The sequence below is a fragment of the Bubalus kerabau genome, chromosome X, assembly GCF_029407905.1.
Source record: "Bubalus kerabau isolate K-KA32 ecotype Philippines breed swamp buffalo chromosome X, PCC_UOA_SB_1v2, whole genome shotgun sequence".
Taxonomy (NCBI): Eukaryota; Metazoa; Chordata; class Mammalia; order Artiodactyla; family Bovidae; genus Bubalus; species Bubalus kerabau.
Window position 1 is genome coordinate 58134368 of NC_073647.1, and position 144179 is coordinate 58278546.

The following is a 144179-nucleotide window of genomic DNA, read 5'->3' on the forward strand; positions in this document are numbered from 1 at the left end:
TACAGATGGTGACTGCAGCCATGAAATTAAAAGATGCTTACTCCTTGGAAAGAAAGTTATGACCAACCTAGATAGCATATTGAAAAGCAGAGGCATTACTTTGCCAACAAAGGTTCGTCTAGTCAAGGCTATGGTTTTTCCTGTGGTCATGTATGGATGTGAGAGTTGGACTGTGAAGAAGGCTGAGCACTGAAGAATTGATGCTTTTGAACTGCGGTGTTGGAGAAGACTCTTGAGAGTCCCTTGGACTGCAAGGAGATCCAACCTTTCCATTCTGAAGGAGATCAGCCCTGGGATTTCTTTGGAAGGAATGATGCTAAAGCTGAAACTCCAGTACTTTGGCCACCTCATGCGAAGAGTTGATTCATTGGAAAAGACCCTGATGCAGGGAGGGATTGGGGGCAGGAGGAGAAGGGGACGACAGAGGATGAGATGGCTGGATGGCATCACTGACTCGATGGACGTGAGTCTGAGTGAACTCCGGGAGTTGGTGATGGACAGGGAGGCCTGGCGTTCTGAGATTCATGGGGTTGCAAAGAGCCAGACACGACTGAGCAACTGATCTGATCTGATCCGATATATTATTTTCTGCTGGTCAGTGACTCCTGTCCACTCTCAGCTGGTGTTCTGCATGCACTTCTGTGTCTGAAGGTGTATTCCTGATGTATCCGTGGAGAGAGATGTACTCCACATCCGCCTATTCTTCTGCCATCTTGTTCTCTTATGAATTTTTAAAACAATTTCCAAAACCAGGAAATAAGAAAATTGAACTGTGTGTGAAATTTTTGTTTTGCCAGTTCTGTACTATATATCAGTTCCCATTTATATATTTAAATGTTTGATTAACTAGGATATGTGGAAAATATGTAAATAAACTGAGATATGTGGGGAAAGTATAATAGAGGTAGTGGATGGGTGTATCAGTTTCTTCACTTTATCTGTTGCATATCACACATAAACTGCTTCTGAAGAACTCCATAGTACACTTTGGGAGAATGAGAATAGACTGGGAAATGAAATTGCTAGGAAAATAATTTAGAACTTACTGAACTCTCTCATGACTGACCTAGAGAAAACACTACAGCTGGGGTCAAGAGGTTGGAATTTTTAGATCCTCCTAGCTTTTCTTTCATTGTTTTTGCTGAGAGTCAGATCCTTCACAGATTTCTACATCCAATAACAGTGGTACTGATAAATTCTTTTTAACTTTAAAAATGTTTATGGTTATATTCATGAGTTGCAATATTATATTTGCTCAGGTTTATAACAGTGATTCAGTTGTTTTATATATTATACTCTGTTTACATTTATTATTAGATAATTGGTATATTTCTCTGTGCTATACAGCATATCCTTGTTGCTTAAAGTTCAAAAATGAATAATTTAAAATATAATGAAATATTAAGTTCTAATGAAAATCATTGTAAATTAAAAAGGACTGAAATCTCAGAGTGCTTTCTCTCTCTCCAAGGATGTAGTAAGCTTGAAATCAATCTTTTAAAAAAGAAATAGGAGAATAGAATTATGGACAGGGGGAAAGGGGAGGAGAGGGTGAGATGCATGAAAAGAGTAACATCAAAATTTAAATTACCATATGTAAAATAGATAGCCAACAGGAATTTGCTGTATGGCTCAGGAAACTCAAACAATGGCTCTGTATCAATCTAGAGGGGTGGGATGGGGAGGAGATGGGAGGGAGCTCCAAAAGGGAGGGGATATATGTATACCCTAGGCTGATTCATGTTGAGGTTTGACAGAAAACAGCAAAATTCTGTAAAGCAATAATCCTTCAATAAAAAATTAATTAATTAAAAAATAAAAAAAATCTCAAAACAAACAAAAATAAAAGGAATAGGAAAACCACCAACTACTTTGAAATTCAGCAATATACTTATAGAAATAAAAATGTCAATGCACCAAGAAGAAAACACAATGGAAATTAAATTCAGTAAATGCTATCATAAGCAATAGCAGTCAAATACTTGAGGTAGAAGAAGGAGTCATCTTATTTCTCTTATTTGCTGAACATCGTCCTCCTTCTTATTTTGATGCAAGGAGCTAGAGACATGTCCCACAACAAAAAATGGATGCATGCATGTGTGTTAAGTCTCTTCAGTTGTGTCCCACTCTTTGTGACCCTATGAACTGTGGCCCACCAGGCTTCTCTGTCCCTGGGAATTATCCAGGATAGAATACTGGAGTGGGTTTCCATGCCCTCCTCCAGGGAACCTTCTCCATCTAGGGACAGAACCTGGGTCTCCTGTGTCTCCTGCATTGCAGGCAGGTTCTTTACTACCGGTACCACCTGGGAAGACCCAAGAAATGGATGTGTGCATGCTAAGCCACTTCAGTCGTGTCTGACTCTTTGAGACCTTATGGATTGTAACCCGCTAGGCTCCTTTGTCCATGGGACTTTCCAGCAAGAATATTGGAGTGGGTTGCTATGCCTTTCTCCAGGGCATCTTCCCAATCCAGGGATTGAATCCATGGCTCTTACGTTTCCCACATAAGAAGGCAGGTTCTTTACCACTAGCACCACCTGGGAAGTCCCAAGAAATGGATCCCTGTACTTAAATCGCCATGGTTAAAAGCAGGTGCTTGAATGGAAAAACATCAGGGAAACTATCACCCCATGTTCCCGCTCCATCTCTAGGCTGAGTGTCAGAGGAAGGTTGTTATTTTTCAGCCCTCCTCACTCTACCATACGTTTGGCCAATTGCTTTATCTCATGGGCTACCAGTCCCTCGTTGGCTGCTACTGTGGAGACTGTGGCTACGTTCACTGCCACTGGACTATCCCATCATCCCTGCAAATTTGCAATTCAGTCAGGATTTTTTTTTTTTAAGCAAAATGTTCTAGGTTGCAAACAAAAAATAGGATCAGAGAAATCTGGATAAGGTAATTTCAGAAGATATGGTGCTTGATTCCAGAAATTTAGAATTTTCTTATTTTACACTGTGTTTGAGTCCTATTTTACACATGGAAGTGAATTGGGATTGAAGGAAGAATGGGTAAATGTGATTTTTACATCTGCTACTGCTGGTGCAGTGGTAAAGAATCTGACTGCCAATGCAGGAGATGAAAGAGACACAGCTTCTATCCCTCGGTCAGGAAGATCCCCTGGAGTAGGAAATGACAATCCAGTTCAGTATTCTTGCTTGGAAATTTTCGAGGAGATAGGAGCCTGGCGGGCTCCTGTCCATGGGGTCAGAAAGAGTCGGACATGACTGAGTGACTGAGCACACACACACATACACACACTGCTCTTTGTGTGCCTGCGTGCTACCTTGCTTCAGTGGGGCTCGACTCTTTGCAGACCCTATGGACTGTAGCCCACCAGGCCCCTCTCTCCATGGGGATTCGCCAGGAAAGAATACTGGAGAGGGTTGCCATGTCCTCCTCCCGTGGATCTTTATGACCCAGGGATGGAACCTGCCTCTCCTGCGACTCTTGCATTGCAGGCGGATTCTTTACTGCTGAGCCACCCGGGAATACCACACTGTTTTTTATCGGTTACTATACCCCAGGGATGGGGAGCCTGGTGGGCTGCCATCTATAGGGTCGCACGGAGTCGGACACGACTGACGTGACTTAGCAGCAGCAGCAGCATACCCCATATAAAAATCTCTGGATGATACCTAAATATAGATGGGAGAATGAAAATGGAAAAGGCCAATGAAACTTGTAGGGAAAGAATTTTGACCATAAAGATCCCTAAAATTACTGAGAAACCATGAATAGAAATAACCATTTAGGAAAGTGACGAGTTGCGAAAAGTACACAATTTTCCATCAAACAAATGACACAACCGACACATATTGAAGCAAAGTTAATGAGGTTTTTAATGTTTTCTTTGGGGTAGAAATGTTTTAAAGAGTAAATGTAGGGCCTAAGGGGAGAACCCTTAAGTCTGGTTTGTGATGGTCAGACAGTCCTGAGGCAGTTCATCTGCAGGTGTGGTATCGGATGAGCGACTTGGTGGCCTCGGTTATGGCATACTTGCAGAGCTCCCCAGGCAACAGAAGACGCACAGCTCTCTCGATGTCTTCATGCGTGATGGTGCGGCGCTTCTTGTAGCGGGCCAGGCGCCCGGCCTCTTCGGCAATCCGCTCAAACATATCTTTCACAAACGAATCCAGGATGTTCACGGAGTCGTGGGAAAGACTCAGGCCTGTATGTATTTGCCTCAGCACCCTAGGGAAATAGGTAGCAAAACTTGAGAAGTTGTCGTTATGGCAGTGCCGGCGACGGCGACGGCGGCCCTTAGCTGTCTTCTGCTTTGCCTTTTTTGGTTCCGCATCATACAGCTCTGGTTTGGAGGTCTCGGCTTTCGCGATCTCCGTTTCAGAGGGCTCAGTTTCGGAGGTGCCAGTTTCTTTGGCGATCACGTCTTCCTCATAGCTGTCAGAAGATGGTTGGGACATGACAGAGCCGCCATTCCTCATAGCTCAGCCCAGAAGAACAGTGAGGGGGTTGAAGGCCGTTGGTCGAATTTATAGGCCCTGCTTTCCCTGACGTCACAGACACTGTCCATATCTGATTGGATGCAAGGCAGGAGGCCTGTTACTATGGCAGCCCATGTCACGTGACACTGGACGTCCCACTTCCCAACTCCTGACGTGCCCCTCCCCCTCGTTTAACCCCCAGTCAGCCAAACTCCCCTGGTGGCTCTGATGGTAAAGTGTCTGTCTACAATGCGGGAGACCTGGGTTTGATCCCTGGGTCGGGAAGATTCCATGGCAAAGGAAATGGCAACCCACTCCAGTACTCTTGCCTAGAAAATCCCATGGACGGAGGAGCCTGGTGTCCATGTGGTTGCAAAGAGTTGGACACGACTGAGCGACTTCACTTTCACTTTCAGCCAAACCAAGTGAAATTCACCTAAGTTGAAAAATGAAATAATCAGTTAGAGCTTCCTGAGAGAGTATGACAGACCTCCATAACTCCAGCTCTTTCAGGCATCAGAGTGACTCAGGTCACTTGGTGTACATTTTACTCCAACACAGACTCTTCTCCAGACTGATCTACAGTACCATGAGCAAAATGTCCTGGCTTCCTCAGCAGAGTGCTCCTGAAAATCATAGGAATTAAATGAACAGCTATTATCTCTAAAATTTATCAAAACCAATGATCAGTATGAAGAGAATGACAAAATCCCATTCTCCAAATACAGAACACAAACAGAAATAGGAATACTTACACATACACACTAAAAATATTTAACATTTTGGAAGTTATAAATTCTTTTCTTAAACATTATTTAGGTCCCCCAAATACCACACATACTGGAATTGATTAATTATTTATAGTGGTTATTTCTCAAAAAATGATCACTCTTATTGCTGAAAAGCCACTAGGGTGAGAGAAAATGAATAAAAAAAGAGAGAAATAAAACACCTAGAAATACACGTACCTAAGGTGGTGAAAGACCTGTACTTAGAAAAAATAAGACCCTGATCAAAGAAAGTGAAGATAATACAAACAGAGGGAAAGGTTTACCTTGTTTATGGATTGGAAAAATTGTTATTGTTAAAATAAACATGCTATCCAAGGCAGTCCACATACTCAATGCAATTGCTATGAACATACCAGGGTATTTCCCACAAAACTAGAACAGATAATTTTAAATTTTGTATGGAAACTGAAAGACCCTGAATTGCCAAAACCATCTTAAGGAAGAAGATCAGAACTGGAGGAATCAGGTTCCTTGACTTTGAACTATATCAGAAAACTACATTAATACAATCAGTATAGTGTTGGCACAAAAACAGATATGTGGAACAGAAGAGAGAGCCCAGAAATAAACCTATGTGCTTATGGTCAATTAATCTATAATAGAAAAAAGACAAGAATATACAGTGGAGAGAAGACAATCTCTTCCATAAGTGGTGCTGGCACAACTGGATAGCTACATGCAATAAAGTAAAATTAGAACATTCTCTAACAGCATATACAAAAATAAACTCAAAATGGACTAAAGACCTAAATATAATACATATATTATGTAGGAAGTCATTTTAAGAAACAGAATCCATTAGATATTTTAATGAGCTGTGTTTCTTTCACATTTGTAAATTCAGAAATTAAATGAACATATCAGTCATTAAAAAAACACATTAAAAATACAAAACAATTGGGTTTTAAAGAGATAACTGGGACCTCAAAGGTCTCTGATACACAAGAAATGTAGGACAGAGAAGGGAAAAGCAGTTTGATGTTGAAGACTGGAAGGGGGATAACACTAGTAATTATTCACTTCAGTTGATGATTGAGGAAATAAGAGAGCCTAATGAGCAATCACCTTGCAATGTTGTGGTTCACTGTAAAGGCAAAATAAGGGAAATGGCTTCACGGCTGAGTTAACAATTTGCAAGTCTCAACTCATGGATGATGGTGTTGATAGGATAGGCATACCCCATTCAGAAACCTTTTCAACATTACCATTGTTTCAGGATTCACTTATAAAGAGGACCTCAACACAGCATAAAAGTTAAGTGCAACAAAAAATTCAGGAAAAAAACCTCATTTCACACTCCCTAGAATCAGAAGTTTCTACCCTAACTCATTCAGATGATCTAATGTCATTCTTTTCCAGCCCTTATTCTCTTGTTTTTGAAGTGGAAAACCTTCATGGTTTTCAGCTTAACATCCTAGGGATGGCGAGGGCATTCATCAGAGAAGCTAAAAAGTTCATGTTGACTCCATGTTAGCCAAGGAGGGACTCAAACTGGTAGCCACAGTCATGGAGCCACCCTACAGCGAGGTTATCCTAACTAAACCAATAATGGTCTTCCTGGGGTGTTCGGGTCTGGTGACAGTAGTGTAAGAAGTATGATTATCTATTTTATTGTTCATTTTATAAAACTAATTAAGATCATTTAAATATTATATAAATATTAGAAAATGGCCAAATAGTAAAGAATCCACTTGTAATGCAGGAGACTCAGGTTCAATCCCTGGGTCCGGAAGATCCCCTGGAGGAGGAAATGGAATCCCACTCCAGTGTTCTTGCCTGGAAAATTCCATGGACAGAAGAGCGAGGCAGGTTACAGTCCATGGAGTCACAAAGAGTCAGACACGAATGAGCGACTAATACTTTCAACACTTTCAAGTATTCTAGATCTCCTGTACAAAATGCTAGTGATTGGGTCAATTAAACACATTCATTTATTGTCTCATATTTGTGGAGGCTCTAAGTCCAAATCAAGGTTTTTCATCTGAGTTGGATCTTATGCAAGGTGTGAATGCATAAGGGGCCTCCATTCCTGGCCATTTTCCTTGGCTTGTAAACAGCTGAAATCTCCCTATACCTCCCCACATTTTCTTCCCTATATGTATGTATCTATGTCTGATTTTCCCTTGTTCAGTTCAGTTCATTTCAGTTGCTCAGTCATTTCCGACTCTTTGCGACCCTATGAAACAGCACGCCAGGCCTCCCTGTCCGTCACCAACTCCCAGAGTCCACCCAAACCCATATCCATTGTGTTGGTGATGCCATCCAACCATCTCATCCTCTGTCGTCCCCTTCGCCTCCTGCCCTCAATCTTTCCCAGCATCAGGGTGTTTTCAAGTGAGTCAGCTCTCCGCATCAGGTGGCCAAAGTATTGGAGTTTCAGCTTCAACATCAGTCCCTCCAATGAACACCCAGGATTGATCTCCTTTAGGATGGACTGGATCTCCTTGCAGTCCAAGGGACTCTCAAGAGTCTTCTCCAACACCACAGTTCAAAATCATCAATTCTTTGGCGCTCAGCTTTCTTTATAGTCCAGCTCTCACATCCATACATGACTACTGGAAAAACCATAGCCTTGACTAGACGGACGTTTGTTAGCAAAGCAATGTCTCTGCTTTTTGATATGCTGTCTAGGTTGGTCATAACTTTCCTTCCAAGGAGCAAGCGTCTTTTAATTTCATGGCTGCAGTCACCATCTGCAGTGATTTTGGAGCCCAAGAAAATAAAGTCAGACACTGTTTCCACTGTTTCCCCATCTATATGCCATGAAGTGATGGGACTGGATGCCATAATCTTAGTTTCCTGAATGTTGAGCTTTAAGCCAACTTTTTCACTCTCCTCTTTCACTTTCATCAAGAGGCTCCTCCCTTTTCATATGGATATAACTCATTTGGATTAAGACCTACTCTAATGAACATATTTTAACTTGATTACTTGGTAAATACTCTATCTCCAAATATGATCACATATGAGTGTTTATGGCATAGATACATTAATTTTAGAGGCACAAAATCAACCCATAGGAGATATGCATTTTGAACTACTTGTGGGCATATCTCCTGCCTCTTCCATCTTATTAAGAGAACACTGGTGACCACTTATGAGAAACAAGGTGGCCCCACCACAGTCCTTTTCACAATTCTGTGAATGTTCAGTAATTTCATTTTAGTATTTTATTTCTTCTTCCCTCTGTGAGGGAGAAGATAATCTGTCATTCTCAATTGTTACAGAGTATTCTTTACACCTACAGTTGTAATTATTTCCTATTGTGTAGGATATAAGAGCCCGTAAAGTACACCACTCTCAGCCAAACATTGAGATAAAATCCTGATAATCCACGAAATCAAACATTTCCTGAGCCCTTCAGGAAAGGGACAGGGCTCTACAGGACAGAAAAAACAGAAGACTTTCTTTAAACTGGCAGAACCTCATGAGATAAAGAAAAAGAATTGAGGTCCTCATTTCACGCCAGTCAGAATGGCTGCTACCCAAAAGTCTACAAGCAATAAATGCTGGAGAGGGTGTGGAGAAAAGGGAACCCTCTTACACTGTTGGGAATGCAAACTAGTACAGCCACTATGAAGAACAGTGTGGAGATTCCTTAAAAAACTGGAAATAGAACTGTCATACGACCCAGCAATCCCACTGCTGGGCATACACACTGAGGAAACCAGAATTGAAAGAGACACGTGTACCCCAGTGTTCATCGCAGCACTGTTTATAATAGCCAGGACATGGAAGCAACCTAGATGTCCATCAGCAGATGAATGGATAAGAAAGCATTGGTACATTCACACAATGAAATATTACTCAGACATTAAAAAGAATGCATTTGAATCAGTTCTAATGAGGTGGATGAAACTGGAGCCGATTATACAAAGTGAAGTAAGGCAGAAAGAAAAACACCAATACAGTATACTAATGCATATATATGGAATTTAGAAAGATGGTAATGATAACCCTGTATATGAGACAGTAAAAGAAACACAGATGTATAGAACAGTCTTTTGGATTCTGTGGGAGAGGGTGAGGGGTGGGATGGTATGGGAGAATGGCATTGAAACATGTAAATTATCATATGTGAAACAGATCGCCAGTCCAGGTTCAATGCATGATACAGGGTGCTCAGGGATGGTGCACTGGGATGACCCAGAGGCATGGGATGGGGAGGGAGGTGGGAGGGGGGTTCAGGATGGGGAACTCATGTACACCCATGGCAGATTCAAGTCAATGTATGGCAAAACCAATACAATATTGTAAAGTAAAATAAATAAATAAGTAAAACTGAAAAAAAAAAAAAGATTAGAATTAAAAAAAAAAAAGAAGAATTGAGGTCCTGGGGCAAGATACTAGAGAGCGCCTCCCTTAGTAGTACAGGTATGAAGTGCACAGTACCTATTCCAAAATGGGCAATGAAGGTCTGTATTTTTTGGTCCAATATGGAAGAATTCTGATGGGCTATTATACCTCCAGGGCTCTCTTTGGTCAATGCAGTAAATATTTAGGATAAATGAGTCTCATTGTCAAGAATATTATTTAGTATTTTGTGTAAAATTAGAGAAATCTTATGAGAGAATTTTTTAAAAAGAATATGATTCCCAAGGAGGCCAGGAAAATCTTCCACCAAAGCAGTGTTAAGAAAATATCTCTAGGTGGGACCTTGAGATGATCATAGACAACCTGAATATAATTTTGGAAATGAAAAGCTAATTTCAGAGCCATTGCATTTTTGAAAAGGGAACTCTAGACCCATAGGAAAGAGACAGTATTTCACAGAATTATTTCATTGCTATTGTGCTCATTGTTGTTGCTTTCAATATCCCCGTGTTTACCCATATGACATATGAATATTTTTCCAAGCAATTCTTGTCCATTGCTATTATGTGTGAATTCCTGTAAGAAATCTAACCCACTAGCATATTTTTATTGGGCTAGGTGTGTTTTACATTAGGTGAATCCAATAATCAAATACAGGCATTAGGAAACCAGTTTTACAAGTGCACCATGAAGACAGAAGTGCATGGGCGACTGACACTCGATACCTAGGAAGGAGGGAGGGACAATGGGGTTCAATGTTGAAGATCAAGAGGGGAAATGAGCATATATAGTTGTTCACTTCAGAGGGTGATTGAAGAACTCAGCCACCTAATGAATAATCATGATCTAATGGTGTTGGCTATTGCAAATATAAGTTAGGACAAGAGTTTTCTGCTTAAATAACAAACTATAAGTTTAAACCCTAAGGAGACAGTTCAAATTTTTTTCAACATAATCTGTATGATAGAATTTATTGTAAAACATAAACGAGAGCTAAAACTCGCTCAGTTCAAGCTACTGCAGAAATAACTGCAATATTCCTCTATACAGAGGCATTGTGAAATTCATCAATCTTGACAAGTGAAGATAAGCAGAAATCATATAGCGTGGTAGGCCTGATGCTTGAGCAGGTATTTTGTCATGCACCTGAGGGAAGTTTGTTGTAAGTAGGAGTAATATATAAGGTTACTGTGCTTGTGGAAGTAAATAGCCTGGCTTGTGTAATATATCCGTCTGAAAAATCAGAGTCCTTTACCATATTCTGGTAGGTGAACGGCATTACCCAGAGCCACATGGCCACTGAATTAGAACTGACACCAGGATCCAGGTGATTCCCTGAATCTCACTTCAGTGTCTGATCCATTAGGCATGGTTTTGCCTTTGAGTGATTATGTCAGAGGATAACAGAAATCATGCTTCTTTTGATGAACCTGCTTGATAGGAAATATCTCAATATAAAAGAATAACCTTCAATGATCTCAAATCTTCATTTGGAAATTAATTCAAGTGAAGAATGTTTAATGAAGTATTTCCCTTAACCACACTCCAATATCATGCAAGGACAGCTTCTTATGTTTTTCACTCTCCCTAAATGTTTTCCTCAAACCTGCCCCATTTGACTCTGTGGAAATGCACTTTTCACAATTGAGAAGGATGAATTACGGCTATAATGTCAGATGTTGGAGGACCGAAAAAGAAGAGGACCATGAGGTATATGAGAAAACTCTGTGTCCCTAAGTCAGAAAAAATAGATATTCAGACCAGGTTTGTCTGAGTTCCTTTCACCAAGAAATCTGTACTTACATTCTCCTTGCTGTCTACCTGTGTGTTTCTTTGTCTATATAAATGGCCCTACAAGTGGGAGAGGATGTCTACAATGGTTAGAATTTTCAGTCCACTTTGGTGTGAAAGCTGTGGCATGCAGTATAAGATTCCACTAAATAGTAGGTGCCCCTCTCTTAGTGGTAAGTAAAGAGCAAACCAATCCGAAGACAATCACCATAGTATAGCGAACAAAACACTTATTCCTATGGCCATACCCTGTGTATGGCACCCAAAAACATCTCAAGAAGCTTGTCTTTGATTTCAGTGGCTATTAGATTCAGGAGTATAGCTCATTCCTGAATACTCCTTCCAATGAGAGGTCCTGTTTCCCCCTCCTCTTGAGATGATGAAGCCTGTGATTATTTTGTGCAATGAATAAAATACAGTGGAAATTATATTATACCAATAACAGGGCTAAGTTTTAAGAAGGAATGTCCTTCTGCCTTGCTGTTAGATGACATAGGGCTACCATGGAAAAGGTTAGTCCGTCCTGCTGGACTGCTCCACAAGAAAAGAGGCCCCTTTCAGCACCAGGTATGTGTGTGAAGGTTGTCTGGTTTGCAGTGTAGCTTAGGTATTGGATGATTATCACTGAGTGATCTTAGGATGCTTTGTATTTTTAAGGGATATTTACATTTCACATTTGGAAATTGTGTACAAAATTTAAAATCTTCCCATTATAAATTGTAATATACAAAGTTATGTTAAACAGTATTTTAAATACTCAGATGTGCTTGAAAGTGGCTCAAATCAATAGACAGCTGACACACACACATAATTCTAAATGATTAATTGACTATACCCATAGTGAAAAACTGGACTTTCTTTTTCATAAGAAAGGAAGGACCAAAGAAAATTCTAATTTTTGTCCTTAGTGGACATGGAACAACAGACTGGTTCCAAATAGGAAAAGGAGTATGTCAAGGCTGTATATTGTCACCCTGCTTATTTAACTTATATCCAAAGTACATCATGAGAAACACTGGGCTGGAAGAAGCACAAGCTGGAATCAAGATTGATGGGAGAAATATCAATAACCTTAGATATGCAGATGATACCACCCTTATGGCAGAAAGTGAAGAGGAACTAAAAAGCCTCTTGATGAAAGTGAAAGAGGAGAGTGAAAAAGTTGGCTTAAAGCTCAACATTCAGAAAACGAAGATCATGGCATCTGGTCCCATCACTTCATGGCAGATAGATGGGGAAACAGTGGAAACAGTGTCAGACTTTATTTTTGGGGGCTCCAAAATCACAGCAGATGGTGATTGCAGCCATGAAATTAAAAAATGCTTACTCCTTGGAAGAAAAGTTATGACCAACCTAGATAGCATATTGAAAAGCAGAGACATTACTTTGCCAACAAAGGTCCATCTAGTCAAGGCTATGGTTTTTCCAGTGGTCATGTATGGATGTGAAAGTTGGACTGTGAAGAAAGCTGAGTGCTGAAGAATTGATGCTTTTGAACTGTGGTGTTGGAAAAGACTCTTGAGAGTTCCTTGGACTGTAAGGAGATCCAACCAGTCCATTCTAAAGGAGATCAGTCCCAGGTATTCTTTGGAAGGACTGACACTGAAGCTGAAACTCTAATACTTTGGCCACGTCATGCGAAGAGTTGACTCATTGGAAAAAATTCTGATGCTGGGAGGGATCGGGGGCAGGAGGAGAAGGGGACGACAGAGGATGAGATGGCTGGATGGCATCACTGACTCGATGGATGTGAGTCTGAGTGAACTCTGGGAGTTGGTGATGGACAGGGAGGCCTGGCATCCTGCAATTCATGGGGTCGCAAACAGTTGGACACGACTGAGCTTCTGAACTGAACTGAACTGAAATGATGGATGAGGAATAAAAAGTTGCATAAAGAATTTGTAACCAAAAGAGTGCCTTGATGTAGCTTTGGTATTCTAATTAATACTATCAACATGGCCCAAGTAATTTCTATTTGCAAACTCATGTATATGGCAAATGCAAATCTAATTGCGTCTAGAAGAGCTTAGCCCTAATTGAGGCTTCTACAAGTATTCCTACAATTAAAGCCCCCCCTAAACAAATACAACTTCCCCCTCCAAAATGACAGCATCAGTATAAACAATAAACCAAGATGGAAACCTGTAAAGACTTATAATCAGATAGAAAGTACAAAAAATGTACTTAACATATTTAAATAGATGATAAGATACCTAAAACATGAGTAATAAATAGCTAATTATCAAAAGGCAAATAAGCTTTCTAGTACTGAAAATCATAACCACTGGAATAGAAGAGTAAAGGAATTTTAAACAGCTGAGACAAATGGACAGAGAATATATGACCTAGAAGATAGATGAAAGAAATACTACAAAATACTTCATAAAGAGTATAAAAGGATTAAATGGAGGTCAAGAAACATAAGAAGTGGACTAAGAAAAGACATCTCCTTGGCATACCAGAAGTGACAAACATTCCTTGGAAGTTCCTTTACCATAGATCTTTTGTCGTAAGTTTTCACTTTCATCTCAGGTTCAAAGGATTTGTTAACAAAATAAGCCATTTGTTATGTACAAATAAATAATACAAGTATTTATTAGAGAATAATCTAACTTACTTGCAATACACTAACATTAAAAAAAAAAAGAGAGAGAGAAATAGAGCAGTGGATACCAAATTGGATTTTGACTAACATCCAGACTTAAGCAGAGTTGGGAAGTCCGGTGACACAGCACATCTGGAGCTCCGATTGGGAAAAGGTCCCAGGTAGCACTTTAACTCCATGGGTGAGACTTCAAAGATTGCAGTGCCAGCTTCCCTCCTTATAATCCCAGGCTGCAAACTGATTATCGTCATCAATATGTGAGCAAAACTACAGCTCTGGTATTTTGCAAATATTTTCCAGTACTGTTTGCTTTGTTCTACCAATCTTGGAATGTTGCTAAATCCAGGGAGTGGTTGGCCAGACCTCCTGCAGGGACTTAAATTCCAAGATCCTCTTCTTATCTATCTGTTACACAATAGATAATAGATTCTCTTCCACACTCACAGCAGGTGTGGCTGACACCCACAGCAGTAGTCAGGGCAGTGTCCTGGTAGGTCAGAAGCAAGGTCAGAGGCCTATTCTGCTTTGTCTCTGAAGCCTAAACAAGACTTAATATAATTTCCCTAACAATAGTGTCTATTGTTGTAAATATCATGATTTTTCATGTTGTCTCCAATGTCTTTTTTTACAAATTAAGTTCTAAGAATGATGTGGTCTTTCGTGTGCAGGACATTTATGCACTCTCATTGCCCGAGAAAGGGATGGGAAGAAGACAGGTGTGGGCAGAGGAAGAAGTGCATATCTAATGCTGACTCTCCAAAATTATTTTCTGATCCCATACTGAATCTGAAGGTAAAATGAGCCATTAAAGTCACTTCACACTGGCCCAACAGAGTCAGAACTTTATACCACCTCCTTGATCAGTCCTTAGAAGTGGGCTGACTTGAGAAGTTCAATGCAGCTCTGTGCAGCTGAGGTACACCTGAAGTGGCTTATGACTAAGGAACAGCAGTAAGTCTGTCCTTGTTGTGGTGATCTGAGTGGTCCATCTTTGAGTCTACCAAAGACTTATCATGATACTTAGGCTAGGAATGCAACACTATCTGTGTGGTTGCTTACTCTCACTACTTGCTTTCTGCTTCCATTTGTTTTTGAAAGGAGATTTACTGTCATAGTCTTTGGCATGGCTCTGTAGACAATGTGTCTTTTTGTTTGCTAGTATGATCTATATGCTAACTTTGTCTGTAGCTTTACTATGATGTGTCCAGGTGTGCTTCCTGAATCTATGGAAACATAGCCTTCCTAAATTCTGGAAAGTATCAACTGTTTCTCTGTGAATATTATTATTCTAAAATTTAGCCAGGTTACCACTTCTGGCATCCTACAAGATGTACTTAATACCTCCTTAGTATTAAGTCCATTTCTTAAGTCTCTTGCCATCTCTTTAATCTTTTACTTCATGTGTCTTTCTATGACATAGTCTATATAATTTCTTTCATCTATATTCTAAATCAACAATTCTCCATCCAGCTATATATCTTCTGTTGTTTAAAATTTCTGGGAAGAAATTTATAAGAATACAATAATGTTAGGGAACTTCAACACTACACTTACAGCAATAGACAGATAATTTAGATAGAAAATCAATAAGGAGACAGCAGTGGCCTTCAATGACACGTTAGTCCAGTTGGATGGAATAAATATTTATAGAATATTCCATCCAAAAGCAGCAGAATATACATTCTTTTCAAGTGTACATGGAACATTGTCCAGGATAGACCACATGCTATGCCACAAAAAAAACCAAGTCTCAACGAACTTAAGAGAAGAGTAATTGTACCAAGCATTTTCTCTAACCACACTGTATGAAATTAGAAAATAATTACATAAAGAAAATGCAAAAACCACAAACACATGGAGAGAACAGAATATGATAGGAAAAAACCAATGGATCAGTGAAGAAATCAAAGAGGAAGTTAGAAAATATCTGGAGACAAATGAAAATAAACACATCTTTCCAAAACCTATGGGATGCAGCAAAAGCAGTTCTAAGAGGAAAGCTTATAGACATACAGGCCTACCTCAAAAACCAAGGAACATCTCCAATAAAGAACCTAACCTACCATCTAAAGGAATTAGAAAGAGAACAAGCCAAGCCCAAGGTCAGCAGAAGGAAGGAAATAATAAAGATCAAAGAGGAAATCAATAAAATAAATACAGGAGAGAAGCAGTAATTTGAAAGGAGCCTAAGCCAGACCCACCTACTGATCTTGGAGTGTCTCTTGGAGAGGTAGGAGAAATCTGGAGCTCACTCTGGGGACATAGATACTGGTGGAAGCAATTTTGGAAAGCTTTTTCTGCCACATGGACACTGGTGCTGGCAAGTATCATTTTGACATCTTCCCCCTGGCTTATAAGTCTCAGGACCAAGCCTTGCTCCTGACCACAAGCCTATGGGCACCAGGATTGGATGTCTCAGGTCAAGTAACTGGCCAGGCAGAGACACAGGCCCATCCACCAGCATCCAGTGTGCCTTATGATGCCCTGAGACCACAGGTGCCACTGGACACAACCCTGTCCACCAGAGTGCCTAGGATCTGTCCCACACATGAGAGCACAGGCACTAGACCTGGGACACCCAGGAGCTGCAGCCAGAGCTCCAGGACCTAGCTCTGCCCACCATGGAGCTGCTAGTAGCCCTAGAACAGCCTGGGGCTCAGTCCCACCCACCAGCAGGTCAGCACCAGCTCTGAGATACCCTGGACTCCTCAGCCAGCTGTGCCAGGACCCAGGCCCACTCACCAGTGAACCAGCGTTAGGTTTTGGATACACTAGAGCTTGCAGCCAGCTCTATTGGGAAAGGGCTCCATCCAACAGAAGGTGGAATCTAGATCTAGGCTGCTTTTGGATCCTATCCAGCAGCTGCTTGAGTACCTTTGTCTGTGAGGCAGCCCCAAGGGCTTGTCATTGAACAGATGTTGATGTGCCATGGATGAGATGCACACTCAGGGTTGCTGTCCAATCTGGGTTACCAAAATTGTTACCAAACCAAACTCAGGTCTACAAGCCTGCACATAGTTAAGCCAATCTACTGACCCCAGTAGATTTTCTTTTAAATGTTGTAAGAAATAGAAGGTAAAAATTGGAATTGGATAAATTTGAGCATATAGGAATAGTAAGTTCAGAATTCAGGGATCTGGAGAAGTAAACTGATATTTTTGTACTATTTTTGGTTTCTCATTTATGTATATTAAATAATTCTGAATATGGGGTATGTTCAAAGAAGTTTGATTGAGGTAATTTTGATTTTTCTTATCAGTTTTTTCACTTTACTTTTTCATCATTTCCCACATAAAAATTCTGGATTACTGTACCCTGGATTACTGTACTGTACTCTTAGAGAGTTAGAGAATAAAAGAGGTATATAAAATGATAATGACCCTAGAAACCACCAGAAAGGCTGAAACAGGAATTATTTCTTCAACTTTCAAATTCAGCTATTTCTGCAAAGTGTGTCAATTAACACTTATGCTTTACAATGAATTCTATAGTATAGACAATGTTGAAAAAATTTGAATGGGGTATGCTTGTCAAATTAATACTATTTTCCTAAGGTTGGAACTTATAGTTTGTTATTTAAGCTGTAAAGCCCTTGCTGTAATTTGAATTTTCAGTAGCTAACAAAGTGGAGAGTGAAAAAGTTGGGTTAAAACTCAACATTCAGAAAATGAAGATCATGGCATCTGGTCCCATCACTTCATGGGAAATAGATGGGGAAACAGTGGAAACAGTGTCAGACTTTATTTTTTTATTTATTATATATATATATATATATTTTTATATTTTATTTTATTTTTTAACTTTACAATATTGTATTAGTTTTGCCATATATCACATGAATCTGCCACAGGTATACACGTGATCCCCATCCTGAACCCTTTTTGGGCTCCAAAATCACTGCAGATGGTAACTGCAGCCATGAAATTAAAAGACGCTTACTCCTTGGAAGGAAAGTTATGACCAACCTAGATAGCATATTGAAAAGCAGAGACGTTACTTTGCCAACAAAGGTCCACCTAGTCAAGGCTATGGTTTTTCCTGTGGTCATGTATGGATGTGAGATTTGGACTATGAAGAAAGCTGAGCGCCGAAGAATTGATGGTTTTGAACTGTGGTGTTGGAGAAGACTCTTGAGAGTCCCTTGGACTGCAAGGAGATCCAACCAGTCCATTCTGAAAGAGATCAGCCCTGGGATTTCTTTGGAAGGAATGATGCTAAAGCTGAAACTCCAGTACTTTGGCCACCTCATGCGAAGAGTTGACTCATTGGAAAAGACCCTGATGCAGGGAGGGATTGGGGGCAGGAGGAGAAGGGGACGACAGAGGATGAGATGGCTGGATGGCATCACTGACTCGATGGACGTGAGTCTGAGTGAACTCCGGGAGTTGGTGATGGACAGGGAGGCCTGGCGTGCTGCGATTCATGGGGTCGCAAAGAGTCAGACACGACTGAGTGACTGAACTGAACTGAACACTGTTAGATCATGATTACTCTTTAGGTCTCCGCGTTCCTCAATCACCCTCTAAAGTGACTAATTACATAGTCTCATTTCCCCTCCAGGTCTTTAACATCAAACCCCATTTTCCCTCCCTCCTCCCTAGATGTCATGTGTGTCACTCACCCTTGCATTTCTGCTTCATGGCCCATATGGTGCAGTTGTAACACTGGTTTCTTAATGCCTGTATTTGGTTATTGGATTCCCTAAATGGAAAACACACCTAGCACAATAAAAAAAATATCCTAGTTCATTCACAGGAATTCACACATAGTTTATATTTCTGACCAGCATGCCAGAAAAGTTCTGAAAAATATTTGTATATCATGTGGGCAGACACTGAGATACTGAAGCAGCAACAATGAACACAACAGAAATTATGTCATTTTGTAAAACGCTAGTTTTCTTATGGGTCCACAGTCCTGTTTTGAATCTGTGATGGCTCTGCAGTGAGCTTTTCACTCCCAAAACTATATTCTGCTTGTTTAAGACCATGTCAAGGTCCCATCCAGAAAAATTTAATTGCAGTTGATTTGATGGAAGTTTTTCCTGATATCACTGCGAACCATATCATTTTTTCTAATTCTTTCTTCAGATTTTTTCTAGGGGATGTCCCTGGTGGTCCAGTGGCTGAGACTCTGCACTCCCAGGGAGGGGTCCTGGGTTCAATCCTGGATTGGGGAACTAGATCCTGCATGCCACAACTAAGACCTGATGCAGCCAAATGAATGAATATAAAAAATGGTTTTTCTAGTATTCCACAAACATAATAAATAATAACCCTGACAAGGGGACTCATTTATCCTAAATCTGTACTCCAATGATCCTGAGGAGCTCTGGAGTGCATAGCTGTAGGCCTGGGAGTCCTAGATGAAGTATTCACTTGCTGGTGGGAAGAATCATGGCCTGGGGGTGTCCTGAAGCTGGTCTCAGCCCATAGGTAGGTACAGCCAAATTCTAGTCCTCAGCACTGGCTGAGCAGCCCAAGTTATCCTCGGGGTCCTGGGGCAGGCAGCAGCCAGCTTTGTTGTGGGATGGGTCCTGATATGGCAGGATGAATGCCTCTGATGGTTCTGGGGCTGGTGTCTCCCCACTGGTGGGTGGTGGTACCACCCTGACAGGTAGAGGTGGGTCCTGGGGTCTCTGGCTGCAGGGTCCATGGGTCACAGAGCTTGTGTTCTTGGCCTGCTTGTGGGGAGGGTGAGGCCCAGGGATTCCCAGGACTAGCACAAACTCATTGATAGATGGAGATGGGTCCTGGGAATGTGGGCTGCATAGCCCTGAGTGTCCTAGAGCTGGTGTTTCAACCTATCAGTAAGCTGGACTAAGGTCCAGAGTATCATGGGATGGTGCCTACCCCTTGATGGGTGAGGTTGGTGCTGCAGCTAGTTCTGGACCACTGGTATGTGGGCCCAGGTCCTGGGGTGGCCAAAGCTGGGTTCCAGGGTAACTGCAGGCTTCAGGGATCTCAAGGTGGGTCTGTATCTCTGCTTGGGTTTTTGCTTGGCCTAAGGAATCCCAGTACTGGTGCTGATAGGCGTGTTGGTCAGGTCTGGGTTATAGTACGAAGAAGCTAGAAGGAGGATTACAAAATGGCACTCTAGCACCAGGGTCCACGTGGTAGAACCAGCTCCCCCAAATATTTGCCACCTATGTCTATATCCCCATGATGAGCTCCAGTTGCCTTCTACCTCTCCAGGAGGTTCTCCAAGATCTGCAGATGGGTTTAACCCAGGCTTCTTTCAAATTGCTGCTTCTGTCCTAGGTTCCCAAGCTTGTTAAGATTTTCTGTGCACCTTGTAAGGGTAGAGTCTCTGTTTCCCACAGCCCTCTGGCTCTCCTGAAAGTAAGCCTCACTGACCTACAAAGCCAAGCATTCTGGGGGCTCATCTTCCTGGTACAGGGCCCCCAGTTTGGAAAGACTTATGTGGGGCTTGGATCACTTATTCCTTGAGGAAAACTTCTTCAATTGTTGTTATACTCCCCTTATTAGGTTTCCCACCTTAGAGTATGGGTTGACCATGTCTCCCCCTTCTTAATCATGTACCAAGTTTAATACTGTTTTCTTCATAATACTTAGATTCTAAAAATACTCCAAAGGCTAGAACTGGTGAACACCTATGGGTGGAAAATATATATTCACCTAATTCTCTAAGAAACCTCCTTAGGGACAGAAAACGTAAATAAAATGTGAAATAATTTAAAAACACAATCTTTTCAATAATCTTTGGTAATACATGCAAAAATATTTATACACATAAGAATGTAAAATCATATAGAAATGAGCCAAACAAATTATAGAAATTGATCCAACAAGGACTTAAACAACAACTCAAGAAATGGAGGTCATCAATGAGCTACCATCTGCCAAATGGCAATTTTCCAAAGGTGCATCTACTTAAACTTTCAAGGAAGAGTTAATTTTGCTTCTAACAAAATATTAATAGTTCCACATTGTGAAGGAAAGCATATTTTATTTCAAGAGATATAATACGATGCCACCCAAGATAGATAGTCAAAGTGGGGTGTTTGACAACATGTGGTCCAGTTGAGAAGGAAATGGCAAACCACTTCAGCACTCTTCCTTTGAGAACCCCATGAACAGGATTAAAAGGCAAAAGATATTACACTGAAAGTTGAAACCCCCAGGTCAGTAGGTATCTAATATACTACTAGAGAACAGCAGAAAAATAGCTCCAGAAGGAATGAAGAGGCTGAGCCAAAGTGGAAATGACATCCAGTTGTGGATGAGTCTGGTGGTGAAAGTAAAAGTCCGATGCTGTAAAAAAAAAAAAATATATTGCAGAGGAACCTGAAAAGTTAGGTCCATGAATCTAGGTAAATTTTAAGTGGTCAAACAGGAGATGCCAAGAGTGAACATATTCATTTGGGAATCAGTGAATTAAAATGGACAAGAATGGGTGAATTTAATTCAGATGACCATTATATCTACTACTATGGGTCATCTGAATTAAATGGAGTAGCCCTCATAGTCAACAAAAGAGTCTGAAATGCAGTATTTGTGTGTAATTTCAAAAACAACAGTGATCTCGGTTCATTCCAAGACAAACCATTCAATATCACAGTCATCTCAGTCTATGCTCCAACTACTAATGCCTAAGAAGATGAAGTTGAATGGTTTTATAATGATCTACAAGACCTTTTATAACCCCCCCAAAATATGTCCTTTTCATCATAGGGGACTGGAATGCAAAAGTAGGAAGTCAAGTGATATCTGGATTAACAGACAAGTTTGGCCTTGGAGTACAAAATGAAGCAGGGAAAAGGCTAACAGAGTTTTGCCAAGAGAAGCCTTTAGCTTCTCTTCTTTTCTCAGCTATTTGTAAGGCCTCGTCAGACAACCATTTAGCCTTTTTGCATTTCTTTTTCTTGGGGATGGTTTTGATCCCTGCCTCCTGTTCAATGCCACAAACCTCTGTTCATATTTCTTCAGGCATTCTGTCTATCAGATCTAATTCCTTGAATTTATTTGTCACTTCTACTGTAACTTGTAAGGGATTTGATTTAGGTCATACCTGAATGGTCTAGTGGTTTTCCCTACTTTCTTCAATTTAAGTCTGCATTTGGCAATAAGGAGTTCATGATCTGAGCCACAGTCAGCTCCCAGTCTTGCTTTTGCTGACTGTATACAGCTTCTCCATCTTTGACTGCAAAGAATATAATCAATCTGATTTTTGTATTGGCTGTCTGGTGATGTCCATGTGTAGAGTCTTTGCTTTTGTTGTTGGAAGAGTGTGATTGGTATGACCAATCATTCTCTTGGCAAAATTCTGTTAGCCTTTGACCTGCTTCATCTTGTACTCCAAGGCCAAATTTGCCTGTTACTCCACGTAGCCCTTACTTTTGCATTCCAGTGCATTAAAAAGCAGAGACATCACATTGTCAACAAAGGTCAGTCTAGTTAAAGCTATGGATTTTCTAGTAGTCATGTACAGATGTTAGATTTGGACCATAAACAAGGTTGAGCACCAAAGAATTGATGCTTTTGAACTGTGCTGCTGGAAAAAACTCTTGAGAGTCCTTTGGACTGTAAGATCAAACCAGTCAAACCTAAATGAAATCAACACTGAATGTTCATTGGAAGGACTGATGCTGAAACTGAAGTTCCAATACTTTGGCCACCTGATCTGAAGAGCCAACTCATTGGTAAAAACCCTGATGCTGGGAAAGATTGAGGGCAAAAGGAGAAGGAGGTGGCAGAGAATGGAGATGGTTAGATGGCATCACCAACTCAATGGACATGAATTTGAGCATACTCTAGGAGATAGTAGAGGACAGAGGAGCCTACCATGCTATTGTCCATGGGTCACAAGGAATCAGACTCAACTTAGCAACTGAACAACAACAACTCTAAGACCTGTGATTGTGTCACCTCACTGATATTTGAGTAGAAGTGACCCCCCAACCCCCTTTATGCTTAGGAACATTTATGCTATTGCAGAGACCATAGTTTTCACTTCCTGTAAACCCACTGATTATTCAAGAATGTCATCTCTTAGAAGGGAGTGGTAAGGTAATACTCCAGGTTGCAAATAGCAACAGCATAATCCCCTTTAGTCAGAAAATATGTGAATATTAATACACCACAGTATGGATGCTTAGGCACTTAAATGCTAACATGTATAATTGGTAGGATTATATGTGATTGGCTCTTATAAATTTCAAGTGATAAATGTATCATTTTAGGGCAGTGATCTGGGCTCATCTATTTATATGTATTCCTGATTATATTAGTCAGCTAGGCTTGCCATAACAAAATACTGTAGACCAGATGGCATAAACAACAGAAGTTCATTTTCTCACAGTTCTGGAGGATGGAAGTGCCAAAATCAAGATCTAGCAGTGTCAGTTTCTGGTGAAACCTCTCTTTCTGTATTACTAGTGGTCATCTTCTTGTTGTGTCCTCACATGTAGGGGAACGATCTGGTATCTCTTCCTCTTCCGTATGGCCACAGTCCTATCCAATTATGCCCCTCCCCCATCTCAATTAATTACCGAAATACCCTGTCTCCAGATCCAGTCACACTTGGGGTTAGGGCTTCAACATATTAATTTTTTGGAGGGGAACCAATTCGGTTCATAGCACCTGTGCTCACCACAAACACCAAAAATACTTGGTTCATAAAACAGTGAATTCTGTTCAGGACAAGAACCAGGCCAGAAGTTCTGTGCTGCAGCTCATTCACAGGTATTAGATATCAGAGCTGATGCCCAATGAAAGATGTGATGTGCTTAGCAAAGCGGGTATTAGTAAGAGACTCTTGTCCCTCCGCATCCAACCCCAGCCTTTCACGTCCCCTGACCTTAGTTGAAAAGTACTTTCCAAAAAGCAAGAAGAGTCCATCTAAAATTCCAGCCCTTATACACCTTAGAAGATCAAGTCAGACCCTTTGTTTTCATTTCCTCATTTCTGTGACAAAGGGGCTAGTCTACGTGACCTCTTCTCCCAAGGCTCTCTATCTTTATAATTCCAACTTTCAGGAAAAGCACTTAGCATCCCTGTTGGGAGGCACATATACTGAATGATATCCTGCAAACTGAGACGGAACTTTGAGACCAAAAAAACAAAGGGAGCAATGCCATGAAGTGCAATTATGAAGTTCACTGTGGGTAAATCACATACAAGCACAAAGGATAGAGTCGACAGATAATTCAGAGGCATTCGAAGCTGCACTGCACACTGACTGCCAAAAAGGGTACAAAAGAATTTAAAGGGGCCAGAGCTAAAAGTAGAATCTGACCAACAAGACAGAAGCACAGGTGTAGCAACTGGAATCGGGGTTCCTCCCCTCAGGGGTTTCATAACCATTAACCATTTATGTCAGCAATAGCACTCTTGCAGGTCTCACATCAGATGAAGGCAAGGGCAAAAGTTGATAGGGTACTGATCTGGCTTGGACTCACTTCTTGTAAATTAGGCTAAAGTTCAATCACGTAGAAAGGGGGAAGTTAGCACTGTGTGGACTAAGATGGAGTTGACAAAATGGAGTTGGTGTGGTTCAGCCACACAATCCCAAGTCAGGACCCACTTGATCTGGACAGAAGGGGTGGTTCCTGTGAGCCAAATCTGCTAAAATAGCTTTCCAGCACTCATTTTATTTGGCTGAAAAGTAGCCTTGTGTACTTTCATTCCTTAGAAGACCACCAGAAATGAACCACAGGAGCCCATGATAAACATATTGGTTATATTATTACTTTATTGCTTCATTAGAAATGAAAATAAATTGTGAGAAGATGCAAAACCATGCAACTTAATGATTATAAACAACAGAGGGAATCATTGTAGAAAGTGAAAAGCAGCTTATCCTATGGGTGAGTACAGACTACACACACAAAGATCATCAATTGTGAGATTATTGACAGCACCTGCCTGCTGGAATTTGTGCACCAATGGAAGTTTTAAGATGAGGGGAGGGGACACTGGCTACCCCTGACCTCTTAGCCAGGTGTTATGGGTGAGAAGACATCAGAAGATACCTAAAATCTCTACAAAGATTTGCCAAAAGCAAGACACTCAATGTTGAAATTTGCTCTTGCGAGGAGGTTCCCATTTTATGATGATTCAGCACACTCGTTCTCCTGCTGGATAGCTGGGGGAAAATCAAACACAAAAAAATTATTATGAGGGTATTTTCCTAAGATTAAGTTCAATTTCTTCCAAAAAAGCTCATTGCCAAATCATTGGAGGCTGCCATAAGAAAGAAAGTGTTAGTCACTCAGTTGTATCCAGCTGTTTGCAATGGAATGGCCTGTAGCTCTCTAGGCTCTTCTGAACATGGGATTTCCCAGGCAAGAATACTGGAGTGGATTGCCATTCCCTTCTCCAGGGGATCTTACCAAACCAGGTATTGAACCTGTATCTCCCCATTGCAGGGGGATTCTTTACTGTCTGAGCCACCAGGGAGGCTGCCATACCTTCTTTAAATTTAGAATGCCAAGGCACTAACCAGAAATCTTCAGTGAGTTATGTGTGTGTGCAATGTAATGAACAAAACGTTTGTTAGACTCAATTGTAGATTTTTTCACCCCATTTGAGAGGAAGATATATGCTATTTTCATTTTTTTCTACAGATTGCTCTGAGACTGAGGGGCAAGTGAAGCATTTTCTTCAGAATTATCTATCACTATTGCATCCATGGAAAAGAAATGCAAAAAAGCAAAATGGCTGTCTGGGGAGGCCTTACAAATAGCTGTGAAAACAAGAGAAGTGAAAAGCAAAGGAGAAAAGGAAAGACATAATCATTTGAATGCAGAGTTTCAAAGAATAGCAAGAAGAGATAAGAAAGCCTTCCTCAGTGATCAATGCAAAGAAATAGAGGAAAACAACAGAATGGGGAAGACTAGAGATCTCTTCAAGAAAATTAGAGATTCCAAGGGAACATTTTATGCAAAGATGGGCTCGATAAAGGACAGAAATGGTATGGACCTAACAGAAGCAGAAGATATTAAGAATACACAGAAGAAATGTACAAAAACAATCTTCATGACCCAGATAATCACAATGGTATGATCACTCACCCAGAGCCAGATATCCTGTAATGTGAAGTCAAGTGGGCCTTAGAAAGCATCACTATGAACAAAGCTAGTAGAGGTGATGGAATTCCAGTTTCAGGATTTCAAATCCTGAAATATGATGCTGTGAAAGTGCTGCACTCAATATGCCAGCAAATTTGGAAAACTCAGCACTGGCCACAGGACTGGAAAAGGTCAGTTTTCATTCCAATCCCAAAGAAAGGCAATGCCAAAGAATACTCAAACTACCGCACAATTGCACTCATCTCACATGCTAGGAAAGTAATGCTCAAAATTCTCCAAGCCAGGCTTCAGCAATATGTGAACCGTGAACTTCCAGATGTTCAAACTTGTTTTAGAAAAGGCAGAGGAACCAGAGATCAAATTGCCAACATCTGCTGGATCATGGAAAAAGCAAGAGAGTTCCAGAAAAACATCTATTTCTGCTTTATTGACTATGCCAAAGCCTTTGAATGTGTGGATCACAAGAAACTGTGGAAAATTCTTCAAGAGATGGGAATACCAGACCACCTGACCTGCCTCTTGAGAAACCTATAAGCAGGTCAGGAAGCAACAGTTAGAACTGGACATGGAACAACAGACTGGTTCCAAATAGGAAAAGGAGTACATCAAGGCTGTATATTGTCACCCTGCTTATTTAACTTATATGCAGAGTACATCATGAGAAACCCTGGTCTGGAAGAAGCACAAGCTGGAATCAAGATTGATGGGAGAAATATCAATAACCTCAGATATGCAGATGATATCAACCTTATGGCAGAAAATGAAGAGGAACTAAGAAGCCTCTTAATGAAAGTGAAAGAGGAGAGTGAAAAAGTTGGCTTAAAACTCAACATTCAGAAAACAAAGATTATGGCATCTGGTCCCATCTCTTCATAGGAAATAGATGGGGAAACAGTGTAAACAGTGTTAGACTTTATTTTTGGGGGGCTCCAAAATCACTGCAGATGGTGATTGCTGCCATGAAATTAAAAGATGCTTACTCCTTGGAAGAAAAGTTATGACCAACCTAGATAGCATATTGAAAAGCAGAGACATTACTTTGCCAAAAAAGTTCCTTCTAGTCAAGACTATGGTTTTTCCAGTGGTCATGTATGGATGTGAGAATTGGACTGTGAAGAAAGCTGAGTGCTGAAGAATTGATGCTTTTGAACTGTGGTGTTGGAGAAGACTCTTGAGAGTCCCTTGGACTGCAAGGAGATCCAATCAGTCCATCCTAAAGGAGATCAGTCCTGGGTATTCATTGGAAGGACTGATGTTGAAGCTGAAACTCCAATACTTTGGCCACCTGATGCGAAGAGCTGACTCATTTGAAAAGAACCTGATGCTGGGAAAGATTGAGGGCAGGAGGAGAAGGGGATGACGGAGGATGAGACGGCAGTATGGCATCACCGACTCGATGGACATGGGTTTGGGTGGACTCCGTGTGTTGGTGATGGACAGGGAGGCCTGGCATGCTGCAGTTCATGGGGTCTCAAAGAGTCAGACACGACTGAGCGACTGAACTGTACTTCATGGAGGCAGAACGGATTTGTGAAAAACAGTAAAGTGCTCTACCCTTTCTTCCTCTGGCGATACTAGGAGCCAGTGCCTTGCTGATCCCTCATTCTCTCCTCATTCCAGTAATACTTTCTGTGAACTTTGATGTTGGTTCAGTTCAGTTCAGTCACTCAGTCGTGTCCGACTCTTTGCGACCCCATGAATTGCAGCACGTCAGGCCTCCCTGTCCATCACCAACTCCCGGAGTTCACTCAGACTCACGTCCATTGTGTTGGTGATGCCATCCAGCCATCTCATCCTCTGTCGTCCCCTTCTCCTCCCACCCGCAATCCCTCCCAGCATCAGAGTCTTTTCCAATGAGTTAACTGTTCGCATGAGGTGGCCAAAGTATTAGAGTTTCAGCTTTAGCATCAGTCCTTTGATGTTGGTTAGCTGGACACAAATTAACTCTCATTCATTATTATATTCACATATGTGTCATCTTTTCTAGAAATAGTTACAGTTTAGGCCAAAGCCTAAAACCAAAGAATTTTTGAATAAGATAAAAAATGGTTTATCTTCAGTCTTTTTACATTAGGTTAATTCACATTTGATGATGTTCAAGTTTATATTTTGTGGGCACTACTGAGTAACCCATTGATATTATTAGCCTTGGGTCATTTGAGGATGAGGTTTTTGTTATAGAATTAAGCAGACTAGCATAGCTCAATAAATGTTTCTGTAGAATAAAAAAGAAAGAAAAGAAACCACAGAATCTTCTGGGATGGTGGCATTTCAGGTTCATGATTCTCAAGTTTAGCAGACTTTTCAATCACAACAGAAGCTTGCTATCATCATAGATTTGTAGGTCCTGTCAACAGAGAATCTGATTCAAAGGATCTGTAGGGGAATCCCAGCCATCCACATTCTCAGTGAACCCTCATATGATGCCAGTGCAGCTGACCCACAGATCATTTTGGTCTAGGAGATTGCCTGCATCTTTAGTTCATTCTGTGAAATATTAATACTTTAAGAAAATTCTTAAAAGGAAGAGTCTTTGTAGGTTTCTTCAAAATAAGCTTATTTTATTTAGAACCAGTTCTGGCCCATCTCTTTGACATTTCTTTCTGTAAATAATTATGAGGTTGGCTATAATAAGGCTTGTTCGGTTGGGCAGGTAGAAATCATCTAGGGATAAATGGGCCCAAAACACAACAACTACCCACTGTCGTAGAGAGAAACTTAGGAAAGTTATGATGGTAGCTCACTCTTCTTCTCCTCACTCCTTTCTGCTGGGGAGGGTAAGAAAGAGCAAGAACATAAATGAATCACAAGGGTGGGAAGGCAGATTGATAGTGATGAATGACAAGTACTTTCTGGATTATAAAGTTCAAAGATACAAAGGATTCTAACCTCTGTAGTCTCTGTCCCAACCCTGTCTATATTTGCTCTCCTTCATGAGCCTTCTCCTGGCTCTAGCCTTTGTTTCTTTTCAGCTTCTGCTTTCAACCATCACCATCATATATTGCTAGAGAGTCTACATATATGTATTCCATTTAATCATCAAATGAATGTAGATAAAGTTAATTTGTATCAGGACCCAGAAAATGGATGCCACTCTTGTAGCCTGGCCCATGTCACAAACCTAAATGTAGGTCAACCTGCACTTAAAGAAAACCCCTCACTGTCAAGGAGATCTAACACCAATCATAAACCTTCAACTCAGCTTTAGCTGGCTAACCTTCCCCTAGAAAACAGGACTTATCAGCCTTGTAAGAAAATCCTACACATCCTAGCCAATCATACCCTGTTTCTGGGAGGGTTCTTCTAACACTCTAGAAAACTCACTCTTGCCCCTACACTCCTTGGGAAGAGTGCTCCATTTATGTGCTTATGAGGCGCCACACTCCTCACATCCATAGCAGCAGCAAATTAGTTACTAAAGTGTTTTTGTTTTCTCATTTGATAACCTGAATGAGATGTATACTATTTTACGTCTTTTTTCTCAAATGGGAATAATGAGAAAAGAAAGGCAAGAAAATTGAGCCAAATATCTAAAATATGAACTCTACAAGGACAGTTTTAGTTTTCATCTTTCACAACTGAATTTGGAGCTTCAAGAACAATGTTTGTAACATAACAGTCTCTGGATAAATATTATACCAACACATGTTTTTGTCTAGGGTTTCAGTTATTTATTTTTAAAAAAGAACTGTTAGAGGAAACACTGACTGAAACCACCCACCCTGGCAGGCACCATAGTAACTATTTGAATGAGTTGTTTTACAACAGGAGGTTCTGGTAAGGAACATGGAACTAACAAGCCACCACCAACTGGAAGAATTTGGGAAAGGTCAAAAGGAAATGGCTCATGTCCTACTGACCTCTGAAAATCCTCCTCATTGGAATCCATCTTAGCTGAGCTACATGTGCGCCACCAGGAAGGACCCTGAGTCAGAATGATTGGCCAGAGACAACCCGGAAACTAACCCTATCACCATAAAACCTGAAACTGTGAGCAGCCACGTGGCAGAGCAGTCCTCCTGGATTCCCTTTCCTGCTCTCCACCTGGGCACCCCTTTCCAAAAAAGTCTCTCATTTTGTCAGCAATGTGTGTCACCTTGGACAATTCATTTAAGAGTGTTAGACTAGAGTCCAATCTTGGGCCCTAGAAAGGGTCCCTCTTCATGCAACAGAACCATAAAAACATTCAGACTAGGTTAGGCAAAAAGGATTTAGGCTAAGAAATACAGGAAATCCCGCAGGCCCCAAATGACAGGAAATACAGCCAGATCACATGGGTCTTAGAAAGTGCTGAGACAGATGGTATGTTTCTTCTGTCTCTGCAGTCTTGGAGTCTCTCATATGTACTACCTGTCTGCTCCCAATTTTCTTTCTGCAGATAGAAGCTTCACTGCAAAGTTTATAGCCCCTTTTCCCTCTTCTCATAAGCTTGCACATTATTGGCCATAATAGTGACTCTGGCTTTAACTTCATAGATACCAGGTAAAACAATTTATCTTGCCAATTTTCATGGACAGTTGGCCTAGATTTCCAGCCTGGACCCTATTAGCTGTGATCAAAAGATAGAGCCACATGAGCTACCCCTTCTGACCAGTGTTTGGATCAGATTCCCTAAAGAAGTTATATAGGCAAGGAGGATATGACTGACATCTCTAGACTAGGCAGGGAGCCAGAGACACAGAAAAGAACTGTGCTATATGCCAGAGGCAACTAGGGCAGAGGTCAGACCACTTTCTCTATGAAGTGCCAGGTGGTAAATATTTTAGTTTTTTAGGACCAGACAATCTGTTTGGGCAATTACTTAACTCTGTGATTATAGTGCAAAAGAAGCCATAGAAAGTAAGTAAAAGAATGGGTGTGGTGGTGTTCCAACATAATATAAATACAAAAATAATCAGCAAGCTGGCCTTGGCCTAAGGGCTGTACCTTGAAGATCCTTCTTCTTAGACAAGGGTCTCTCTAGGAAATATGTTAATTGCATGGATTCCCATTAATCTAGCTTCTGGTTCTCTGGACCAATGACATCTTTCTGTTTTTTTACTGATGTCTTCCTTTTTCATTCTTTTTTTTTTAGCAATCAATGATCTACAATGGTCTAATTGTTAAGATGCCGAACCTCCTGTTAAACAGAGAATGTAAGTGCTTTGCTCTATTACAAGAAGGGTACTTTAGGGACGTCCCTGGTGGTCCAATGGCTACATCTCCATGTTCCCAATACAGGGAGGCCTGGGTTTGATCCCTGGTCATGAGGCAGGAGATAGATGAGCCCCAAACTAGGCATTTACAACTGGCCTCCTGTTTACATTTCTTGGGGCAGTAAAAATGTGGGCTTCAGATTGGACATTTACAACTAGCCTCCTGTTTACATTTCCTGAAACAGGGGTTAGGTGGGCTTCAGGTTAGATATTTGCAACCAGCCTTCTGTTCTCTCTCTGAAATAAAAGTAACAACTGAAACAGGGTTAATAGCCAGGTTTTGTCTCCTTAAGATAACAGTTATGGCAGGAACAGAGATGGGCTAAAACTTATCACTAAAGAATCAGAAGGTCATATATTCCCCATCCTTGGGGCAAGAGAGACATTTCACATGTGCAGAAAGGCTCCTTGGGGTCAAAAGGAGAGGGGACCACCCCATAATATGTGATGCTGATATGTAATCCCATGGGCCTCTGATCTGGAATCCATCTTTGAAAAAAATTGTGCATGCATGTCGAGCAGGTTCCTAGGGTAGGTCACGTATGGAAAAGAAACCAGATAATTGGCTGAAGGAAAAACAAAGACCTGGAAAAACTGCTCTATATCAATGACTTAATCACCTATTTACTGCACTCCTCCACACTAGGGGGTGTGCCCACACTCTTTCTCTCTGATTGTGTATCTCTGCTTTGCTTCCATCTTAACTAAACAAACCATTTCTCTCTGTGTGCTCCCACTTGTTGTTGTGCTATGTCTCTAATAATAAACCTTGTACCTGCATTTACAGTTTTTGCTTCCATGATACATGCATTTTTCACTGGGGACAAAGATCCAGGGAAAAATGACTTCTAGCCTCTAGCCCTTGCTGGTCTGGTGGCGAGGACTGCTGGTTCTCATCCAGGCTACCCAGGTTCAATTCTTGGGCAGGGAATTAAGATCTCGCTTCACACCACTGCTCACTGCTGCCTTTCCAAGATCAATCAGGCAACTAGATCCTGCATGCTGCAATGAAGATCAAAGATCCTCCATACCGCAACCAAGATCTAGAGCAGCAAGAGAGAGAGAACAGAAGGCACTTTAAGGATCAAGTCATACTCACCTGAGTTACTTAAGTGAGAGTGAGTGATTGCGCTAAGCTGGTATAATTAACCAAGCTCAAGAATTGTTAAATGAGAATTGCTTCATTTTGATAGAAATAATTGGTGTGTTCCTCCTCCCTCCCTTGTCAACCCTGGACCAAGATTTTAACTGGGAAAGATTTTAGTGGGTGCTGTTGTCTCTCTCTTTACAGGATACCTTTTCCGAAGCTCCTTAATATAGTATGAGAAAGAAAACACGGGTCCAAAAAATGAGAGGAACTGGAACCAATGTGTGCCACCATCAACTGCATGGATTTGTTTGTCAAGTAGAGAGGCAGAGAGTTTTAAATGTACTTTTATTTTAAAGAGTCTGTTTGTAGATGCAGCCAATGTGGCTGGGGCTAAGCTTGTAATAACTTCACAAGTGCTATGAAGAAACCCCAATTTCTCTCTACAAGTGGTTTTGTCATACTGTAATATAAAAGGATAAGGAAGTAATTTGACTGTGTGTGGTTGGGTGGATGTTGTTGCCTGCAGTTTATTATATTTAGGTAATGCTTAACTGCACACTTGATAGACATTACTTTTATGTTGTGGCTCCTGGACTGTTTTATACTCCCTGGTCATTATGCTAATAAATGAGACTCACTTACCTTTCCAAGTTAAAGTCCCCTGCTCTTACCCTATGTTCTAATAAAAGATTCCGACAGTGTTAACTATAAAGCTAAGCACCCTCTTTCTCAACTAAAAAGAGACAGTCTACTCTGAACAGACTTTGGGGCCCTGAAAATGGATAGATTTGCTAATAAGATAGTCAGGTACCAGTCGAGTCAACACATTAATTAAGGGCTGTTAGAGCTGTCCTCAAGGAGAAGGCAATGGCACCCCACTCCAGTATTCTTGCCTGGAAAATCCCATGGACGGAAGAGCCTGGTAGGCTGCAGTCCATGGGGTCGCTGAGGGTCGGACACGACTGAGTGACTTCACTTTCACTTTTTACTTTCATGCATTGGAGAAGGAAATGGCAACCCACTCCAGTGTTCTTGCCTGGAGAATCCCCGGGACGGAGGAGCCTCTTGGGCTGCCGTCTATGGGGTCGCGCAGAGTTGGACACGACTGAAGCGACTTAGCAGCAGCAGCAGAGCTCTCCTCAAAGTGTGGGGCAATCATCCAGCCACTGTGGGGAGGAGAAGGCAATGAGGAGAGCCGTGGTAAGCACTAGCTCCTAATCATCCACTTCTTCAAAGCCAGGGTTGAAGGCCACCCTCTTCCACATAGCTCCTCCTGTAACAGAGTAGGACCCTATGGGGCCTTTCCAGTACAGACCCCTCCCCCATATCCTCTGCTTTAGCTCTTCTCTAAGGTACCTAGCTAACAGAATTTGATGCACTTTTCGTGAGTTGTTTTACAGATGCTAAAATCCCAACCAAAAGGAAGTCATTAACTACTTGATGATCATTAGCGTATAGCCCCCAGACCTCCTGGAGCCTGAGGATTGATAATGTTAACCCCTGTGACACAGCCCTATTACCTCACTGTCGAACAATCGGAGGATTGTGCATGAGCTGATCACGTACTCTGCAACTCCCATCCCTTTCTTGGCCTTTTAAAGTACTTTCTGGGCCAGGTCTTGGTGCCCTTCCTGACTAGCAGAAGACCGGTAAGATGTATTCCCCTAGTCAGAGTTTGCATGGGTGGGCATACTTCTGCCATCAGCTTTTAGGACCCCAGGGTGAGCCACTGGGGCCACCCCTCCTCCATCTCCCTGGGAGACACTCCAACACCAGCAGATTCTGCTCAAACTAAGGGATGAACCACAAATATTTGAAGGTAGAAGCTATTCACTACTCTACTACTCTTGGGTGAGTCATAGCCAGTGAAGTATCCACCAGTGCAGCAGAGAGTTCAGAGTATTTTTTGCTGCCTTGATGCCTAATACTTTCAAGCAGAAATGGCAATAGCTTGTTGCATATCAGCCAATCCAGGCTTTTCCTGAGACAACAGGAAAACAAATCAGCTGGGTTTCAATGGAACTTGGCACATTCAGCTGATGCCATATATACTCCATCAAAATAAGGCAATAGATAGATGGGCCCCAGACTGAACAGCAGAATTTGTCTCCTGTGGACAGATACTCCAAGATGAAGATAATAGCCTGAGGGAGGAGAAACTGAGCCCGGCCCAGATAAGAGTTAAAGAGACCACGTATTTCTCATTCTTGAGGTCAAGGAGACCTTCCCAACTACACATGTGCAGAAAGGCTCCTCGGGGTAAAAAAAAAAGGAGGGGGCTCCACTCCATAGGAGGTGATGTCAACCTACCCATAGGACTCTTTACTAGAAACTATCTGGCTGAAAGATGAACACGCACACTGGGGAGGACCCAGAGTAAAACCAAATATGGACTCTGAGCCAGGCAAACAAGATGATTGGCCAGAGGAAGCCATAAAGAAATGTGCAACATAAATGATTCAAACTACCATGAGCATGTGATTCTCTCTGAGTCTGCCCACGTGAGCCTATTCACACATACTCTTTTTCCTCCTAATAAACACTTTACTTGTTTCACTACATTCCATCTCTATGTGGAAATTCATTTCTACAAAGCCATTAGGCCAGGTCCTTGTCACTGGCTATTGGTTCCTGGCACTCTTAGAGGCTAGAACTCAGTGCTCTCCACCGCTTCAGCCTGACTTCAATCTCTGGCCAAGAACCAAAATCCTGCTTTAAGCTGCTGCAGGCTGAGGCCACTCAAGATCAAAAGCACACCTGTGTCTTTTACCCTTTTGCCCCATCCACCATCTGCTTAGGTCTTCTCTGTCCCTCTCCTGCTACCATATAAAGATGATATAAAAGTGTCTCTTTGGCTATTTGCAGAAATAAGCTAGTAAATAAATAAATACTTCCTTGAAATCCATGGGGAGTTTGGACTTTTTGAGCACTAGCTGTCCCAGACTCCCTGTTTGACACCTTACAATAAACACTGCACATTCCTTCACCATAACCCAGTGATATTAGATCGGCTTTACAAAGTGCAGGTGAGCAGACCTGAGTTTGGTTCAGTAATAATTCCACAGGCAGTGTCATGCTTCCCTGGCTTCTCTTTTCAACCATCCCCCATCTTGGTAATGAGCTATGTCATGAGTAACTTATCCCAAGAAAAAAAAGATTAAGATAAATGATAGAACTAAACTTTTCAAGCCACAGACAAGAGTCACTGCAATCTGATTCTCACATGTTAGATGGTATAGGATATTTTGTGTACCTAGTCAGAATAGCACCTTTTTACTAAACTGCTTAGCTTCTTGCTCTTTGTTTTTAGTAACCTCAAACTTACAGAAAAAGTTGTAATTACAGTACAAATAATGTTTTTGCCTTGAACCATTTAACAGTCAGTTGATGCCCCATCATCCCATAATACTAGTTTAGTGTATATTTCCTACAAACAAAGTCATTCTCCCACGTAGCCACAATATTACCACCCAAACCAGGACATTCTTTACTGCCATCACTCTGTAGGGAGCAGTTTGCTACCCTAAAATATGTCTTTTGGCATGTTGTTTTAAGCATGGTATTTTCTATGGATGTTCTTTTATTTATTTATTTTCTTTCCATGGGGTATGCAGGATCTTAATTTCCTGACCAGGGATTGAACCCGTGCCCCTTACAGTAAGTAGAAGCATAGAGTCTTAACCACTGGACTGCCAAGGAAGTCACTAACCTGGTTATTTTGTAAGAAGCAGCAGACATAGAAGTTGCTCAGTTTTTCTGGGCCTTTCTCATGTATGCATGCTATTAAACTGATTTTCTCCCATTTACCTATCGCATGTCCATTTAATTCTTAGACCAGTCAGAAGAATCGAGAAGGGTAGAGGAACATTTCTTCCTCTCTGACAGCTTCCTAAGAGCCCATTCAAGTTTTGCCAGTTGTCCTAATAATGTCTTGTAAAGCAAGAGGATCCAGTTCAAAATAAAGACTTAGATTTAGTTTTCGTGACTCTTTCTCTGCCTTGAGCCTGGAAAGTTGCCTTAGTTTGACTTTCTAGACCTTGACACTATCAAAGATTACAGGCCAAGTTATTCTGTCATTTCTCCCTCAGCCTGGGTTGTCTTATGTTATATTCTAATGAGGATCAGGTTACAGGCCTTTGGCAGGAATATTACAGAAGTGATGACACATTCTTCTCACTGCATCCTATCACATGCCATGTAATTTCTATTTGTTCCATTATTAGTGGTATTCACTTTGATAACTTGATTAACTTAATATCTGCCAGGCCTCTCTATTGTAAATTTAATCTTCTTTCCTTTAGCATATTATAACATTTTTAAAAAGTTATTTTAGATTTACAGTAAATATATATTATAAGCCAATCTCATGTATCTGTCTCTTACTTTCCCCTAATGTAAGCATCTTGAATTACCATGTTAATATTTTATGAGAGGGTACACTGAAGCCATGTAGATATTCATTCCTTAACAAACTTTCAATTCATTCAGTTTTAAAATTTATGTTATCATAGGCTCAGGACTTCCTATTTTATTAAAAGGAGAATAATCCATTACTATCAATAACTATTGATTTCTATTGAGGTGAAATTCATATGACATAAATTTTACTATTATAAAGTCAACAGTTCAGTGGAATTTAGTACATTCACAGTGCTGTGTAATCATTATCTTTAACTAGTTCCAAAACACTCCCATAATCTCCAGATAAAATCTTGTACTATTATCCACAGTGGCTGAAACATTTTCCACTCCCACCAGCAGTGTGTAAGGGTTTTGATTTCTCCACATCATTACCAACACTGGCTATTTTCTGTTGCTTTGATTCTAGCTAACTTAGTGGGCATAAAGTAATATTTCATTGAAATTTTCATGTGTGTTTCCCTAATGACTAATGATATTGAGTATCTTTGCATATGCTTGTTAACTATTTGAATATCTTCTTTACAGAACTGTCTATTTTCTGAGGTTGAGTTCTTTATATTTTCTATAAGAGAAGTCTGTGTGAGTTCTTTATATATTCTGGGTAATAGACCCTTAACAGATATTATAATTTGCAAATATTTTCCCCTTTTATTGATTTTACTTTCTTGATAATGTCCTTTGATGCAAAAAAGTTTTTAATTTTGAAGAATTCTATTATCAAACACAATGTCATGAAGATTTACCCCTATGTTCACTTCTAACAGTTTTATACTTTAAGTTGTTTAATTGAATTGTTGATCCATTTTGGGTTAATATTTATATTGTTGCACAGTAGGGGTTCAACATTATTCCTTAGCTTGTGGATATCCAATTGTTTCAGCACCATTTCTTAAAAAGACTATCCTTTCCTCCACTGAATGGTCTTGGTACCCTTGTTGAAAATCAGTTGGCCATAAGGGTATGGTTTTATTGCAGGATTTTCAATTCTATTCCATCGGCCTATATATCTATGACAATGCCAGCACCACAGTATTTTGATAGCTGTAGATTTGTAGTTAAGCTTTGAAACTGGGAATTATGAGTACTTTCATTTTGTTCTCCTTTTACAATTTTGTTCGTGTGTTTTTGGCTATTGAAATTCCATATACATTTAAGACAGGTTTTTTCCATTTGTGGAGAGGGGGAGGCCTTTGATAATCTGGTAGGGAACACATGCAATCTATAGATTGATTTGAGGAATACTGCCATCTTAACAATATTAAGTTTTCCAATTCATGGACATAGAATGTATTTCCACTTATTTACGCCTTCTTTAATCTCTTTCAATTATATTGTATAGTTTTTAGTGTACAAGTCTTGCTCCTACTTGGTTAAATTTATTCCTAGGTAATTTATTCTTTTGGAAAAGGGTAGTGTTAGTCATTCAGTCATGTCTGACTCTTTGTGACTCCATGGGCTGTAGCCCACCAGGTTCCTCTATCCATGGAATTCTCCAGGCAAGAATACTGGAGTGGGTAGCAATTCCTTTCTCCAGGGTATCTTCTCAACCCAGGGATCAAACCTGGATGTTGCAGGCAGATTCTTTACCATGTGAGCCATCAGGGAAGCCTTTTCTTTTGGATATTACCATAAACAGAGTTGTTTTCTACAGTTCCTTTTTAGATTATTCATTGCTATTGTATATAAAAAACAATTATCTTTGATGTGTTTATCTTATAAAAACAACATTTTTGAATTCTTTTATTAGAGCTAAAAGTTTCTTTGGTGGGTTCATTGGCATGTTCTACATATAGGTACATGTCATCCATAAATTTAGTATTTACTTTGATGCTTACATTGTCCCAGATTTGGCTAGTGAGAGAGTCATTCAAACTGGCTCCTCTGTCTTTTGGATATATCCTCATTATTCTTTAAGCACCTCTTACTTTCTACCTTACACTGTTTTATGATCATTTTGTATTTTCCTTGCACTAGCCTCCAAATCATCCATTTCTCCAAAGAGTCATTGTTCCTTTTAGTGAAGAAGGGTATTGATGAATGAAGATCTGAGTGGTAGATGTGATCATTGTCACTTTTCCCAGGCCTTTTGCATGAATAGAACTAGGGGACGTGTATTATATATTGTACATACATATACACACAGGTTAACATCTATATTTAATTTTATCAAATTATGTATATTTATAGATATAAGTTGGAGAAGGCAATGGCACCCCACTCCAGTACTCATGCCTGGAAAATCCCATGGATGGAGGAGCCTGGTAGGCTGCAGTCCACGGGGTTGCTAAGAGTCGGACACGACTGAACTGGAGAAGGCAATGGCACCCCACTCCAGTGTTCTTGCCTGGAGAATCCCAGGGACAGGGGAGCCTGGTAGGCTGCCATCTATGGGGTCACACAGAGTTGGACACGACTGAAGCGACTTAGCAGCAGTAGCGCAACATAGCTACTTAGCTTAATAGCACTGCATAGCTTAATAGTGCAGCATATAAATGGACACCAATAACTCTAATTCCAATCCCCCATCACAGGGTTCATTGTAGTATTTTCCTTTCCCATATTTTACGTTTTCTCAGATACTGAGAGACCTTGCTTTTGTTATTCTTAGTGCATTTGATTATTTGACAAATCCTCCTACAAGTAACTTCCCATTGTTGATGTCACACCCTGCCCTGAGCAAATATTCATGTCTTACTTAGGCTCTGAACTCCATGCTACACAGCTGTCACTGTCCCCAATGTAGATTCCTTCTAATCCTGCTTGTGCTCCCCCAGACCTTACCAGGCCATCCCCAACACGGGCTCAGGCTCTGATACTCCCCCTTTTGTTGTTGTTGTTGTTGTTGTTTAGTCACTCAGTCATGACTGACTCCCACAACCCCATGGACTATAGCCCCCAGCCTCCTCTGTCTATGGAATTCTCTAGGCAAGAATATTGGAGTAGGTTGCCATTCTCTTCTCCAGGGGATCTTCCCGACCCAGGGATAGAACCTGTGTCTCCTGCTTGGCAGGTGGATTCTTTTCTGCTGAGCCACCAGGGAAGCCTGGACACTCCTCCTTAGGCTACCTCTTTCTGGGCTGTCCCTCTGCAGGACACCCTCTTCACTCCTTTTTTTGTTTTCTCACCCTTACTTGGTCACCCATATGTGTGGATGCTTCCCTCACCCTGTTTTGCCTTCAACACCTTTCTCTGCCCATTAGCCCATTAGCTATGCATGTGTCTCACAGTATGGACACCTACCTTGCTTGGCCTCTTCAAATGACTTTAGGGCCAAATAGTTCTGGAAGGAAAGGGAAGGGAAATGCAAGCAGACTGGTTTGTTTGTTGCTTTGCTGAAACAAACAAACTGAACAGTTAAGATGCTCTGTTTTTTTTTAACGACTCTTATTGATATAACCTATGTTGAAAGTGGGGATGGGACTATTTAGTCTCATTTACCACCCAATGTTGAGTTCCTTAGTTAACATCTCTGACAAAGAGTTATCTAACTGCTGCCTGAACACTTTATAACTATTATACTAGAAAAGAGCTATACTACATGCATTATATTTGGGCTTCCCTGGTAGCTCAGACAGTAAAGACTATGAGAACCAGGTTTGATCCATGGGTCTGGAAGATCCCCTGGAGAAGCAAATGGTTACCCACTCCAGTATTCTTGCCTGGAAAATCCCATGCACAGATGAGCCTGGTGGGCTACAGTCCTGGGAGTTGCAAAGAGTTGGACATGACTTTCACTTTCACTTTTCATATGCATATTTAACAGGCAAATTTAACTATGAACATAAATCAGAATGGAAGAAAGAGGTGAGGAGGGAGAGACAGAGTGAGGGAAAAGAAGAAAAGAGAAACAGAGGAGAAAAAGAAAAAAAACACCACGAAAACAGGGCAGTTGATTTTAATTACCTTTGCACTCTATAGGTACATGCCTTAGTCATCATAGCATTCCTATAGTTTTAGCCACTATTAGCCCCATTTTATACGTGAGAAAATTGAGGCTTGAAGAGACTAAATTATGCCCCAGGTCATAAAGTTAGTGTGTATGAAGAGCTGAAGTTCTAACCTGTATGTTTGACTCAGTTCAGTTCAGTCACTCAGTCGTGTCCAACTCTTTGCGACCCCATGAATCACAGCACGCCAGGCCTCCCTGTCCATCACCAACTCCCGGAGTTCACTCAAACTCACATCCTTCAAGTTGGTGATGCCATCCAGCCATCTCATCCTCTGTTGTCCCCTTTTCCTCCTGCCCCCAATCCCTCCCAGCATCAGAGTCTTTTCCAATGAGTCAACTCTTCGCATCCGGTGGCCAAAGTATTAGAGTTTCAGCTTTAGCATCATTCCTTCCAAAGAAATCCCAGGGCTGATCTCCTTTAGAATGGACTGGTTGGATCTCCTTGTACTCCAAGGGACTCTCAAGAGTCTTCTCCAATACCACAGTTCAAAAGCATCAATTCTTCCATGCTCAGCTTTCTTCGCTCAAGAACCACGCATTCCTGCACCCAGGGATGTGAAGGCTACTTCCTGCTATGGCAGCCCATTCCAGCCTTGAGTCGCCTTGACTATTAGAATGCTTTGTCCTTTAATAGAATTGAAAATCTGTCTCCTTGAAGTTTTTCCACCCATTGGTCTTAGTTTCGTTCTTTTGGGATGTGTAAAACAATTCTAATTGCTCTTCCACGTGACAGCCCTTAAAGTATTTGTAGACAGCTATCATATCCCCTGAGGTTTCTACTCCCTAGGTTGGACAATTCTAGTTCCTTCAACCATTTCTTTTATGAATGAGAAAATGCCTTTCCTCTAGCTTGTTATACTGAACTAATCTTCCAAGGTAAGAAGGATTCAATTCATGCCCCAAACATATTCCATTGAATCCGGGACAAAAGGAGACTTAGACATTTACTTCTGAAGTTAGGTTCTGAGACACGTGTGCTAAATTATCTTTTTCACTTGAGTCTTTCTGTATATAAGGCCAGGTCATTGATCTAGATCCAATTCTTCTGTTGAAGAATGTCCAAGAATTTCCATGAAAGAATACTACTAACTGTCTGTCACTCAGTTCAGTTCAGTCACTCAGTCGTGTCTGACTCTTTGTGACCCCATGAACTGCAGCACTAGGAATGCATAATTTTATAGCTAATTCAATACATTTCAAAATTATTGATACCTGGATATATGATAAAGGGCTAATATCCATAATATATAAAGAGCTCTTACAACTCAACAACATAAAGACAAACAACTCATGAAAAAGTGGACAAAGGATTTGAATAGACATTTCTTCAAAGAAGATATGCAACTGGCTAATAAACACATGAAAAGATGCTCAACATTATTAGTGGTCAGGGAACTGCAAATCCAAACCATAATGAGTTATTATTTCACACTCAACAGGGTGGCTAGAATTTTTTTAAAAGGTGTTAGTGAGGATGTGGAGAAATTGGAACCCTCATACATTGCTGGTAGGAATGTAAAATGGTTCAGCCACTGGAAAATGGTTCGGTGGTTGCTCAAAACATTAAACGTGGAAATACTATATGACTCAGCAATTATACTCCTATATACCCAAAGGAGGGGCTTTCCATGCAGTGCTGGTGGTAAAGAATCTGCCTGCCAATTCAGGACACATAAGAGATGCTGGTTTAATTCCTGGGTCAGGAAGATCCCCTGGAGGAGGGCATGGCAACCCACTCCAGTATTCTTGCCTGGAGAATCCCATGGACAGAGGAGCCTTGGTGGCTCCATAGGGTTGCAAAGAGTCAGACACGACTGAAGCGACTTAGCATGCATACACTCATATCCAAAAGAATTGAAAACAAAACAAAACAAAAAAACCCTCATACACAAATGTTCGTAGCATGACTATTACATTCACATGAAATATCCAGAATGGATAAATCCACAGAGTCAGAACACAGGTTAGTGTTTGCTATGGCTGCTGGGAGATGGGGATGGGGAATTATGACTTAATGAGTATGGATTTTCCCTTTAGAGTGATGAAAATGTTTTGGAACTAAATAGAATTGATAGTTATACAACACTGTGAATGTACTAAATGCCACTTAATTTTATATTTTAAAATGGTCAGTTTTATGCTATGTGAATGTCACCTCAATAAACACAATTACCTGGAGCCCTCTCTCTGGTAGGTAAGAGGATGGTAGGGGGGCATCCACAGTGTTTTTGTTTTTGTCTTTGTTTTTTGCCTATTTCTGTCATTCAAGGCTGAGTTACTTGTTTCAAAAGACATACTTAAGAAATAAATGAAGCTGAAAAGAAATCATACTTGCCTAGGAATACAGTAACTGTATATTATCAGAGCCAGGGCATCTGTTTTCTAGCCAGATTATTCTTAAAAGTATGCTAATTCAATAAAATAATGATGATTATAATGAAATTACCACAAACATCAGGCTAGGTAGATGAGTATATTGATCACTAAATATATACTTGTTAAGTCAGGGCATTTCTCTCTTATGTACTATTTTGGATGGAATCAATTCTTATTTTCTGGAAGAAATTGACTTTTTAAAAATTTATTTATTTATTTTAATTGGAGAGTAATTACTTTATATATTGTACTGGATTTGGCCATACCTTGACATGAATCAGCCGTGGGTGTACATGTGTTCTCCATCCTGAACCCCCTCCCAACTCCCTCCCATCCCATCCCTCAGGGTCATCCCAGTGCACCAGCCCTGAGCACCCTGTCTCGTGTATTGAACCTGGACTGGCAATCTATTACACATATGATAATAAACATGTTTCAATGCCATTCTCTCAAATCCCACCCTCGCCTTCTCCCACAGAGTCCAAAAGTCTGTTCTTTGTATCTGTGTCTCCCTTGCTGTCTTGCATATAGGGTCATTGTTGCTGCTGCTGCTGCTAAGTCGCTTCAGTTGTGTCCGGCTCTGTGCGACCCCATAGATGGCAGCCCACCAGGCTTCCCCGTCCCTGGGATTCTCCAGGCAAGAACACTGGAGTGGGTTGCCATTTCCTTTTCCAATGCATGAAAGTGAAAAGTGAAAGTGAAGTCGCTCAGTCTTGTCCTTCTCTTAGCGACCCCATGGACTACAGCCTACCAGGCTCCTCTGTCCATGGAATTTTCCAGGCAAGAGTACTGGAGTGGGTTGCCATTGCCTTCTCTGAGGGCCATTGTTACCATCTTTCTAAATTCCATATATATATACATTAATATACTGTATTGGTGTTTTTCTTTCTGACTTACTTCACTCTATATAATAGACTCCAGTTTCATCCAACTCATTAGAATGGACTCAAATGCATTCTTTCTAATGGCTGAGTAATATTCCATTGTGTATATGTACCACAGCTTTCTTATCCATTCATCTGCTGATGGACATCTAGGTTGCTTCCATGTCCTGGCTATTGTAATCAGTGCTGCGATGAACATGGGAATACACGTGTCTCTTTCAATTCTGGTTTCCCCAGTGTGTATGCCCAGCAGTGGGATTGCTGGGTCGTGTGGGAGTTCTATTTCCAGTTTTTTAAGGAATCTCCACACTGTTCTCCATAGTGGCTGTACTAGTTTGCATTCCCACCAACAGTGTAAGAGAGTTCCCTTTTCTCCACACCCTCTCCAGCATTTATTGTTTGTAGATTTTTTGATAGTAGCCATTCTGACCAGCGTGAGATGGTACCTCATTGTGGTTTTGATTTGCATTTCTCTGATAATGAGTGATGTTGAGCATCTTTTCACATGTTTGTTAGCCATCTGTATGTCTTCTTTGGAGAAATTTCTGTTTAATTCTTTGGCCCATTTTTTGATTGGGTCATTTATTTTTCTGGAATTGAGCTGCAGGAGTTGATTGTATATATATTTTTAAATTTAATTTAATTTTTTAAGTTTACAATCTTGTATTGGTTTTGCCATATATCAAAATGAATCCACCACAGGTATACATGTGTTCCCCATCCTGAAGTATATTTTTGAGATTAAATTCTTTGTCAGTTGCTTCGTCTGCTATTATTTTCTCCGATTCTGAAGGCTGTCTTTTCAACTTGCTTATAGTTTCCTTCATTGTGCACAAGCTTTTAAGTTTAATTAGGTTCCATTTGTTTATTTTTGCTTTTATTTCATTATTCAGGGAGATGGGTCATAGAGGATCCTGCTGTGATTTATGCCAGAAAGTGTTTTGCCTCAGTTTTCCTTAAGGAGTTTTATAGTTTCTGGTCTTACATTTAGATCTTTAATCCATTTTGAGTTTATTTTTGTGTATGGTGTTAGAAAGTGTTCTAGTTTCATTCTTTTATAAGTGGTTGACCGGTTTTCCCAGCACCATTTGTTAAGGAGATTGTCTTTTCTCCATTGTATATTCGTGCCTTCTTTGTCAAAGATAAGGTGTCCATAGGTGGGTGGATTTATCCCTTGGCTTTCTATTTTGTTCCATGATCTATATTTCTGTCTTTGTGCCAGTACCACACTGTCTTGTTGACTGTAGCTTTGCAGTATAGTCTGAAGTCTGGCAGGTTGATTCCTCCAGTTCCATTCTTCTTTCTCAAGATTGATTTGGCTATTTGAGGTTTTTGGTATCTCCATACAAATTGTGAAATTATTTGTTCTAGTTCTCTGAAAAATACCATTGGTAGCTTGATAGAGATTGCATTGAATCTATAGATTTGGGTAGTATACTCATTTTCACTATATTGATTCTTCTGATTCATGAACATGGTATATTTCTCCATCTATTTGTGTCATCTTAGATTTCTTTCATCAGTTTTATAGTTTCCTATATATAGATCTTTTGTTTCTTTAGGTAGATTTATTCCTAAGTATTTTATTCTTTTCATTGCAATGGTGACTGTAATTGTTTCCTTAATTTCTCTTTCTGTTTTCTCATTGTTAGTGTATAGGAATGCAAGGGATTTCTGTGTATTAATTTTATATCCTGCAACTTTACTATATTCATTGATTAGCTCTAGTAATTTTCTGGTGAAGTCTTTAGGGTTTTCTATGTAGAGGATCAAGTCATCTTCAAACAGTGAGAGTTTTACTACTTCTTTTCCAATATGGATTCCTTTTATTTCTTTTTCTGCTCTGATTGCTGTGGCTAAAACCTCCAAAACTATGTTGAATAGTAGTGGTGAGAGTGGGCATTCTTGTCTTATTCATAACTTTAGGGGAAATGCTTTCAATTTTTCACCATCGAGGATAATGTTTGCTGTGGATTTATTATTTATAGCTTTTATTATGTTGAGGTATGTCCTTTCTATGCCTGCTTTCTGGAGGTTTTTTATCATAAATGGATGTTGAATTTTGTCAAAGGCTTTCTCTGCATCTATTGAGATAGTCATATAGTTTTTATCTTTCAATTTGTTAATGTGGTGTATCACATTGATTGATTTGTGGATATTGAAGAATCCTTGCATCCCTGGGATAAAGCCCACATGGTCATGGTGTATGATCTTTTTAAAATGTTGTTGGATTCTGTTTGCTAGAATTTTGTTAAGGATTTTTGCATCTATGTTCATCAGTGATATTGGCCTGTAGTTTTCTTTTTTTGTGGCATCTTTGTCTGGTTTTGGTATTAGAGTGATGGTGGCCTCATAGAATGAGTTTGGAAGTTTACCTTCCTGTGCAATTTTCTGGAAGAGTTTGAGTAGGATATGCAATTTTCTGGAAGAGTTTGAGTAGGATAGGTGTTAGCTCTTCTCTAAATTTTTGGTAGAATTCAGCTGTGAAGCCATCTGGTCCTGGGCTTTTGTTTGTTGGAAGATTCCTGATTACAGTTTCGATTTCCATGCTTGTGATGAGTCTGCTAAGATTTTCTATTTCTTCCTGGTTCAGTTTTGGAAAGTTAAACTTTTCTAAGAATTCATGCATTTATTCCAAGTTGCCCATTTTATTGGCATATAGATGCTGAGAGTAGTCTCTTATGATCCTTTGTATTTCTGTGTTGTCTGTTGTGATTTCCCTGTTTTCATTTCTAATTTTGTTGATTTAATTCTTATCCATTTGTTTCTTGATGAATCTGGCTAATGGTATGTCTATCTTATTTATTGTCTCAAAGAACCAGCCTTTAGCTTTGTTGATTTTTGCTATGGTCTCTTTTGTTTCTTTTGCATTTTTTTCTGCCCTAATTTTTAAGATTTCTTTCATTCTCCTAACCCTGGGGTTCTTCATTTCTTCTTTTTCTAGTTGCTTTAGATGTAGAGTTAGGTTATTTATTTGATTTTCTCTTGTTTCTTGAGGTAAGCTTGTATTGCTCTGAACCTTCCCCTTAGCACTGCTTTTACTGAATTCCATAGGTTTTGGGTTGTGTTTTCATTTCATTCATTTCTATGCACATTTTTATTTCTTTTTTGATTTCCTCTGTGATTTGTTGGTTATTCAGAAGTGTGTTGTTTAGCCTCCATATGTTTGTGTTTTTAATAGTTTGTTTTCTTCCTTAGTTGACATCTAATCTTACCTCATCATGATCAGAAAAGATGCTTGAGATGATTTCAATTTTTTTGCATTTACCAAAGCTAGATTTATGGACCAGGATGTGATCTATCCTGGAGAAGGTTCCGTGTGCACTTGAGAAAAAGGTGAAATTAATTGTTTTGGGGTGAAATGTCCTATAGATATCAATTAGGTCTAACTGGTCCATTGTGTCATTTAAAGTTTGTGTTTCCTTGCAAATTTTCTGTTTAGTTGATCTATCCATAGATGTGTGTGGGTATTAAACTCTCCCACTATTATTGTGTTACTGTTAATTTCTCCTTTTATACTTGTTAGCATTTGCCTTATATATTGTGGTGCTCCTAATTTGGGTGCATATATATTTATAATTGTTATATCTTCTTCTTGGACTGATCCTTTGATCATTATGTTGTGTCTTTCTTTGTCTCTTTTCACGGCCTTTACTTCAAAGTCTATTTTATCTGATATGAGTATTGCTACTCCTGCTTTCTTTTGGTCTCCATTTGCATGAAATTTTTTTCAGCCCTTCACTTTCAGTTGGTATGTGTCCTTTGTTTTGAGATGGGTCTCTTGTAGACAGCATATATAGAGGTCTTGTTTTTGTATCCATTCAGCCAGTCTTTGTCTTTTGGTTGAGGCATTCAACCCATTTACATTTAAGGAAATTATTGATAAGTATGATCCCATTGCCATTTACTTTGTTGTTTTGGGTTCAAGTTTATACACCTTTTCTGTGTTTCCTGCCTAGAGAAGATCCTTTAGCATTTGTTGAAGAGCTGGTTTGGTGGTGCTGAATTCTCTCAGCTTTTGCTTGCCTGTAAAGCTTTTGATTTGTCTTTCATATTTGAATGAGATCCTTGCTGGGTACAGAAATTGATTTTAACTAGAACCATTGCATTTTAAATTTCCATGCCGTGCAGGACTAACTTAGTATTCATAAACATTTGCCACACATGTTTCACTTGCAAGGTGCTTTCTTTCCAAACTCAATAGTCTGTTAGAGAGTAGTGAAAAGGGATGGTCAGTGACAAAAATCTCAAACTGCCTCTAAAAGAGCCATATTTTACCACTGCTCCACATTCATTGAGTAAACCTCACATATCTTTCATTGTTAGTGAGGCCAAATCTCCAAGGGCTTCTACTCGTCCCCGTGGGGAAATTAGACACTTGGGGAAGCTGCATTAACTTACAGACCACAAGGGTGCCATTTGGCAAATTACAGCTTCCATGTTCTGGGAACCAAGAGAAAAATAATATAGTTTCCTAGACTTTCAAAGTTCTTCTCACATGTAGTTTGGGAAAAGCAATTAAAATTCTGAGTAAAACTTACATATACTATTTGGATATACTGAGTTAAACAGGCAAAATTAGATTGCTGTCTTGGAAATTAGTGTATAAAATATTCACTGCTTTCTCTGAGTGCTAAAGCTAGGGTAGGTAACTGCATTTTATTGCTAAAGTGTCAGGAAGAAACATTTTTTTATCCTAAAGTTGGAAGTTTGCATAGGAATTCTTTAAAGTATAACATCACCTACAGCAAAGCCACAGTTTCATCCACAGAGTCCATCATCAACATTTCTCCAGTCCATCATGTTCCCCTGGTTACATAGTGCATGTTATATGGTATCCTACAAAGAGGGATGACAATGACCTGCATGGGTAATTTGCTATCTGAGTCAATCATTTTGTAAGAGGCCTCAGAAGAACTTACAGTAACTATTAAGTCAGTTAGTAAATTAGAAGAATAAGCTATTATACCTAAATTGATTTTTCTCTTCTTTATTTTCCTTCCCTTCAATTGTCTATAAGCATATTCTTTGTGATTATATATCACTACAGACTGACATTGGGTAACCAAAGCAATTTCACCACCAAATCCATCATCTGGCACATTATCACCACGTTTCACATATGGGAACAATGGATACAAAAATCATTAAATAAAATGGTGTTGCTCTAAATAAAAGCTATATTTATTTATTTTTAAGAAAGACTAGATTCATTTTGAAGAGAAAAAATATACAGCTAAGAATAATACATTTTCCCATCCCTTCTGATGAGGGTTTGACACTCAAATGTTTTTGTGTGATTATTTGTCAATGACCCTTATATGACTGTAGAAAGCTGTAGTTAGGATGGATTTGCTACTACATTTTCCATCTATAATCTATTAATTATGCTTTCCTAACTCACTATCTTATTGGAGAGATGGATAAATAGCATTTTTATAGAGGCCAGCTATTCTTTGGAGTTACTTGTGCAGTTCATATTCTAACTCCCATTCTGTAGGTTTGAGGTAACTATTCTAGTTACTATTGTTTTGTACGAAATCACTTCAAAATATCAGGTTGAAAATCTCAACAATTACATTATCACCTCTGATAGTTTCTGTGGCTCAGGAAGTCAGGAAGGATTTATATGGGAGATTCTAGCTTGGAGTCTCTCATGTAATTGCAGCCAGACAGTAGCCAGAGCCAGAGAGTGGTGGGTTGGGGCAGAGGATGTTGGCCAGGCATCTCTCTCTCTCTCTTCTTGCAATTTCAGTACTTCTCCACATGGAGAGTTAACCTAGGCTAATTTCGGTTTCCTAACAGTATGGCAGCCTTGGAACTATTAGACTGCTTTACAGAGTGTCTAATGATTCAGCAATCCCACTCGGTATATATTTGATAAAAAGAAAAAGCACTAATTTGGAAAGATACATGCATGCTGATATTCATAGCAATATTATTTACAATTGCCAAGACATGGATGCAATCCAAGTATCCATCAACAGATGACTAGATAAAGAAGATGTGGTGTGTGTGTATGTGTGTGTGTATATATATATGTATATATATGTATTTATATACATATACACATACATATATGTATGTATATATGTATGTACACATGTACACACATATACATGTATATATATGTATGTGTATATATATGTACATATATATGTGTGTATATATATATATATACACACACACACATACACAGTGGAGTGAGTACTACTTAGCCATTTAAAAAGAATGAAATTTTGCCATATGCAACAACATGGATGAACTTGGAGAGTATTATGATAAGTGAAATAAGTCAGACAGAGAAAGACAAATACTGTATGAGATCACTTATATGTGAAATCTATAAAATACAATAAACTGATGAAGCAGATTCACAGATAAAAGGACTAGTAGTTACCAATGGGGAGAGAGAAGTGTCAAGGGACAATATAGGGATGCTAAAAAAATAAAAGGATCATTATGAGATCATATGAAATCATGTGTGTGAAACTTTTGAAAATTGTTAAGTGCCATACAACTTGAAGAAACTTTCAATTAAAAAAAAATTAAATAAAAAAAGAGTGATTGTCCCAGAAAACAAGAAAAAAATGGCATCACCTTTTAAGAATCTAGCCTCAGAAATCTTACTGGACTATTTCTGCTTTGTTACTTGTTGCAAGCAAGTTACAAACTCAGGCAGATTTATGGGGGGAGAGGAACTAGACTGTACATCTTGATGGAGAAGTGGCAATTTTCTAAAGAGAATGAGGATTGGGAGCTCTCATTGTAATCATCTTTGGAAAATACTATCTACTAAACCTTTGATCACAACTTTTCCTCTCTTTTATTTTTATCTAAGTACATGGTCTTTTCATACTATTAATGGAAAGGCAAAAGGGCAAAATAGTTGTCTGAGAAGATCTTACAAATAGCTGGGAAAAGAAGAGAAACGAAAGGCAAAGGAGAAAAGGAAAGATATACCCATCTGAATTGAGAGCTCCAAAGAATAGCAAGGAGAGATAAGAAAACCTTCCTCAGTGATCAATGCAAAGAAATAGAGGAAAGCAATAGAATAGGAAAGACGAGAGATCTCTTCAAGAAAATTAGACATACCAAGGGAACATTTCTTGCAAAGATGGGCTCAATAAAGGAGAGAAATTGTATGGACCTTGCAAAAGCAAAAGATAATAAGAGGCGGCAGCAAGAATACACAGAAGAACTATACAAAAAAGATCTTCATGACCCAGATAACCACGATGGTGTGATCACTCACCTAGAGCCAGACATCCTGGAATGTGAAGTCAAGTGGGCCTTAAGCAGCATCTCTATGAACAAAGCTAGTGGAGGTAATGGAATTGCAATTGAGCTATTTCAAATCCTGAAATATGATGCTGTGAAAGTGCTGCACTCAATATGCCAGCAAATTTGGAGAACTCAGCAGTGGAAATTTGGAAAACTCCACAGGACTGGAAAAGGTAAGTTTTCATTCCAATCCCAAGACAGGCAATGCCAAAGAATGTTCAAACTACCGCACAATTGCACTCATCTCACACACTAGCAAAGTAATGCTCAAAATCCTCCAAAAGTAATGCCAGGCTTCAACAGTACATGAACCATGAACTTTCTGATATTCAAGCTGGATTTAGAAAAGATATTCTGATATTCAAGCTGGATTTAGAAAAGATAGAAGAACCAGAGATCAAATTACCAATATCCGTTGGATCATAGAAAAGGCAAGAGAGTTCCAGAAAAACATCCACTTCTGCTTTAATGATTATGCCAAAGCCTTTGACTGTGTGGATCACAAACTGTGGAAAATTCTTAAAGAGACAGGAATACCAGACTACATTACCTACCTCCTGAGAAAGAGGGATGGGATGGAGAGGGAGGTGGGAGGGGGGCTCAAGATGGGGAACACATGTATACCCATGGCTGATTCATGTCAATGTATGGCAAAACCACTACAATATTGTAAAGTAAGTAGTCTCCAATTAAAATAAATTAATTTTAAAAAATAAATAAATAAAATAAAAAAAAAAAGAAGCAAAAGTTAGAACTGGACATGGAACAACAGAGTAGTTACAAATTGGGAAAGGAGTATGTCAAGGCTGTATATTGTCACCCTGCTTATTTAACTTATATGCAGAGTACATCATGTGAAATGCCAGGCTGGATGAAGCACAAGCTGGAATCAGGATTGCCTGGAGAAATATCAATAACCTCAGATATGCAGATGACACTACCCTTATGGCAGAAAGTGAGGAACTAAAGAGCCTCTTGATGAAAGTGAAAGAGGGGAGTGAAAAAGTTGGCTTAAAGCTCAACATTCAGAAAACTAAGATCATGTCATCCAGTCCTATCACTTCATGGCCAATAGATGGGGAAACAATGGAAACAGTGAGACTTTATTTTTTCAGGCTCCAAAATCACTGCCGTTGGTGACTGCAGTCATGAAAGTAAAAGACGCTTGCTCCTTGGAAGAAAAGCTATGATCAGCCTAGACAGCATATTAAAAAGCAGAGACATTACTTTGCTGACAAAGATCCACCTAGTCAAAGCTATGGTTTTTCCAGTAGTCATGTATGGATGTGAGAGTTGGACTATAAAGAAAGCTGAGAGCCAAAGAATTGATGCTTTTGAACTGTGGTGTTGGAGAAGACTTTTGAGAGTCCCTTGGACAGCAAGGAGGTCCAACCAGTCCATCCTAAAGGAAATCAGTCCTGAATATTCATTGGAAAGACTGATGCTAAAGCTGAAACTCCAATACTTTGGCCACCTGATGCGAAGAACCAACTCTTTTGAAAAGACCCTGATGTTGGGAAAGATTGAAGGCAGGAGGAAAAGGGGATTACAGAGGATAAGATGGTTGGATGGCATCATTGATCGATGCACATGAGTTTGAGTAAGCCCCAGGAGTTGGTCACGGACAGGAAAGCCTGGTGTGGTGCAGTCCATGGGGTCACAAATAGTCGGACACAACTGAGCGACTGAACTGAGTATACTTTTAATTTCTCCTTTGTCTAGTAAAAAAAAAGAGAAAGGGCAATAAAATGAGTTTTTCACATTCATAAATTCATACCCCAAAGACCCTTCCCTTTGAAGAAATGGACTATAAATTTATTTACTGAAATGTTATGTTGCTAGATACTTCAGTTAGGAATTCTTCGTTTCAGATTAGTGGAATACCAACTAAAGGTAGCTTAAGAAAATAAAAAAAAGAGATATTATAATGAGGATAAGGGAGTGTTTCAGAGCACAAAGGGATAGTAATATAACCAGGTTTTAAGAAGAAACTAAAATAAATACTTTAATATCACCTAGTTGCTTATTATCCTCTGCTCCTTTTATCCACATCAAAAAAAACATGCCAACCTCAATCCTCAGGATTCTGTGTTCTTGTCTAGTCACCCAGAAACAAACTGATTTTCTTGTCATCTCCATATCCAAATTGGTTCAGGTCATCCTTGGTTTAATAAGAAGCCTATGTTGGAGCTGGGGTTGCAATACATCTGACAGGTTCAGCTACAATCATATAGTTCAAACAGGGTTTAATCCTTCAAAAAGGCATGCTGGGGATTTAATCTAATATCTACTAAATCAAGACTGAGGAAATTACAAAGAGTTGATACTATGCATAGATAGAGTAAGAAATTGATTTAAAAACTAGTAAAAGGCCTTTTTTTTGCATGCATGCTTAGTTGTGTCTGACTCTTTGCAACCTTTGGACTGCAGACCACCAGGCTCCTCTGTCCATGGGAGTTTTTCTAGGCAAGAACACTGGGGTGGGTTACCATTTCCTTATCAAGGGGATCTTCCCAACCCAGGGATCGAACCTATGTCTCCTGCATTGCCGGTGAATTCTTTACCTGCTGAGCCATTGAGGAAGCCCTATCAGGTCCAAATATCTCTCCCAATAATCTATCAAAATGTTACTCTCTTCCTTCTCATGTTATCATACTTATTTTGGAGAATAAAGGGAAGCCAGCTCAACATATTTTAGCAAATGTGTGATCCTCAGATAAAGTGGTTGCATATTGTGTCAAACCATGGCCAGAATAGTGTATTGGAGGGCCTTGACATATTGGTATCTCACAGTCAGCTGTGAGATATCATAAGTAATATAGGGGATTAAACATTTCTAAAGTTTAATTTTTTTAATTAAAAAAAGCATAGTTAATTTACAATTTTGTGTAAGTTTCAAGTGTATAGCAAAGTGATTCAGCTATACATATATATGTGTATTATATATACACATATCCTTTTTCAGATTCTTTTCCATTATAGGTTATTATAAGATATTGAGTTTAGTTCCCTGTGCTATACAGTAGGTCCTTGTTGTTTATTGTGGTGGTGGTTCTGACTCTTGTGACCCCATGGACTCTGGCCTGCCAGGCTCCTCTTTCTGTGGGATTCTCCAGGCAAGAATACTGAAGTGGGTTGCCATTTCCTTCTCCAGGGGATCTTCCTGACCCAGGAATTGAACCCAGGCCTCCTGCATTGCAGGCAGATTCTTTACTGATTGAGCTATGAAGGAAGCCTTGTTGTTTATTAAAAGATCTATTTAAAAACTAAAATAAAAACAGAGCACTTTCAAGGATAGTCCTATAACATCATCACTTCTACTTCTTCCCACTTGGATATGCTTTCTTGAGTGGTCAAGAATTACTCATTGCACAACAGGAATGGTAGAAATGCTGGTATGTGATGAGAGTTGTTTCATTTATGGGAATGTCATCACACATAGGCATTGCTGTAGTGAGAAGTTTGGAAATCCCTGCATTAAGAATCCTGAAGAGCTTGAGAGAAGATTCAGGATAGATCAATTTCCATTCGATTGTGGAGATTGGAGAAATGTAGCCAGGAAAGCCCTGGGGAGGCTCTAGGGGAGGGGTGGGTGAGCCACTGTATCTTGGACAGGGAGGAGAGAACTAGAACAGGTGCCTGGAGAGAGAAGCCTGCTACAAAAGATGTGAGGTACTGACAAAGGGAGAAGAAGGCAGGGTACTCGAGAGAAGTTTCATATGTCCCATCATCTTATCCCTGACAAGCCCTGTTTATGCAACCTTGTTATTTTACAGCTAAGATATTTTCATCAGGACAAACTTTCACAGAATGAGATTCAACCTTCCCCATTAACAAATTTATCAAAGCATTCAAGAGCCACACGCACAAGGCCCACAAGCTTGTCTCCAACACTTGGCAATCTGTATTGAACTTGAAAAAAAAAATAGGATTCAATATCTGTGCCAATTAGCAACCAAGAAAATAAATGTACAAATAAATGGCAGAAAGGGGATCACCATAGTCTATTTCTGTAGGGAAGTGGATTAATAAGTGCCCACAAAGTGGATCCACTAAGTACCTGGATGAGTAAGGGAGATATTTTCTGTCCTTTATGTTTCTAGTTTTGTGGTTGTTGCCCTTCGAAGGAATACTCACATTGTTAAAATGAAAAAGAAAAAAACATCTTACAAAGTCCCAATTTAGGTATGCTGCCACCAGGTGGTGGTAGTATGGCACAAACCCATAGTCCAAGCAATAAGGCCCGAACTCTAAACAGGTGTTTTAGGAAAAAGATTAGCACACTATATCCATAATCTATTGAAAAAAAGAGAGTATTTTTTAAATGACAAAAAAAGCTTTGCTTAAATCTATAAAAAGATAATTTAGCTCTTAAGATTTCCTTTTGTTTTAGTTTTGTCTTTTAAAAGAAATATATGCCTATGTACAATTTGGTGTCAGTTTTACTAATCTTTAATTTTATGATCTCGTACCGAATTACATTCAAAAAGTCATCCTATGGGTTTGGCCCCACTGCAACGAGGCTAAAGTAGAGGTCAAAATAACCTCAAGTGCTTTGTCTTTTAGTAGGCAGCCAATTCACCTTGCCTGGCTAGTCTGAAATAAGTTCCTTCTATCTCTCCACCTTATAAAAGCCCTACTTCAATAGAATGGGAAAGCCTAGAGATCTCTTCAAGAAAATTAGACATACCAAGGGAACATTTCTTGCAAAAATGGGCTCAATAAAGGACAGAAATGTTATGGACCTTACAAAAGCAGAAGATATTAAGAAGACGTGGCAATAATACACAGAAGAACTATACAAAAAAGATCTTCATGACCCAGATAATCATAATGGTGTGATCACTCACCTAGAGCCAGACATCCTGGAATGCAAAGTCAAGTGGGCCTTAGGAAGCATCACTATGAACAAAGCTAGTGAAGGTGATGGAATTGCAGTTGAGCTATTTCAAATCTTGAAAGATGATGCTGTGAAAGTGCTGCACTCAATATGCCAGCAAATTTGGAAAACTCAGCAGGGCCACAGGACTGGAAAAGGTCAGTTTTCATTCCAATCCCTAAGAAAGGCAATGCCAAGGAATGTTCAAACTACCGCACAATTGCACTCATCTCACATGCTAGCAAAGTAATGATTAAATTCTCCAAGCCAGGCTTCAACAATATGTGAACCATGAATTTCCAGATGTTCAAGCTGGTGTTAGAAAAGGCGGGGAACCAGAGATCAAATTGCCAACATCTACTGGATCATCGAAAGAGCAAGAGAGTTCCAGAAAAACATCTATTTCTGCTTTAGTGATTATGCCAAAGCTTTTGAGTGTGTGGATCACAACTGTGGAAAATTCTTGGGAATACCAGACCACCTGACCTACCTCTTAAGAAATATGTGTGCAGGTCAGGAAGCAACAGTTAGAACTGGACATGGAACAACAGACTGGTTCCAAATAGGAAAAGGAGTACTTCAAGGCTGTATATTGTCACCATGCTTATTTAACTTATATGCAGAGTATATCATGAGAAACACTGGGCTGGAAGAAGCACAAGCTAGAATCAAGACTGACAGGAGAAATATCAATAACCTCAGATATGCAGATGACACCACCCTTATGGCAGAAAGTGAAGAAGAACTAAAGAGCCTCTTGATGAAAGTGAAAGAGGAGAGTGAAAAAGTTGGCTTAAAGCTCAACATTCAGAAAACGAAGATCATGGCATCTGGTCCCATCACTTCATGTGAAACAGATGGGGAAACAGTGGAAACAGTGTCAGACTATTTTTTGGGGCTCCAAAATCACTGCAGATGGTGACTGCAGCCATGAAATTAAAAGACACTTACTCCTTGGAAGAAAAGTTATGACCAACCTAGACAGCATATTAAAAAGCAGAGACATTACTTTGCCAACAAAGGTCCGTCTAGTCAAGGCTATGGTTTTTCCAGTGGTCATGTAGGATGTGAGAGTTGGACTGTGAAGAAGGCTGAGCACTGAAGAACTGATGCTTTTGCACTGTGGTGTTGGAGAAGACTCTTGAGAGTCCCTTGGACTGTAAGGAGATCCAACCAGTCCATCCTAAAGGAAATCAATCCTGAATGTTCATTGGAAGGACTGATGTTGAAGCTGAAACTCCAATACTTTGGTCAGCTGGTACGAAGAACTGACTATTTTGAAAAGAGCCTGATGTTGGGAAAGATTGAAGGCAGTAGGAGAAGGGGACACAGAGGATGAGATGGTTAGATGGTATCACCGACTCAATGGAAATGAGTTTGATCAACCCCAGGAGTTGGTGATGGACAGGGAAGCCTGGCGTGCTGTGGTTCATGGGGTGGAAGAGTCGGACACAACTGAGCAAAGGAACTGAACTGAACCCAAAGAAGAGAAAGTCACCTTGGTATTTGGAGCAACAGCTTGTCCTCTTCACCATGTTATTTGCCATATTTCCCCGGTAACATTTATTTTTTCTCTCTCTTTCTCTCTTGATGGGAAAAGAAGGGAGGAATACATTATATATGCTATAAATATATATATGTAAGTTAGAATTTATAAAATAACATTGTATTTCCACCTATTTAATGGACTATTTAACTGCTTTGATTAAAACTTCAGGGTGGGACGAATTGAGAGAATAGCATGGAAACATATACATTACCATATGTAAAATAGATAGCAAGGGGGAATTTGCTCTCTGACACAGGGAGCTCAACCTAGTGCTCTGTGACAACCAAGAGGAGTGAGATGGGGAGGGAGATGGGAAGGGAGTTCAGGGGGAAGGGAACGTATGTATACCTGTGGCTGATTCATGTTGATGTATGGCAGAAACCAACAAAATATTGTAAAGCAATTATCCTCCAATTTAAAAAAAACAGACAAACAAACTACAGGTTCCTTGGTTTATAGAAAAGTTCTCTCATTTTGCTTTTAGCTATTCAGCATAATGCTCTTAGCTATTTTTTTTTTTTTTCAGGATAGTGGCCAGTATGATTTTCCAAAACTGAATTTTTAAAAGGCCAGTATTTGATGCATAAAACACAGCATTAGGCATTAAAAAATAGATTGGCAGGAAAAAATTATATTATCTCATGTGTCCAAGACTTATGGTTGGAGTATATGAGATTAAGATCATCCTCATCACCATCCATCATTCTCTGTTATTTCTTGAGCAATTAGTACCCACCAGGTTCCATGCTGGAGAAGGCAATGGCATCCCACTCCAGTACTCTTGCCTGGAAAATCCCATGGATGGAGGAGCCTGGAAGGCTGCAGTCCATGGGGTCGCTGAGGGTCAGACACGACTGAGCGACTTCACTTTCACTTTTCATTTTTCACTTTCATGCATTGGAGAAGGAAATGGCAACCCACTGCAGTGTTCTTGCCTGGAGAATCCCAGGGATGGGGGAGCCTGGTGGGCTGCTGTCTATGGGGTCGCACAGAGTCAGACACGACTGAAGTGACTTAGCAGCAGCAGCAGGTTCCATGCTAGGTGCTGCTTACTTTTGTTACAGCAGAACTCAGCCCAAGATATCCTGTTGTTCACAATGCCCTGTCAGCCACAACCTTCTTCGTGTTTCAGACCTCATGCAGTGTACTTTCACTACAGCTTTCCATGACCGAGAACAGATGTTATTATAAAGATCCCCCAAAGGCAAATCAGAAGAATCACTCTTTATACTGTAGTGCATAGTGGCACATTCAGGATTCTAGAATTGGCCATGGGAAGTTCTGTTTGGGGTGAATCAAACTTATCTGGAGCCTTGGTTTCATGGCCCTATTTTTTTTTTTTTGCCATTTTTCTGTATATGTTGTACAGGCAATTTATGTAAAATGCCCTTCTTTCCTCATGTGACATTTGTTTCAAAGACCATTTCTCACTGTGGCATAACATAGTGACCAGCATGATGGTGTGATGTACATCTTGCGGGTACTGATCTGAACACCGTGGACCTTTTGCAGCGAGTTTATCCCAAAGCAATGGCTTTTGCCATCAGACATTTATCTGTTCTTCCTGGGTAGCTCTGCAAGAGATGATACTATTATGATAAAGAAAATATATCCATAAGTTTCAGCACAAGTCACTTAGCAGGATGACAGGTGTTATCTGGGCCTTGTTCTCTGTCTTTGGGGGTTTTGATGATCAAATCAAAGCAAAGTGAAGCTTGAGAAATTCAACTGAGCAATTGCTACAGAATTTCTTGCCTGAACCAGTTTTTCAGTCATCAACCTTTGGAAACTTAGTTCTTTTGTTTTTGTCACCAAAAAGTATTATAGTATGGAGAGTTATATTCAATTTTTAAAAGTATTTAAAAAAATGATCACAGATCTTATAAGTTACAATCTTTGAATGTCAACTTAGGCTATTGCTGAAAAGAAGATAAGCAATAGAATTCAAGAATCTAGTCAGAATTAGTTCTAGCAAATGTACACTTCACCAACCCTCAACACTACCCACCTCCAACTCTTGGTATGACTACATAGAGGTGGGGATAAAATTGCACATATAACTAAACTTTTGAAAAATTTCCTACATATCAGCTCACTTATGGGAACCAACATCTTTAATAGGTCCATGAACATGACAGCAAAGTCACACCTATTTTTGACTCTGACATAAAGAGCTAAATAGAATAGCCAATGAGTATCAATTGCACAATGAATTATGTTGGAAATACTGTGCATTCTCTGAGTCTTACATGGACTAACAACTCTTTTGAATTAAGTACAATATTGTACCTCAAGGGTTAGCATAACATATACGATTTCTTTCAAAATAGACTACCATTACTGCAAATGATTTTGGATATTCCATGAAAAGTAGTTTACTTCTGCCTGAAGTTAGAGCTTTACCTACTGATTGTTAAGACCTGTTGGATTTCATATGGTTGATTTCTGGGGCTCTTGATGAATACTCGTTCCTACACACTCTCTGACAACTCCAATAATTTTAGGCAAATAGTGGCAGTACTAGTTCATGTTTTTCATCTTGAATTTTAGGTTATGTGTAAGAACATGGGGCTCAGCTTGGTGTTTAATTATACTCTTTACTTAAGCAACCAACCTAATATCCACAACATCAAAGCATAGTGGCAAATCACAAACTGGACTCATTTTAATGTATTATAGTCTATGTCAGAGATCTAGCCAGTAGAGTTTATGGGTAAGGAATCAAACAGACCACTGTAGAATGAGAAAATAAAAATTCTGCAGCTTTAGGGACAAAAAGAATTGGAACTATAGAAGACACATGGGGTAAGATGCAAAGACATATAGGGCTCTTAACAGATTTATTTCTTCCACAGTCTGAAGTAGGCAAAGAAAAGAAAAATGATCTGATCCAACACCACAGTACCTGAGGGCAGGTGTAGTACTTGAGGGTTGTTAAGGTAGAGCTTGTTGGTGACATTTTGAAAATTATTTAAGATACAAATAAATTAAAATTGAAGTAACTTCAAAAGAATGCAATTAGAGCAGCATTAACATTTGTTCTTGCTTTCTCTCTCTCAATCTAAAGTGTTTTATTTTAATACAGACAAAAATTCAATGCAATATGAGAATCACTTAATTCTATCTAGTATCATTTATTATACAAAGGATTTGGCTACCTTTCCTTATCCAGGAATTATTGTCTCACTGTGTACCACCACTACACAGTGGATAGGATGGCAGATGTTACCATGGAAGCTTGGGATTTGCAGAAATTTCTCACAAAAGAGAAAAATGGGTTAGAGATTTGGGGAAGGAAGTGTTTCATATATTATTTGTACCTGAAAAATCAATGATGTTCCACAAAAACACAAAAGAATGGCAAGTAGGATTTCAAATTAAAGATGGCAGATTGCAAAAAAATATAGCCTTTGATATCTCCTAAAAGCTAAAGTGATATTTTAAAAGGCATAAATATCCCCTGGAGAAGGGAAAGGCTACCCACTCCAGTATTCTAGCCTAGAGAATTCCATGGACTATACCCATGGGGTTGCAAAGTGTTGGCACAACTGAGCGACTTTCACTTTCTTTCTTTTACTATGGTCAAAAGTAAACATGAATGGTTCCCAGAGCAGTAAATTTTGAGAAGCTGGAAAGCTTATGAGTAAGTAATACTTGATCTAGAAACCCCAAGAAAACCTAGTCCTAAACTGACAATGGAGAAAGAGAAACAATGAACTTGCATTGTCAAATTGTACATTAAAAAACAGATCTAATAAATCCCCTTTTCTTCTCCATGTACTGGAAAACCAGTCTTTCCATACCTTGACAGAAGATTAGGAATTTATATTCTGTAGAGGGTAAAATAGAGGCTCTGGGCAGGGGTCACCAGTCACAATTTATGGTTGCATACTATACTGAAAACAGAAGCATTAGTTAAATATTGAGAACCCCAGTGCTCTCTTGCCACTCATTTCTCATGACATCATTATCCAGGCAGCAAATCTGAAGTGCTTTTTGGTGAATCTAACCAACATAACAGGAAGACCTAAAAAATACTGAAATGAAGGCTTCTCTAAAGAAATGACTCAGCCAGAATACCCTACAATGAAACATTGTAGGCTCAGAGTTTATAGCTAGCTTTTCAATTTCTCATCCTTCAACATAAACAGAGAGCAAATGATGACCAGAGATTTGAGGAAAGTCTCATATGAATGACAGAGACCAAAACAACCAACAAACCCATATATAAAAGTTGAACAAAATGAATTGGGGAGAAAAAGACTATGCAGTTGAGATATATGATATAAAAAAAGATTCATGAAACAATAACAAACCTTAAACACATATACCATTTATAGATTAAGAAAGATATCTCAGAAATTTAAAAACATAGCAACAATGAAAACAATCAAAAGAGTAGAATGCTTTAAAGACAATGTCACTATAAATCTTTAGAATGTAGAGTAAAAAGACAAAGTGATAGGAAAGGGAGAGAAAGGATAAGTGGAATTAGAGAATCACATGAACTTGGGCAAACTCTGAGAGATGATGAGGGGCAGGGAGGCCTGGCATGCTGTAGTACATGGGGTCATAGAGTCAGACACAACTGGGTGACTGAAACAATATAAAAAGTCCAACATTAAAATATTAATGAGTTTCAGAAAAATAACAGAGAAAATGTAGTGAAGAAAATCAAAGTAATTATTCAAGAAAAAATCCCATTTCCAAAGACATCAATCTACAGATACTTAGGACAAAAAGAAGATCCTACTTGCTTTCAGAGAGAATGAACTGGATTTGGGATGGCAAAAATTTTCTCAGTTGCAATATTGGAAACCAGAAGGCAAAGAACAAACTTTCAATATGTTACAAAGAAAATATTTTCAACCTGGAATGCTATACATAACCAAACAAATGTGAAAACACATTTTCAAACTTGAAAAATCTCAAAAAATACCTCTCTTTCTCATGTATACTTTTCCAGAAAATAAATGGGACATATCTTCTACCAAAATGGAGGAATAAACCAAGGAGGAAGGCTGGTAATAAAAGTTACATGGGTTCCAACTTAGAAGAGAGGCGTAGGGAAATCCCAGAATGATGGTGACAGGCATATTCAGCATACTCTACTCTAAAGGCCATAGGAGATGTGTTTGCCAAGAACATGAAATTAGTAGAAAACTTGATGTATTCAAATGTATTAAAGGAGATTTTTGCATGGGAAGGAACATAAGCTAAGGGGGAAAAAAGATAACTATTAAGTTTGATTTAATCAAATGATGTAATTAGAGAAGGATGGGAAGATAGGAAGAGAGTATGCGTCTGTCTGTGAGAGGCTGAGGATGATGAAAAAGTTAAGTCTAAATTTCAACAGCAGGATATTACTAGATTACATCAAAAACTAAAATCTAACAAAGAAACAATATAGTCATATCATTTAGACCTGCAACGTCCAACAAAATAGGTACTGTCCATATGTGGATATGGAGCACCTGAAGTATGGCTAGACCAATTGAGGACTTGAATTTTTAAACTGATTAGTTTTTACCAATTAAAATTTAAAGATCTTAATAAACTCAGTTCAGTTATTAGAAAGCTTCTAAGTGTATCTAGAATAACATGGGTATGTGACTGTCCTTTTTCAATCTATAGGGAGCTTAAACACATATCAAACATTTCTAATGAAAATCTAACGTCCAAACAGAGATGTGCTGTAAATGTAAACTATGTACTGGATTTCAGAAGCTTAGTATGGAAAAAATGTAAACTTTTTTTTTTTTACATTGAATACATCTTGAAAGATAATATTTTGGCTGTAGTGGGTTAAATGAAAAAATTTTAACTTTTTAAATGTTTCTACTAGAACATTTACAACTGACATATGTGGTTCTAATATTTTTACTGGCCAATGCTGATTTAGATTAATGGCATTAAATCGAAAGAAATAAGCACTAAAATAAATGAAAGTTATCTCCAGGTAAAGAATCTGCCTGCAGTGTAGGAGACCTGTGTTCAATCCCTGGGTCAGGAAAAATCCCCTGAAGAAGGAAATGGCAACCCACTACAGTATTCTTCCCTGGAGAATCCTATGGGCAGAGGAGCCTGGTGGGCTATAGTCCATAGGGTCACAAAGAGTCAGACATGACTGAGCAACTAACACTTTTACTTCACTATCTCCACAGAGCAAGATATAGGATATAGGGAATGTCAAGGGCCACTGTTTTTCATATGTCATAGAATTATATTATAAAATTATGATTTTATTACTACAGAACTCTGTTTCATATTTGACTCTTTAATCTTTGTGTATGTATAATGTTGACAAAGAAAAAAAACAAGAAGGGAAAAGCAATTTCTCAATATTTTTGCAGCTTCACAGGACTACACCTATTTTCATTTACACTTGATGTTATTCTCTGGAGCCAGGGAAACATTGGAAATAATGTTTTTAAAAGAAACAGGATGCCAAGAAACTACCCATACTGACAGGCTGTGTGTCTACTCTGCCTTCTCAGTGTGTGCATCAGCTAGCAAACTGTGCTTTCTGTAATATTTTTTCCCCATAGGAATGAGATGAGGCTTAGGAACTAAAGGTACAAAAACATAATAAAAATTCAATTTTCCGGAGCATTCAAGCTGTATAAATAAACAAAACCCCATGATGATTTATCATTAAGGTCTGAAAAGTCCTTTATCATCTCCTCTAGTGTACCTACAGTCTACAGTCCCGTTCTGGGAAACCATGGCATATTCTTAAAAATCAGCTACTGTTGCTAATCAGGAAAGCAGCCAGCAACACAGACTCCGCCGCTCATGTGAAAAATAAGGTTGGATCTGAATAGTTTCTGGTCATCTTCAATACTACAGTAATTAGAAATGACTTTCTTGATTTTTCTTCAGTCTTATTAGGCGTTAGAACTCCCAAGAGAGAGAGGTGACAATTTGCAGTTCAGTTAACAGGCACGACAGTGCATTTGAAATAGCAGTCCCCTAGAGAATTATCAAGCACAGATGGTAAGGGGAACTGAAAAAATTCATCAGGGAAAATGGGGGAAAACATAAAAAAAAAAAAATCTCCTCTTGACTCTTCTCTACTTGCCAAACCTAGTTCCCATTGGAAAGTACCATTAAAGAGAAAGGCTTATCATTTTAGTGTGTATTTGCATTTGAAATAGATTTTATCTAAATCCCATTTACATTTTTTGTAATCATTTTCATATTTGACCTTTGTACATTCAGAGTATTTTAGTTCTTAAGAGGGACAAGAACAACTTAGAGGTTCTAAATGAGAACTAAGGAGATGACTAACAGTCAAAGGCTATTCAGGCTCGAGAAAGAGCTGGCAGAGGGGCAATTGAATGTTGGTCTTCAAAGAAACAATCAACTTGGGAATGCTGCAAACGAGGAACAGAGAAGCTATCAGAGAGATTTCTGATCAGCAAAGGTCATTAGCATTTGGAATATTTCACTACAGAGGTTCTTTCTTTTATAGCCTTCAGCAACACAATGAATGTGCATTTTGTAGGAGATTTAACATGGCTTTTGGGTTTCCCTGGTGACTCAGATGGTAAAGAGTCTGCCTGCAATGCAGGAGACCTGGGTTAGAATGATCCCATGGAGAAGGGAATGGCAACCCACTCCAGTATTCTTGCCTGGAGAATTCCATGGACAGAGGAGCCTGGTGGGCTACAGTCCTTTGGGTCACAAAGAGTCGGACACGACTGAGTGACTAACAGTTTTTAGTAAGTTAGGGAAATTAATCATATGGCTTTTCTTAAGGTCTTTTTCAGGCATAAGAGTTTCTAATCATTCCCCCATTTTAAATTTATTGAATACCTATCATAGGCCAAATACTGTGCTAGGCTCTGGAGATGACAACAGTGAACAAGAAAAACCATCTCCGTACCCCTGACGCTAATTTAATGATTCCACCATGCTCTGTGAAGGAGCTGGGCTATGTAATCTCTGATATTCTTTGAATTTGAAAATTCAAGAATAGATTGGCAAGATCATTTCTTGTCAATGGCAGAGGGAGAAGCATAATCCACAGTCAGTTCTGAAGCTAACCAATAGGTAGATTTTTTATTCACTGTAATTTCTTATTTTCTTGACTTCTTTGTCCAAAAAAGTCAATGTTTAGAAACTTGGCTATTTTTAAACTCTTCAGGTGTGACATTTAGAAAGCTAAGGGGACTGTATTTTCAAAAGCATTTAATGCTTATGAATTTATCCCCAAAGCCCGGAAGTATGTGGCTCTTGGAAGCCACTGACAAATATTTCTCAAAACCATCTCCTCAGCACTGGAAGAGTATTTGCATAAAGCAGACTTCTACAGTGACAGCACATGCTGTAGTTCCCGGGAACTATATCGCTCTTCAAACTCCTGCTTCTGATAAGGACTCTGTTGAAAACAGTTCAGAAGGAGGAAAGCAGACACGAGTGAATGCTAACAATCTGCTCAAGTAACTCAAAACAAGCAAGGCAGGATGTTACTTGTTCAGAAGTCAGACAGATGCCCCTGATGTTGTCTAGAGAGCAGAATTTTGGGGGGCATTCAGGTCACTTTTACTGTCTGCTCTGATAAGGCTGGTCCTCACCTTTTTCCTTTGTCTTCCTCACTGAGAACAGGAAATGAGATCAATGCAGAGCATACCCAATCATTGAGAGGTCTTGGGAAACCTGACATTGGGAACTTGGGAGAGAAACCAAGGTTTCCTGGTTCTATTCCTCATAAAATGCGCTGTATCCCAGATGGAAGCACAATGATATAAGAAACATGAGGCTGTCCTTCAGAGAGATCCTCTTCTAGGGAATGAATGTTCATGCAATAAGAGGCCCTTCTTTGGGTAAACAAATGCTATCCTGTCCTCTCTTTCTCTCAAAATCAAAGCAAAAATTCAGTTAATAATAACTGTCATAGATTTGCCTCCATCATATGTATATTGAGAAATTGTGCAAAGAAACCAGTCTACTAAGGGGTATTCAAGGAGAGGGTAGGGAACCCCATCCCCTTGTCAAACAAGGGACTCTTGGGTAGTGAGTAAAAACTTGTTAGCTCAGGAGCCAAATTGCTTGAGTTCAATTTTCAGTGTTGCCACTTATGAGTGTGCTACCTGGGACAAGATATCAAATCTCCAAGTGTCTCAGTTTCTTCGTTTTTAGAGCACAGATAATACTATGTTTTGGGTTGAATTGTCTCTCCCTTCCCTCAAAATTCATTAGACAAGGTTCTAACTTCCAGTACCTCAGGATGCAACTTTATTTGGAGATAAGATCTTTAAAGAGGTAATTAAGTTAAAATTAGGCCAATAGAATGTGGTCCTATTCCAATATGACTGTTGGCCTTAAAAGAAGAGGAGGAAACACCAGGGATGCACATGCATAGAGGAAAGGCAGCAAGAAGGTGGCCTTCAATAAGCCAAGGAGAGAGCTGCAGAGGAAACCAACACTGCCAGTATCTAGAACTCGGACTTCTAGTCTCCAGAACTTCAAGAAAATTAATTTCTATTGTTTTAGCCACCCACTCTCGTGTTTTGTCATGGGAGCCCTAACAAACTACTATGTAGTTCTTATTCTTGTAAGGGTGCTATGAGAATTAAATTAGTTAATCCATGTCAAATGCCCCGAATTAAGGCTGGCACATAGTTAACACTTGTGATGAGAAAAAGAACTTTTGAGGAAAAAAAACAACTTTTGTTTTTCTGATTTGCTGCACAGGAATTTTACAGTATGACAATCCTGTTAACACCCAGAGTCTGGACATTTTGATATGGACTTGAGTTTAGGATGGACGCCATAAGTTCCCTCTTTGCTTTTCCTATGCTTTAAAACAACCACACTTAAAACTAAGCCTGCAAAAAGATAGTGAGCACTGCCCCAAGAACCTTATAAGTAATAGGTACTTGCTGCCCTGCTCTCTGTCTCCTTCTGGCTTGTGACCTGAGTTGGAGGACTGCCCTTCCCCTGGCTCATTGTGCTGCCAACAACCCCCAACCCCGGATCTGCAAGCAATAATAAATCTTGCGATTTGACTTCCTTTGTGTTGACTTCCTTTGTGTGACTTCCTTTGTGTTTGTATTGATTGAAACTGTGCCTTCAATCAAACTGACCCCTTGGGTTTCAGGTCTCCAAAGTGAGAGGTAGGATGCAGAGGGAGCTCCTTGGCGCCCCCATGTGGTAGCTGGTGCCTCCTCATCCAGCAGGTCACAATCTGCATATTCTTCATGCAATACACCAGCTCTGACTTCTCAACATAACTGTACGTTAGCTGCTGCGTGGAACAACAAAAGGGGACTATCTTTGTTGTTGAGGATAATTCAAAGCCACCTGCACATTGGCCTCTGACCTTACTTGGGACAGGAGTCATGCCCCTTCCTGTTCATTTTGCTAAAGACTTGGATGAAAATCGACCCCAGATTCTGTCCTGAAGGGAATTCCAGATTCTAGGTATCCTAATAGGTATGTTGTGATTGACTCTCTGATGGGTATAGGAAGACACAGTTAACATTTCCTTAAAGAGATTATTTCACTAAGAAATTTGCTCTTTTTGTCCTAGGGTTGTGAATCATTCCTGTAAACGTTGGTTTAACTTTATTATGCACCATCACAAACTATCAGTTTGTAATAACACAAGTTTTATAGATTCTATATATCAGACACTGTTGAATATAAAAATGTAATGATTTGAGAACATGAGAATTAATTTTCTCTAGCTCTATTAGATTAGAAATGTCCTGGGCTAAGCAAAAAATAGGTTAGAGTTTTACAGGAGAGTATTCATTTTAATGAATGAGTATTGCTTATTATTCAGGAGCAAGTGATGCACACATTCAACTAACCTAATGAAGATGCTTTATACCTATTGTATTTGGCATTACTGATCCCTTATAACGGAGAAGGCAATGGCAACCCACTCTAGTACTCTTGCCTGGAAAATCCCATGGACAGAGGAGCCTGGTGGGCTGCAGTCCATGGGGTCGCTAAGAGTCAGACACGACTGAGCGACTTCACTTTCACTTTTCACTTTCATGCATTGGAGAAGGAAATGGAAACCCACTCCAATGTTGTTGCCTGGAGAGTCCCAGGGACAGGGGAGCCTGGTGGGCTGCCATCTCTGGGGTCGCACAGAGTCAGACACGACTGAAGCGACTTAGCAGCAGCAGATCCCTTATAATGCTTTCTTTCTAAAAACCATTATAATGGTTGCTTCCTACCCTTCTAGAAGTCTGAGAATGGGATAGTAAGCCCTGTTCTGATTTGAATAGCATAAAACAGTTGGCTGTCACCACATCTCCCTTTGGTCTTTAACCTGCCAAAGTATCTCAAAGATAGCATTGCTGGTAGAACTCTCTGTTTAAGTGCAAATAGACAACCTGGGCAAGTTATCATCACACTGAGTAACTTATTATCATTTCACCTCTATAAATCTCAGTTTCCTTACATGGACAAAGTGAAACCATGGATAAGCACACACTAATCTTTGTTGGACACTTATCAATGTAGTGAACTTTGTGCGCAATTTGCTGCATACATGAGCTCAACTAAATCCTCAAAATGATACCTTGAAGTAGATTTTATTATACTACCATATATAATTCATGTTCTACCGAAGAATTCACTACTATTGATCCTTGTATAAGGTGGATTTGAATGGTATAGGCCCACTCATATGCAGATGATTTTCAACAGTAAACACTACAGAACTACAAGATTTGTAGCTGGTTGAATCCGTAGATGTGAAAGAATGGTGGATATGGATGGCCGACTCTGTTATAGGCAGATTAACCCCCTGTGTTGTTCAAGAGTCCACTGTAATGCTTTCAGATGTAAAGAACAGACTTTTGGACTGTGTGGGAGAAGGCAAGGGTGGGATGATTTGAGAGTATAGCATTGAAACATGTATACTACCATATGTAAAATAGATGACCAGAGCAAGTTTGATGCATGAGGCAGGGCATTCAAAGCTGGTGCACTGGGACAACCCAGAGGGATGGGGTGGGGACAGAGGTGGGAGGGGGGCTCAGGACGGGAGGGACACATGTACATCCATGGCTGATTCATGCTGATGTATGGCAAAAACCACCACAATATTGTAAAGTAATTAGCCTCCAATTAAAATAAATAAATTAGTTTTAAAAAAGAGTCAACTGTAATATTTAAAGAGGTTAATGAACACGCCTGAGGTTCACACAGCTAGCAAATAGCACAGCTCCAGGAGTAGAATTCAATTCTTAGCTCAAAGCTTACCTCTTCAGTCTTCTTGAATCCTCTAAAGTAGTCAGCACCCTCCATGAGTCATTCTCTGTATCATCTTCCATCATTTTTTTTCTTTTCTTTATAGCATTGACCATCATCTAAAATTTGTATTCTTTTCTTTTCTTTGTCTTCTCCCCACCCCCAGTGGAATGTAAGCTCCAAGAGAACAGGGAGCTTGCCTGTTTCATGTCCCCAGTGTCTATAACAGTGCCTGACACAGAGTAGGATGGAATATTTGTTGAATGAATTGATGCATGCCTAAAGAGGAAGCTGTGTTGTAAACTGGAAAACTCAAGTTTAATGGCAAAGCATTGTCATTATTACCTGAGTTTGGTTAATCATAAGAGCTGGACCTGGGAAAATCTAGAGAATGTATTAGAGAAAGGGGTCAGGTGCCATACCATAGTGGGTAATCCAAGTAGAATTTTGCAGGCAGGGGCAAGAGGCCTCCTAAGAGAAGTGCTGAAAAAAAAATATTTGACAATACTTCAATTTTACCCATGAAATGTGCAAAGCATTCTTAGAAGTACTTTTACTTTGGTGAAAAATGTAATTATGGGACAAACCATAACCTCTCTGAACCTCAGAAACCATTTAATTAGGGGAAAATACCTGCCCTGCAGAAGTTCACAGAATCAATATAAAGATCAAATGAGATAATGCATACAAAAGTGCTTTGTAAAATTTAAAGTCTTGTGATACAATGGTAAGGTGGTATTAGGATGTCAATTTGATCTACTTGTTTCCATTTCAAATGGCTAACATACAATTTATTTCCTGGAAAGTCTTTCCATAATAATATGATTATGGAAATTCTCCAAGCACTATAGGCTTATTGCATCAAACTCAGAGCTAGAAACCATGGTGTTTGCAAAGTACAAGTGTAAGAGACCTTGGTATCTCTGTGTGCATTTAGTCACTCAGTCATGTCTGACTTTTTGCAACCCCATGGACTGGAGCCTGCTCGGCTCCTCTGTCCATTTGGATTCTCCAGGCAAGAATACTGAAGTGGGTTGCCATGCCCTTCTCCAGGGGATCTTCTTGACCCAGGAATTGAACCTGGGTCTCCTGCATTACAGGTGGATTCTTTATCAGCTGAGCTACCAGGGGATCTGAAAAGACTGTGGGGTGGATAGCCTAGAGTGGAAGGCAGACTTACTTTTCATTGTAAGTTTTTTACTGTTTTTTTTTTTTTTTTTACTGTTAGAGATTTTATTCAAAAAATTAACCATTTACAAAATACCTAAAAGGAAACAAATGAAACCAAAGAGGAGCAGATTTTACAGTACCAAAATACATCTCTTTGTCTTGAGGATTACTTGGAGATAAAGGCAAGCAAAATCCATCTGATTCAGGAAAAGCTTACTGCCTCCTCAACATGAAAAGGGAGTCTGGACCAGGAAGACAGCCCGCACTAGAGGTACATTTTTACCTAAGAAACTTATCTGCACAACAGAGTAAACTTTGTCTTCCAAACATCTTTTCTGCCTTCCTGTGAATGGCTTTCCTCCCCTTTGCATCCCCAGACCCCAATAACCTGTCCTTAGCTCAGGATGTTATGTAAACCTCAATTGCCTAGCTGCTCTTTGGGTCTCATTTTTAATGGGGCTTCTGTATATATAAAATGGGTTTGTTTCTCTCCTGTTAATTGGTCTTATATCAATTTAACTACTAGACCAGCCAAAGAACCTAGAGGAGAAGAAGGAAAAAAATTTTCCACACCTTCAAAACAAAGAAGAAATAAGATTACATATGAATATGATTGTGGTTATCTAAACCAAAAAGCTTTCAACTGAAAGGAGGTATCAACTCTATGTTTTCATCTGAGTGCTTCCTCCATGCTTGTTTTCTCCCTGGTGGTTATAGTATTGGTTGTAGGGCAGCTGCCTCATTCAGAATTTCCCCTTCTCTGAAAATGACCCTGAATATAAAGTAATCATTCTGTCTCCTACCCAAAGCTGATTGCATTTAGTGGTAGATATTAAAACTGAGACACACTGCTCTAGGAGGATTCATGAAATATACCTCATATTTCTATGTAGCTAACAATTCCTGGATAGCTTGAGTTTGTTCTTCACTAATTCCAAGAAACATTCTAGTGACATTTCAAAAACTCACCCCCTTCAGTGTCCACTATTTAAACTAGCTTCAGGTCAGTGGGTGTATTGTTTGTTTCTAAAGTCCCCCAGGTGATCCCAATATTAAAATTAAATACAATATGGAGAGCAGACTTGAGAATTTCTTGAGCAGACAAACCATCTAAACTACATAAACAAAACTAAATCTATCTTACTTCATGAACATAAATGAAACTTAGGCTATTTATTGTAAATGTCTCTGACAATCATAAAAGAAACTCAAGTCATCTTCTTAAAAATGGTATGAGATAATCACTTTTAACCAATTCTCCCTCCCCTGTCTGGAAACCTCCAATGTAGTAACCAATCATTGTAAAGGATAAACAACTTGTTCATTTTCACTTTATGAGCCATTCTGTAACTTCATGCCCCTGAGCTTCATACCAGCCTTTTAACTTGAAAGCTCTCAGTTTGTGAAATATTCTTATATGTATAATAAATTCTTACTAAATACTATGTATTGATTTGGTAGTTCTAATTTAGCTCTTTCTGGATTTTGGACACCAATATGCATTCAAGGCTGAGAACAGTTATATTACTCCAATTTTAGGCAAGGTTTAACTTGCATGTGACTCACCTGAAGATCTGGTTAAATTGAACATTCTCATTCAGTAGGTCTGTCTGTGGTGGGGCCCAAGATACTTTGCTTCCAATAATTCCCCAGATGATGTCAATGCTACTACTTTAGAATGACATTTGAGTAGCAAAGCTCTGCATGGTTTCTGTGGCTTGAAACCAAAAGAACCTTAATTTAATATAGTATCTTTTCTCAAATTGCAACCCCATTCTGTAAGGCCTTCCTGCTTTTCAGATCCTGCTCATCATTTGAGTCAATTATAACCCTATTTCCTTGATGAAGTCTTCCTTAAAACATTACAGCTTCCTCTTTCCTTGTTGATGGCCCATTGATCGTACAGCTTCCGTTACATAATATGACATTCAATTGTCTTCGACATCCCACTTACAAATGGTAGCCCATATACAACTATTTCCTGTGTAAATCTCATCTCTCCAATATGTGTGTATATGTGTACAATAATATAAATGTAAAACACATAAATATTATATATATTATATATATATATATATATATATATATATATATATATATATATATACACTCAACCCACCATGACCTCTAGTCCAGTAGTGAGAACTGGGCAGATGTTTAATTAATATTTGTAGAATTGAAGGTGTATGAAAAAGGAAAGTGTAACCACCACCGCTGCATGATCAGTCACTTCAGTCATGTCTGACTCTCTGTGACTCTATTGACTATAGCCTGTCAGGCTCCTCTGTCCATGGGACTCTCCAGGCAAGAATACTGGAGTGGGTAGTCATTCCCTCCTCCAGGGGATCTTCCCGACCCAGAGACTGAACCCGTGTGTCCTGTGTCTCCTGCACTGCAGGCAAATTCTTTTACTGATGGATCACTGGGGAAGCCTCCAACCACCACCATTAACTAGCCCCCCCCAAAAAAAAATCAGAAGAGATCATAAACCAAAATAGTAGAGTGACCTAATGTGGCTTATAGCCCTGGATCCCAGAGGATAGATATTGAATACATTTACATAGAGTTTGGGTAAGGATAGTGGTTCATTGCTTAGGAAATGAAGATGGATCTGGCCATGAATATGCTCAGGTCATGTGTGCAGAGCCCCAGTGCCTCACATATCCCAGAGGTCCTTTGACAAGGGCACTGAATCAGCCAGTCCCTGGCTCAGTGGTTTGCTTTAAACCAAGAGAGGAAGGGGAAGAGAAGGAAAAGATTAGAGAATGCTGAAATTGAAAGCTACTGCAGAGATAATCTTTTTCAAACCTTCTCATTTTAAGGATAAGGAGGCTGAGGCTCATAAATACCCAGGTTAGAGATGAACAAATCTTACCCTAGAACTCAGGTCTCTATTTGTAGGACAATGCTGTCCCATGGTTCGAACTGATCTGGTAAAAATTCTTAATCTATATAAGAACCTCTGCATGCATGCTAAATTGCTTCAGTTGTATCTGATTCTTTGTGACCCTGTGGACTATAGCCTGCCAGGCTCCTCTGTCCATGGGATTCTCTAGGCAAGAATACTTGAGTGGGTTGTCATACCTCCTTCAGGGGAATCTTCCCAACCCAGGGATCCAACCCACATTTCATATCTCCTGCATTGGCAGGCAGGTTCTTTACCACTAGCACCACCTGGGAAGCCCATAAGAATCCCTAGTGTCATACTATCCCCTGTGTTGTTTTTGTCAGGGATGGGAAACTTTGGCATCTTAGTGAAAGAGGCATGATATGGCAAAGGTTGCCAGGCCCTGCGATGTTTGGATAAGAGAGGGCTGCACAAATGAATGTGGTCTACTGAACACTACCTTCTTTCTTCTGAGTCCAATTCTCTTTGGTCGCAGTGGAGCCCCATGATCTTAAATGGATTTAATTCAACATAACTCTTTTGCTATCCTCTATTTTGGTATGAATAGATTACAGGTTTTCCCCAGGATGAAATGTTAGATAAATGAAAAATGAAATGAGCAAACTCTTCTTGAATGTTGACTCCTTTCTTCTGGGGACCCCTACAGACTATTCACCATGCTCTTTGCAGTGTAAAGTTAAGTGGGGTTTAACTAAAATGGGTACTAAAGCCTGATTCCACGTTATGACTCAAAGAAATCTCAGAGCAACTGATTCCACTCTCTCCTGAAACAGGTATATAGAGCCCTTCCAGAAAATGTCTGTGGTTAACAAAAACAAAAAAGTAACAAAAAACATTTTTATTTGTAGATTCATTTCCAAGTGTGGAGTAGAAATAACACCTGATAATTAAGAGATGGTCATCTTGTTTGAGAGCCACACTTTAGCAGAAAAAAATAAAAGGGCAATCAAGAAGGACCCAAAGAGAAATAACATTTTGGTTTTCCAATAGACATAAGTCAAAGGATAAAAGAGCAACAAACTTTCTTTTCCTACACTTGCATTTGTCTTGTTCTCTTTTTAACCCATGCACTGCTGTGTTCCCGCTTAACCCCTGGATAAGTAGGACAAATGTTGATTAATATAGCAATGATTTCCATGGAAAAAAAGAATCATTACAGCAATAGTTAATGCAATTTCCCTAAAAATCAGACTTGGTCTCTTAAAAAAAAAAAAAAAGATGGCATTCAAGGTTTAAAACCCAGAATAATCTTACATTCTGTCTTTATAAAACAAAACAAAATAAAACCAAACAAAAACACTTGCTGTCCTCTAGAATTGTTATTTATGTAGTAAACACATCTTTGCCATGGTGAGGCATGTTATAGAATAAACTCACTGGGTCATCTCCATTTTGAAGCCACCATAATTTGATGCTGCACAGAGAAGTAATTAGGTGAATTTGAAAGCATAGTCTTAGGGGAGGAAAATAGGGCAGAACATATTCCAAGAAGGGATTGCAGGCTGCCTTAGCTACCCCTATTACACACAAAAGAATCTAAAAATAAAGATGGAGAACAGGCTGTTGAGGACTCTGTACTCAGTAGCTTGTAGCTTGCCTTGTCAGTCTAGTGTTTCTGCTTTCAAATTCTGGAAACTCTCTACCCTCAGACTGGGGAAGTGCTTTGTCAAAAGCCCAATTCTCAGTTTACACAGCCGAGAGAGACTGTAAACTTAGCTTTATAGGGGCATGGGGCTTTCATCTTTTTCTTTCTTTTTTTTTTTTAATTGCCTTCTCCAGTGTCCCTTATGCCCACACTCCTAACTCAAATTTAAATGTGTAAATGGAAGGACAAAAAAAATTCCACTGGAAGGTTCACCTTCGCAAACAAGTAAAACAAGATCTTAAGTGTATGGAGACAGGTCCTGAATTCAGGTCCTGAAATCAAATAGAGCTGAATCTGTGTCCCGTCATCTACTGTGTGCCACTTGGAGTAAGCACCTGGTTCAGCTCTCCATGTAGCTCCTGTCTAACCCCACGGAGAACAGGGCCTGGTCTATAAGTAAAAACTTACAAGTGCCTTTTTGCTGAAAACGATTAACATTATTGGCACAGAGCCTGCAGTTCCTACATCAGCAAGAGGGCAGAGGCTGCGGAGAACCAGGTCCTTGCTTAAGTGGCCTCATCTGTACTTGTAGTTCCCAAGGCTGGGGAAAATTCAAATTTGGGAAACATTTCTTTACAGCTCTCTCTCCTCTTTGAGGCTGCATCTAAGGGTCTTCTTCTTTTTTTTTTTTTTTCCCTCATAGCCGCGATGATGCTTTCCTATAGAGCCTGGCTCAGAGTGGGCCCTCAACATGTGAATGAATGGAGCATAGCTTCCAAGGCAGGGAGCCAGGATCATCTGAGACTCGAGCTTTGGTACCCAAGTTCTCCAGACGTAAGAACTGAAAAGTGTGGGGCAGAGTCATGGTGGGGAAATACTCCAGGAGGTCAGAACAGGATCAACTTGGATGATAAAAATGCAGATGCATCATGCCACTGACTACTAAGGCATGTGCTCCTAAGTAAAGTGGATTTTAATGCCTGTGGGACAAAGTTCAATGTGTTACAGGGAACATGAGGAAAAGACAGGGGGCCTTCTTGAGGACCCACTACCACCTTGGATTCTCTGCAGCATTATTTTCCTGTTTGACACACTCCTCCCTCCTGGTGCATTTTCATCAAGACTCCAGAAGGCTTTCCTGTTTGCATCACTTTCTTGTCCAGGAGAGAATGGCTTGGTTGACCTGCAGAACTCTCCCTGACTGCAGAGTCTCTGGACTCCTCTGAGGAAGATAATGGTGTTTCAAAGGACAGGTGCTGAAGCAATCTTGGCATGCCAGGCTAGAATCAGCAAGAACAGCCATCAAGGATGTGACTGCAGGAATTTTTTTTTTTTTCAGTTTTGTGCACCTGCTAGCAACCACTTATTCACCTGCTCAGTGTCTTGGCTGGACTTTTTTTTTTTTAATGAGACATTCACTAGGTGTATTTGGCAAACGATCTGTAGAAGCTATTTATTCTCTGCCTCCAAGGACTCTCAGGCTCCCATCAAATCATCCAGGCCTTTGCTGTTCCCTTCCTTATTTCTTGCCACCTGGTGTCCTGTCAGGCCAATTTTTGACTGCAGTGGTTTTTATCTGTAGAGTTGTGCCTGGCAGAATCACTTCTCCTGGCAAAGCTATGCTCTAGAGACAGTGACAGACATTTGGGCAATGGACGGCAGGGCCATGGCCCTGGGCTTGAGTGTCCTGCACAATTGCTGTGTGCACGCAACTGACCTGCAACACAGCACGCCTGGGGCTGTCTTCAGCAGTAGCAATCCTGCATGAGTTGTCCCTCAAGGCCACCCACAGCCCACACTGCTTGTGTGCATGCCAAGTCTCTTCAGCTGTGTCCAACTTTGTGCAACCCTATGGACTATAAGCTTGCCAGGTTCCTCTGTCCATGGGATTCTCCAGGCAAGAATCCTGGAGTGGGTTGCCATGCCCTCCTCCAGGGGAGCTTCCCTACCCAGGGACTGAACCCAGGTCTCCTGTGGCTCCTGCATTGCAGGCGGATTCTTTACTGCTGAGCCACCTGGGAAGCCTGCTTCTCCCCTCTCCCCCACTACACCCAGCATAATGTAGAGGTTAGGAACCTGGGCCCCCTTGTCAGGCTGTTTGCCTCCAAATTCTAGTTCCATCCCTTATTACCTCTGGGACCTTAGGCAAGACTCTTAACTTCCCTCAGCCTGAGTTTTTCCCTGTTGCTACCCTGCAAGGAAATCATACTGTCTCCCCTCCTTGACTATTGTGGGGGATTAAATTAAATAATTCCAGTAAAGCACTTGGCACATTGTCTGGCAAATCAGAAGTGCTCTACAAATGTTAACTCTTCTTTTAAAATTCATGGAAGTGTTTTTAGAACTTTGGGGATTTCACTTCTGTTGCTTTGAGTTTGTGCTTCCCTGTGGGGTTTTCTTGGCCTTAGTTTCTGAGGGATGGAGCATTTCAGGCAGAGGTTTGGGAGGAGTGAGGCAAAGCTACTGGAAGGTACTTTGAGACCTGAAATAAAACTCCCCAAGCTGGAGGCATAATGTTGGGGGATTAGGAAGTTTACAAGCTAGGAAATGATGGTCTCTGGGCTCTGCCAGCATCTCCTGTAGTCTGAGTACTCTGTTCTGCCTAAGGCCTCCCCTGGCTGTTCAAGCATCTGCTTAGACTGTATTTGTTTGTCTAACTGCCAGATCCTGGGGCACTCAGATGCTTATGTTCGTCTTGAAGCTGCTTAACTCCTCAGAATTGAAATATGAAAACCAACTGTAAAATAAGGGTAATGATCCAAAATCAGGCAGGCGAAATCAGGAGGCCATCACACTTATAACTGTGGACCCAAACAACCGTTTAGAAGTTCAGGCAGCAATAGAAAATTCTTTAGAATGAGCCAATTAACTTTGCAGCACATTGTAATTTTTGACATGTCTTTAGCATAGCTTTGTCAGCACTACCAAATACACTGCCAAATACAAAGCTTTTAAAGGCTGGCTTTTGTGGAGAATGGGCTGATATATCACTACCTTTCTTGGGAGTGAATCAGAAGCTGTCTCTTACTTTGGTCACTGTTTCTGAAAAACTTATTAAGAATGAAGAAATGAAGAATTAAGAATGAAGAAAAACTTATCACCATGAAAACAATTAGGTTAATATGCATATTGTCACCCTGCTTATTTAACTTATATGCAGAGCACATCATACGAAATGCTGGGCTGGATGAAACACAAGCTGAAATCAAGGTTGCTGGGAGAAATATCAATAACCTCAGATAAGCAGATGACACCACCCGTATGGCAGAAAGTGAAGAACTAAAGAGCCTCTTGATGAAAGTGAAAGAGGAGAGTGAAAAAGTTGGCTTAAAACTCAACATTCGAAAAACTAAGATCATGACATGCAGTCCCATCACTTCATGGCAAATAGATGGGGAAACAATGGAAACAGTGAGAGACTTTATTTTTGAGGGGTTCCAAAATCACCACAGATTGTGATTGCAGCCATGAAATTGAAAGACACTTCCTCCTTGGAAGAAAAGCTATGACCAACCTAGAAAGCATATTAAAAAGCAGAGACATTACTTTGCCAACAAAGATCCACCTAGTCAAAGCTATGGTTTTTCCAGTAGTCATGTTATGGATGTGAGAGTTGGACTATAAAGAAAGCTGAGCACCAAAGAATTGATGCTTTGAACTATTGTGTTGAAGAAGACTCTTGAGATTCCCTTGGACTGCAAGGAGATTCAACCAGTCCATCCTAAAGGAAATCAGTCCTGAATATTCATTGGAAGAACTGATGTTGAAGCTGAAACTCCAATACTTTGGCCACCTGATGTGAAGAACTGACTCATTGGAAAAGACCCCGATGTTGGGAAATATTGAAGGTGGTAGGAGAAGGGGACAACAGAGAATGAGATAGTTGGATGACATCACGAACCCGATGGACATGTGTTTGAGTAGGCTCTGGGAGTTGGTGATGGACAGGGAAGCCTGACATGCTGCAGTCCATGGGGTTACAAAGAGTCAGACACGACTGAGTGAATGAAGTGACTGATGGACTTAAAATTATAAGACTTCCCTTTACATACTCAATGATCTACAAGTTTTCCACAGTCAAAGATATTTTCTGGATCATTCTTTGACACCTAAGAGGCTCTAAAGTATGTTCCTACATCACAAAGCCTTTGAGAGGGCGTGTGTGCATGCTAAGTTGCTTCAGCTGTGTCTGACTCTTTGCAACCCCATGGACTGTAGCCCTCCAACCTCCTCTGTCCATGGGATTCTCCAGGTAAGAATACAGGAGTAGTTTGCCATGCCTTCCTCCAGGGGGTCTTCCTGACCCAGGGATCAAACTGGCATCTCTTATGTGTCCTGCACTGGCAGGCAGGTTCTTTACCACTAGCTCCACCTGGGAAGCTCCTTTGAGATGGCAGCATCCTCTAAAGCAGAATGGCCTAAGAGTTAAGAGGAGAGTTGGTACACCAAGCCTAGAGCTGCCTTAGGCAGCCCTACAGAACTCCAGATGAACCCACGGAGGAGTCATGCTACTTTTGCAACTCTGGAGACACAGTTACTAACACCAAAAAGAGATGTCCAAGAGTGCTAGACACAAAGAGGGGATCAGCATTTCTTGGAAGGGGGTTAGAAATTAAAAAGCATGAGTCTGAATGGTCCTTAAGAGAAGAATGAATCTAGGAGGCCCTTGTTTACTTGCTAAGTCATGTCTGACTCTTTTATGACCCCATGAACTGTAGCCCGCCCGGCTCCTCTGTTCATGGGATTCTCCAGGCAAGAATAACTGAATGGGTTGGTATTCCCTCCTCCAGGGGATCTTCCTGACTCAGGGATCAAACCTGCATCTCCTGCATTGGCAGGCAGATTCTTTTACCACTGAGCCACCTTCCTTGGGTCTGGTGTTTATTCAACCTGCAATGAAGAAGTAGGCTAAGCTTGGCAAGCATCCAGCTTCATCAATCTGATGACGACTATGTTGTCTTCAGTGGCTTCGACACAGCCCTTAGCAAGACCTGTGTAGAGTTTGGTTCCTACAGTTGCATCTACAAGAAGGTGAGCTTAGGGTTCTTTTGTTTTTGTTTTTTACTATCATTTTAATTCTAAATCTTGACCTTCAGCCCATCTGGAAACTTAACGTCACATGGTCCAAGCCTCTGTATTTTATAGATGGGGAAATGCAGTGGAGAGGAGGGGTAATTTGCTCAAGGTCGCACAGCTAGTGTGCAGGGGACCTGGGGTACAATCCAGTGTTCTAACTCCCTATTCAGTATTCTCTGAAGTATCCCCCAAAGTAAGCTTTTGTTGCCTCACCAACCCAGACTCTTGTTTAGATCTATGCAAACAAAGCATGTGGTAATGATTTTGAGGAGCTATCAAGAGTCCTGAATACACTGCAGTGTGGAAATGAAGTCTACAGCATTTTGATAAAGTTGCCACTTTTGTTCTTCCACTAAGGATTTGCCTCTGGAAACCTCTCAAGGAGTTAAAATTCTCTACAGTTGTCAGTAATTGTGTGTATGCATAAATAGGCAGAGCAATTCAATAGAGGAGTTAAATAAGTGATTAAGAGATATCCTGAAATCAATGGGAAATTGTCTTAGCTTAGCATAAAAGAAGGCATTTTGTTGTTGTTATTGTTGTTGTCAAGAGAGGCTTATTTTCCTTAAGTCTTTTGATGCTTTATTAATTGTGATAAGGATGGTTAAAAATTATATTTTCCTCTTAGGAATGGCATAGATTTAGAAAATTTCAGCTTGCCCGACACTCAGTGATTTTAAGAATATTACACACAATATTGAGATCTATATTTTTTTCTCCTCATAACCTTGATATGAATTCCAAGTCCAGTAATGTCTAGTTCACTGGGATGTTAGTAGAGTATGTCCCTGGAAAAATCTCAAAGATACTATGCTTTGTAAATAAAAAAGAAAGCAAATAAAGTGTAGACCCTTAAGAAATCACACATTTTTTAAGCTGGGCAGGGGAGAACAGTCCTCACACTTCAGCCCAGGGCTTGTGAAAACACAGATTGCTGGGCCCCTCTCCTGGAGTTTCTGATCTACCAAGTTCCCAGGTGATGCTGATGCTGCTGATTCAAGGACCACACTGTGAGACTCACTAGTTAAAAAGCAAAATCCAGGAGAAGGGCCCAGCAATCTGTGTTTTCACAAGCCCTGGGGATACATGTATATGTATGGGTGAGTCCCTTCACTGATCACCGGAAACTATCACAACATTGTTAATTGGCTACATCCCAATACAAAACGTTTTTTTGTGTTAAAAAAATTAAATATTAAAAATTAAAAAAAGGAGAAAAAAAAAAAAACCCAAACCTTCCCCTTTACAGCATCCCTAGAGAATTACACTGTGCTTAGAGAGCTGATGGAAGTATATGGCCTGGAGTCAAAGAAATGGGGTCCCAATGAGCAGTGAACTCAGGCTCATGACCTAGGCCACAAACCCAAGCAGTGGGTTACAAGCAGAGACCACACTTTGAATACGATTGGTGTAGAGACTGCAGAGGCAAAAAGCTTCTCAGGGAGCTCCTAGCCCAGTAAAGGGCATGAGTACAGAAACAGATGGTTTATAATACAGTGTGATAAACTTTAGGTATGGACTATATTATAAAGATGGGCTTCCCTGGTAGCTCAGTGGTAAAGAATCTGTCTGCAGTGCAGGACATGGGTTGAATCCCTGGGTTGGGAAGATCCCCTAGAGAAGGAAATACCAAACCATTCCAGTATTCCTGCCTGGGAAATCCCATGGACAGAGGATCCTGGAAGGCGACAGTCCATGGGGTTGCAAAGAGTCAGACACGACTCAGTGACTAAACAACAATATAAAGATAGTATGAAGAGTATCATACCTACTATTGAGTATTTTCTGTATATCACAGTGAATGCATGGTGTGTGCTGTTGTGTCTGACTCTTTGCGACCCCATGGACTGTAGCCCACCAGGCTCCTCTGTCCATGGAATTCTTCAGGCAAGAATACTGGAGTGGGTTGCAATTTCCTTCTCCAGGGGATCTTTCCGAGCCGGGGTTGGAACCCGAGTCTCCTTCATTGGCAGGTGGATTCTTTATCATTGCTCAACCTGGGAAGCCCATATCAGAGTATATATCCTGTAAATTGTATTAGGTATTTTACACAAATAAGCTAATTCAGTCCTCAACAATCCAAAGGTAAGCACTATTAGTATCAGCAGTTTAGAGATGAGGAGACTAAAGCCCAGAGAGGTTAAGTAACTTGCTCAAGGTCAGACAGCTAGTAAGGAGCAGAGGTAGGCTTAGGATTCAAATCCAGTCCTGTACTCTTATTCACTATACTACATCCTCAGAAAAGACTACAATCAACTCTTAGGTTGAGAGAGAGGGATGGAGAGAGAGAAAAAAAGAGCAAGGTGGGGAGGATAAAGAGAGGGATGGGGAGGGGAGAGAGAAGGAAAGAAATGATCAGGCAACAGATTCTAAAGATGACATCTGAGCTATGTATTGATGAAAAATAGAAAATAGGATACATTTGTATTGGGGGGCATTCTAGATATAGACTGTGATGACTTGGAAAATGCTCCTTGATTGGGATTAACAGATGAAGAAGATAAAGGGTGGGGGTTGATAGAGAAGAATAAACAGACATTTCAAAAGGTCTAGCACAGCCTAGCAAGGAGAATGTTTCCTTGGTGCTACCAAACAGACCACCACAAAAGTACCCGGGCAAGGTCAAGGCGCTACTGAGATGGAAGGCACTACCAGACTGGTGCCATCAGCTACATAATCTCTAGAGTCAGTCTGAGTTAATTTGCATCTCTTCCATTTATAAGCTATGAGGTCTTGGTCAACTTCCCCAACTACTTTCGGTGTTCATTCTTCCTCTCAATCATTTGCTGGTCAGAGCATCTTCTCAGATTGCTGTTGTAATGCCCACGTGAGGCAATACACATACTCTCCACAGTACTGGACAAGCAGTAAATGCTTAAAAAATTGTGATTTTATAAAACAGTAATTCCTAACACACCACATGTCAAGCATCATTCTAATACAGTGGTTTGCAAAATGTGGTTCCCCAGACCAGAGGATTCAGAATCATTTGGAAACTTTTTAGAAGGGTGCTGTCTCTGGCCCCATCCCAGAGCCACTGAATCTGAAAGTCAGGGGATGGGAACCAGCACTCTGTTTTAGCAAGTCCCTCCAGGTGATTGTGATGCCCGCAAAAGATTGAGAATAATTGTTGTAAGCATTTCATGTGAATTGACTTCATTACTTCCTCATGGCAACCCAATGAGGTAGGTACTATTTTCTCTATTTTAAAGATGAAGAAACTGAGGCACCAAAAGGTAAAGTAAGTGACAAAGGTGATATAACCAATAAGAAGTGGAAACACAAATTTTAACCTCATTTTAAAATTTTCAAAATTTCAAAAAATTTCTTCAGACAAGCCTTTCTGTCTCTTTTTACTTCCTCCCCTTTTCTGATATCATAGCCTGTTCCCATGTCTTCGTGCCTTTAGTGTTCTGTGCCAAAGCGAAATTACCACCTATTGCTTTATCTACACCTTTCTTGGACCCAGTTGCTCTCGAACATCCGTAATTCTTTGCATGAGGCTAGTCAGAGATGAAAGGGCGGGTGTACTGGCCATACCACTGGAGTGATTCTTTGTGTATTGCTTGCTGAGGTAGAGAAGTATGACATAGAAAACACCATTGTCAGCAGTGTCAACTTAGATTACAAAGGACAGTGACTGTTTGGGGAACCATTAGACAAATTATTTTGACCTGCTCTAACAATTTAAATATCTTTCATTTTATTTTGCAAATAAAAAAAATTTGAATTTCATCACTTGACCACACCATGAAACCATCTCTGGGCAGAAAGTACAATCCTGAGTGACCTTGAGCGATCAGATTTTTATCAATATGCTCTTAATCAGCAAGCATATTAAGGTCTGAATAGCATGAACTCTGCAGCCTGAAATGGTAATGGTGCCTGTTCTCCTTTCCTTAGTAAGCATACCTAACCTTCTTTATTTCTTAGCCACTTTGATGGATTCTTTTCAGGGCTGGCCAATATGTCATTAAAAAACACAGAATAAGCACTTTGAGCCAGATCTGAAGATTCTGATCATTTTGACCCCTACTAAAAGCTGGCTCCTCTTGAACAATTATAACAAATACTCTGCTAACTTTGGCTCTTAAATATTCAGATGGCAGCCATGCCTTATCTCTATACAAAAGGAAAAGGGAAAACCTAATGATCATCAGGGAGTGGATCTTTGTCAGAGTTTCTTGCTGATTATGACCTTTGTGGAGAGAAAGTTAAAATATGTAAGTATGTAGGAAAATATCCGATATTGTCATAGCACTACAAAGGAAGATGGAGATTATAGTTAAAAGAAAGCAATTCCTAAAGAATCATATTATATTCTAAAATGTATTTTTGTACCTTAAATAAATATTTCAAAATATCCTACAAGCTTCCTCACGACAGATTTTTAGAAAGAGGTGTGGTAGTCATTAGTTCTTGTACTTTTTTTTTTATTGAGGGGAAATTCATGTAACACAAAATTAATCATTTAAAGTGAATAATTCAGTGGCATTTAGTACATTTCAGTGTTGTGCAACCATGACCTCTATCTAGTTTGAAAACATTTTCATCACCTCAAAAGGAAACCTTTTACCAATTAAGTCATTATTCTCCACTCTCATCCCCCAAGCTTCTGACAACAATCAATCTGCTTTCTATCCCTTATGAATTTATTTATTCTGGATATTTCATAAAAATGGAATAATACATATAAATGGAATAACACAATAGGTGACCTTTTGTGTCTGGCTTATTTCACTTAGCATGTTTTCAAGGTTCATCCATGTTGCATCACATATCAGTACTTTATTCCTTTTTTATGGCTAAATAATATTTCATTATATATATTTACCAGAACTTGTTTACCCATCATCTGATGGATATTTGGGCTATTGTGAACAGTGCTGCTGTGAATTTGTGTGTATAGTATTTGAATATCTGTTTTAAATTCTTTGGAGTATGAAACCCAAGAGTGAAATTTCTGGGTGATGTGGTAATCCTATATTTAACTTGTTGAGGAACAACAGTAGTTAAGTCACTTTATGTTCCTACCTGGAGTGTATGAGGGTTCCAATTTCTCCAAATTCCCACCAACACTATTTTCCAATAATTTTTTTTAGCTATCTTGGTGGTGGTTTAGTCACTAAGTTGTGTCCAACTCTTGCGACCCCATTGACTGTAGCCTGCCAGCTCCTCTGTCCATGGGATTCTCTAGGCAAGAATGATGGAGTGGGTTGCCATGTCCTTCTCCAAGGGATCTTCCAGACCCAGGGACTTAAACCAAGTCTCCTGCATTGCAGGCAGATTCTTTACCAGCTGAGCTATGAGGGAAGCCCTTTAGCTATCTTAGTGGGTGTGAAATAGTAACTCATTGTGGCTTGTTTTGCATTCCCTAGTGACTAATGATATTGAGTATCTTTTCACATTTTTGTTGGCTATTTGTATATCTTCTTTGTAAATATGTCTACTAAAGTCCTTAGCCCATTTTTGAACTGGGTAGTCTCTTTTATTGTTGAGTTTTATATATATATATATCCTGCATACTAGACTCAACAGATACAGAATTTGCAGTTTTTTTTTTCTCATTCTGTAGATTGTCTTTTGATCACAATAATTTCATTCTCCTCTTTTCAATCATGTTATAGGACTACATTTCTCCTTGATAAGAGAGTAATGTGTGGAAGAGCTTCTAGGTGGAAGCTCTAGGAGGTAGTGTTCTATCTGATGTAAGTAAACCCAAGTGAATGTCCCAGCAATAGGTAACACTCTAGATCACAATTTTTGTCAGCTTGAGTTTTGGAATGAAGACGAAATGCAGTTGAGTCTGCCAGTTAAGATCAGTTCAGTTCAGTTCAGTCGCTTAGTCATGTCCGACTCTTTGTGACCCCATGGACTGCACCATGCCAGGCTTCCCTGTCCATCACCAACCCCCGAAGTTTACTCAAACTCATGTCCATTGAGTTGCTGATGCCATCCAAGCATCTCATCCTCTGTCTACCCCTTCTCCTCCCACCTTCAATCTTTCCCAGCATCAGGCTGTTTTCCAATGAATCAGTTCTTCGCATCAGGTCACCAAAGTATTGGAGTTTCAGCTTCAGTATTAGTCCTTCCAATAAATATTCAGGACTGATCTCCTTTAGGATGGCCTGGGTGGACCTTGTTGCTGTCCAAGGAACTCTCAAGGGTCGTCTCCAACACCACAGTTCAAAAGCATCAATTCTTTGGTGCTCAGCTTTCTGTCCAACTCTCACATCCATACATGACTACTGGAAAAACCATTGCCTTGACTAGATGGACCTTTGTTGGAAGGTAATGTCTATCTATGTTTTTTAATATGCTGTCTAGGTTGGTCATAGCTTTTCTTCCAAGGAGTAAGTGTCTTTTAATTTCATGGCTGCAGTCACCATCTGCAGTGATTTTGGAGCCCCTCAAAATAAAGTCTGTCACTGTTTCCCCATCTATTTGCCATGAAGTAATTTACATATAAGCAAAAAAGCTTTGTTTTAGTCTTAAATTTTCTTAAAGTTGCTTATTGAAGAGACAATTTTATGCCTCCATTAAGTATTCTTGACACTCTTTTCAATTATTAGTTGACTCAGTTCTCATCTTAAACTGAATTTCCTGACCCATGCAAACTACATTATAGAATTGGGGGCCTATGTAGATTTTATGCAGCTTTGCAAAGAAGGTGAGGATAGCTCAACAGTTTCAGAAATTATTGTTCCTAGAATATGTCTTGGGATAGTGAAGGACTCACTTCCTTCATAGTGATAGTATAGATAGGATAGTATGGCCTCACAGGCTGTGTGCTACAACTGAATGACACTTCCAGGACTAGAGTCATGGGGTCCTTAAAATATGACCAATGGACCAAATCCAGCCACCACCTCCTTTTGTAAATAAAGTTTTATTTAAGCACAACCACATTTACTGATATATGGCCTACAAGCTAAAAATATTTACTATGTGTTCCTTTATAGGAAAAAAAAAAGCCATCCTCTGACTTGAACAACATACAGCAGACCTTGTCTTTAGGCCTTGTGAGAGCTGCTACATGTGCGGAAACTGACTTGAAATTGACTACCCTTACCTCTGTTGCTGCTGCTGCCAAGTCGCTTCAGTCATGTCTGTGTGACACTTCAGTCGTGTCACTCTGTGTGACCCCAGAGACGGCAGCCCACCAGGTTCCCCCATCCCTGGGATTCTCCAGGCAAGAACACTGGAGTGGGTTGCCATTGCCTTCTCCACCCTTACCTCTAAACAATAGAAATACAGCAGGCTTTTTTTGCCCCTTTTACTTGCACTTGGGGAGCATGCAGACCAGTGACCATAGTTTCTATAACAATTAAGGGAAGAGGGTGTGGGTGGGACAGGAGTTCACAGACACACAGAACAAAGATGAGTGGCTCACACTTGTTAGATTCCTCATACCATATTGTCATCAACAGTTGGAAGTCACTATGCAAAACTGAGATAAATGGGAAGTCTTTGCATCCATGCAGGTTCTTGCTGCTTTATCTTCTGTTTTATGCTATTGTTGTTGTTCAGTCACTCAGTCATGTCCAGCTGTTTGCAAACCCATGGACTGCAGCACTCTAGGCTTTCCTGTCCTTCACCATCTTGTGGAGCTTGCTCAAATTCATGTCCATTGAGTCGGAGATGCCATCCAACCATTCATCTTCTGTCATCCCCTTCTCCTCCTGCCCTCAATCTTTCCCAGCATCAGGGTCTTTTCCATTGAGTTGGCTCTTTGCATCAGGTGGCCAAAGTATTGGAGCTTCAGTTTCAGAACAGTCCTTCCAATGAATATTCAGGGTTGATTTCCTTTAGGACTGACTACCTTGATCTCCTTGAAGTCCAAGGACTCTCACGAGTCTTCTCCAACATCATAGTTCAAAAGCATCAATTCTTCGGTGCTCAGACTTCTTAAGGGTCCAACTCTCACAGCCATACGTGACTACTGGAAAAACCATAGCTTTGACTAGATGGGCCTTTGTCAGTAAAGTAATATCTCTGCTCTTGAATATGCTGTCTAGGTTTTTCATACCTTTTCTTCCAAGGAGCAAGTGTCTTTTAATTTCATGGCTGCAGTCACCATCTGTAGTGATTTTCGAGCCCAAGAAAATAGTCTCTCACTGTTTCCATTGTTTCCCATCTATTTGCCATGCAGTGATGGGACTGGATGCCATGTTCTTAGTTTTCTGAATGTTGAGTTTTAAGCCAACTTTTTCATTCCCCTCTTTTACTTTCATCAAGAGACTCTTCAGCTCTTCTTCACTTTCTGCCATAAGTGTGGTGTCATCTGCATATCTGAGGTTATTGATATTTTTCCTGGAAATCTTGATTCCAGCTTGTGCTTCATTCAGCCTGGCATTTCTTATGATGCACTCTGCATATAAGTTAAATAAGCAGGGTGACAATATACGGCCTTGACATACTCCTTTCCCAATTTGGAATTAGTTCATTGTTCCATGTCCAGTTCTAACTGTTGCATCTTGACTTGCATACAGGCTTCACAGGAGGCAGGTAAGGTAGTTTGGTATTCCCATCTCTTTAAGAATTTTTCAGTTTGTTGTGATCCACACAGCAAAGTCAAAGGCTTTGGCATAGACAGTGAAACAGAAGTAGATATTTTTCTGGAATTCTCTTGCTTTTGAATAGATGGTTTTCTATATCTGTTGTCCTTAAACAAACTTAACATTTTAAAATTATACACATGTATCCATTAATCACATTACTGGACTACAATACAAAAGCAGATTTATCAATCTATATTGATGGCTAATAGTCTTATGAGGATGTATGGTATAAAGGTATTTACTTGGAAAGTTGCTCCTGATTACTTTTTCTAGGTGGTGAACTTGTTGAAGACAAAGACCATATCTTATACTGCTTTCACCTAAAGAGGATTAAGTGCTAGGCGGCTCAATAAAAGCTTTTGAGTATGGAATAAAAATAACACAGTCTAACTGGGCAATCAAGCATGATTGAATGTTTTCATTAATTCATTGTTTTAATGAGGGAAAAATTCAGAACATTTTCTACTTCTTATAATTTTATGTATTCTCTTATAGAAAAAAATGTAAGTGAAATAGTAATAAACTCAAATAAGTGCAACTAGAATGGTGTATTTGCTGTTAAAAGCACATATAAGGACTATTACGGTAGACTATATCCATGATCTGTAGTCATAGCCATATTCATAAAAAGCTCAGGGACTTAAGCATGCTTGAACTGCCCCAGACTAACAAGGAAACTCTGTGCTCTTATTTCTTACAAATGGCCTGTCAAAAAAAGAAAAAGTCAGAGCCTGTCAATATCAGAAAACTCAACGTCCAATTACTCAGAAAGATGATGCTTTTTTATAAACTCAAATATGCTTTATAACCAAATGTGAATTGTGATTCCAGTCTACAAAGTTGATTCATGAAAGGTAGTAAAGCTAGCATAATGCCAACTATATACTGCATAAGGAGCCCTAGCTCTGCCTTGGTTCCTGACTCATTTGCAAAAGGTATAAAGCCAAAAGATTAATTCAATAATTCTTCCCACCATATGCCAGACATTGTTGAAAGCATTATAAGTACAATGTTGAATACTATAAGCAAAGTCCATGCCCTCAGGGAGTCTTTTTTCTACCTACTGGGGAAAGACATATTAAGTAATTAATTTATTTCAGTATAATAATCATATAATAAGTGATAAAGTACTGGGTGCTATGAAAGTATAGATGAATAATATTGAAATGACAGTGAGAGATCAAGTCAGATCTCCCTGAGAAATTACACTAATATCTAATAGATGGATTGAAGTTGACTCAGCATAGAGGGAAGTGGGGAGCTGAGAAGAGTAGAGGTGAAGAATATTCCAAGGAAAGGGAACAACAAATGTAAAGGTACCAAGATGGAAGCAGCTGCAGAGGGGAAATTAGAATTTTAGACAGAATAGATGAGTTTTCAGAAAAATGTATATTCACAAAAAATAACTTGAGAAATAGCCTGACTTACATAAAATTCGGCTTAAGAGGTAGGTAGAGGTGATGTCATGAATAGTTGTGTGCTGAACATTTTGAACCACATAAATAATTTTAGAGCAATAAGATGTCATAAAAGGATTTTGAGCAAGATAATAGCATGATCAGATTTAGGTTTTCTTTAAAAATATCACCAGTCCCAGGAGTAGAGACAGAGTGAAGACAGTTGCCCAGTTGAGATACAATTCACTTCTTTCCTTTGCCATGTTTTCATTTGTAGGGAGCATTGTGCAGTGTAATAACTACTACTGGTGATAAATAGTAGTTTCACATGTAGTACACTCACATGTAGAAGAATGAAACCCCTACCCTACACCACTTACAACACTGGGACGACCCAGAGGGATGGTATGGGGAGGGAGGAGGGAGGAGGGTTCAGGATGGGGAACACATGTATACCTGTGGTGGATTCATTTTGATTTTTGGCAAAACTAATACAATTATGTAAAGTTTAACAATAACCCTGTGTACGAGACAGCAAAAGAGACACTGATGTATAGAACAGTCTTATGGACTCTGTGGGAGAGGGAGAGGGTGGGAAGATTTGGGAGAATGGCATTGAAACATGTGTAACATCATGTATGAAATGAGTTGCCAGTCCAGGTTCGATGCACGATACTGGATGCTTGGGGCTGGTGCACTGGGACGACCCAGAGGGATGGAATGGGGAGGGAGGAGGGAGGAGGGTTCAGGATGGGGAACACATGTATACCTGTGGCGGATTCATTTTGATATTTGGCAAATCTAATACAGTTATGTAAAGTTTAAAAATAAAATAAAATTAAAAAAAAAAAAAAAAACTAAAAAAAAAAAAAAAAAAAAATAAAATAAAATTAAAAAAAAAAGAAAAGAGGATAAATATCCCTAATTATTAGAGAAATGCAAATCAAAACCTCAATGAAATATCACCTCACATCTGTCAGAATGAAAGTGAAAGTGAAAGTTGCTTAGTTGCATCCGACTCTTTGTGACCCCATGGACTATACAGTTGATGGAGTTCTCTAGGCCAGAATATTGGAGTGGGTAGCCTTTCCCTTCTCCACGGGATCTTCCCGACCCAGGGATCGAATCCAGGTCTCTCACATTGCAGGCAGATTGTTTACCAGCTGAGCCACAAGGGAAGCCCAAGAATATTGGAGTGGGTAGCCTATCCCTTCTCCAGGGGATCAAACTCAGGAATTGAACCAGAGTCTCCTGCATTTCACATGGATTCTTTACCAACTGAGCTATCAGGGAAGCCATCTGTCAGAATGGCTATTATCAAAAAGACAAGAAATAACAAGTGTTGGCAAAGATATGGAGTAAAAGGAACATTTGGGCACTGTTGGTGGGATTGTAAATTGGTTCAGCTCCTATGGAGTTTCCTCAAAAAATTAAAAATAGAACTATCATATGATTCAGCAATTCCATTTCTGGGAATATGTCTGAAGGAAACAAAAGCGCTGTGTGGAAAGTTATCTGCACCATCACGGTAACAGAATTATTTAAAATATCTAACACATGGAAACAACTTAAGTGTTCCTCAATGGATGAATGGATAAAGAAGTTGTAGTATGTATATTCAATGGAAACATTGTTCAACTCTTAAAAATGAAGAAATCCTGTCATTTGTGACAGCATGGATGGAACTTGAGGGCGTTATGCTAAGTGAAAAATACTGTACGAGAAATATAAAAAAAAATTCTTAAAAAAAGAGAGGAAGAAGGAAAAAACAAACTCATAGAAAAAGAGACTAGATTTGTAGGTTATCAGAAATATGGATGGTGAAAGGGTAGGGGAATTGGATGAAGGCAGTGAAAAGGTACAGACTTCCAGTTATAAGATAAATACATTCTGGCAATGTAATGTACAACCTAATGACTGTAGTTAACACTGCTGCTGCTGCTGCTAAGTTGCTTCAGTCATGTCTGACTCTGTGCGACACCACAGACAGCAGCCCACCAGGCTCCTCTGTCCACAGGATTCTCCAGGCAAGAATACTGGAGTGGGTTGCCATTTGCTTCTCCAGTTAACACTGCTACAGGGTATATGAAAAATTTTAGATAGTATATCCTAAGAGTTCTCATCACAAAAAGAAAAATTCCTTTTTTTTTTTTTTTAAATTTTGTATCTATATGAGGGCTTCCCCAGTGGCTCAGATGGTAAAGAATCCATCTGCCAATGCAGGAGACATGGGTTCCATCCCTGATCCAGGAAGATCACACATGCTACAGAGCAACGAATAAGCCCATGTACCACAACTATTGAGACTGTGCTCCAGAGCCCAGGAGCCACAGCTACTGAGTCCATGTGCCCAAACTACTGCAGCCTGTGTGCCCTGGAGCCCACGGTCCCCAATAAGAGAAGCCACCACAACGAGAAGCTCACGCATGGCAACTAGAGAGTAGTCCCTGCTTGCCACAACTAGAGAAAAGCCTACACATGCAACGAAGACCCAGTATTGCCAAAAATAAATAAATAAAAACCTCTTATTAAAAAATTCTATATCTATATGAGATGATGAATATTACCTGAACATTGTAGTAATCATTTCACAATATATATAAGTCAAATTATGATGCTATATACTCTAAACTTATAGAGTGCTATATCTCAATTATACCTTAATAAAAATCAAGGGAAAAAAAATGAGAGCTAAAAGATAAGTACGGTAAAAGTAAGCTAAATAAAAGAAAGTGTTAGTTGCTCAGTTGTGTCTGACTCTTTGCAACCTCATGTAACCCGCCAGGCTCCTCCTTCCATGGAGTTTACCAGGCAAGAACACTGAAGTGGATAGCCAGGCCCTCCTCCAGGGGATCTTCCTGATCCAAGGGATTGAACCCGGGTCTCCTGCATTGCAGGAAGGTTCTTTACCATCTGAGCCACCAGAGAAGTCAAGCTAGGAAAAGAGGGAGGCAAAAAGTATCACAGGCAGAGGAAACTGTGTGCAAAGATTGGGATTTCAGAAAGAGCAGCATCCATGGTAGATGCGATTCACAGCCTCAATATCTTTTCTTACCATGAATATGATTTAAATTTTGTTCAGATATCCAAATCGATCTCTGGATAATCAGGAGAATTTTGATTAGTTTAAACTAGTGTGTGGCATTTCCTTGGTGACTATTATTTGTTCAGCCCAATACAATTTAAAGGGAAAGATGTAGTCCATGCTTCAAGGAGAGATTTTCCTTTCTCTTTCTTGCTGGATGTGATTAAAAAAAAAAAAGCAACAACTTATAACCCTTATTTCCCTTGCTACACTAGCCTTAACATGCCAAACTGTGGAGAGCTTAACACAAAACTGAAATAAATTGAAACATTTCATAGTAGTAATTGAGTGACAATTGATTCTTATCATATCTAGAGCCTTCCATTCTTTGGACCTCTAGTTTTAGTTCATATTCTCATTACTTGAGCTAGTTTGAGTAGGTGTTTTCTGTCTAAAATCACAAGTATTCTGACTGATAGAGTATTTGACAGGGTAGAAGCAATTCAGTATAACAAGACTGAAGTAAAACAAAATACAGCTGGAGAAGTAGGCAGAGGCAAAGTCTGTGGACCTTGTTTCTGGAGGCAATACACGCTAAGTTCAGGGCATCTATATAGAAAGAGTTCTTCCACCAAATAGGCACACAATGAGGGATAGGAAGATATAGCAGACTTATGACATGTAGAACTTTGTTCTTATAAACACCGAAGCTCAGTCCATTTAGTTACTTTATTGTGGTTACACTACATCCATTTTATTTATATTCTATATCAGAGGTAAATTATATATTTTGTGAGGGTTGAGTAACTGCCTTTTGAGTACAGTAAGGGATATGGAAATAATACTGGAGAGCTTGATACTGTTTAGTGGTCACAGTCAGATCCTAAAGGCCTTTAAAAAATTATTCCAGAATGAAAAACAATGTAATAAGGTAGGGAGAACTGATCTAGGAGATCAAAACTTTCCAATTACATGAAGAACAGATCAAATAAAATGAAAAACCAAAGTTTAGAAGAAAACTGTGAGTGGGGGTGGTGATGGAAGTATTATAAAAATTGTCCAATCTCTCTCCCTTTTTACAGTAGAGCGGAACAATATTTTTTAAAATAATGAAAAGGGGAAATTCAGCAATTTGAAAAATCTTACATCAGTAGTACACATACATGGCCTTGCTAGTGACATCCACATGCCACCTTGATACTTCTTAGAAAGAGATTCAGTTCTCTTTAATTTAGTAAGGCAAGGCTAGTAGCTCCATAGGCTTGGTGATAAATGTTGCAAAGGGCTCTTGATCCTATACTTGGTGTACCCCTGGATCCCTCTTGAGGGAGGAGAGACTGTCTTTAGGCAGTCTGCTCCCAAGATAATGTCAGCCACTATTTGAGAGAACAGGAATATTTATTTTCTTAAGTCCAAATATTTAATATCCAAGATTAAGAAGATAAATCTGTATTCCCATCATTAACAAACTGGACTCTGTTTGCTTTCTTATTTTTTTTAAGGTAAAATTGAAATACCATTTGTTACCATTATTTTACTTACCAGTATAGACATTATTGATATCTTTAAGGCTGATCTTCCTGGTATCATGTAATGACTGAATGTATCTAACTTGCAATAATTTAAATTTGACAAGCATATAAAGGAAAACTATGTTGTTAAAAGTTTCCTGAAGATATAGATTTTTATTATTTATTTTCTTTTTGACTAGTAAGAGTTTACAATTAAAAGTAATGGGAAAACTCTGAGTGTAATAAAGTATCTTCAAATTAAAAAAAAAAAAAACTGTTGACAAACTATAGAGCAAGTGAAACTGTCACTCATTGCTGCTGCTGCTAAGTCGCTTCAGTCGTGTCCAACTCTGTGCGACCCCAGAGACAGCAGCCCACCAGGCTCCCCTGTCCCCGGGGTTCTCCAGGCAAGAACACTGGAGTGGGTTGCCATTTCCTTCTCCAATGCATGAAAGTGAAAAGTGAAAGTGAAGTCGCTCAGTCGTGTCCGACTCCTAGCGGCCACATGGACTGCAGCCTCCCAGGCTCCTCCATCCATGGGATTTGCCAGGCAAGAGTACTGGAGTGGGTTGCCATTTCCTTCTCCAGTCACTCATTGCTAATGGGAGTGAAATGGGTATAATCATGTCAGAAAATGGTTTGGTAGTATCTACTTATGCTAAAATTATGTGTGCTCTATGATACAGCAATTCCTCTCTTAGATTAATAAGCAAAACACTGTGCTCACGTGCTCATGCATACTCTGTTGTGTCAACTTTTTGCTGCCCCATAAACTGTAGCCTGCCGGGCTCCTCTGTCCATGAGATTTCCCAGGCAAGAATACTGAAGTGTCTTGCCATTTTCTATTCCAGGGGAATCTTCCCAACCTAGGGATTGAACCTGTGTCTCTTGCATTGACAGATTCTTTACCACTGAGTTACCTGGGAAACCTGTTCATATGCTCACCAGACCCCAAATAGAAATTTCCTAAATACTCAATGTAGAATGGATAAATGAATTGTAGTATGCTTACACAACTGAATATTATAAAGAGACATAACAACCTACAACTAACTATATGATGATACAGATGAATCTTATAAATATAATGTTACATGAAAGAAAGAAACCACATACAAATGCATACATTATATGTAACTACAAAAACAGTTAAAACTAATCTATGCTGTTATAAATTAAGATAGTGGTTACTTTGGTGGTAGTGACTAGAAAGTGTTCTGAAATGGGATGATGTGTTCTGAAATGGCTTCTGGGATGTTGGTATTATGCATGTGTAAATAGAAAGAGGAATATGTGTAATAGAAAAGAATCCATGGGATTCTCCAGGCAAGAATTCTGGAGTGGTTTGCCATTTCCTTCTCCAGGGGAAGCTTCCTAACCCAGGGATCGAACCGAGGTCTCCTGCATTGCAGGCAGACACTTTAACATCTGAGCCACCAGGGAAGCAAATAGAAAGAGAGCATGATATAAAATTATTTATGTTTCTACTTTTAGAAAATATATATTTTTGAATATACATGAAAACATTTGTGTAGTAGACAGAATAATGCCTGCCTCCCCAACCAAAGATGCCTATCTCTCTCTCTCTCCTAGAAGTGTTAGTCACAAAATTCATGTTGCTGTCCAAGGGATTCTCCAGGTAAGAATATTGGGGTGGGTTGCCATTCCCTTCTCCAGGGTATCTTCCCCACCCAGGGATCAAACCCAGGTCTCCTACCTTGCAGGTGATTCTTTACTGTCTGAGTCACCACAGAAGCCCCTAAAGATGCCTTTGCATACCCTGATTTTCAAAACCTGTGAGTATGTTCCCTTACTTGGTAAAAAGAACTTTGCACATGTGATTATGTTTAAGGGCCTTAAAATGGGGAGATTATCCTGGATTATTTGAATGAGCTCAATCTAATAACATGGGTCTTTCAAAGCAAAGAATCCTTCCCTGCTGTGGTCAGAGGGAGCTATATCTATGGAAGGCACAGAGAAATAACATTGCTGGCTTTGGAGGAAGGAGAACTTTAGCCAAGGAATGTGGGTGACCTCCAGAAAATATCATATAAGAAACGAATTGCCAGTCCAGGTTTGATGCAGGATACAGGATGCTTGGGGCTGGTGCACTGGGATGACCTAGAGGGATGGTACGGGGAGGGAGGTGGGAGGGGGGTTCAGGATGGGGAACACGTGTACATCCGTAGCGGATTCATGTTGATGTATGGCAAAACCTATACAATATTGTAAAGTAACTAGCTTCCAATTAAAATAAATAAATTTAAATTAAAAAAAAAGAAAGAAAATGAATTTTCCCCTAGAGCCTCCAGAAAGGAATGCCGCCCTGAAGGCACCTTGATTTTTAGCCCACTAAGACCTGTATCTGATTTGTGACCTACAAAATTGTAAAATAATAAGTCTGCATTATTTCAAGTCTCTATGTTTTTGATGATTTGTTATGGTAGCCTCAAAGAAAAGCCTAACAACACAGTTTGAAAGAAAATAACACCAATAAGAGTGTAATTAGAGTGACTGTCTCTGGGTTGTGGAATTACAGGTGATTTTTATTATGATGTTTTTCTTATGCACATTTGATTATTTCCTTAAGATTTCTTAAAGTGGAATTATTGAGTCAAAGGCTACAAATATTTGTAAGTGCCTTGAAATTCAATGTGAATTCCCTTTAAAAAAAGGTTGTACCAATTCCTACTCCTATCTAATATTTCTTTTTGCTGAAACTTTTGGTGGCTTGGTTATGCCAGTTCTCTCTCATTCACTTTATGAGCCCCAAGTAAATAAATAAAACAACAGTAAAATACAGAGCTGAGAAAAGAAGCAAAACTGAAATACAAGTCAGATACTCTATTTTCACGTTACCTTGTAACATATATCCTTGGGGCCACTTCACCATACAGAGCATGCTCATGGATGATACTTCTAAGCTACTCAAGGTTCTCTTACGACTTCAGTTTAATATTAGTACTTACTTTTGCACCACTCTGTTGAAATTAAGAAGGGCCAGCAGCTTCTTCAGAGTTTCAGAATAGCCTCTTCTTGGAACATCCTGAAGTGCCCTTCCTTTTAAAAAGCCATTTCTTTAGAACATAACCTCCCTTCTAGCCTTTTTTTTTTTTTTTTCTTTCTTTCCTGCCTCAAACCTCTCTCCCTGAGATTCTCTCTGCAACAGGTTTCCAGAGCGAGACTCTAAGTACCTGAGATTTTAACAAGTTGGTACTTCTCTAGGACTTGATGTTCTCTCCCTGTGGGGGAGGAGAGGGCATCCTTTTTCAGCTGATTTCAATCAAGATGCTCACCCTATAATGGAAAAGCTATAAAAAGAATGTGTGTGTATATATATGTATAACTGAATCACTTTTCTGTACAGCAGAAACCAATGCAACATTGTAAATCAACTATACTTCAATTTAAAAAATTTAAAAAGAAACAACATTTCAATGAATCTAAAAAAAAAAAAAAGACACTCTGGCTGGTAAGTAACTTTAAGGTATGGATTCAAGAGACAAATTTTGAAATTGAAAAAAATACATGTGATCCTTATAATTTGCTGTACTGTATGTTTCTAAAAACTATTATAAAATGAATTAAGCATGTATTATCACGTAAAAAAATGCAGCTATCATGATCCTAAGTCAAAGGCATGAAAAATAAAATACATATTCCACATTAACAATATTTTCTTGACTTCTTAGAACTTAGAAGACACACGAGGAGGATGATTTAAATAACCCGTTTGTCTTTTAAAAAGCTGTTCAAGTAATTTCCAGCTGATATGTTCTTTTTGTTTTGATAAATCTCCCAACACTAAGGAGTGACATTTAAAAATCATTCCTCTGACCTTAGAAATGCTCTCAAGTACTAAGTGCTCAACAGATGTTTGCTGTTCTTGATGATGATGGTATTTTCAGACCAAAAAACATTTTCAAATCTAAGGACTGACTCACCATTTCTCCCCGTCATCTGCTCCTGCCACTCTTAGTTTATTTAAAACCACAAATAGAGCTAGTCCTTGGATTGCTGTTAACAGGAAGTGCTAAGTGCTATTAAATCTTTTTTAAAAAATTATTTTGATTTATTTTTTAAATACCAGCCTTCACTACCAAGGTGGTAGAGCAGCAACTGTATTCAGTGGGATTATTTCAGTGTGACTGCCCTACTGTAGGGGGCTTCCCAGGTCACACTAGTGGTAAAGAACCCGCCTGTCAATACAGGAGACATAAGAGATGGGGGTTCAATCCTTGGGTTGGGAAGATCCCCTGGAGGAGGGCATGGCAACTCACTGCAGTATTCTTGCCTGGAGAATCCCATGGACACAGGAGGCTGGCGGGCTACAGTCTATAGGGTTGCACAGAGTCAGACACAACGAAAGCAACTTAGCATGTCTAGCCTGGCATTTCACATGATGTACTCTGCATATAAATTAAATAAGCAGGGTGAAAATAAACAGCCTTGACATACTCCTTTCCCGATTTAGGACCAATCTGTCTTCCATGTCCAGTTCTAATAGTTGCTTCTTGACCTTCATACAGATTTCTCAGAACGCAGGTCAGCTGGTCTGGTATTCCCATCACCTGAAGAATTTTCCACAGTCTGCTGTGATCCACACAAAGGATTTGGCATAGTCAATAAAGCAGAAGTAGATGTTCTGGAACTCTCTTGCTTTTTTTGATGATCCAGCGGATGTTTGCAATTTGATCTCTGGTTCCTCTGCCTTTGCTAAATCCAGCTTGAACATCTGGAAGTTCACTGCTCTGCTGCTGCTGCTGCTGCTGCTAAGTCACTTCAGTCGTGTCCGACTCTGTGTGACCCCATAGACGGCAGCCCACCAGGCTCCCCCATCCCTGGGATTCTCCAGGCAAGAACAGTGGAGTGGGTTGCCATTTCCTTCTCCAATGTTCACTGCTCATGTACTGCTAAATCCTGGCTTGGAGAATCTTGAGCATTACTTTGCTAGCATGTGAGATGAGTGCAATTGTGTGGTAGTTTGAACGTTCTTTGGCATTGCCTGTCTTTGGGATTGGAATGAAAACTGACCTTTCCCAGTCCTCTGGCCACTGCTGAGTTTTCCAAATTTGCTGGCATATTGAGTGTAGTACTTTCACAGCATCATCTTTTAGAATTTGAAATAGCTCAACTGCAATTCCATCACCTCCACTAGCTTTGTTCAGAGTGATGCTTCCTGAGGCCCTCTTGACTTCACATTCCAGGATGTCTGGCTCTAGGTGAGTGATCACACCATCATGGATATCTGAGTCATGAAGATCTTTTTTCTATACTTCTTCTGTGTATTCTTGCCACCTTGCCTTAATATCTTCTGCTTTTGTTAGGTCCATACAATTTCTGTCCTTTATTGTGCCCATATTTGCATGGAATGTTCCCTTGGAATCTCTAATTTTCTTGAAGACATCTCTAGTCTTTCCCATTCTATCGTGTTCCTCTATTTCTTTGCATTGATCACTGAGGAAGGCTTTCTTATCTCTCCTTGCTATTCTGCGGAGCTCTGCATTCAAATGGGTATATCTTTCTTTTTCTCCTTTGCCTTTTGCTTCTCTTCTTTTCTCAGCTATTTGTAAGGCCTCCTCAGACAACCATTTTGCCTTTTGCATTTCTTTTTCTTGGGGATGGTCTTGATCCCTGCCTCCTGTACAATGTCACAAACCTGTCTGTAGTCCTTCAGGCACTCTGTCTATCAGATTTAATTCCTTGAATCTATTGTCACTTCCACTGTATAATCATAATGGATTTGATTTAGGTCATACTAGAATGGTCAAGTCATTTGCTATGAACAGTGTGTTCTCTTGGCAAAACTCTGTTAACCTTTGCCCTGTTTCATTCTGTACTCCAAGGACAAATTTGCCTGTTACTCCAGGTATCTCTTGACTTCCTACTTTTGCATTCCAGTTCCCTATACTAAAAAGGACATATTTTTTGGTTTTTAGTTCTAGAAGGTCTTGTAGGTTTTCATAGAACCATTAAACTTCAGCTTCTTCAGCATTACTGGTCGGGGCATAGACTTGGATTACCGTGATACTGAATGGTTTGCCTTGGAAACAGAGATCATTCTGTCATTTATGAGATTGCATCCAAGTACTGCATTTTGGACTCTTCTATTTACTATGATGGCTACTCCATTTCTTCTAAGGGATTCTTTTCCACAGTAGTAGATATAATGGTCATCTGAGTTAAATTCACCCATTCCAGTCCATTTTGGTTTGCTGATTCCTAAAATGTTGACGTTCACTCTTGCCATCTCCTGTTTGACCACTTTCAATTTTCCTTGATTCATGGACCTAACATTCCAGGTTCCTATGTGATATTGCTCTTTACAGCATTGGACTTTACTTCCATCACCAGTCACATCCATAACTGGGTGTTGTTTTTGCTTTGGCTCTTTCTCTTCAATCTTTCTGGAGTTATTTCTCCATTGATCTCCAGTAGCATATTGGACACATACCAACCTGGAGAGTTCATCTTTCAGTGTCCTATCTTTTTGCCTTTTCATACTGTTCATGAGGTTTTCAAGGCAAGAATACTGAAGTGGTTTGCCATTCCCTTCTCCAGCGGACCACATTTGTCCAAACTCTTCACCATGAACTGTCCATCTTGGGTGGCCCTACATGGCATGGTTCATAGTTTCTTTGAGTTAGACAAGGCTAACTCAAAGGTACATGTGACCAGATTGGTTAGTTTTCTGTGATTGTAGTTTCAGTGATTCTGTGATTTTAGTCTGTGTGCCCTCTGATGGGGAAGGATAAGAGGCTTATGGAAACTTCCTGATGGGAGAGACTGACTGAGGGGGAAACTGGGTCTTGTTCTGATGGGTTGGGCCATGCTCAGTAAATCTTTAACCCATTTTTTAATATATTTATCAATGACCCAGTAGGAGAGACACAAAAACCTCCTAAAATTGCTTTTGAGATGCATCCTGAGCAATTTATTATATATATATGGGACCAGATGCCATGATCTTAATTTTTTACACACACACACACACACACACACACACACATCAGTTCAGTTGCTCAGTTGTGTCTGACTCTTTGCAACCCTACGGACTGCAGCATGCCAGGCTTCTCTGTCCATTACCAACTCCCAGAGCTTACTCAAACTCATGTCCATTGAGTCGGTGATGCCATCCAACCATCTCATTCTCTGTTGTCCCCTTCTCCTACTGCCTTCACTCTTTCCCAGCATCAGGGCCTTTTCCAATGAGTCAGTTCTTTGCATCAGGTGGCCAAAGTATTGGAGTTTCAGCTTCAGTATTAGTCCTTCCAATGAATATTCAGGACTGATTTCCTTTAGGATTGACTGGTTGGACCTCCTTGCTGTCCGAGAGACTCTCAAGAGTCTTCCCCAACACCATAGTTCAAAACCATTAATTCTTCAGTGCTCAGTTTTCTTTATGCTCCATCTCTCACAGCCATACATGACTAGTGGAAAAAGCATAGCTTTGACTAGACAGACCTCTGTCGGCAAAGTAATGTCTCTGTTTTTTTAATATGCTGTCTAAGTTGGTTATAGCTTTTCTTCCAAGGAGTAAGTGTCTTTTAATTTCATGGCTGCAGTCACCATCTACAGTGATTTTTGGAGCCCCAAAAGATAAAGTCTCTCACTGCTTCCATTGTTTCCCCATCTATTTACCATGAAGTGATGGGACCAGATGACATGATCTTAATTTTCTGCATGTTGAGTTTTAAGTCTACTTTTTCACTCTCCTCTTTCACTTTCATCAAGAGACTCTTTCATTCTTCTTTGCCTTCTGCCATAAGAGTGGTGTCATCTGTGTATCTGAGGTTATTGCTATTTCTGCCCACAATCTTGATTCCAGCTTGTGCTTCCTCCAGCCTGGCATTTCTCATGATGTACTCTGCATATAAGTTAAATAATCAGGGTAATAATATATAACCTTGACATACTCATTTCCCAATTTGGAACCAGTTTGTTGTTCCATGTTCAGTTCTAATGGTTGCTTCTTGACTCGCATACCGATTTCTCAGGAGGCAGCTAAGGTGGTCTGGTATTCCTGTCTCCTGAAGAATTTCCCACCGTCTGTTGTGATCCACACAGTCAAAGGCTTTGGCATAGCCAATAAACAGAAGTAGATATTTTTCTGGAACTCTCTTGCTTTTTCAATGATCCAATGGATGTTGGCAATTTGATCTCTGGTTGTTCTATCTTTTCTAAAATCAACTTGAACATCTGGAAGTTCACAGTTCACTTAATGTTGTTGAACATCTGGAAATTCAACATGAAGTTGTTGAAATTTTTGATCATCTGGAAGTTCATGGTTCACATATTGTGAATGTACTGTTCATAATTCACATACATTATATATTATATATATATGATATATAATATAATCTACCAAGTGATAAATATCATCTTTTAAAAAGGAACTTCCATTTTTCTCTCTCTTACAAAAACAGGCATAAGACAATATCTGATTGTGTTGTAGAAAGTGAAAAAGTGAATATGTTTGAGTAGAAATAATGTGTGAGCCTCTAAAAAGCAAAGGGAAATTTGAAACAACAAGCCAGTGCATTGTACAGCTTTAAACCCCACATCTACATCCTCTCAGCAGATGTCTTGCTTTTTTCTCTTTTATTAAATACAAGTCAGCTTTCCCTCTTCTCCTAATGTCACTCATTCAATTGCACTTACCCATTTCAATGTCAGAAAGAAGCTCTTCTCATTCAACCTCACTCTCTTCAGGAATATCAGTACTTGTCGAATTCCATTTCACTTGAACATTTCTTATATATTCATTCTCTTCCCTACACTAACTTATTCCTCTTGGCTGTTAAGCACAATCAAGTCTTTGCATATCTGAAAAGGAAACAAAAAACAAAACTCCACAACTCCCCTTTTCAACCCTGTGACTTGGAAACACGTGTACACCCGTGGCAGATTCATGTTGATGTATGGCAAAACCAATACAATATTGTAAAATAATTAGCCTCTAATTAAAATAAATAAATTTAAATTAAAAAAAAAGTCAACCCAAAAGGAAAAAAAAATAAAATGGTATTTATTCTTAAGCTAGCACTCACTAAGCTTTTACTGTGTTTGGGAAAGTGGATCAAACTCAACTGTTTACATGAGTTATTTTATTTAATCCTCAAACCTGCCTTATAAAATAGGTAATATTATCCTCAATTGACAGAGAAAACTGAAGCACTTGAGTTTAAGCAACTTATCTACAAATCATGCAAGTATTTAGTAGTGGAGGTGGGACTTGAAAGCATTACTGTCTGAACCTAAAACTCAAGATCTTAACCACTGTGCTGGGCATTCTTTTTTGCATTCTCTCTTTCTCTCTCCATTTCTCCTTCTCTTTATATACCTCCCTTCCTCTCTCTCTCCCCTCCCTGCTTCCCTCTTTCCTTTCTTATCTCCCTCTGTTCCTTTTTTCATTATCCTCTTTTTCAAAAGGATATTCATAGCATCTATGAATATATGATATTCTACCTCACTCATTAAATTCTGGCAGTGATTTCTGCTTCCACAACTGCATTACAATAATTCTATCAACAAATACAAAAGGCAAAATGGCTGTCTGAGGAGGCCTTACAAATAGCTGAGAAAAGAAGAGAAGCAAAAGGCAAAGGAGAAAAGGAAAGATATACCCATATGAATGCAAAGCTCCACAAAATAGCAAGGAGAGATAAGAAAACCTTCCTCAGTGATCAATGCAAAGAAATAGAGGAACACGATAGAATGGGAAAGACTAGAGATGTCTTCAAGAAAATTAGAGATTCCAAGGGAACATTCCATGCAAATATGGGCACAATAAAGGACAGAAATTGTATGGACCTAACAAAAGCAGAAGATATTAAGGCAAGGTGGCAAGAATACACAGAAGAAGTATAGAAAAAAGATCTTCATGACTCAGATATCCATGATGGTGTGATCACTCACCTAGAGCCAGACATCCTGGAATGTGAAGTCAAGAGGGCCTCAGGAAGCATCACTCTGAACAAAGCTAGTGGAGGTGATGGAATTGCAGTTGAGCTATTTCAAATTCTAAAAGATGATGCTGTGAAAGTACTACACTCAATATGCCAGCAAATTTGGAAAACTCAGCAGTGGCCAGAGGACTGGGAAAGGTCAGTTTTCATTCCAATCCCAAAGACAGGCAATGCCAAAGAACGTTCAAACTACCACACAATTGCACTCATCTCACACGCTAGCAAAGTAATGCTCAAGATTCTCCAAGCCAGGATTTAGCAGTACGTGAGCAGTCAACTTCCAGATGTTCAAGCTGGATTTAGCAAAGGCAGAGGAACCAGAGATCAAATTGCAAACATCCGCTGAGTCATCAAAAAAAAGCAAGAGAGTTCCAGAAGAACATCTACTGCTTTATTGACTATGCCAAAGCCTTTGTGTGGATCACAGCAGACTGTGGAAAATTCTTCAGGTGATGGGAATACCAGACCAGTTGACCTGCATTCTGAGAAATCTGTATGAAGGTCAAGAAGCAACTATTAGAACCGGACATGGAAGACAGATTGGTCCCAAATCGGGAAAGGAGTATGTCAAGGCTGTACATTTTCACCTTGCTTATTTAATTTATATGCAGGGTACATCATGAGAAATGCTAGGTTGGATGAAGCACAGCTGGAGTCAAGATTGCTGGGAGAAATATCAATAACCTCAGATATGCAGATGACACCACACTTATGGCAGAAAGCAAAGAAGAAATAAAAAGCCTCTTGATGAAAGTGAAAGAGGAGAGTTAAAAAGTTGGTTTTAAACTCCACATACAGAAAGTGAAGATCATGGCATCTGGTCCCATCACTTCATGGCAAATAGATGGGGAAACAATGGGAGCAGTGAGAGACTTTATTTTGGGGGGCTCCAAAATCACTGTAGATGGTGACTGCAGCCATGAAATTAAAAGACGCTTGCTCCTTGGAAGAAAAGCTATGACCAACCTAGACAGCACATTGAAAAGCAGAGAGATTCCTTTGCTGACAGAGGTCTGTCTAGTCAAAGCTATGCTTTTTCCACTAGTCATGTATGGATGTGAGAGTTGGACCATAAAGAAAGCTGAGCACTGAAGAATTGATGGTTTTAAACTGTGGTGTTGGAGAAGATTATTGAGAGTCCCTTGGACAGCAAGGAGGTCCAACCAGTCAATCCTAAAGGAAATCAGTCCTGAATATTTTGGAAGGACTAATACTGAAGCTGAAACTCCAATACTTTGGCCACCTGATGCGAAGAACTGACTCACTGGAAAAGGCCCTGATGCTGGGAAAGAGTGAAGGCGGTAGGAGAAGGGGACGACAGAGGATGAGATGGTTGGATGGCATCAGCAACTCGATGGCCATGAGTTTGAGCATGCTCTGGGAGTTGGTGATGGACAGGGAGCCTGGCCTGCTACAGTCCATGGGGTCACAAAGTGTCAGACACAACTAAGAAACTGAACTGACTGAACTGAATCTTCTAAGCACCAAATTTGAACTTTTTCCCCCCTTCTCTTTATTCCAGTCTCATTTTATTCTACCTTTCTACAGCATTTAACAAAGCCTATCATAACCCTTGTTTTTCTGAATCATTTTTCCTCTTGACTGTATGAACACTGCACAGTTCTAACTCTAATGTGATCTCTTAAAAAATTCAATTATTTATTCATTCCTTAATCTATTTATTTTTCAGTAAATATTCATTGACTATCTATCATGTGTTGGCCTTGTTCTTTGTGGTAGGAATATTACCAAGTACAAAACAAAGTTCTGGCCCTCAGAGACCTTACATTTTAGTGGAGGTCATGAGGCAATGCAAACTATTTTTTAGAGAGTAAAGTATATAGTGTGTTTATATTTAACAAAGAGGTGTTTTGGGGGAAAGAGCACTCAGGCAGAAGAACAGAAAGTACAAAGTTTTTGAGGTGGGAACAGCATGGAAGCCATTGCAGTTGGAGCACTGTGAGCAGGAGGAGAGAGTTGGTTATGCTGTCAGAGAGGGCAACAGGGACCAAGTTACTTAGAGTCTTATAGAACATAAAAGGAAGTTGGCTTTTGCTTGACAGTCAGAAAATAAGTCATTGGAGAATTTGAAAAAGTGGTAACATGACATGGCTATTATTTTTATTTATTTTTATTTTTTTTTCTGGTAGGAAAAGTTTTTATTTTTTTATTTTATTTTATTTTTAAACTTTACATAATTATTATTTTTAAATAATCATTTTGCATGTTGCCAACTGATGAGAGGAGGACAAAGACAAAAGCAGGAAAACCAATGAAAAGACTATTGTAGTATATACCAGTGAGCAATGATTATCATTTAAGGAAGCTTGGTAACAGTTGAAGTTGTGATATGTAACTGAATTAGGGATATATTTTGAAGGTAGACCTAACAGGATGTGTAATACTAATAGACCATCTGTGTGGTCTGAGACAATGAGAGAAGTCATGAGTTTTGGTCTGATTTATTGGAGATCCAAGTGTTGTGGAAAAGGAAAATTCTACATGTAATGAATATAAAATTGCAAATAAAAATAAGATATGAAGGCAAAAATTTATTTTTAAGGTGTTGTGGTTTGTTTCTAAGGTGGTCCCCTTTGATCTTGACTGTATCCCAGAATATTTTAACTGTAAATTTAAAAGATCCTGAGCTAGAACTATCCAGTGAAGCCATTCCTGAATTCCCAACACACAGAAACTGTGTGAGTTACTAAATGTTTTAAAACACTAAGTTTGAGGCTAATTTGTTTTGTAAGAAAAGACATCTAACAGATTTTGGTACCAAGAGTGGAACACTACCATAATAAAAACCTGAACTATGCAGAAACTTTGAAATTAGATAGTAATCAGAGGGTAGAAGGATTTTGATGAAGTGCTATGTTAAGGCTATAATTGCTAAGACTGTTCATAGCATCCTGATGGGCTTTAATGAGGCTTCAGATGAGGGCTTTAAGGAAAATGGGGAATGTTAGAAACTGCAGGAAAGGGAATCCTTGTTATATACAGGATGGAAACTTTAGCAACACCATCACCACTCAAGCCTTCACATTAGGGAAGTCTCAGCTGACATCTTAACTGCAGCCTCTTAAAAGACCTCGAATGACAGCTACCAAGTTAAGACCCTTTGAATTCTTGACCTACAGATATGAAATAATACATGTGTTATTGTTTAAGTTTTGGACTCATTTGTTATTGCATCAATTGACAGTAGCAGTTGTTTATAGAACAAGAAAAAAATATCGCAATAAATCATCCATTTTGTTTAAAAAGCTGGCAAATACCACAAACATGACACAAATCCAGGAAAATAACATAATATTCATAGTAATTAACTGTCTGGTACATGCTATAGTATCTTTTTTTTTCCTCTGTAGTTTTTGTCTGCAACACTTTGAGAAGTCAGTCTATCATGGTTGATCAATTTTTTTTTAATTGGTAGCATTTGTACTTTTTTTCATCTCCACATATATTGGTAAAATATATAAGGATTAAGGATTTTTGTCAAGTTTGGGAAACTTCTATCAAGTTTATTTAATTTATAAGCTGTAAGAGTTCAGAGTACTTCAATTTTTTTTGTACAGTGCCTAATATTAACTACAATTTGAATTGATGACACTCATGAACCAGTTTTGCATCAATGTGTTCACTGTAAGTGGCATTATTATGGGTTTTATATTATCTTCATCAGTGTCAATATTTTGTATCAAACCAGCAAGAAATTTAAATCTTTTCCCGATATAGTCATATGATTCACTTCTCTTCATTTTTGAACTCTTAATCTAAGAGCCTATTCATTGCTTCTATTCAAAATTTATTTCTTCCTCCTAATGAATTATTGCTTTTGGCATAATCTGGAAAAAATGTTTCAATTCACTTCTCAATGTCAGAATAATTTCTATTGATTTCATCACTCATCTTTTTCACATCACTTCACTTTTGCTTCACATTTAATTAATTTGTATTCTGAATCTTCTCTCTGTGCTTTAATAAATAAATTTAAAGGTGAAAAAAGGAGTTCCTTTTATATTCAACCAAATAAGGAGTCTATATATTTCCACTTGTTTTATGGAAAGTTTCCAAAGTATCTTCTCAAATTGGCTTCTCAACATCAGAATAATTTGTATTTTAATAAATTTTACAAAACCATATGACTATGAGAATACATACCTGCTCTTCAGTTCAGTTCAGTTGCTCAGTTATGTCCGACTTTTTGCCACCCCATGAAATGCAGCACGCCAGGCCTCCCTGTCCATCACCAACTCCCCGAGTTCACTCAGACTCACGTCCATCGAGTCGGTAATGCCATCCAGCCATCTCATCCTCTGTCGTCCCCTTCTCCTCCTGCTCCCAATCCCTCCCAGCATCAGAATCTTTTCCAATGAGTCAACTCTTCGCATGAGGTGGCCAAAGTACTGGAGTTTCAGCTTTAGCATTATTCCTTCCAAAGAACACCCAGGATTGATCTCCTTTAGAATGGACTGGTTGGATCTCCTTGCAGTCCAAGGGACTCTCAAGTCTTCTCCAACACCACAGTTCAAAAGCATCAATTCTTCAGCGCTCAGCTTTCTTCACAGTCCAACTCTCACATCCGTACATGACTACTGGAAAAATCATAGCCTTGACTAGATGGACCTTTGTTGGCAAAGTAATGTCTTTGCTTTTGAATATGCTATCTAGGTTGGTCATAACTTTCCTTCCAAGGAGTGTCTTTTTATTTCATGGCTGCAATCACCATCTGCAGTGATTTTGGAGCCCCCCAAAATAAAATCTGACACTGTTTCCACTGTTTCCCCATCTATTTCCCATGAAGTGATGGGACCAGAGGCCATGATCTTAGTTTTCTGAATGTTGAGCTCTTAGAGTCTTAGTTTAGTCTGCTAAACTAAAATAATCCACCTGCAATGCAGGTTCGATTCTTGGGTTGGGAAGATCCCCTGGAGAAAAGACAGGCTACCCACTCCAGTATTCTTGGGCTTCCCTGGTGGTTCAGATGATAAAGAATCCACCTGCAATGCAGGAGACCTGGGTTCGATCCCTGGGTTGGGAAGATCCCCTGGAGGAGGGCATGGTAACTCACTCCAGTATTCTTGCCTGGAGAATCCCCATGGACAGAGGAGCGTGATGGGCTACAGTCCACGGGGTCGCAAAGATTTGGACACGACTGAGTGACTAAGCAGCAGCAAACTAAAATACAAATTCTTCTGATGTTAAGAAGCAAGTTTTTTTTTTTTTCCTCCCCCAGATGTTTTCCCAGAACATCAGTTGAGAGTGAGGGGGAATGAGTGAGGTTGGGTTGGAGGTTTGAGAAATGAGAAGGTGTTTTGTTTACTGTCATATAATCAACATTAGCACACTATCTGGTACTAGGTGTAAGTACACATGAAAAGTCATTGCATTCTGTTCTTTATATTTTCAGGATATATTTTTATTTTTTGAAGTATGGTTGATTTATAGTGCTTCATGTATACAGCAGGTGTACAATGTTTCAGGTATATACATATGTGTGTGTGTGTATATATATATACTTTTTCAGATTATTTTCCACTTCAGATTATTACAAGATATTGAATATATTTCCCTGTGCTATACAATAGGCCCTTGTTGTTTATCTATTTTATATATATATATATATATATATATATATATATATGTTTGTATCTGTTAATCTCAAACTCCTAATTTATCCTTCTCCCTCCTTTCCCCTTTGGTAACCATAAATTTGTTTTCTTTGTCTGTAAGTCTATTTCTGTTTTGTGAATAAATTCATTTGTATCATTTTTTAGATTCTGCATATAAGAGATATCATATGATATTTGTCTTTCTCTCTCAGGATAACTTTTGACTTTCTACCATCACATTCTCATGCTAACCAGCCTGTTTTAGGCATGCATCTTTCCTTGTCTGACTGGTCTACCATCTTTAGTTTCCCTTGCTCCAAACTATCCCCCACATTGAGTTCTTATTATGCCTATGTTTCTCAATAAGAGAATGCTGAGTGAATAAATGAATGTATAACTGATTATACAAACATTAACACTTTATAATTATAAACACAATGGATTTCTTTACAGAGAAAAGCTGAACATAATACAAAATGAGAGGTCTCAAGCTTGGGCTTACAGAACTCTCAAGAATGAGGGTCATATAACTTGACACAGAGAGAGTATAAAAAATAAAATTCTGTCACTCTTGACCTTATGCAAGTAACTTTTGTTTCTAGAGAAATAAAAATAAGTGATAAAAATAAGTCAACATATATGACTCATCTGAAAGGAAGTACAAGTTTTAAACTTTAAAAATGCTTATTTATTTTCTAATAGAAAGACAAATATATGTTAATTGTAGGATACTTGAGAAATACAGAAAAGTATAAAGGATCAAATAAAACCACCACTGAAATACTGCTTAACCTTATTTTTTTTTCTAGTTGTGTATTTAAATTGAGTTCATTCTCTTCTTTATAGTTTTGTATTCTGGCATTTTTGTTTATGTTTTAAGCAATCTGTTATTAAATATTCTTCTAAAACATTGGTTATAATGGCTGCAGCATATTCTATCTGATAGGTATATCATAATTTAAGCATTTCTTCATTGTTGTTCATTTATGTTGACTTTCTTCCCAGATAAGCTAAAAATATCATGAGACAAAAGTATAGTCATGATCATTATCTTTCCATCAAATGATGATTTTATGAGTTCAGAGAAGTGGAATTAAGTGAATAGTTATCATCTTTTTTTCCCTCCTTAATCTTTGTCACATAACCTTATATCTTTACCTAAAATAAAGTTTATACCCTTCCTTCTGAAAACAAACATTCCACATTTTGTAAAACATCTGAGCTCTGGAGCAGACATAGCTTTGCTACTCTTCCACTTAAAAAAAAATCTTTTATGATAACTGCAGGGACAAAATACTTGGAAGAAAATACTGGTATAAAAGCTACACAGTCTTTTTCAGATAATGGTGCTAGATCTTTTTTAAAATTGGACTCTACTTGTAGTTTACATGTTATTGTAGATGACTCGATGGACGTGAGTCTGCACGAACTCCGGGAGTTGGTGATGGACAGGGAGGCCTGGCCTGCTGTGATTCATGGGGTTGCAAAGAGTCGGACACGACTGAGCGACTGATCTGATCTGATCTGATCTGATAGATGAATTTATTAAGATTTCATGATGATGGAAGCAATATAAAGAGCTAAGAGTATATGTCTCCTACTGTCCTGGTTTCTATTCCTATTTGTAGGTAATTTGGAAGTTTCCAATTTAGAGAATAAAAAAACTTTATATTACAGAGGTTCTAAATTCTCAGAACACCTGTTTTAAAGTCATGTTGCTCTGTTGATGAATCACCCAAGCTTTATAAAATGATTCATCATTAGTCATTATAAAATATAAGCTTAACAATCCATAAGCTCAAAATAATACTATTAGCTCCATATTTTTTGAAGCCATATTACTTTGACTAAGTCCAGAAACAAAGAATGTTCAAAAAGTTTATTCTTCAAAATGGCAGCTCTTTCCATTCCTTCAATGCTCTATTTAGTCATATCTATCAAGGTGACATTTATTAGCAGAGAAAAAACTTGGTAAATTTTTTTTGTCCCCCTAAAAGGTAATAGGTCTTTGATCCACGTTTCTGTATAGAGCGTATACTTAACTCCATACAGAACTATGTGTTGTATAGCAAGTATGAGAGCTTAGGTTCTTGAAATTTCCTGTCACCTGAGTATGTTTTGAAGTATTCTAAGTCTCCATTTCTAATTCATGGATGAGAAAACTGACGCCGGCATTGTTTATTAGTGAGATCAAGGTTGCATCTGTGCTCAGACACGGCTTTAAGGAGAACCAACAGCCCCTGGGTTTCTGATCTGTTGCTGAGTCAACAAAAGACTGTGTTTTCTGGGCACAGTATATTTCAACTCTGCTGTTCCACACCTGCCTGGAGCTCTTTCTGATCAGTGTCAGACGGAGTTTTAATGCTAACGCCCACAGACTGGCATATGTCTTTACTTATGTGCCTTAGAAGTATGCTGTGTACCCGGGAAGCTATGTACTGGGATGAGTATATGGAAATTCATGGGCTTTGGAACCACTTTGGAGCAGCTCCACACTGCATGGGGCAAACCATTTAACCTCTTTGAGCTTTTAGTTGCCTCATATTTACAGTGGGAATGTTTAAGTTCCTCTGTCTGATAATTTTGTGTATTTAGTGAGTTAACTTAGGTATGGCACTTAGCACCATGCCTGGCACATAATAGGCACTCTGCTCTAAAGCAATATGCATGCTACTGTGCTGGCAAAGCCTTAAGATTGCAGATTCATCTTTTATGGGGTTATGTAAATGAATTTCTGAAGGTTGTTTTGGTGTTTTCTATTGTATGACTTTTTTACCAGCTGAGCCACAAGGGGAGATGAAGCATTTAGTTCCGGGGTTAACATGGTAGAAATAAGACTTCTAAATGCAGTTATTTTTCCGGAGTCTAAATAATGGTGAATTTTTGAAAAATGACTTCAGAGTTACTCCAGGATGAAAAGAAAGAAAGAAAAAAAAAAAAAACCCAGCAACGGGCAGAACTTCTTTCTCATGCTTTCGTTTCATTAAGCATGAAACTAGAAATATAAGAAATGCTAAGAGAAATCATCCACTCATTTTATTGAAGCTTTCTTCCCCCCAGGATGGCATCTAATTGCTTCTCAAACAGTTCCAGTGAGTTGCTTTTAAAAATGTGACTTTATGTTTCTAAAAGAATTCTCCATATCTGTGACTGGAAAGCAAATGAGGTTACACCAAATTTACACTTGCTCTTTCATTAAAACATGTGCTTTGAACACATCATACACTGAAACAAATAACAGGTCCCAAATCATAGAGAACTCGATCACTTTATCATTGCACCTTGTTGTAGCTGCCTTGGACCCTAGGTAGTTTCTCTTAAGGGAGAGAATGTTGGAGCTACAAGACATAGGATTAATTACTTTAACCTACTTCTATTTATGAAAGTACAATTCCTGTGGCTCTGTCTCCATCCCACTGCTTCTGAATAACAAAAGAGCATAATTTAGGTTCACCCACTAAGGTCCTGTCCTCATTACTGCAAACTAGACCAAGAGCAATTTTCCCACTGATGGCCTTTTCCCAGCCATTTTGGTCTTGTTTTGAGACCATATTAAGACAGTTTTACATTAATTACCAGAATAACTTTTATTGTTATTTTGAATTTTAGACCAATAAGGGTGTATCAAACTCTTCAGAGAAAAGGAACCCTAGAATATATACCTCAGTTCAGTTCAGTCGCTCAGTTGTGTCCAGGTCTTTGTGATCCGATGGACCGCAGCACTCCAGGCTTCCCTGTCCATGGCCAACTCCCAGAATTTACTCAAACTCATGTCCATTGAGTCAGTGAAGCCATTCAACCATCTCATCCTCTGTCGTCCCCTTCTCCTCCTGCCTTCAAACTTTCCCAGCATCAGGGTCTTTTCAAATGAGTCAGCTCTTCACATCAGGTGGCCAAAGTATTAGAGCTTCAACATCAGTCCTTCCAATGAACACTCAGGACTGATCTCTTTTAGGATGGATTGGTTGGATTTCCTTGCAGCCCAAGGAACTCTCAAGAGTCTTCTCCAACACCACAGTTCAAAAACATCAATTCTTTGGTGCTCAGCTTTTTTTTATAGTCCAACCCTCACATCCATACATGCCATACATGACCACTGGGAAAACCATAGCCTTGGCTAGATGTACCTTTGATGGCAAAGTAATGTCTCTGCTTTGTAATGTGCTGTCTAGGTTGGTCATAACTTTCCTTCCAAGGACTGAGTGTCTTTTAATTTCATGGCTGCAATCACCATCTGCAGTGATTTTGGAGGCCCCCAAAATAAAGTCAGCCACTGTTTCTACTGTTTCCTCATCTATTTGCCATGAAGTGATGGGACCAGATGCCATGATCTTAGTTTTCTGAATGTTGAGCTTTAAGCCAACTTTTTCACTCTCCTCTTTCACCTTCATCAAGAAGCTTTTCAGTTCCTCTTCACTTTCTGCCATAAGGGTGGTGTCATCTGCATATCTGAGGTTATTGATATTTCTCCTGGCACTATTGATTCCAGTTTGTGCTTCATCCAGCCCAGCGTTTCTCATGATATACTCTGCATATAAATTAACTAAGCAGGCTGACAATATACAGCCTTGACGTAATCCTTTTCCTATTTGGGATCAGTCTGTTGTTCCCTGTCCAGTTCTAACTGTTGCTTCCTGACCTGCATATAGGTTTCTCAAGAGGCAGGTCAGGTGGCCTGGTATTCCTATCACTTTCAGAATTTTCCACAGTTTATTGCGATCCACACAGTCAAAGGCTTTGGCAGAGTCAATAAAGCAGAAATAGATGTTTTTCTGGAACTCTCTTGCTTTTTCCATGATCCAGCAGATGTTGGCAATTTGATCTCTGGTTCCTCTGCCTTTTCTAAAACCAGCTTGAATATCTGGAAGTTCACGGTTCACGTATTGCTGAAGCCTGTCTTGGAGAATTTTGAGCATTAGTTTACTAGTGTGTGAGATGAGTGCAATTGTGCGGTAGGTAGTTGAGCATTCTTTGGCATTGCCTTTCTTTGGGATTGGAATGAAAACTGACCTTTTCCAGTCCTGTGGCCACTGCTGATTTTTCCAAATTTGCTGGCATATTGAGTGCAGCACTTTCACAGCATCATCTTTTAGGATTTGAAATAGCTCAACTGGAATTCCATCACCTCCACTAGCTTTGTTTGTAGTGATGCTTCCTGAGGCCCACTTGACTTCACATTCCAGGATGTGGGATGGGGGGGGGCGGTTATAGGGTAAACTGACTATGCAGCCTTGGGAGCTGCTTTTCAACAAGATGATGTGTGTGCATATATGTTGAGATGAGTGTCAGTGTGAGTTGGAGTTCCTTACAGAGTAGCTGGAGAGTTTTTCATTTCTGGAGAAGTGGTTAGTTATTTAGTAACAAATTCTTTTTTAGGCCAGAGCATGACAATTTTGAGTTGTAGCTCTCCACACCTTGTGCTTTGTGTGCTAGTATGGGAAAGTGTTATCAACTGTAACCCAGATATTCATTGACTTGTAACTTCCAACTGAGTAGAAACAGGGTCTCAGACTTACAACCTATGAATGTTCCTCAGTTATTTCGGAGAGTCCTCAGAGTATTGCTTCACCTAAGCCTAAAAACCAGCTTGCCAGCTAGCTTCATGAGTGGGGTCTTTTGTATTCTTCCTCTCTGACTCCCATTGGTTTGTAACCATTACTCTTAAAATATCCTGGCAGGACCTCACTGCTATTGTAGACCATAATGATGAAGGGTAGCAGAATGAACCACCCCCAAACATGGAAAAATTAAAAAAAAATTTTTTTTCCTTCCTCTATGTCAAGGATCTTCTCTTTGGGTAGCAGGATTGTGTTTTGTTTCTTAGCTTTTCCTTCTGATGTACTCTCTTCAGAAGGAAACAGTAGTAACAGTGCCAAACCCAGTCCAAAAACCCAGTGTGAAGTGAAGTGAAAGGCGCTCAGTCGTGTCTGACTCTTTGCGACTACATGGACTACAGTCCATGAAGTTCTCCAGGCTGGAATACTGGAGTGGGTAGCCTTTCCCTGCCCCAGGGCATCTTCCCAGCCCAGGGATAGAACCCAGGTCTCCCACATTGCAGGTGGATTCTTTACCAACTGAGCTATCAGGAAAAAAACCCAGTGTAGCTAGAGCTTATTCCATCCCCTTGAGTTCTTCCAGTCTCCCTCAGTCCCCCTCTTCCAAACAAAACTTTTTCTTTCCTCATGTAGTTGCAAAGTAAAAGCTCCAGTATACATGACTGGAAACCATTCTTATGAAGGGTAGCAGAATATGTCACCCCAAAATTTGCCCCTTCAGAATACTGATTATTTTGAATTTTACTTAGGAAATTGCTGGCACAAGATGGACACTCTGATCTTCTTTTGTCCTCCTGAAGGCAGGAGCTAAATCTCCCATGTGAGATATCCTCCTTGTACCAGGAAGACAGAGAGACACCCTTACCACCAGAGACAAGGAATTTAGGGCCTAGAAGTTAGACAGGAAGGGATCAGGGCACAACCTTTAAAAAAATGACATAACCTGTGGACATGACATAAACTGGTTAGAACCAACTAGGTCCAAGATGGCAGATGAGTTGACTTCCACTAGACCTTGAGCCTTAGTATGCACTTACTGTAATATATCAACAAGCAACATGACACACTCACAGGCTTCCCTCCCCTTTAAAGTCCCAAACCACTCTCCCCAACATCTTCTTTTGTTTTTATCCGAATATCATCTTTAGGTGAGGATTTTGGCCATTTTAGAGAGTTAGTTCTCTTGGGTCTCTCTCATATATGTTATTAAACTTAAAAAAAATTTTCTCCTGTAAATATGTCGCATGTCAGTTTAATTCTTAGACCAGCCAAAAGTACTTAGCTGCTACTGCTAAGTCACTTCAGTCGTGTCCAACTCTGTGTGACCCCATAGATGGCAGCCCACCAGGCTCCCCTGTCCCTGGGATTCTCCAGGCAAGAACACTGGAGTGGGTTGCCATTTCCTTCTCCAATGCATGAAAGTGAAAAGTGAAAGGGAAGTCGCTCAGTCGTGTCCAACTCTTTGCGACCCCATGGACTGCAGCCTACTAGGCTCCTCCATCCATGGGATTTTCCAGGCAGGAGTACTGGAGTGGGGTGCCATTGCCTTCTTCAATAAAAGTATTTAGAAGGGTAGACAAAAATGTCTTCCTCCCCAACAATTCTCTGAGTGTATTCAATGGTTTGGGAGGTGGTCCTTTGCTTAAAGCTGGAAGCAAGGGGAACTATTTGTAATGTCCCTTTTCAACACTTTCAGTAGAAAATATGATACTCCGTATCAGTGATGGGGGATGTTCTCCATTTTCCAAGTAATTTCAAGACTGATATGTCTTAAGTTGCTTTTAACATATAGATGAAAAACTGCACAAAAGTAGTGATTCCTGCTCACCTTGTATAATAAAGAAACAAAAGTATCTTAAAATACATAAGAATGTTGAAAGGAATTACCTATAACCACCACCAAGAAAGAAAATCATAAGTTGCAGAAAATCTATTTTATTTTAATCAAGTTTATATAGCCATAACAATTGAATAGGAGGAATAAGCAAGGTTATTTACAGAGGTTAAGTAAAACCTAACAGAGCCAGATTCCAAATGGAATGATTATGGACCAAGAATAACTAGATGTGGGAGTGGAAGAAAGACTATACAGTGCTGATGCCTCAGTAAAGGTTCAGGGCAAGAAGATTGGATCCAAAGTATCAATATTAACAATTACTAAAAAAGTTGTGTACACTAAACTGGAAATTAGAAAATTGAGATTTCATTGGAACTATCTCCTTGGTGGAAAAGAAGTGTTGCTTCCAACTTTTAGAAAACAACGACAATTTTTTTTTAAGATAAGAAGGGGCTCATATGGACATGTCACAAGGCTACTACTTAATTGGAAGAAAGATACAAGGCAAAGCATATGTTACAGGGGACAGCTAAGAAACAATTGCTGTTGATTTAATTTTTATAACAAATCCTACTGCTGATAAGGAACAAACTTTAAAGAAATAAATTCTTGTGGGAGAAAATTCTATAAAAACTCATGGGAAGAAATAGGCAGAATTGCCTGCCATGCCACTTAGGAAAACAACTTTACATGCAACACAAGAGACATGGAATATTATGCAAAAATATTTTCTATAAATAATATAACAAAAGGAAAAAAATACTGTTTGACTGCCAGTCAAAATATAGTGCTGACATGAAAAGAAAAAGGGTGGGTGAAACTGGGCTGCAGTGAGATGGCTGACTAGGGCCCTGGAGGATGGATCATATTCTTGTTAGCTGAGCCCTACGACAATGTTGTAGGCCCTCTATCCAGAGTAGGGAGGTACTTCCTCGTCCTTTCCACAACTAACCCATGGGGTGATGGTGAAGTCATCTGCCCAGGGTCACACAGCTAGTAAGTGGCAGAGCTGGAACTCAGCAAAGTTGTTCTGACTATAAAGCCTGTGCTTTTCCCATTAAACTGAGATATATCTAGAAAGCATAAGATCATCCTTGCAATATATTTAGTAGAATGTGTAGTCCTCAGAAGGTTTACATTTCTTAGTTCCACAATCACAATGCTATTAACAATAAAGGTGTGTTAGCAGAGCATCAAATCTGTAAATAAAACATTGAAAAAATTAATAAATCCTTATTTACACAGGAAAAAAGATAGACCTGGAAATGGGCATAAAGAAGGCAAAATATTCCATCTCCACATATACCATAGTTTAACAGATGATGGAGATGGAATGTTCTTAGTTGCTAAAACAAACAGAAGGAAAAACTGGGTTTTAATACAGGACATTATAAAGAATATTGTTATGAAGAACAGTTCTGTATTAACAAAACCATTTCTATTTCTTTTGGGCAGTTCAAGTTCATTTGCTGGGGTAATAAAGAATTGTGTGCAATAAATAATCCCATACAACAAATGTTTTTCCTACTCCTTAAATTTATATTATCTTTTGTAAAGAAGGGATTAAATTGTGTGTTTTCATATTCCATTTTGTGGAACTGATGTATAGAATGAACACAAAACTTTCTGTGAACTTTCCACACTTCCAGTAACTTTAAAACTGCCTTCCTTGACTCCATTCTAGACCCCTTTAATTTTATTCTTCCTACTGTTCCCAGAATGAACTTGGTAAAACACAGGCCTGAAAATGACAGTTTTTGGTTTCATAGTTGTCAATGACACCCCATTGCTCCAGCCTGCCTTTCCGGAGTCATCTTCATTTCTCCCCCTCAAGCACTCTTCAAGTGAACTATACCAAATTTCTGACTGTTCCCAAAGGGAGGAAGCTACGCTGCCTTTGTGCATGCTCTCTTTCATATCCAAAATGTATTTTCCCAACTTTTTAAAACCTGACAATGCCATCTTTCCATTAGCTCAAATAACATATTCTCAGTGAAACTTTCCAGAGTCCATCAGATAGAATTATGATCCATTTTTATATATTTTTCTGATCAATATTTTTGGAATCTGAATGTGTCTTATCACCAACAAAGATATTTATTATGGTGGAGTTTTCTCACTCCACTGAAAATCTGTTACTCATTAGGTAGCACATCTTAGAATTAAAGAACAATTACAGTTATTCCCTCATCTTTTTTACTGTAGCACCGACTTTCATTCATTTAGCAACTCTGAAGTGCCTAGGAAGTACCAGACACTATGCCAAATTCTGGGACTACAATAGGGGAAAACACAGACATGTTCTAAATGCATTCTTGATGTGGAGACAGACAAATAAGACAAAGCAACAGGTAAATCTTAAATTAATCAACAAATAAAGTAATAGGATTGTGTGACATGTTAGAAAGTAATCAGAGAATGCTACTAAAGTACATCCTTTTGGAATGTGTTTATTGTTGTGGTCATGTCAGGTGCAACCCATTTTCTTGGGCATATGACTAGAATATATCTCCTAATCTTCTTGCATCTGAATGGAGCCATGTGACTAGTTCCTGCTAATGGAATGTGAGTGGCGCCATGCATGTCACAGTTTGGGTAAGGATGTTAAAAATAGGTGAGCCTTTTCCATATTCTTTCCCTGTTCTTGTCACCGAAGCAAAGGATCCAGTCAAGGACTCTGAGGCACCTAGGGATGGCAGACCACAAAAGGGGAAGAGTACGGGGTCCTAAATGACTTTATAGATGGCTTCCCACTCATGACCTAATTGGACTATGTGGAGAATGAGAACTAAATCTTTATTCGGTGTAGTCCGTGAGACATTGAAATTGTTTGTTACAGCAGTTAGACTCTCTTGACTTATCGGGTGATTGTAGCCTCTGATGGGCCAGGATCAATGTAAGAACTTGAGACAGGGATATGACTATCTCAGAAAAGCATTTATTCCCTTTTGGGAGTTGTCACAAAGAATTTTGATCCTACAATTCAGGAATTACTCTGTAGGTAATTTAACTCTTCTCATCATATGCCCATTGCTCTATTGAGGAAGTGACAATAACAATCTACCAAAGCAAAAGAACTCTGACCTCTCCCAGAGTAAAGCTTAGTAGTTAGGTAAACAAACTTTCTTAGTGTCTTTTATCCTTCTGATGTATAGTTAGCTAATTATTGCTATAGACTCTTTTGCAGTGCTTTAATCATTCTTATAACCACTAAATGGTATCATATATCAACTGGAAACTTGTAGCAAAACAAGATAAAAGATTTAACCTCTCTTTTAGTGTGATGACCTATTTGAACACACACTGTTCCAACAGGAACTAGGATGTGTATAAAGACATTCAACCTGCCAATTAATTAAGCTCAGCATTTTTCATCAGTCTTGGTTCAAGACATACAGGCTAATTTGGTCAAGCATTACCAATTACAGAGAAACATTTTTTTTTTTTTTTTTTACAGAGAAACATTTGCTGAGACTCGGGCAGAGATAAGGTGATTGTCTCCAAGTTGAGCCATACACGTTCTAGAAATAAAAAACCCAGAATATTGCCTCTAACCCACTTTGCCTGGTTGTTGTTCAGTTGCTGTGTCTAACTCTTTGCAATTGCATGGACTGCAGCATGCCAGGCTTCCCTGTCCTTCAATATCTCCCAGAGTTTGCTCAAACTCATGTCCATTAAGCCAGTGATGCCATCCAACCATCTCATCCTCTGTCAGCCCCTTCACCTCCTCCCCTCAATCTTCGCCAGCATAAGGGTCTTTTCCAATGAGTTGGCTCTTCACATCAGGCGGTCAAAGTATTGGAGCTTCAGCTTCAGCATCAGTCTTTCCAATGAATAGTCAGAGTTTATTTCCTTTAGGATTGGCTGGTTTGATCTCCTTTTTGTCCAAGGGATTCTCACCACAATTTGAAAGCATCAGTTTTTTGGTGTTCAGCCTTCATTATGGTCCAACTCTCACCCATACATGACTCCTGGAAAAACCACAGCTTTGACTATACAAACCTTTGTCAGCAAAGTGATGTCTCTGCTTTTTAATATACTTTCTAGATTTGTCATAGCTTTTCTTTCAAGGAGCAAGCGTCTTTTAATTTCCTGGCTGCAGTCACAATACAGTGATTTTGGAGTCCAAAAAAACAAAATCTGCCACTGTTTCCACTTTTTCCCCATCTATTTGCCATGAAGTGATGGGATCAAATGCCATGATAATAGCTTTTTGAATGTTGAGCTTTAAGCCAGCTTTTTTACTCTCCTCTTTCACCTTCATCAAGAGGTTCTTTCTGCCTCTTCACTTCCATTCTGCCAAACTTCACTGCCATTAGAGTGAGGCTGGGTCATTTCTGCTTGATGAGAAATGAAGAACAATAATTTCATTAATTGCCCATGTCCCTACTTGGACATGTTAAAAGAAAAAATAGGTGAGTTTAATTAATTTAATGAATACTGTTTAATTCAATATTTGAGAATATGGATGGGAGTGATGTGGGTTTAAAGTGAATAGGGAGGCCATATGGACTTTTCCTGTGAAAGAGGCCCAAACAACAGCAAAGCTTTCAAATTATTAGTGCAACTGAGGAAGTAATATTTAGAAACTTCATTAAAAACTCTCAAAATGGACATCTGTAAGGTTGATGAAAAATTGATGAATAGAGATGTGATTGTTTTTAATGCATTACATTTCTTGGGAATAATGTGCTGCTTAGAATGCTTTGAGAATATACCAGAAGAAAGCCAAGCAATATGATCTGACCAGCTGACAAGGAAAGGACAGTACCTGGCAGCCAAGCTGGACAGGGTGTCCATGGCTCTAAACTGCAAAAGGAGTGAGCAGTGACAGATGCTTCCAGATACTTGGCAACGGACATTTAGCAAGAGACCCAATTTCTAATGGACTCAGTGTACAAAGAATTATAGGTCCTCCCCTGGTCATTCCAGACATCTAAATCATAGACAGCTAGCTGTACTGAATAACAGCCTGAATGCTGAAATAAAAGACACTTGTTTGAATACTGGCTAAATCATAAAGAGACAGACACAACTGAGCATGCACGCATGCACACAAATCGGTTACTGCTATGTGACTGTGGACATATTACTCAACCTACCTTCACTGTCCGTACCTATGAAATGCAGATTAAAATGCCTATTGATGAATATTAAATGACATGATACAGAAATATCATTTGTTTAGCACATTTCAAGAGTTCAATAAATGGCAGGTATTAATAATACTGCCTTCCAAAATGAACTTTCTCCACTCTCTCCTCAATGCTCCACCCCAAACTCCATACACATAGATATATGCTTGGGTAATTTTAGTAAAGCAGGCCAAGTAGGAGAATTGTGAAGCATATGCACATAGTTAAGTTACAGCAGTTTTGTTATTTCAAAATATTTTAAATCAATGCCAGAAAGAGAAATAGACACATTAGTAATTATGATACAATAAGATTTTGCTGATAAGTAAATTGTCTTCTTTCACAAAAGGCAAACCTGTCATCTTTGGTCTTGAAAAGAAAAATCACAGATGTGATTAAAAACCTCAGAGAATAAGTAGAATTATTTAAATTAGATTCCACAACTCTATATTTCATAATTATGAGAATCTGCTTATTCAAAATTATGTGCAATGGCATGATTGTGGAATTTCCTTGCTAATAAGAATAAAATACTAATAAAAAAATCCATTTTTCATCAGTTCCATGGTGCTTACCATGGTAACCAGTCTCAGTGGCATTATTTCATTAATACTAATTGAAAGGGGAACAAACTTTTACAGTTTAGGCTTAAATTATGTGGGTGAGCTTAAAAATAACAGGTGTAAAAAACAAAGTGCTCTTCTGTTTGTCACTACTGTATAGGATAGTTCAATAATTTCCCTTTGGCAGGTCCCGTATAAGGTATAGTGAACACTGCTTGTGCACCACTTCAAATCCTTTGGTTTCATCTCCTACGCAGCCATACCTGGGCAACCTGGCAGGCTTCAACCATCTTCAGTGCTACTGGCAGTCCCTTGTCCCTGGCCAGCCACAAACGACTCTCTTCTGGGTACAGGGCTTCTCTGATTCCTTGCCCAGTGATATTCTAAGAAGACATTTGACATTCAAGCAGGGGCAAACTGGAAACAGGTGGGGAAAGTCAATACCCTGTAGGGCAACATTTAGCCAGTAGTTAAATGCTTTTCCCTTTCTTTTACACAGATGCTCTTGGGTTGCATTTCATGAGGCAACTTAGATGGTCTTACATGATTGAGCACTCATAGTGGTGGGCCATCTGATAATGCAGACTTGAATTGGTTCTCTTTTCTTTCCCTCTGTCTTTCATTCCTAGTTTATCCCTTAAACCAACTCTGAATGCTTGGGAGTGGGCTCCTGGGACCCTGTGTTGAAGATTTCTGGTACTTCATGTAAAAGAATCCATGATCCATTACCCCACTGAGTGTTTTCCATCCCTGAATTAGATTGCCATCTGAGGGATTTCTTTCTCATTGTGATCTATAAATTCATGAAAATCTTAATATAAGTTTGATATCTGGAAAACACTAGAAGGTTCATCATCACAAAAGCCCAAGTAGGATGTGCTTTCTTTTTTTTTAAATATACTGTGGGGTCATCTTCATGGAGCATGTTTTGCTATACAAATCAGATCATATTCACTACTCTGAAGTTTCTTCCAAATTCTAGTCCAGAAAACCCCAGAAGAGTTAGAAAGTCACTCAATGAACTTTAGTATATAAAGCTATATGTGTGTCTAGTGATGTTTTTAAAATCAATTCTTGAGTGAGTTATACTCTTAATTTACTCAGAACAACTAAAATTTTAGATGAACTATTTTACATTTGGTATCTTTTTAAAAGTTATAAAAAAATAAAAGTTATTTTAAAAAGCTTTACTGAAGTATAGTTGATTTACAAAATTGTGTTAGTTTCAGGTGTATACATTAGATACCTTTTAACACATGAACACCCCCTAAAGTTCAGAGGAAAAATGAAATTCAATCAAACTTGAGTTAACATCAGATTATATTCTCTTTGTCCAACTCAACCTATATCACTTGGATCAAGTAGAATACAAGTGATATAATTTAGGGGCCTTGCTAGGTGGCATGAATGGTAAAGAACCTGCCTGCCAATGCAGGAGATGCAAGAGACAGGGGCTTGATCCCTGGGTTGGGAAGATCCCCTGGAGGAAGGCATGACAACCCACGCTAGTATTCTTGCCTCGAGAATCCCATGGACAGAGGAGCCTGGAGGGCTATGGTCCATGGGGCCACACAGAGTTGGACACTACTGATGTGACTTAGCACATACAGCATGGCATAACCTGGAGCCTATAGTGCTAAATGTATTTTAGATGTGCTCCATAAATGATCTATATTGCAGGTTAAAAATATTGAGAAAGTTTGCAGTGCTGATGGATCATGTAGCAATCCTTGAGTAAATTTTTCTTGCCCCTTAAGAGCTTGAAATTCTCCATCCAGGCTTCAGCAATACATGAACCGTGAAATTCCAGATGTTCAAGCTGGTTTTAGAAAAGGCAGAGGAACCAGAGATCAAATTGCCAACATCTGCTGGATCATGGAAAAAGCAAGAGAGTTCCAGAAAAACATCTATTTCTGCTTTATTGACTATGCCAAAGCCATTGTGTGGATCACAATAAACTGGAAAATTCTGAAAAAGATGGGAATACCAGAGCCCCTGACCTGCCTCTTGAGAAACCTATATACAGGTCAGGAAGCAACAGTTAGAACTGGACAGGGAACAACAGACTGGTTCCAAGTAGGAAAAGGAGTACATCAAGGCTGTATATTGTCACCCTGCTTATTTAACTTATATGCAGAGTACATCATGAGAAACGCTGGTCTGGAAGAAGCACAAGCTGGAATCAAGATGCCGGGAGAAATATCAATAACCCCAGATATGCAGATGACACCACCCTTATGGCAGAAAGTGAAGAGGAACTAAAAAGCCTCTTGATGAAAGTGAAAGAGGAGAGTGAAAAAGTTGGCTTAAAGCTCAACATTCAGAAAACGAAGATCATGGCATCTGGTCACATCACTTCATGGGAAACAGATGGGGAAACAGTGGAAACAGTGTGAAGACTTTATTCTTTTGGGCTCCAAAATCACTGCAGATGGTGACTGCAGCCATGAAATTAAAAGATGCTTACTCCTTGGAAGGAAAGTTTTGAGCAACCTAGATAGCATATTGAAAAGCAGAGACATTACTTTGCCAACAAAGGTCCGTCTAGTCAAGGCTATGGTTTTTCCTGTGGTCATGTATGGATGTGAGAGTTGGACTGTGAATAAAGCTGAGTGCTGAAGAATTGATGCTTTTGAACTGTGATGTTGGAGAAGACTTCTGAGAGTCCCTTGGACTGCAAGGAGATCCAACCCGTCCATTCTAAAGGAGATCAGCCCTGGGTGTTCTTTGGAAGGAATGATGCTAAAGCTGAAACTCCAATACTTTGGCCACCTCATGTGAAGAGTTGACTCATTGGAAAAGACTCTGATGCTGGGAGGGATTGGGGGCAGGAGGAGAAGGGGATGGCAGAGGATGAGATGGCTGGATGGCATCACTGACTTGATGGACGTGAGTCTGAGTGAACTCCGGGAGTTGGTGATGGACAGGGAGGCCTGGCGTGCTGCGATTCATGGGGTCACAAAGAGTCGGACATGACTGAGCAACTGAACTGAATTGAACTGAAGAGCTGAGAAAAACTGATCAGAATGTTTTCTCATATTTTTCAAATTCACTATCAGTTTTAATATAAGTTCCTTGTGGGGAGGCAGTAGTATGTTTCTGCATGATTCATGACATATTTATGACTTTTTTTCTTCTCATGGACTTGTCTACACTGCAAGAAACATAAAATCCTGGGCATTTGAAAATTAAAGAACAGCAGCAAAGGACCAGATGCTGTAGTTATGAAAGTTGCAAAAGTATCATAAACACCAGGTGTGCCTTACAAATGTACAGGTTTTTTTTACCCTGCCACACTATTATCATATGGTTCCAACATCTGTTCATTCCTGTCTGGGCTTCCCACAGACAGTATTTATTAAAATCAAATACACACTAGCTCTCACTTATGTGCCTTGAGCAGGAAGTGCCACAGTGGCCTTATTATGAAGTATAAGTGAGCCAATAAAAATTGATTTTTATCAGTAAACTTACAATTATCCTTATAACCCAATATACTATCATCTGCCTTTGATGTGCCTTCTACTTGCTAATTACTCCATGGTTTCTGTGGGAGTGGGGTCAACACAAAAAATTTTACACTAATTCTAAATATTTAGAGGCTGAGAAGGGGGCCAGTTGACCTTTCAGAAGAGTTTATGGTAGAGAAGATTATTAAAAAAAAATTCTGCTTTCTTATTTTCAACTAGAGGACATATTAGAAAACAAAAATAAATAAATATAAACAAATATTTTAATGAAAATATTAAAAAGCCTCAAAGGCCTACATTATAAAATGATATATTAGAAAGAGTCCACCCAATATAGAGGAAGTAACACTGGTCTAGAAATTGTCTTATGTTCTGGTTTTTAATCTACCCCTACCACTCTTTGGGCTTCCTAGGTGGCGCTAGCGGTAAAGATCCCACCTGACAATGTAGGAGATGAAAGAGAGGGGGGTTTGACCCCTGGGTTGGGACGACCCCCTGGAGGAGGGCATGGTGACCCACTCCAGTATTCTTGCCTAGAGAATCCATGGACAGAGGAGCTTGTTGAGTTGCAGTCTGTAAGGTCTCAAAGAGTGGGGCACGACTGAAATGACTTAGCAAGCACATACCACTCTTCAGGTCTTAGTTTTCTCATCTGGGAAATGAGACTGGAAAATATATACTATGTTCACTTTGGGTTTGATGATTTATGACTCTAATGATAAAAAGCCTTCAATGATAGAAAACTTTTCTGTAGCCCTATGATTTCACACATTCCTTTGTTTTATGATTGGTGCTATGGATGGACAACCCAGATAATCACGTTGGTGTGATTATTCACCTAGAGCCAGATATCCTGGAATGTGAAGTCAAGTGGGCCTTAGAAAGCATCACTATGAACAAGCTAGTGGAAGTGACGGAATTCCAGTTGAGCTCTTTCAAATCCTGAAAGATGATGCTGTGAAAGTGCTGCACTCAATATGCCAGCAAATTTGGAAAACTCAGCAGTGGCCACAGGACTGGAAAAGGTCCGTTTTCATTCCAATCCCAAAGAAAGGCAATGCCAAAGAATGCTCAAACTACCACACAATTGCACTCACCTCACACACTAGTAAAGTAATGCTCAAAATTCTCCAAGACAGGCTTCAGCAATACATGAATCATGAAATTCCAGATATTCAAGCTGGCTTTAGAAAAGGCAGAGGAACCAGAGATCAAATTGCCAACATCCGCTGGATCATGGAAAAAGCAAGAGAGTTCCAGAAAAACATCTATTTCTGCTTTATTGACTATGCCAAAGACTTTGACTGTGTGGATCACAACAAACTGTGGGAAATTCTGAAAGAGATGGGACTACCAGACCACCTGATCTGCCTCTTGAGAAACCTATATGCGGGTGAGGAAGCAACAGTTAAAACTGGACATGGAACAATAGACTGGTTCCAAGTAGGAAAAGGAGTATGTCAAGGCTGTATATTGTCTCTGCTTATTTAACTTATATGCAGAGTACATCATGAGAAATGCCGGGCTGCAAGAAAGCACAAGCTGGAATCAAGATTGCCGGGAGAAATATCAATAACCTCAGATATGCAGATGACATCACCCTTATGGCAGAAAGTGAAGAGGAACTAAAAAGCTTCTTGATGAAAGTGAAAGAGGAGAGTGAAAATGTTGGTTTAAAGCCCAACATTCAGAAAACCAAGATCATGGCATCTGGTCCCATCACTTCATGGGAAATAGATGGGGAAACAGTGGAAACAGTGTCAGACTTTATTTTGGGGGGCTCCAAAATCACTGCAGATGGTGACTGCAGCCATGAAATTAAAAGATGCTTACTCCTTGGAAGGAAAGTTATGACTAACCTAGATAGCATATTCAAAAGCAGAGACATTACTTTGCCACCAAAGGTCCGTCTAGTCAAGGCTATGGTTTTTCCAGTGGTCAGGTATGGATGTGATAGTTGGACTGTGAAGAAAGCTGAGTGCTGAAGAATTGATGCTTTTGAACTGTGGTGTTGGAGAAGACTCTTGAGAGTCCCTTGGACTGCAAGGAGATCCAACCAGTCCATTCTAAAGGAGATCAGTCCTGGGTGTTCATTGGAAGGACTGATGCTAAAGCTGAAACTCCAATACTTTGGCCACCTCATGCGAAGAGTTGACTCATTGGAAAATACCCTGATTGTGGGATGGGTTGGGGGCAGGAGGAGAAGGGGACCACAGAGGTTGAGATGGCTGGATGGCATCACTGAGTCGATGGACATGAGTTTGAGTGAACTCCGGGAGATGGTGATGGACAGGGAGGCCTGGTGTGCTGCAATTCATGGGGTCACAAAGGGTCGGACATGACTGAGCGACTGAACTGAACTGAAATGATGGATGGCAAGTTTGTGTCTCTCCTAAAATTCATGTTGAAACCCTCACCTTAACCCCCAATAATATGTTATTAGGATATGGGCCTTTGAGAATTAAGTCATGAGGGTAGAAATCCTCAGGGTGGGATTCGTGTCCTTATAAGAGGAAGAAGAGAGCAAGCCCTCTTTCTTTTTGTCATGTGAGAGCACAACAAGAAGTCAGGTACAGTCAAATACAGAGGAGGGCTCTCACCAGAACTGGACCATGCTGGCACCCTGGTCTCAGACTTTCAGCCTCCAGGGCTGTAAAAACTAAAGTTTTTGGTTATAAACCAGTTTATAGTACTTCGATATAATAGTCCAAACCTCAACAATTATTTTTTCTAACTTAACAGGAAATACCCACATTGTATCTGAGTTATCCTAAACACTAATCAAGTAGATTACAAATGAATAAAGGTTTTGACTGAGTTTTTAAAAAGATGGCTAAAAAGACAGAAATTATAAACTATCAAGCAAATGTTGGAAGAATTGGAAAATCAGAACCTCTATCTACCTTGTATCATACACAAAAATAGATTCCAGATGGATTAAAGACTCAAAAGCATTCAGATGTGTGGTGGACACTATGAAGAATGGCCCCAGATGTCTCTTTACTGAAGGACTTATTGCCCCATCTGCTGAGAGTGCTGTCAGGAGACAATCTTCAGATTCTGGCCTCTTCACTAATTACTTCAGCTGCAAAGAGCTGCCTCATGCAGGGTCACACCCCTTCCCTGGGCAGCCCACATCCAATGACTAATGAAAAAGAGGGGATATATAGGCCTGGCCATCTCAGTACCACCCAAAAAACTTCTGAAGTACCATTTGAGCCCAGAGGTGTCCATGAAATGGATTGGGGTTGTCATCAACTCAGCATGGCAGCTCAGCTTCTCCCTCTGACAGCTTCTGCTACCTTGTCCTAACATTTTCCTCCATGTTAGTCCCAAAATCATTCCCTAAGAAACATCAAAAAGGCTAAACTCTGTTTCATATTCTACATACTGGGGAACTCAACTTGCAACAACACATTCCATGAAAGTGTAAAAGAGTATCTTGAAAATAATTTTGAGTGTGGGAAAGGCTTTCTTAAACAGAACATAAAAGCTACAAAGTCATAAAGGAAGAAATGTAGAGATATGATTACGTGAAAGTTGAAATTTTCTTTCTGTATTTTGAAAAGCATTTTAAGATTAAAAGACAGGCATTAGATCTGGTGAAAAATATTTTTAACATACACAATACACAAAGAATTTATATCCACAACATATAAAGAATTCCTACAAATCATTAAAAAGTCACCCTCCCCCAAAAAAGACTAATGTGTATGAAGAAATCCAAGGAAAAGAGATGTTGCCAATAAAGTAGGAAAAGATGTTCTCAGGTTTATTTGAAATCAAAGAAATCTTCCTTGAAATCAAAGACATAAAAACAATAAGCTAACTTGTATAATGAGAAAGATTGATAATATATGCAATTGTCAAGAGGGAGAGGGAAATGGACATTTTATATTTGTGGAAATATACTTTTTTTTTGAAGGACACTTTGGCAATAATCTATCAACACTTTAAATGTGCATACTTTTAGATCTAGAATTTCTCCTTTTAGGAATACATGCTACAGAAATATTAGCACATGCACACAAAATTGTGTAGAAGAAATTGGGGGAAAATATTTCTATAAAAGAAAGATATTTGAAACAAACACCCCAAAATGAGAGTATGTTTAAAATCATTTATCGTGTGCCCACACTATGAAATGCTATACCAAATCACTTTAGTCACGTCTGACTCTTTGTGACCACATGGACTGTAGCCCACCAGGCTCCTCTGGCCATGGGGTTCTCCAGGCAAGAATACTGTAGTGGATTGCCACACCTTCTTCCAGGGGATCTTCCCAACCCAGGGATCAAACCTGTGCCTCCTGCATTGCAGGTGGATTCTTTACCTCTGAGCTACCAGGGAAGCCCAGGAAATGCTATGCTGCTGCTGCTGCTGCTAAGTCGCTTCAGTTGTGTCTGACTCTGTGCGACCCCACAGACGGCAGCCCACCAGGCTCCCCCGTCCCTGGGATTCTCCCTGGGAGTCTCTGGGAACACTGGAGTGGGTTGCCATTTCCTTCTCCAATGCATGAAAGTGAAAAGTGAAAGTGAAGTCACTCAGTCGTGTCCGACCCTCAGGGACCACATGGACTGCAGCCTTCCAGGCACCTCCGTCCATGGGATTTTCCAGGCAAGAGTACTGGAGTTGGGTGAGGAAATGCTATACAAGATGCTAAAAGGAATGAGTTTCATCCATATGTATCAGCATATGATATTCATGATATATTGCTAACAGAAAATGCATAATACATTTATATATGTATACATTTTATAAATGCATAAAAAAGTTCTAGAAAAAAATGCACACTAGAACAGGGGAATTAGGAGTAGTGCTGTGGAAAGGAGACATTTACTTTTACTCTGGATACCTCTGAATTATTCAATACTTTTATATGGAGCTTACATTACTTTTATGATGAAAACATTAAAAAAAGGCCTGCTGCGATTCATGGGGTCGCAAAGAGTCGGACACGACTGAGTGACTGAACTGAACTAAATTGCTACTATTGGTAGCTTAGATGGTAAAGAATCTGCCTGCAATGTGGGAAACACGGTTTGATCTCTGAGTTGGGAAGATCCCCTAGAGAAGGGAACCGCTATCCACTCCAGTATTCTTGCTTGGAGAATCCCATGGACAGAGAAGCCTGGAAGTCTACAGTCCAAAGAGTCATATATGACTGAGTGAGTAACACTACTACTGCTATGATTACTACTCTTTCTACTACTACTAATGTTACTAGAGACAGTCATTTGGAATTTCCTTCAATCTAAATATTCTGTAATATATCCTATAGAATTCCATTTTTCTGAAAATGATCTGATTTAAATTATCTAATCACACTACATCCAAATCCTCTTTCACACAAATAAAACCAAGTAAGTGAAGTGGGCTTCTGAATCTTGTAGAAAATAATTCATTAAAAAACCCCTGGATTTGGGTCCATGGAATTCAGTTTATTTCCCCCAAGAGACTATGGTCAGGGAGCAAAATTTGCCACCTCAAAATGTGTCTCTTCAGGATGAAGATTATTTTAGGCTGATTATTTTTAAGAAATAGAAGACTGAGGAAGTTCTTCTTGTTCAGTTCAGTTCAGTTCAGTTCAGTTGCTCAGTCGTGTCCGACTCTTTGCGACCCCATGAATCGCAGCACGCCAGGCCTTCCTGTCCATCACCAACTCCCGGAGTTCACTCAGACTCACGTCCATTGAGTCGGTGATGCCATCCAGCCATCTCATCCTTTGCCATCCCCTTCTCCTCCTGCCCCCAATCCCTCCCAGCATCAGAGTCTTTTAAAATGAGTCAACTCTTCACATGAGGTGGCCAAAGTACTGGAGTTTCAGCTTTAGCATCATTCCTTCCAAATAAATCCCAGAGCTGATCTCCTTCAGAATGGACGGGTTGGATCTCCTTGCAGTCCAAGGGACTCTCAGAAGTCTTCTCCAACACCACAGCTCAAAAGCATCAATTCTTCGGCGCTCAGCCTTCTTCACAGTCCAACTCTCACATCCACACACGACCACTGGAAAAACCATAGCCTTGACTAGACGGACCTTTGTTGGCAAAGTAATGCTCTGCTTTTCAATATGCTATCTATGTTGGTCATAACTTTTCTTCCAAGGAGTAAGTATCTTTTAATTTCATGGCTGAAGTCACAATCGGCAGTGATTTTGGAGCCCCCCAAAATAATGTCTGACACTGTTTCCACTGTTTCCCTATCTATTTCCCATGAAGTGATGGGACCAGATGCCATGATCTTCATTTTCTGAATGTTGAGTTTTAAGCCAACTTTTTCACTCTTCTCTTTCACCTTCATCAAGAGGCTTTTCAGTTCCTCTTCACTTTCTGCCATAAGGGTGGTGTCATCTACGTATCTGGGGTTATTGATATTTCTCCCAGCAATCTTGATTCCAGCTTGTGCTTCTTCCAGACCAGCGTTTCTCATGATGTACTCTGCATTACAGTTAAATAAGCAGGGTGACAATATACAGCCTTGACATACCAGTCTGTTGTTCCATGTCCAGTTCTAACTGTTGCTGCCTGACCTGCATACAAATTTCTCAAGAGGCAGGTCAAGTGGTCTGGTATTCCCATCTCTTTCAGAATTTTTCACAGTTTGTTGTAATACACACAGTCAAAGGCTTTGGCATAGTCAATAAAGCAGAAATAGATGCTTTTCTGGAACTCTCTTGCTTTTTCCATGATCCATCAGATGTTGGCAATTTGATCTCTGGTACCTCTGCCTTTTCTAAAACCAGCTTGAACATCTGGAAGTTCACAGTTCACATATTGCTGAAGCCTGGCTTGGAGAATTTTGAGCATTACTTTACTAGCATGTGAGATGAGTGCAATTGTGCGGTAGTTTGAGCATTCTTTGGCATTGCCTTTCTTTGGAATTGGAATGAAAACTGACCTTTTTCAGTCCTGTGGCCACTGCTAAGTTTTCCAAATTAGCTTCTTCCCCTTTAACTGCCTACAAGAATTTAGATAAAGGGCCTGTTCCTGGAATACAGCTATCACCACAGATATCTGCAAAGAATATAAGCTTGGTGAGGTGGGGGAAACTCAGCAGGACCTAGAGATCAGAATCCACTCTGTGTCCCTTCCCCTCTGCATGGCCCAGAAAACATTTGTCTACCAAACATTTGCTTTTCCATCTTCATTGGAATTGCCTTCCTCAGCTTTGAAATCCAAAACCACTACCCCCAAGATCCTTCTTTGTCTAGAGCTAAAGATGCTATTCAAGGTGAGGTTATGAGGCATTTTGGTGAGTTATTCAGTTTTTCTGGGTCTCTCCCATGTATACATGTTATTAAACTTTTGTTTGATTTTCTTATGTTAATCTGTCTCATGTCAATTTAATTCTTAGGCTTTAGGAGGAACTTAGAAGGTAAAATAAAGCTTCTTCCTCCCAAGCATAATGGTTATCTAAAAGTGAATGAAATATCTAACAGAGAGCAATGAACTTTGGAAAGTGGAAAGTAGAACATCAGAATATGTGAACATTTTCAAAGTCAACTTCTCTCAGAACAGTGAAGTAGAAATTTGGAAATTCCAGTTGTGAACTGGGGATAAACAAACAGCTTTGTGTTGTATGATCAAGTTTAAAGGAAGTCACTGTTGGGAGGTGAGGTTTATACCTTCATCCTGCTCTCTGATGCTGAGTTAAATCCTTCACCCTCCAGAAAAACCCCTGCTCCTTTCAAGTTTTTACCCTTTGGCTATGCCACAATCAGTTCCTTATGTACTGACTACTGGCTCACTGTCTCACGTTCAGTGAAGACTGCTTTTTATCCTGACTGAATTTCCCGTCATTTGGAAATTTAGGATTTGTATGGCTAATCCATCCAACTTCAGCTCAGGAGTTCCCGACTCAGCTTACACATTAGAAATAAATGTAAAACAACAACAGCAACAACAAAGTTTTTTAAAAAAAGGAAAAGAAATATATGTAAAATTTTTTTAAAAAGTCATACACCAGAGTTCTACCTACTATATCAGAATCTCTCAGGATGGAGATTTTAAATCCTGTAACGTCTTAAACCACCACAGGTGATTCTAATACACCATCAGGATTGCGATTCTCTTGCAGCCTTGGGGTTTGTCTGATTCTTCTCTTTTAACTCTGCATTCAGCATCCATGTTACAGTATAGACATATTCATTACATTACAATTCTGTACCCAATTCCAATGTGTGGCTTTTTCTCACACAAGTAATTCTAAAGGTGGGTGTCCTAACAGTTCGACTCAATTCTGACATTATCTACTCAAAGAGCATCAAATTCCACAGGTTAAGTGGTCAGTCCCACAGGACTGTCCCTCACTTGAAACAAGAGGGAAGTAGGCTGGGCACAACCTTTAAAAGAATGACACAGCCATGGTGCATGTGTGTTTGCTCAGTCACGTCTAACTCTTTGTGACTTTATGGGCCCTATGGGCTATAGCCCGCCAGGCTCCTCTATTTATGACATTCTCCAGGCAAGAATACTGGAGTGGGTATAGTCACAGGACATGACAAAAACTGGTTAGAACCAACGAGGTCCAAGATGGTGGAAGATCTCAACTTCCAGTGGGCCTTGAGCCTTAGTATATGTCGTTGTAACACATCAGCAAGCTAAATGACATACCCACCCACAGTGCCATGACAGTGCTAAAAAGTGGGTAGTGGCCCAATTCCTTTAAATCCCTGCCCCTTCCCTCAAATAGTTGGAATAATCCTCTCACTCATTAGGCTATAAAATTACTCAGTCCCATTAATAATGTTGGGGCCTGCTCACTGGTTCAATCCCTGGATGGGGAAGATCCCCTGGAGAAGGAAATGGCAACCCACTTCAGTATTCTTGCCTGGAAAATTCCATGGACAGAGGAGCCTCATGGGCTACAAGTCCATGGGGTTGCAAAGAGTCAGACATGACTGAATACAACATAGCAGCAGCAGCTCACCTTCTGAGATGGCACAGACTGTCTGTGGAGTACGCTTCTCTCTAACTAAGTACACCTCTTACCTATCACTTTGTCTCTCACTGAATTCTTTCTGTGACAAGACATCAAGAACCTGAGCTTAAGTCCTGAGACCTGGTGTGTGATCTCAATTAAAAGATCATAGGTTTAAGTCCCAATCTGAGTTACATGGTTTTGGTTTCAACTTCAGATGCCCATCTAAAGCCCAAGTTGCTATGCTACTGACTAATCAGCTATAAATCTGAGGTTCCCACAACCCCCTCCTTGGGTTCAACTAATTTGCTAGAGTGACTCACTGAACTCAGAAAACCAGTTTCCTCACTAGATTACTGTTTTTTGTTTTTTTTTTTAACAATAGATTTTAAAGAATACAAATCAACAGTCACATGAAGAGATACATAGGGCAAGGTCCTGAACACAGAAACTTCCGCCCCTGGGGAGTTTGGGACCAGCACTGCAGCAAGTAGATGCATTCTGGTTCGACCTGGACACTCTCTGAACTCTGTCCTTTTGTGCTTTTACGGAGGCTTCATTGCAGGGGCATGACTGATTAAGTCATGGACAATTGGTGATTGTTTATACCTGCAGCACCTCTCCTCTTCCTGAAAATCAGGGGATGGGACTGAAAGTTTTAACTCATAAATTCTGATTGGTTCTCCGGCAACCAGCCTCTCATCTTTAGAGAATTTCCAAAGTCAGCTTATTAATATGAATTCAGTTGATGTGAAAGGGGTCTGTTATTAATAACAAGATGATACAGAGCAGGACCCTGTGGGGCTCTCAGGCACAAGAGCCTGGTTGTGTCCCCTATTTCTTAATTACAGGAAATAGGCTTCATTCAGCCTCCATGACCTCCCCTTAGTTCCAAAGTGTAGGTTCAAGCAGTTGTTAATTAGGGAAGGGAGGGGATGCAAGACAGGTAGGAACAATCAAGAGAAACGATAATGCAGCCCTGGGGCAGGGTCCTGGTTCCCCCTCAAGGGATACACACAACAAAATCTTTGAGCTATTTTGCAGATACTGAAACTCCCACCAGGTGAGAGAAGTTAACTGTATGCTTCCCACAAGCATGTAGACCCCAAATGGGTTGGAACCAGGAGGTTGATGATGCTCCCCCCAATTTCCCCCCTTCCCACCCATTTACCTCAACACCAACCAATCAAAAGAATGTCCAAAAGCTGAACATACCTTCTGAATCATTACTATAAAACTCCTCACTTCAGGTTGAGATACACAGTTTTGAGGGCATTAGCCTGCAGCGACCCTGTTTGCCTGGCAACACAATAAAGCTATTCTTTCCTACTTCACCCAAAACTCTGTCTCTGAGATTTAACTCAGTGTCAAGGTACAGAGGCCAGATTTGGCCTCAAAGACACCTGATTCACCTTTATGGCTCTGACAGGATTTCAGGAACTGAGGACAGGAAACCAAATATTATGACAAAAGAGGTTCCCATTGCTCTTATTGCTTATCCCCCAAGGGCTTGGGGGAGCTGTAAGCCAGGCATTGTGGACTTATTATAAATCACAATATCACAATTACTTTGAAGCACACCACCTAAGAAATCTTACACTCCAAGAATCCATTCTCTGGTTATAACCTCCAAGTTTTCCAACTCATTTGTTTCCCAAACTCATTATGGCTGCTCTCTCCTATAAGTGAGGCATTCACTATCTGGACAACTCCAATGTCCTCTAGTTTATTTGCCCCTTACTGGCCTTTCCAAAGTCATGTATCCTGTCCCTTCTTCTGTATCAGCCTAGCAAAAAGGCAATCTTCAGTTCCTTTGCCCAATTCCACTTATTCTCCACACTGAAACCTGAGTAACCTTTTCAAATGCAAACTTGGATGGACTACTTTCCCCAACTTGCTTTACATAAGTCTTTGAATGGCTCCTCATAGTTCTTATTCCAAACTCCATAACATGCTATATAAGACTAGCTATAGTTTGCATCCTATGTCCATTTCTGGTCTCCCATCCCTCCTCTTCATCTACACTGAGATCCTTGTACTTTACCTACACTCATCATGATGCTTCTGATTTATGAGTGTGTCCTCTCTGCCTGGGATGTCCCCAGTCCTCTCCTTCAAGCCTAACTCTTATTTATTCTTTAAAGGCTCATCCCAGGTGGCACCTCCTCCCGAATTGAGTCTTAAAAGTGACATAGGTTCAAAGACTCAAATTCTCTTTTTTGGCATTCTTAAAAATTTCACCTCCATTTTTTATTGTGGTATAAACACTTAACACAAGATCTACGCTTCTAACAAACTTTTAAGTGCACAGTACAGTATTGTTAACTATACGATGTACCACAGAGCTCTAGAATTCATTCATCTTGTGCAACAAATTACACCCATTGAACTATAGCTCCCCCTTTCGCCTTCCTCCCATCCCCTGGAAAGCACCATTCTACTCTCTGTTTCTATGATTTTGACTATCTTAGATACCTCATGTGAAAGTGGAATGATACAGTAGTTGTCTGTTTGTGACATTATGCTTATTTTGCTTAGCATAATGTTCTCCAGGTTCATTCATGCTGCTGCATGTGGCAGGATTTCCTTTTTAAAGTCTAAATGTATTCCATCGCAATTATTCACCACATTTTCTTTCAATTCTCTGTGCACTTTATACAGTAAATTTGGTACCTATACCCAGGGTGATATTAAAATAATGAGCAATCTGAACAGGTACCTAGCCAGTACATACTGATTGTATACCAACCCTGCTTAGACCACAAAAATACCTTAATATTTACATTTTTTTCCTTTCCTGTCTCTTCCCTTCACTGGCTCCCATTATCAGCAAGACTAAGGGCAACTGATTTGGGACAGAATCAGCAGCTGAAATCCTCACTGGGCACCAGTAACAGTCAATGAAAATCTCAGGGCTGAACTGTTTTCATCCTCACTCATCACTGGTAACAGGTTCCATAAAGTCCCTTCCACATTCCAGCCTGCTGTATCCTGGTTGTCAGTGTCCTACATATAATAGTATGCCCTGGTTTAGTAATCATTTCTTTTCCAAAAAAGATGATTGATAAGAATTTCCAAAGGACACACATAAATTAAAACACAAGGTCAATATGTTATACAGTGAGGAAAAGGAGATTTGTTGGATTGGAACAAAAATCTCAAATTAGGATGTGTTTCCCTTTTTCTCTCTTTTAATATAATTAACCTCTATATAAGCCTGTCCTGCCTATTAGGAACGTAATTTTTAGAGATTTATTCTATATTTATGTCTCTATTCTCAGTGCTTATGATACTATCCAGATAATCAACAAGGTCCTACTGTATAGCACAGGGAAGTATATTTGATGTTATAAGAAAACCCATAATGGAAAAGAATATTAAAAAGAGTGTATATATAGATATAACTGAATTACTTGGCTATATAGCAGAAATTAATATTAATAAAGCATTGTAAAAGATAGTACTAGACGCATAAGGGTTGCTCAAGAAATGTTTGTCAAATGACTGAACAAGATCAGTGACCCATTCTTTAGCAGAGATGGGCAGTTATTCTTTGGTGGAAGAAACCAGAAGCTGAGGAGGCTGTTAGACTCCTACTAAGAAAACTACAGCAGTTGGAGGGAGCAATTTAAAGTTGAGCTGAAATTCTTTAGCGTTGTTATCTCGTGTTACAATGAGGAATTCATTCTTTTGTCCTGTGAAAACTCACTTGTGTGATACCTAGCATGTAATCCCAAACTGTTTGCATGCTGTTCAAAGAATTGTTCTGCATATAGATTGGTTTGTGTGCCCATATGTTTAAAAATTCAATTTAAAGTAACAACTGAATTAGTCAATGAGATTGAAACTTCTCTTCAACATTCATTTCAGTGAAAGGGGAAGTAGCCCACATTCATTTCTATGTTTAGAGAGAAATGCTGTGGGATATTTGATGCATGTTTTGCAAAGAATAAATGGAATATTAACATTTTCCTTATTAATCATTGTTTTCTCCCTTGCTTGCTTTCTAAATTGCAGATGTTGTGGCTATTTCTTGATGGTTTTCAGGCTCCAGTTTGTTAAGATTACTGTAACTGGCACCTCTGTGAGGATTTCACTACTATCTTTTACTAACAGGCACATAGCAAGGTGAATATGTTTCTAAATCACATTTATGCTTTCTTCTAAATTATAACAGCTGGATTATCTGACTCTGTACTGTCTTTTCAAAGAAATAAATGAACCCCCCAAATATCTTTAGGAGCCAAGCCAAAGTCAGTGTTTCTAATACATTTCAGAAGTTAAAAATAAGGTTTTTTTTCTCTTTGTTTTGTTTCAAGAATGGTAAAAATTCTGAACTGAAAATATTGAAAAAATATTAGATATACTCAAGCATGAAATAAAATAGTTTTATCATCCCCCATGGCTATCTTCTCACAGGCAGTCTAGGTCTCTCTCTATTGATCAGCTCCCTTTTATTGCATGGTGTTCTGGGAGGAACAAAGCAATCTGAAGCACCACAGGGTCAAAGATACTGTGACCTTGTGGATTAAACTTGCAAAAATGCTGCCTTTATGAGGACTGCTTGTCTTGGCTTCTGGTAAATCTCAATTTGCAAATTAAAACGGAAACTTTAAGGCCTATCTGATATCAGCTTGAATTCAAAATGGGATCCAATTTTCAGATTCCTTTATCTGACATTCTAAGTCATTGCACTACTGCTCAAAGCTGCCAGAACATGTTTTTCATTCAACCACATGAAACTTGTTTGTAAGTGTCAACTGAGCCCTTAATCCTCTTCAAACTGGTTAAATATGTCAGTGTGGAAAGTAGTGTCATGGGAAGGAGTACCAAGGACTTGGAACTGAACAGATTTTGGGGAATTAAATAGGGACCTTCCCTCCCCCAGAAGGCAGGGCTGTTTTCTCTGACTGGTTACTCCTCTGGCATGACTGGTAGAGGGGATGAAGAGCAAAATGTCTCTATCCCTCCCAATCTAGATTTCTCTAGGCAACTTAGTTCAGCTTTGGCTCATGGCAGCTTTGGCCTGCGGATCTCTACCATTAGAACCAAAGACAAATTTTCTGTGTGTGAATTTACCTCCAGAAGGACACTGTGAAAGATAAGCAGAATGAAATAGAACCTTGTATTGACACAAGGACAGAAGAACAATGGAGAAATGGGGAGAAAAATAAACATTTCTGCAACATCTGGTTGACATGTTTCTGGATCATACTCATTGGTTTCTACTGAAAAAAAAATTCCATATGGGTTTCTGGGTTGAGGGAGGCAAATTCAGGTGAAATGGAGCCATCTTCGCCTGGAAAAAGTGCAAGAGGGGATGCTGGCTTCTTGTGACACAGAATCTTCCACCTCAGGGTCAGCTAACTATGGCCTCCCTGTTGTCATAAAGTTTTTTTACAGAACACAGTCGCGTTCATTCTCTCATTTGTTTGTTGTTCATTCGCTCAGTTGTGTCTAACAAATTGCGACCCCCATGGGCTGCAGCATGCCAGATTTCCTGTCCTTCAGTATCTCCTAGAATTTGCTCAAACTCATGTGCATTGAGTCAGTGATGCCATCCAACCATCTCATCTTCTGTCATTCCCTTGTCCTCTTGCTTTCAATCTTTCCAGCATCAGGTTCTTTTCCAATGAGTTAGTTCTTCACATCAGGTGGCCAAAGTATTGGAGTTTCAGCTTTAGCATCAGTCCTTCCAGTGAATATTCAGGGTTGATTTCCTTTAGGATTGACTGGTTTAATCTCCTTGGTGTCCAAGGGACTTTCAAGAGTCTTCTCCAACACCACAGTGCAAGAGCATCAATTCTTCAGCACTCAGCTGTCTTTATGATCCAACTCTCATAATCATACATGATGACTGGAAAAGCCACAGCTTTGACTACACGGACCTTTGTCGGTAAAGTAATGTCTCTGCTTTTGAATATGCTGTCTAGGTTGGTCATTGCTTTTCTTCCAAGGAGCAAGCGCCTTTTAATTTCATGGCTGCAGTCATGAAAATCATGCAGTGATTTTGGAGTTCAAGAAAATAAAATCTGTCACTGTTTTCATTGTTTCCCCATCTATTTGCCATGAAATGATGGGACTAGATGCATGATCTTAGTTTTTTGAATGTTAAGTTTCAAACGAGCTTTTTCACTCTGCTCTTTCACTTTAATCAAGAGGCTCTTTAGTTCCTCTTTGCTTTCTGCTATTTGCTTTCTGCCATTAGAGTGGTATCATCTGCATATTTGAGGCTGTTACTATTTCTCCAAGCAATCTTGATTCCAGCTTGTGATTCATCCAGCCAGGCATTTTGAATTTGTTTACCTATTGTTTATATCTGCTTTTAAGTAGGTGTAACAGAAATTAAAAGATGGTTACTCCTTGGAAGGAAAATTATGACCAACCTAGATAGCATATTCAAAAGCAGAGACATTACTTTGCCAACAAAGGTCCATCTAGTCAAGGCTATGGTTTTTCCTGTGGTCATGTATGGATGTGAGAGTTGGACTGTGAAGAAAGCTGAGCGCTGAAGAATTGATGCTTTTGAACTGTGGTGTTGGAGAAGACTCTTGAGAGTCCCTTGGACTGCAAGGAGATCCAACCAGTCCATTCTGAAGGAGATCAGCCCTGGGATTTCTTTGGAAGGAATGATGCTGAAGCTGAAACTCTAGTACTTTGGCCACCTCATGCAGAGTTGACTCATTGGAAAAGACTCTGATGCTGGGAGGGATTGGCGGCAGGAGGAAAAGGGGACGACAGAGGATGAGATGGCTGGATGGCATCACCGACTTGATGGATGTGAGTCTGAGTGAACTCCAGGAGTTGGTGATGGACAGGGAGGCCTGGCGTGCTGCAATTCATGGGGCTGCAAAGAGTCGGACATGACTGAGAGACTGAACTGAACTGAACAGAGACTATATGACTCACAAACCAAAGTATTTACTGTCTGGCTTTTTACAAAAAGTTTATTGTGATGAGAAAAGCAACTTTTGAGGAAAACAACCTTGTTTTTCTGACTTACTGTACAGACGCTTTACAGTATGGTAACCCCACTCACATCCAGAGTCTGGGCATTTTGATAAGGACCTGTAGTTTAGAAAAAGTGAAAGTGAAATCACTCAGTCGTGTCTGACTCTTTGCGACCCCTTAGACTGTAGCCTACCAGGCTCCTCTGTACATGAGATTTTCCAGGCAAGAGTGCTGGAGTGGATTGCCATTTCCTTCTCCAGGGGATCTTCCCAACCCAGGGCTCAAACCTGGGCCTCCTGCATTGTAGACAGACGCTTTACCGTCTGAGCCACCAGGGAAGTCCATGTAGTTTAGAATAGATGCCATAAGTTCCTTCTTCACTTTTCTCTGGAACACCTTTTAAAATAACTACACTTAAAGCTAAGCCTGCAAAAAGCTAGTGAGCTCTGCCCCAAGCACCTTATAAATGATAGGTACTTGCTACCCTGGTCTCTATCTCCTGCTGGCTTGTGACCTGGGATGGAGGATTGCCCTTTCCCTGGCTCATTGTGCTGCCAACAACCCCTTACCCAGGATCTGTAAGGAATCATAAATCTTGTGATTTATTTACTTCCTTTGTGTTGGTGTATTGTTTGAAACTTCACCTTCAATCAAACCAACCCCATAGTTTTCAGATTCCCAAAGTGAGAGGTAGGATGAGAAGGGAGCTCCCTGGCGCCCCCATGTGGTGACTGGCGCCTCCTTATCTAGAAGGTCACAATCTGTATATTCTTCATTCAATACATCAGCTATGACTTCTCAACACATATGCCCACTCAATTCTGCCCAACAGAGATCGGGAAGAAATACAGTGATTCATAGAAGTGGGCAATGGATTTGATCACTTTGGGGGAATATTTAAATTTATAGTAGGACTTACCTGGTGGTCCAGTCATTAAGAATCTGCATGCTAATGCAGGGAACATGGGTTCAATCCCTGGCCTGGAAAGATTCCATGTGCTGTGGGGCAACTAAGCCCATGTGCCACAACTACTGAAGCCGTGGTCTACAGCGCACGTGATTCAACAAGAGAAACCACTGCAATGAGAAGC

At 39.6% G+C, this 144179-nt stretch overlaps 1 protein-coding gene across 15 annotated transcripts; it reads right to left on the reverse strand.

The window, feature by feature from the left end:
- Window positions 1–3852: 3852 nt before the first annotated feature.
- On the reverse strand, window positions 3853–98364 carry LOC129639432 (late histone H2B.L4-like). 15 transcript variants are annotated; one of them, XR_008708407.1, is made up of 5 exons: window positions 98045–98183; window positions 70265–70325; window positions 57576–57663; window positions 33306–33449; window positions 24645–25052 (listed from the first exon to the last, which is right to left on the reverse strand). XR_008708407.1 is itself a non-coding variant. In XM_055564590.1 (2 exons), the coding sequence occupies exon 2, from the start codon at window positions 4443–4445 to the stop codon at window positions 3945–3947; it is 501 nt and encodes a 166-aa protein (XP_055420565.1). In that variant the 5' UTR covers window positions 4446–4881; window positions 98045–98179; the 3' UTR covers window positions 3853–3944. The 15 variants fall into 15 exon arrangements, 1 of the variants encoding a protein (XP_055420565.1); XR_008708405.1 differs by lacking the exon at window positions 57576–57663 and adding an exon at window positions 72579–72729 and having other exon boundaries at window positions 98045–98174; XR_008708408.1 differs by lacking the exons at window positions 57576–57663; window positions 98045–98183 and adding exons at window positions 72579–72729; window positions 96793–96868.
- Between the last annotated feature and the right edge of the window lie 45815 nt (window positions 98365–144179).

Excerpts from the sequence above, each read along its gene's own strand:
- LOC129639432 (XM_055564590.1), bottom strand. The coding sequence starts at position 4,445 with ATGAGGAATGGCGGCTCTGTCATGTCCCAACCATCTTCTGACAGCTAT.